The sequence below is a fragment of the Acomys russatus genome, chromosome 15 (assembly GCF_903995435.1).
Source record: "Acomys russatus chromosome 15, mAcoRus1.1, whole genome shotgun sequence".
NCBI lineage: Eukaryota > Metazoa > Chordata > Mammalia > Rodentia > Muridae > Acomys > Acomys russatus.
In genome coordinates this window covers 65,525,912-65,651,931 of record NC_067151.1, presented here as the reverse complement: position 1 = coordinate 65,651,931, position 126,020 = coordinate 65,525,912, and the positions used below count along the sequence as shown (strand labels likewise).

General features: G+C 48.9%; 3 protein-coding genes across 3 annotated transcripts; 1 reads left to right on the top strand and 2 right to left on the bottom strand.

Annotated features, from left to right (window-relative positions):
• Positions 1-13,949: 13,949 nt before the first annotated feature.
• Positions 13,950-24,973, bottom strand: Selenbp1 (selenium binding protein 1). The gene is made up of 12 exons (XM_051157681.1): positions 24,857-24,973; positions 21,438-21,494; positions 21,184-21,296; positions 20,789-20,974; positions 20,113-20,233; positions 18,662-18,844; positions 18,229-18,407; positions 15,553-15,631; positions 15,341-15,462; positions 14,584-14,676; positions 14,321-14,439; positions 13,950-14,129 (listed from the first exon to the last, which is right to left on the bottom strand). Exons 1-12 carry the CDS (start codon positions 24,858-24,860, stop codon positions 13,967-13,969), a joined length of 1,419 nt encoding a protein of 472 aa, XP_051013638.1. The 5' UTR covers positions 24,861-24,973; the 3' UTR covers positions 13,950-13,966.
• A 51,265-nt stretch (positions 24,974-76,238) lies between these two features.
• On the top strand, positions 76,239-79,177 carry Psmb4 (proteasome 20S subunit beta 4). The gene is made up of 7 exons (XM_051156880.1): positions 76,239-76,420; positions 76,545-76,751; positions 76,988-77,134; positions 77,418-77,499; positions 78,092-78,208; positions 78,790-78,878; positions 79,059-79,177. The coding sequence occupies exons 1-7, from the start codon at positions 76,281-76,283 to the stop codon at positions 79,069-79,071; spliced, it is 795 nt and encodes a 264-aa protein (XP_051012837.1). The 5' UTR covers positions 76,239-76,280; the 3' UTR covers positions 79,072-79,177.
• Positions 79,178-83,091: 3,914 nt separating this feature from the next.
• Positions 83,092-125,739, bottom strand: Pogz (pogo transposable element derived with ZNF domain). The gene is made up of 19 exons (XM_051157680.1): positions 125,614-125,739; positions 110,267-110,391; positions 107,829-107,984; positions 103,144-103,319; positions 101,615-101,723; positions 99,741-100,031; positions 99,453-99,635; positions 93,315-93,421; positions 92,280-92,617; positions 91,153-91,307; positions 88,645-88,745; positions 87,904-88,050; positions 86,630-86,764; positions 86,376-86,542; positions 86,078-86,218; positions 85,458-85,514; positions 85,210-85,322; positions 84,921-84,945; positions 83,092-84,803 (listed from the first exon to the last, which is right to left on the bottom strand). The coding sequence occupies exons 2-19, from the start codon at positions 110,388-110,390 to the stop codon at positions 83,135-83,137; spliced, it is 4,194 nt and encodes a 1,397-aa protein (XP_051013637.1). The 5' UTR covers position 110,391; positions 125,614-125,739; the 3' UTR covers positions 83,092-83,134.
• Between the last annotated feature and the right edge of the window lie 281 nt (positions 125,740-126,020).

Below are 126,020 nucleotides of genomic sequence, written 5' to 3'. Positions count from 1 at the left end.
CTGCATACTTGAGATAATTATTCTGCCTGGCAACCACAAAAGATCCAGCCTGACCTTGAGAAAGAGAACATTCGGTGAGCTTCGGGGAGGGCGGGGGTAGGAAGGAATGCAGTGGAAAGTTACAAAATCTTCTGGGCCAGGCCCAAGGACAGCAGGTGTGGAGTGGGGCGATTATTCAGAAGTCGCGATACACCGAATGTTCTCTTTCTCAAGGTCAGGCTGGATCTTTTGTGGTTGCCAGGCAGAATAATTATCTCAAGTATGCAGACAGCTGTGGCTTTCAGCCAGCAGGGCCTCTCAGCCACTGGGGCAGGTCAGGCAAGGTCTTATGGCTCCTGACATCTCCCTCTACTCTAACTAATACAGTGATGGGCGGGCATTTGCCAATTAACATAGCCTAGTCTCTTGCCAATCAAGGTCTCAACCCGGAGAGCGCTCGCCATTGGGATGGCGGAAGGCGGAAACCAGTGCCAAGTCAGGGCATGGCACTTCACAGCTCTCTGTATTTTGCCCATGTTTGACGAAACGGGTGAGAGTAGAGGTCTGATCTCCAGAGGGCACTGATATATGCAGGGCTGTTAACCCTGTGATCGGCCCCTATATGGCCACCTATATACTCAGAGCTTAACTGGGTGCTTGGCCCCAGCCTGGCTCTGGAGCCGACTGACACCTTTTGTCTGGAGGTGGGATATTGGGTGTCAACCCACATGCAATCAGACATGCTCCCCAGGAGGCCATTAACAGCAGGCAACGTACCTCCTGTGCAGTGCTTTGCCTCGCACCCCAAACATGATGAGAATTAGGGCTTAAAGGCTGTCAGCCAAGCCTAAGGAGGCTACCTGGCCTTAATGGCAAGAAGGCATGAGTAATAAGGGCATGGTCTCTGTCTGTGTGGACACCAGCCTGTATTAGAAAACTGGACTGTACAGTTGAATGAGGGGAGATCTCAGGGAGGAGCCACTAAGAGGTGTCTTTACGGGGCCCTGCCAGCCAGCGGCTTCCTAGCCACTGCTTTTTGTCCAGGGCCCTGAAATTGAGGGGGCGGCCAAACGAGATTGGCCCAGGGTTGGAGGAAGCCCTGGGCGTAAAGTCAGCTGGGGGGTTCTTCAGTGTCCAAGCGATGATAATGGACCTGAACAGGGTTGGTAGCCACATCCACCTGTGCTTTAACAAAACTGAAAAGGAGGTTAAGGGCGCAAGGACCAAAGGAGAGGAGGAGAATAATGCCCACAAGGGGTCCCAGAAGGCTGGGCAAGAGGGTGGTGAGCCAGGGGGAGGAGGAGAACCAGTTCTGATTCCAGGACTCCTGTTTCTCTCTGGCTCGCTGGCTTTCCTCCAGGGCCTTGGAAACTTTGTCAAGGCTCTTTTGTGCTAAGCCTGTTTTACTGACATAGAAGCAACATTCCTCTTTAAGAGCAGCACAGAGCCCCCCCTCCTTGAGGAAAAGGAGGTCGAGGCCTCTGCGGTTTTGAAGAACTACCTTTGCAAGGGAATCGAGGGAGTTTTGTATTTCCTGAATCCCATCTCTCATATTAGAAATATCTTTATCAATAACTGTCTGGAGCTCAGCAAAACCTTTTTTGGAGGTCACCAAGGAGGCACTTCCTGTACCTGCCCCCACTGCACCAAGGCCCAAAATAGTGGCTATGGTGAGGGTCGTAATGGGCTCTCTTTTAGATCTGGGGTGAATGGAGGTGCCCTTATCTACAAAGTTTAGGAAGTCTTCAGGGTTGTGGACGGAAAAGCGAGGGAATAGGAGAACTGTCACACACCAAATATGTTTTTGTACAAACAAAGGGGTAAAGAGATAAGAGGCCAGGCCCGAAGAGCAGGCAAAATAAGTACCATTAGGGGCCAAGGCGAATTGGAAGGTGGTATTTAATACAAGAGTCTGATTGCAAACCTCCAGTAGGGCTCCGGGGGGGAGCATATTAGGGCCCAGAAGGCAGGTGCCGAAACCAGAAATAGATTGTACAGTAATGCTATTGTCAGGTTCGGATGTGGAAAGGGCAGATGATGTCTCATTGGTAAAGGAGGGGGTGGAAAAGAGCACGATGCCCTCATAGTAAGGGGGGGGTGGGGGAGAAACATATCCAACATTCCGGGTACGTGGAGGAATTAGTACCTTTAAGGGTCTGGATAGAGGCATTAGTGAGATCAATAATGAGTTCTGCAGTACTAGGGGGACCAACAGGGATGGTGGGTTGGAACAGGGTAGGGAAAGAAGAGCGGAGGGTGGCAAAAGGAGGAGGGGTTGGCTGTGGCTTAGGAGCAGGAGGCTTGGGGGCGACTGCTGCAGGCTTATGAAGTATATTATTGGGGCCTGCAGAGGCAGCATTTTTATTGGGGACTTCTTTTAAGAGCCTGATTTTAAAGGTTAATCCCATGTCATAACCTTCTTTATAAAGGCATAGGCCCCACTCAAAGCCCCTGCCAGTCCAAGTTTGGCGTTTACCCGGGGTGGTGAAGGAGATGGATAGGGGATTGCACCAACCGAGGGTGGTGGAATAAGCGCTATTGCAAAGCTTCTTTAAGTCATCAGGCGTATAGTGATTATCAACCTCAGGGTGTGCCCAAGAACGGTTGACAGAGATATAGTCCCAGGAGGAAGATGGCTTCCAATAAGTGGTTCCCGATGTTTCACATCCCCAGGAGGCACAGAAGAAATCATTAGAGCCTCCGCACTTGTAATTGTTGGTCCGGGGACGATGGGAAGTGCCAGGGCAAACATATAGGCCTCCATGACCGCCTTCATCCCAATTTAATAAAGTCTTATCAAGCCGTGATCGTTCTACATCATTGCGGCATCCCACATAATCATTTCCTCTTTTGGGCTGTTTGGGAGCCTTAGACTCACGCGGGGGCCAAAAAATGTCCTCGGTACCCCACTCGTGGTTGTCCCCGAGTGCCAGTGCACAGAGGTCTACTTGGAGGACCGGCCAATGGGGCTGAGCCCCCAGGTGGCTACTGGAATTAACGATGTCACCAGCCTGGTTTTCAATGACCCATGTATAATTGAATATCACATAGGAATTATAGCGGGGGAGGGAGAGGTGAATACTTACCACTGGGCTCAGGAGAACGAGGAAGAAGATGAGCAGGGACATTCTAGGAGAAAACACATTTATTGATCTTCCTCAGGGGTATTCCCTGGGGTAGGGGTGTTAATTTGTTTGACTATCCTTTTTGGTAGCCACCTGGCATTGAGTTCTTTTTGATCATAAACGCAAGCATGACCCTTGCCCCAAATTAGGACAGGATCAGGGCCTGTCCTAATCGATGAGTCAGAGGGTCTTTCCACATAACTTTAGCATAAGTGGAGGAGGTGAAAGAATGCCAGAGGCGGTCAGCGGCCGTTTGGCCTTGTTGGTCGCGTTGAAGAAAATTGAGGACAAATAAGGCATGGCTTAAAATAAGCCTAGGGCTCCCGGGAGAGGGGTAAAAAATGCCCTTGGAAGACTGGAGCTTGGTAATCATGGCCTTAAGGGGTTGGTGTGCTCGTTCAACAATTCCCTGTCCTTGAGGGTTATAAGGAATACCCGTAACATGTTTGATTTGAAGCTGGGCACAGAAGGACTTGAAGGAGGAGCTGGTATACCCAGGTCCATTATCAGGTTTTAAGATTTTTGGGTTTAGGGGCCACAGTGAGGCAGTAAAGGACATGGTCAATCACATGTCTTGTGGCTTCTCCTGCGTGGAGGGAGGCACAGAGGAATCCACTAAAGGTATTGATAGAGACATGAACATATTTTAGTTTACCAAATGAGGAAAGGTGAGTGACATCCATTTGCCATATCTCTCCCGGCATAAGACCACGAGGATTGACACCCAAATGTGGTTCAGGGAGGAAGGTAATAGAGGACTGACAATTTTTAACAATGGTCTGGGCCTGTTCTCTATTAAGGGAAAATATAAGATGGAGGGTGTGGGCATTAAAATGATGTAGTCGGTGGGCTTCTTGAGCTTGGGCGAGGGGATCAGTTTGGACAGGAAGAGCAGCTCCCAGAAGGGGAGCATGGGTGGCAAGGTCCACGCGCGCATTTTGTTCTGTCAGAGGCCCAGGAAGATCTGAGTGTACGTGAATGTGGCCAAGAAAGAAGGGCTGAGAACGCTTAGAGATGAGTGTTTGTATTTGAGTGAAAAGGAGAGAAGCATTGGTATCAGGCTTTATGAAGGGAACCGTTTCCAGGAGGGGAATGGAAGAGGCAACATAAGCACTGTAAGTATAAAGGTTAAAAGGGACATCTGGGAGAAGTTCGAAGGCATGGAGAACTGCCTCAAGTTCCACAAGCTGTGCAGAACGATGAGGGGTTTGTTTTTGAAAAATTTGTCCGTCGATAGAAAGGGCTGCAAGACCTGTGGAAGAACTGTCAGTAAAAACAAGGGAAGCATGAGGGATGGGATCCGACCGCATAAGAAGTTGGAAGACAACTGTTTGACGTTGGAGAAATTGGATTAGTTTATCTGCAGGGTAATGGTTATCTATAGAGCCAGAGAAGGAGATGCAGAAAACAGCCCACTCATCAGAGTGTTGCAGAAGCCATTGAACCTGTGAAGCATTGTAGGGTGTAATGATAGAGTGGGGGTCCCTTCCAAAGGGTTTAGTAGCAACCTCACGTCCCTGTTGTAGGAGCAAGGCCACAAGGGAAGGGTAGGTAGGAAGAACTTTGGAGGGAGTGGCTGGAAGATGTAGCCAGAAGAGGGGTTGGTCTTGCCAGAGCAATCCTGTGGGAGAAAAAGGGGAGGGAAATATAAGAAGAAAAAAGGGTCGACAGGGGTCATAGTAACTAATGGACTGTCGGGATATGGCAGCCTCTACCTTGGACAATGCTTTTTTTTTTTTTTTTTTTTTTTAAAGATTTATTTATGGCCGGGCGTGGTGGCGCATGCCTTTAATCCCAGCACTCGGGAGGCAGAGGCAGGCGGATCGCTGTGAGTTCGAGGCCAGCCCTGGTCTACAAAGTGAGTCCAGGATGGCCAAGGCTACACAGAGAGACCCTGTCTCGAAAAAAAAAAAAAAAAAAAAAAAAAAAAAAAAAAAAAAAAGATTTATTTATTATGTATACAGTAATACACCAGTATGCATCAGATCACATTGTAGATGGTTGTGAGCCACCATGTGGTTGCTGGGAATTGAACTCAGGACCTCTGGAAGAGCAGTCAGTGTTCTTAACCGCTGAGCCATCTCTCCAGCCCCTGGACAATGCTTTTATAGCTTCTGGTGTTAAGGTTCTAGGGGAAGAGGGGTCTGAATTGCCTCTTAAAATATCAAAAAGAGGTTTAAGGTCTCCAGTAGTAAGCTTGAGATAAGGGCGTAACGGTTTAAGGTCTCCAGTAGCAAGCTTGAGATAAGGGCGGAACCGATTAATATCTCCCAACAGTTGTTGAAAGTCATTGAGAGCATGAAGAGAGTCTCGTCTAATCTGCACCTTCTGTGAACGGATAAGGGAGGACCCTAGTTCGAACCCCAAAAAGAAAAAGGGTGGTTGCTGTTGTATCTTATCTGGGGCAATTTTAAGCCCTAGGGCAGTCAGATTAAGAACTAGGTCTTGAGCAGCCCCCGATAATTGATTTTCATGGGCCCCTGCCAAAAGGCTATCGTCCATAGAGTGAATAATGTATAGGTCAGGGTATCTAAGGCGTAAGGGGTCTATGGCCTGGGCTACAAATCTTTGGCAGAGGGTAGGACTGTTGGCCATGCCCTGGGGAAGGACACGCCATTGAAACCTAGGTGAAGGTCCAATTTGATTAACAACAGGAAGACTAAAAGCGAATCGTTTAGAATCTTCAGGGTGTAAGGGAATGCAAAAGAAGCAATCTTTGAGGTCAACAACAAGCTTAAAGTAGCCACGAGGGATGGCCACTGGTGAAGGCAGACCAGGTTGGAGGGCCCCCATGGGGACCATAGTCTTATTAATTTCTCTTAGATCTTGTAGAAGGCGCCAAGAGCCATTTTTCTTTTGAATGACAAAGATAGGGGTATTCCAAGGTGAGGTGGAGGGTTCAATATGACCTGCCTCAAGTTGCTCCTGCACAAGCTTTGATGCGGCAGTCAATTTATGGGAGGGGAGGGGCCACTGATAGATCCAGACCGGGGAATCACTTTTCCAAGTTATTTTTTCAGCCTGGAGTGCAGGAGGATGAGTGGCCCTTATGAAAAAAATTTTTTGAATCCTAAGCCATGGCGATCATTTTTTAGGACAGGAATGATGGGGTCAGGGCAACCTTGTCCAATTTTTCCCAGGCCCTGACCGGGCAATAGGCCCTGGTCTAGGAGCTGGTGAGTGACCGCGGGTGAAGGGCTGTAAAGAAAAACTCCCATCTGGGAAAGGATATCTCGGCCCCAGAGATTTAAAGGGAGCCCAGGGACAATAAAGGGCTGAACAGCTCCCGAATGACCATCAGGGTCCTCCCAGCGTAGAACCTTGGAACTTTGCAAGGTGTTTGTGGAGACCCCAATGCCCTGAAGGTGAGTTAGGGAAGGCTGACAGGGCCAAGAGGACAGCCAGGAGGCCTGTGACAGGACAGTGGAGTCCGCACCTGAATCTAAAATGCCATCAAAAATTTTGCCATCCAGTTTTAGCTTTAGATGAGGGCGATCTTGAGTAAGTTGCTGTATCCAATAAACTGAAGGGGAGGAGGAGGGGGACTGCGGGGAGGGAGACTGTAAGGAGTCTTGTGTGGCGGGAGACCCAAGGGAGGGTAGGGAAAAAGCGCAAGCAATAACTTGTCCGGAGTAAATTGTACGTGGGCCCTGAGTGGCCGTGGCGAAAAGATACAGGGGATTAGGAAAGGGAGGCTTAAGAACAAGAGGGTAGGTCAGAAGTCCTAAGAGTGTGGAGGATCGCGTCCTAAAATAAGAAGAGGGGAGTCGGAGGGAGGGAGCTTGCGGAAGGCCACAGGCAGCGAGAGGGTCCCATCTTCCGGAATTAGTACTGTTGAGGTGGTGGCACAGGTGGATAAAGGTGGTGGATAAAGAACGGGCGAGAGAGAAACAGGGCTGAAGAAAACATTGCTTGTCAAGTGTCAGGAGCCATAGGACCTTGCCTGACCTGCCCCAGTGGCTGAGAGGCCCTGCTGGCTGAAAGCCACAGCTGTCTGCATACTTGAGATAATTATTCTGCCTGTCAACCACAAAAGATCCAGCCTGACCTTGAGAAAGAGAACATTCTGTGTATCGAGACTTCTGTGTAGTCGCCCCACTCCACACCTGCTGTCCTTGGGCCTGGCCCAGAAGATTTTGTAACTTTCCACTGCATTCCTTCCTATCCCCGCCCTCCCCGAAGCTCACTTTAAATTTGAATACCCCCTTACAATAAACGGCTCTTGACAAACAATGTTTCCTTGGGCCCCTGTCTCTCTTTTGCCCATTCTTTATTCACAGGTCGTGACCCTCCTCGCCACTCCACGAATAACTGGACCCGCGGGTCTGGGAAAAGTGGTGCCCAAAACGTGGGGCACGAGGCACGGATCGCCCCCGGATGGATTAAGGGATCCTGCTTGGTTTTTCATAACTCGTCCTGCGCGCCTGGCTGGTCTTGTTATTAGGTGAGTCATCCATCCGCATTTTCTCAAGAATGGGCCATTCTAAGTCCAAGGAAGTCCGATTCGTTAAGGACTTAAAGGAAACTCTCAGAGAGAGAGGCATTCGGGTTAAAAAGAAAAACTTGGTGCAGTTCTTTGTCTTTATTGCTGATACGTGTCCATGGTTTATGATTGATGGTCCTACTATTCACTCTAAAAAATGGCTGCCTAAGTTTACAAATAAAGCTTGGCAAGCTTGCTCAATGGTGCTCACACCATTCGTCCACCCCATGACTGTCTGAGACTCCATTTACTCTGGGGAAGAACTGCTGCTGCACACCCAGAGCAGCCAGGGTAGCCTGCTCCATCTCAGCAAGATTGGTGCTGACTGCTGGGAAAGCACGGCGGGGGGCGGGGCCCCCATCACCTGCGTCTCACAGGACCTGCCTTCTGGGGTATCCGCCCAGTCAGGCACCGCACAAAGGGTTGTAACATTTTGGTGTCACAGGCTTATGGAGCTCCTGAGTCTCCACTGCGGTCTGATACCAGCAATCTCATCCTAAAAGAGCTAAACTGTAACACCTGGTAGATAATTTCCACCCCAATACCCCGTCCCCTCTGTGAGACAGGAGCCTTGCCTAGAGCACAGGCTTGCCCCCCTAAAGTGCTGTAGCTGTTCCTGAGAGTAGGGGACCTCGGACCTTGAGACCCGCCCATTTGTTTTCGTGATTGGGTTTCTCTGTGTAGCCCTGGCTGTCCTGGAACTCACAGCCATCCACCTGCCTCTGCCTCCCGAGTGCTGGGGTTAAAAGCGAGCGTCACCACGCCTGGCGGACCCGCCCAGTCTTGATGGAAGCACGCAGGGCCTGGACCCTGCCTGCCAGAAGCAGAGGCCAGGTCACCCGCCCGGATGCTGAGCAACGGGGCGAGGAACTGTTTTATGATAAGTGAGTTTACAGAAGCTAGAGCAAGCAGTTAATCATTTTACAACAGTTATGCAATTCTGGGGAAGGAGGCCAGGAGTCAGGGAATTTACCTTTCAGGAATTTAGCATGGGTGCCTAGCACAAAATGGAATTTTCCTTAGCCATCACAACATATCTCTAGTTTTTTATTTTTATTTTTAAAATTTTCTTATTTTTATTTTTTTGAGACAGGATTTCTCTGTGTAGCCTTGGCTGTCCTGGACTCGCTTTGTAGACCAGGCTGGCCTCAAACTCACAGCAATCCTCCTGCCTCTGCCTCCCGAGTGCTAGGATTAAAGGCCTGCACCACCACACCCAGCTAAAAGGTTTTTTTAGGTTTTTGGTTTTTTGTTCTTTTAGATGAGCCAGTTTAATAAGTGTATAGTGATAGCATGTTGACCCCTGCTGTTAAGGTCAAAGTATCAGAAAGCTCCTGACTTTGGTGCTGAAATGACAGACTTTCTTCCTCAGCTGGGTTCCCTCCTGTCAAGTATCCCTGGCTTTCCCAGGTCCAGCAGGTCAAACACATTCACCCCCAAAATCCTCCCACTGCCCAACATTCATAAGTCCCTGTTTTATATGACATAAGGGCGACCACCACCATCTGTTTCACCAAAGATCATCTGAGACTCGGCATCTATTCTGGAGAAGGAAGAGCTTGCCTCCGCCCTGAAGGGTTTGCCACTGGATCCCTGAGCCCGGCTGCCTGTACCCTCTGCGTTAGCCCAGAGGCTTGACCACAGGGCTGTAAGTGTGCAGCATCACCGCCGGGTTTGGAACGCCCAAGCTTCCACCAGCGTGTCAGTGCGCACTGCTGTGGCCATCTTCCATGCACCACCCCACTCCCCGCCGTGCCCATCTGCCCTTCTCCAAGCAGTGGCCGACTCATTGACTCTGGCTCTGGGTTTGAAACCCTGAGTTCCTCGCTGCCAACTGGCCTGGCGCTGCCAGCTCAGCTAAAAGAATGGTGACCCTTGTGGAGAAAACTGGACATCTCCCTGAATCTCAGTCCCATGCTCTGCCTTTCTCGGCCTGGAGATCAGAGACCTGCGTTCCTGAGAGAGGAGGAACCTTTGACCTGTGCTTTACCCCTTTCCATCTTGGAAGCCAAGGGCATCGGGCATTCCCACAGGAGTAGGAGAAGCACACACTTCTGGCCTGCTGGCATCCAGGCCTCCTGGAAAATTAGGAATGGCAAGAGCACATTGTGATTTGTTGTTGTTATTACTACAGCAGCATGCAGTTCAGGCTGCCCTGGCACTCACAGCCCTCCTGCCTCAGCTTCCCAAGTGTGTGTGCCATGAGCCCTGGCTTGGAATGCTTGATTTTCTATGGCTGAGTTGTGAGTTTTCCAGTTTCCCATGCATTTTAGATGCATGTCTTTCTTTTTTTGTTTTTTTTGTTTTTTTTTTTTTTTTTTTTTTGTTTTTTGAGACAGGGTTTCTCTGTGTAGCCTTGGCTGTCCTGGACTCACTTTGTAGACCAGGCTGGCTTCAAACTCACAGTGATCCGCCTGCCTCTGCCTCCCGAGTGCCGGGATTAAAGGCGTGAGCCACCCCCCCACCCCGTCCTTTTTGAGATTTGTCATAAGTACTTGAGATATAAGCCCAGCTGTCTTAAAAAGTTTCCTTCCTAGCTGGGCGGCAGCAGCCTCCCCTTGCTGAAAGGTTTCTTTGTCTCCAAGCAGCTCCTCAGCTGTGCACATACTAAAGCCCAGACTAAAATGCCGCATTTGGGATTAAAACAAGAGCATACTTACGGAACTGAGTTTACAGAGAAACCAAAACTTCACAGCATGAAGCACCTTCCCAGGTCCTCCCGTCTGGGCTCTCAGAGACGAGCGGGGCTGCGGCAACCACGCCCCATCCTGAGCTGCCAGAACTGCCAAAAGAACTCCATGTCACTCTCGGTGTGATGCTGTTCTTTCAAGCATTTAAAATACAAGAGAGCCCCAGCACTCGGGGGGCAGAGGCAGGAGGATCGCTGTGAGTTCGAGGCCAGCGTGGTCTACAGAGTGAGTCCAGGACAGTCAAGGCTACACAGAGAAACCCTGTCTCAGAAAGCAAACAACAACAACAAAAGTAAACCCAAAACCAACCAACCAAACAAACAAACAAACCCACTGAAGTCAAACCTGTGCTTAAATTAATAGAGTTGCCCTTTTCCCCCCAAGACAGGGTTTCCCTGGGTAGCCTTGGCTGTCCTGGACTTGATTTGTAGACCAGGCTGGCCTTGAATTTACAGCAATTTGCCTGCCCTTGCCTCCCTGAGTGATTAAAGGTGTGTGCTACTTTCCCGACCCACGGGTCCAGTTATTCAGAGGGCGAGCGAGGAGGGTCGCGACCTGTGGATAAAGAATGGGCGAGAGAGAGACAGGGCTCAGGGAAACTTTGCTTGTCAAGAGCCGTTTATTGTAAGGGGGTATTCAAATTTAAAGTAAGCTTCAGGGAGAGTGGGGGCAGGAAAGAATGCAGTGGAAAGTTACAAAATCTTCTGGGCCAGGCCCCAAGGGCAGCAAATGAGGAGGGGGCGATTACTCAGAAGTCGATACACCGAATGTTCTCTTTCTCAAGGTCAGGCTGGATCTTTTGTGGTTGCCAGGCAGAATAATTATCTCAAGTATGCAGACAGCTGTGGCTTTCAGCAAGCAGGGCCTCTCAGCCACTGGGGCAGGTCAGGCAAGGTCCTATGGCTCCTGACATGCTACCATGCTCAGCTTTTTTTTTTTTTCAAGACAGAGTTTCTCTGTGCAGCCCTGGCTGGCTTCAAACTCAGAAATGCACCTGGCTCTGTCTTCTGGGACCGAAGGCTCCTGGGTGCATCTCTCTGTGTGATTGTGTTCCATTCCTTGCAGGATATTTGATCCCATTGTGAACTATAAACACCTGTCTCTTGTTTGGAGCGGTTCAATCCTGACATACACCTTTAATCCACGAACTTTCTGATAATTGTAAACAGGCGACTAACGTGTGGTTCAGCCAGCCTTACACACACATTTAATCCAAGAGCTCTCTGTACACAGGATTTAGTAAAGTTGACCTTAGGTCAAGGGGCAGAGCAAGAAACCAGCTGACAGGGATAAAAGAGTAGGCAGGCTCTGAGAGAAGACTAAGAAGGAGCTCTTAGCTCTTTGGCTTTCAGCTTTTGGCCTTTTCCTCCTGGGTTGTGAAGCTGAGCAGGAAGGTCAGCTGGGTGCTTTCTCTGCCTCTCTGAGCTAGCAGGTTTTCACCCCAGCATCTGACTCCTTAGTCTTTTTTTATTTTTTATTTTTATTTACTATTATGTATACAATGTTCTGCCTGCATGTACACCTGCAGGCCAGAAGATGGCATTAGATCACATTATAGATGGTTGTGAGCCACCATGTGGTTGCTGGGAATTGAACTCAGGACCTCTGGAAGAGCAGCCAGTGCTCTTAACCTCTGAGCCATCTCTCCAGCCCCGACTCCTAAGTCTTTATTCGTAAAATCGAACAATTAGGATTTGTTTTTTAAAACAAGACCATTCTGTACAGCCTGCTGCTTTTTGAAAGAAAAAGAAAAATCAATAGATTACTGGTCTGCTCTTTATGCAAGAACCAGCTTAAAGAGCAATTGTGCGTCTAATCAACCTTTATTTAAAAGTGTTTGGCTTTTACTCAAGCTTTATGCAAATATTACACAGTAGTTAAAAGTACACAGAGGGTGTGACTGATCCTCTGTGTGTTTAATACCAGAGTTGGAGGCCTATACAGGTATGACAGAGAGGTTTTTTTGTTTTTGTTTTTGTTTTTTTCGAGACAAGGTTTCTCTATGTAGCCTTGGCTGTCCTGGACTTGCTTTGTAGACTGGCTGGCCTCAAACTCACAGCAATTCACCTGCCTCTGCTTCCTGAGTGCTGGGATTAAAGACGGGCTCCACCACACCCGGCTGACCAAGGCATTTTAGCAAAGGAAGACTCTGAGATTTATGGGTCCAGGGGGCTAAGAGTTCATCACTGTCATGGCTGGAAAGCATGGGACCAGGCGTGCCTCGGTCATGGTGTCTGCTGACAGCAATAGAACAATAACTAGGGCATTTTATTCATAACACACACTCTATAGTTTATTAAAACATAATGTAGGATGGTTTTCAACTATGTGTTGGTGAATAAGATGTTTCAATTAAAAAAAAAAAAGCCAGGTGGTGGTGGCGCACACCTTTAATCCCAGCACTCGGGAGGCAGAGGCAGGAGGATCGCTGTGAGTTCAAGGCCAGCCTGGTCTACAAAGTGAGTCCAGGACAGTCAAGGCTACACAGAGAAACCCTGTCTTTTTTTTTCCAAGACAGGGAGGAGGATGTGGGAGGCAGCAGAGGCAAAGGGAGATGGTCAGAGCTCTACTGGAGCAGACTGCTCAAAGGAAGTGTTTGAAGACTTTAAAGAGGAATGAAAGCTTGATGTGTGAGATTTTAGTTCCATGTTTGTCTCTTGCCCCGTAATGTCCCTGGAGGCAGGGTTCCCGAGCCCAAGAAAGCTGTCACCAGATGCCATTCCTCAACCTCGGATGGCCTAGCTGCAGGCCTATGACGTAAATTAACCTCTACTTATAATTCTCCTGCTTGTGATGCTCAGTTAGCGCAACAGAAAACAGACTTAGACAAAATATGAAACACAACAGGACTGGGGAGATGCTCCGGGGTCGAAGGGCTTGATTTGTGTGCCGACCAGCGTTCTGACCTGCAGGGCCATGGTGAGCACTGCGCGGACACGGTGGCCAGCCAGCCTGCAATCCCAACCCGTGGAAAACGGGAATGGAATCGCTGCTGTAAGCCATCCCGCCTGCAGCAGGAAGCTCCGGCCCGGCATGAGAGCTTGTCTCCACATGCAAGGTGGAGAACAACCAAGGAAGAAACCCAGTGTCACCGGATGTGGTGGCGCACCCCTTTAATCCCAGCACTCAGAAGGCAGAGGCAGGTGGATTGCTGTGAGTTTGAGGCCAGCCTGGTCTACAAAGCAAGTCCAGGACAGCCAAGGCTACACAGAATAAAACCCCCCCAAAAAAGGAAAGAAACCCAGTGTCAACCTGGGGCATACACATATGCAAGCACATGCATGCATGCACACCCTCTCCCCAAAAGTCTAAAACATCGGTTGGCATGCTCACCCCTCAGGTTTCCTGTGACAATCATCCCCCTAAATCTTTGGATGATTACAGGGAGATGTTTGACAGCAGTGACATCACGCTGGATCACCCACACAGATGAGCCACCACAACCCCGTCAGCCTTTCTCTACACAAGAGAGCCGCAGTGGCACAGGACTCCCTCCGTCCCCTCCACAACAAGGCCACCTGAGGATCTGAGCATCGATTCAGCATTTTATTCATTGGTGCTTCCAAAAGCTCATCTAAGAACAGCACAGCGAAGAATAGTGACAGCAGCGAGATGCTGCTCGGGAGCAGAGTGAAGCCAGGCTCCTTAGAGCAAGGGCTGGGAACCCGGAGGACGGGCTTTGGGGGCATTTAGAGCCAGATGTCCGAAGTGCAGTCACCCCCTGGGTAGCGAAGCTCATGAGCCAGCGCTGGTCCAAGGGGCTCCCTCCCAAAGTCCACCAGAAAGTTGGGGTTCAGCTTCAGCCCTCCATGTACCGTGTCTACATCGATCTGCAGCATGACCGAGCCTTCCCTGCAAGAGAGGAAGGGGGCAAGTGAGTGGTCCTCGTGAGTGTGGATGGGTCCCTGGTGTTGAGACAGGGTCCAAATGGGCCGTGTAAATGTGGGGCCCACGTGGAGTTCCTGAGGCATCTTCAGAAGGCCAAATGGTGCCTCTGAGGAGAGGGGACACCTGGCGAGGCGAGCCCGCACACGGCCTCTCACCTGGGGAGATCGGGGTAAAACTGCTTGTCCCAGGCACTGTACAGCGACGTGGTGACATAAAGACGTCTCCCATCCAAGCTGAGCTGGATCATCTGAGGGCCTCCGGGAATTCGTTTTCCCTTGGGGAAACAAGGGGTCAGACTCCACCCAGATTGGCCAGTTGGCACGGCAGCTGGAGCCCAAGACTATGCCACCCAGTCCTCCCCGAGCGCAAATCTGAGGGGCCAGTGAGGCCAGAGCTGTGATGATGACGACGTTCTCACCTTGATCACTAGAGGCTCCGGCTGACACTTTAACTCTGGGTCCTCCAGCACTTGCACAGGGCCTCCTTTGACAATGCTGCCCCCGATGAAGATCTGGGTGGAGGGGCGCAGAGGACAGAGCGGGAAGACAGTGAGAGGCAGAAGCCTCATCTTCATTACCAACCTCGCTGATTCTAAAACCCAGTGAGGCCGATAATGAAGCAGACCAGCTGAACACCAGCATCCCGCCCTGCCTCCCGTGGCTCCCCGAGCGCGGCAGCTGTCTCACACTTCTGTCACTACACTGTGATGGTCTCTACGCCTGCTCAAGCCATGATAGAGTAAACCTTTCCTTTCTCTGTTTTTATCAGGTAGTTCACCACAGCGACAAGAGGAGTAACTCATGTAGGTGTGTACATTACAGAAGTGCTGGGTGTGTGTGTGTGTGTGTGTGTGTGTGTGTGTGTGTACGCACACTCGTGTTGTTTGAGATAACACCTCACCTTGTAACTCTGGCTGGCCTCAAACTTCCTATGTAGACCAGCCTGGCCTTAAACTGACAGAGACCCGCGTGTCTGTCTCTGCAGCGCTGGTCTTCACCGTGCGCTCCTCCACACCCTGCTAGCATCAGACACGGACTCCGTGTCCAGCTGCGACTCTCCAGTTCCGAGCCTGTACCTCTGCCCACATTTTTGCCTTTCCTGCCCCTCCTTCGCCCCTCAGCAGCTTTCCAGCCTCTACGCTGCCACACTCACACTGTCCTTCACTAACGCCCTACCTGCCCAACGAGGCGGGGCTTCTGTGGGTTAGAGATGTCATATTGCCGGATGTCCCCGTGCACCCAGTTGCTGAAGTAGAGAAAGCGGTCATCCAGCGACAGCAGGATGTCCGTGATCAAACCTAAGGGATAGTTCAGGGGTGGTAAGGAGTCTGCCTTTCTTCCCAGGCCAGGACTCAACCTGCTGCCTCCTGCCCGCCCCTGGCACTCACCTGGCATTTCGGGGAGCATCCAGCCTTTCACCTTCTTGGAGGACACTTGGATCACCTTCTCCACTGACCAGGTGCCTCTCTACATTGGGGAAGGGAGGGAGGAAGTGGACTTATCAGAGCTGGGGACAGGGAGGGAGCAGACTCTGGGCCTTTTGGGGAGGGTCTCCTTCCCTGCAAGGCCCTCAGATAAGTAGCATGACTGCTTCACCATGGCACCGTGACGTTTGTCAGAGTGGCTGGCACAGATGCCCACTGAAAGGCTCTAGCAGAGCAGAGCACAGCAAATGCTGGTTTTGCCTTTTACCCCTTCCCCCCTTGCTGAAAACTGTTAGATTACATTCCTACAGCTGGCCCAAGGCTCATCCCCTTATTTGGCCCCTTCGTCCTCCTGAGGCTGACCACCCAGGTCAAACTATAACAGTATTAAAGTCCAAGCTGGGTGGTGGTGGCGCACAGCTTTAATCTCAGCACTGAGGAGGCATATTTCTGAATTTGAGGGCAGCCTGGTCTACAGGGTAAGTTACAGGACAGCCAGGGCTACACAGAGAAACCTTGTCTAGAAAGACAAAAACAAACACAAAGTATTGAAGTCCAACAGCCAAACGCCCCCTTTGTCTAACCTAATTGGCACGCCCAATTAAATTCAATCAGATCATCTTAACACGGGGCGGGGGGGGGGGGGCTGCTCCGTTTTTCTCTTTATAAACTGCCGTCCTCGCCATTACAAGCCTTTCCCCTTCTCCCTCGTCCTCCTCATCCTCCCCCCCCCCCCCAGCACTCACAAAGAAGATCCACCTGCCTCTGCCTCCCTGAGTTCTGGGGTGACAGGCCTGCCTAGCGGCTAAACACATATTTCCGATGGTCCTTCCCCCCTGCCCCCCACACAGGGTTTCTCTGTGTATCCCCTGTTGTCCCAGACTCATTTTGTAAGCCAGGTTGGCCTTATTCTGTCTGCCTCTGCCTCCCGAGTGTGGGGATTAAAGGCATGCACTACGACCCTGCGTCCTCTATCTCTTGTTTTTATCTCGCTCCCTTTAAAAATTTGTTCACTTTACATCCTGATTGTAGCCCCCTTCATTGTCGCCTCCCAGTCCTCCCTCCCTCCCTAACACTGCCCCTCCCCTAGTCCTCAGAAAGGGGAGCCCTCCTCTCCTGTCATCTGACCTCAGCCTATCAAGTGTCATCTGGACTGTCTGTATCCTCTTCCTCTGTGGCCTGGCAAAGCCGCCCCGCCAGGGGAAAGTGAGCAAGGAGTCGGGGCACGTCAGAGGCAGCCCCTACTCCCCATATTATGGGACCCACAAGGAGACAGTGCTGCCTGTCGACTACATCTGAGCAGAGGGGTTAGGTCCTCGCCATGCCTGGTCCTTGGTTAGTTGTCTTCATCTCTTATTCCTGCCTTCTGTCCCTCTGTCCTTCTGGGCAAATAAATCTCTTTTGTGCTGAGAACTTGGTCTTGCTGTGTTTTGAGTCAACTGTTTTCCTTTCATTCACTAAGTAGATTTTAGATTTTGTTTTGTTTTGCTTTTTGAGATAGTCTCATGTAGCCCAAGCTGGCCTCCAACTCTTTGTAGCCAAGGCTGGCCTTGAACTCCAGTTCCTCCAGCCTTCACTTTCCAAGTGCTGGGATCACAGGTGTGTGACATCATGCTGCCTTAGGTTTTTAATGAATTTATCAATATGGCCAATTAGGTTTCAAGTGTCCCTAACAAAAGTCATGCTGACATTTAATTACACTGTGAGGAATTAAGAGGTGGGACCTTTATTGTTTTCATGAGTCAGAAGTCTGCTGTAGAAAAGGCTGGCCTTGAACTTGCAATCCTCCTGCCTCAGTCTCCCAAGAGCTGGGGTTACAGGTGTGAGCCATTCTAACTGGGACCTTTGTGTTTAGTTTATTGTTTGTTTTTAACTTAATTCACTTTTATTTTGTTTTATGTGCGTGAGTGTTTTGCCTACATCTATTTCTGTGCACCGCGTGTACCTCTGGTGCCCTCAGATGTCAGAGGTTAGAGAGAGGACTCAGATCCCTTGAACTGGGGTTACAGCACTTGAGTGCCACTGTGCAGATGCAGGAATGGAAGGCCCTCTGGGAGAGCGGCCAGTGTAGTTCAGGAAGACCAGGCTGGCTTCCACTTCCCGGAGATCTGCCTGCCTCTGCCTCCCACATGCTGGGATTAAAGGCGTGCGCCACCATCTGGGGACTACGTGGGACCTTTAAGTAGTTAAGTCAGAGCTCATGGAGGATGGATTCAGCCAGGAGAGTGTTCATGGTTATCTTGAAAATGAGTCCGTTAATGAAGAAGCCAATTTGTCTCCTGCACGTGCTACCTCCCTCTGTGATGCCCCTGAAGGCGGGGTTCCCAACCACAAGAAAGCCGTCACCAGATGCCATTCCTCATCCTCGGGTGGCCTAGCCTCAGACCTAGAGCTAAACAAATCTCTCTTCCTTACACTTACCCTGCTCGTGATGCTCAGCTGCTCATTTATAGCAACAGACATTGAAGAGAGGTAGGCCGTGTAGCCGGCAGCGCTCCTTCCTGGGAGAGCCTTAGGTTGGTGGGCCCAAAAACCGTGGACACTGAAGCCCGGGAGGAGGTCCTGATGCGAGCCTCGGGAGCCGTGTGCGTGTGCGTGTGCGTGTGTGTGTGTGTGTGTGTGTGTGTGTGTGTAAGATACCTCATTCTTGTAGAAGCGCTGGATGTTGGAGCTGAGGGCACAGCCTACGAAGCCCTGGGTGGCAGCCGGGTTGTGCAGGAAACGGATCTCCAGGGGGATGAGCCCGTCCTTCATCTGCAGGGTCTGGATAATCTCATGACGCTGCCAGTCCCACACATGTATGCAGCTCCCATACAGCCCTGAGTGGGGAGGGATAGGGACCGAGGCTGGGCTCAGCTCAGGATGGGAGGCCATGGGCAGAGGCAGGGAACGACTAAGATGGAGAGCTGGGAATGGGCACAGAGGACTCCTCTGAGCACCTGGCACTCTGAGCACTTGGCATGTTTTAGCCTGTTACCCGGAGGTAACAGGTCTGCAGATCTGGCATAGGGCAGGGGGCTGAGAGCAGGGGGTGTGGACCGAGGCTCCTGCCCATCCTTGGGGTAATTCTTACCGGCTTCCACGTGAGCAGGGTTGAAGCCATCTTTGAAGACATTGGGAGCTGCCCATTCAGTGCTGACCATGACATTGTGTCGAGGCTGGTACCAGAAGTCATAGCCCATTGGCGCGGCACCCCCAGGCTTCTCCCATGTCCCTTTCACCTCAAACGTCTCTCCATCCAGCAGTACGAACCCCCCTGAGCAGGGAGGAAAGGGGCTTAGCTTAGGTAGAGGTGGTGGAGCTACTGCTCTTTCCCAGCAGGCTGACCAGATCCTTAAGGTCAGGTGCCCGGACATCCATGTCAGAGACGGCGGTGAGAAGCAGGCCCCGACTCTGTGCTCCCCTCTTAGCCACTTCCTTGTCTTCTTGGAGCTCTGGGAAAATGTCCTCCGTCTCATAAGTGTCACTTGCCCAGCCTGCTACAACCATAGTGGGTTCTTTCCAGAGTCTAAGCTTGTTGGGCAGGTGATGCCAAGCAGCTGCAGGCAGCGCTCTAGTTCCTGCCTGGCCAGCTGTCCTCTCTCCCGCCCCCCCCCCCCCCCCCCCCGCCCACTTCCTCCTTTTTTTTTTTTTTTTTTTTTGCTTTTGCTTTTTCAAGTCAGGATTTCTCTGTGTAGCCCTAGCTGTCCTGGGTTGGCCTTGAACTCACAGCGATTTCCCCCGTCTCTGCCTCCTGAGTGCTGGGATTAAAGGCATGCATTACCGTGCCCAACTAAATTTTTCTAAAAAGTTAAAAAAACAAAAACAAAAACAAAACCACAAAGCCAAGCCAAGGTCTTGGATTCTCAAAGGCTGGTATTGTACTATGTACTTCCTAGGTTCATGTGTAAGTTCCCAGCCTTACCCCAGACTACTGACCATGGCAGACTCCGCACATGTGCGTGTGTGCACCCGTATGTGTGCATTTGTGTTACTGAAATTGGGACTTTACATGCCGGGTGGTGGTGGCGGTGCACATCTTTAATCCCAGCACTCGGGAGGCAGAGGCAGATGGATCGCTGTGAGTTTGAGGCCAGCCTGGTCTACAAAGCGAGTCCAGGACAGCCAAGGCTACACAGAGAAACCCTGTCTGAAAAAAATAAAATAAAATAAAATAAAAAAAGAAAGAAAAAGAAATTGGGACTTCACTAGTGATAGGCAAGTGCTCTATCACTGGGGTATATTTCTAGTCTTCTTTTATTTGTATTTTGAGACAAAATCTTGCTAAGTTTCCCAGGCAGGCCTTGAATCTGTGATCTTTCTGCCTTGGCCGAGAGAACAGCTGGAATTATGGCCTGCACCGCCAGGCCCAGCCGGGCCTCATCACTGTAGGAGTAATTGAAACAACTGACATCACTTGCTGGACAGGGCTCCGCCAGCCAGTTCTCCCTGGCTCCTCACTCCATCACTCCCCGCACAGACAGCCACCTCCCATGCTTCTTAGATGCTGAGGTTTGCGTGTGCATCTGTGGAGCCAGCAGATACCTTTGGCATTACCCTGGGGGTCCCCCAAGGAGCTGATCATCACCTCCCCGCTGGCCAGGCAGTGGCTGGTGTGCAGATTGCCCAGGCCGCACTTGGCATGGATTTCACTGGGTTCGATGACCTGGAGAGGGTGAGGGATGGGGTGAGAACAAGACAGAGCCAGGAGTCCTGTCCTCTTTTCCTCTCCCTGAGGGAAGACATCACAAGTTCAGCCTGGTAACTCATAGAACAGCAAGGAGAGGCAGAGAAGCAGCCAATAAGTCTTCAGTCAGGGCATCGCCCTCCCTCCCCCCATGTCTTTAGATGGAATTCCCGTATCCTGGGGCCCCTCCCATGTCCATGTTGGCTCCATGTCCTCAGCAGACAGCTGTGAACATCTGGTGCAGAGGGAGGACATCTGGCGGAATGTTGAGAGGAAGCCCTGAGCTCCTAACGTAACCCATGGGGAAAGATGGCTCTCTCTTCTGCTCTCAAAGACAAGCCTCCTCTTCTGTGCTGCTCAGTGGAGCCAGCTCAGCATGCCCAGGTCACCTCTGAAGCATACCCTCTTCCCTCCCCCAAACCCCCCACCCTGTTGCTGAGCCAGAGCCTGTGTAAACGCCTGAGGCAGCTGGTCTATGGGCTGTTGGGCCAGCGAGTGCAGTAGGGTCTCCAGCCACAAGGACAGAGGACATGCCTTATGCAGCTTTGGGGCACGAGGCACAGAGCCTATGTCCACCACATAGATGCGGGAGGAGATGAGACTGGGCAGGATGAGCTTGTTGCGTGACTTCGTGCTGTCCCCAAAGCAGCTGCTGCAGGTGTTCCACCCTGAGTGGTGCAGCTCGTCCTTCAGGTGGGGCATGGGCAGCCTGTGGATGACCTAGGATGGACAGAGAAAAGCAGGGAGTGCTGCTTGCCCAGGCCAGGCCTCTATAGAATCCAAGTGGGCTTGATATCCCAGCACAGACAGCACCCTGTGCAGAGAACAGCTTCCACTGCCTTACCAAGGAGGAGCAAGAAGTGGGGAGTGAGGGAACCACGCTGTGTGGTGGGAGTCTCAGGGCTGCCAGTGACCATGCCTCACCTCACCTGGCTATACTGGGGGGACTTGGGGTCAACATCCACAGTAGCCAAATAATCCGGGGCCTCTGTGCCTGTGTTTCTGTAAATGCAGGGCAGGTAGATAATCTCCTCTCGAGGTCCTGGGAAGGAGAAAGCAGGCTATGGGACCGGGCTGGGCAGAGGCGGCCCGGGGTTGGCCAAGGGGCTAAGGCTAGGTCGGCAGTCTCTTCACCCTACCATGGGGTCTGCAGAGAGAGACTGGCTCTCAGATGTACAATTACCTTTCATGGCTTCCAGAGGGGTTGGGTAACCTGGGCCACACTTTGTGCATTTTGTATCTGTAGAAACAATAGGAGCTTGTTGGCTGGCGTCTGCTTTGGAGGTAAATTCTCCCTCCGTACAGCCCATAACACGCACCTGGCAAGCAAGGCAGACTTAATGCTGCCCCAGGTCCCTACTCCAGCCCCATCCCTTTGGCCTATCTCCCCCTCTCCGGACTCCTGTTTCCCAACTCTGATGATCCTGAGGGTGTGGTGGGAGAGTGGAGGCACATGACCCGCTGGGCCTTGGAGAAAGTGGGGCAGAGGCTGTGCGTTCAACAGTTACATGACAAGGACTTCGCTTCCAGCCTTTGCCTACCGGAGTGGTCACAGGAACTTGGTCAAATTATCTAATTCTGATCCAGTTCATCTGTGAAAAGGGGATAGTGAGACTATCACAGTGGGCGGGGCACTGTGACCATGGTGGGGGTGGGGTGGGGTGGGGCGGGGCACTGTGACCATGGTGGGGGTGGGGTGGGGTGGGGCACTGTGACCATGGGGGGGGGTCAGGGGCATGGGGGGGCCAGAAACAGGAGGACATGAGTTCAAGACTAGCCTTGCTACATAGCAAACAATTGAGTTGGGGTGCATAACTTTAATGCTTTTAATCCCAACACTCAGCAGGCAGAGGCAGGTGGATCTCTGCAAGTTCAAGGCCAGGCTGGTGAACATAGTTTTGGGACAGCCAAGGTTACATAGAAAGACGCTGTCTCAAAACAAAACCAAAACAAAACTGAGTTAGAGAGGCTGGAGAGATAGCTTAGCAGTTCAGTTCTCAGCATCTGTACCAGGCCGCTCGCAAGCCCCGGAAAGTTCAGCTCTAGGGAGGTCAGATACCTCTGACCTCTGGCAGCAACATGACTCATCAGCACACACACACATACACAGACACACACACACACACACACACACACACACACACACGCAATAATTAAAACCAGCCAGGCATGGTGGCACACACTTGTAATCCTAGCACTCAGGGAGGCAGATGCCAGTGGCTCTGTGAGTTGGAGGGCAGCCTGGTCTACAAATCCAGTCCAGGACAAGAAATCTTGTCTCAAAACAAACAAACAAACAAACAAACAAGGCCTAAAATAAATATTTAAAACAAACAAACAATGGAAAGAGGCCGCTCAGTGATAGAGCACTTGCCTAGGATCAAAAGACCTTGGGTTCAATTCTCAACATGACAAGACAAGACAAAACAAAACAAAAAACAACAAACAAAATCAGAGGGGCCTTTGTGAGACCTACACCAGTTGGGCAGTCTTCTGATGCCTGTTCTGAGGAGCAGCCCTCAGGGACAGAGCAGCTGTATCTCCCACCAAATTCATCCAGGGCGGGGCCTGTGGACTTTCTCCTTCCAATCTAGGTCCTGAGCCAGGCTGCTGGCCACACCCGGGATTAGACAACCAACCCAGATAAGGGGACGGGGCGTGTGTGTGTGTGTGTGTGTGTGTGTGTGTGTGTGTGTGTGTGTGTGTGTGTATGTGTGTGTAAGACTGATACCAGCTGTGTGTCCTGAGGCCACTCTCTACTTTCCCACTCAGGGCAGCTGCAGGGAAAGGCCCTTCCTGACCCTACAGTCTGACCAAATAGCCACCAGGGGCTTCCAGTTTCTGAGAGTGGGCCAGACAGCAGAGGAGTTGAACACAGAAGGGGCTAACTCAAGTAGAAAGAAATCCTGGAGTGGATTTCACAGGACTGGACTCTGCCTCCCGCCCTGCCCCAGGGCCACAGCAGGCAGGAGAGGGGTTAGAGAGATGGCTTAAGGCTTAAGAGAAATGGCTGCTCTTACAGAGAACCCAGATTTGATTCATGGTACCCAGATGGTGGCTAAGAACTGTCTATAACTTTAGTGTCAGGGTATCTGACACACTCTTCTGGCCTGCTCAGGCATAAGGCGCGCACGTAATGCACATAAATGCAAGCAAAACACCTATACAGACAAAATGAAGTAAAAGTTTAAGAAAATAATAAAAATAATAAGAAAGCAGTAAAGTCCAGAGCAAAAGCCTTGTCTGCCTACTGGGAGACCCACTTCTAGAAGGTGGAGGAAGTCAGGAGGCCACAGCGGCGTAGAACCCGAAACCTGGCTTCACCTGGACTTCACCATGTAGCTCAGGCTGGCCTCCAACTCACAGAGATCCTCTGTATTAGCCTCCGCAGCACGGGGTGCAGGCAGAAGGCACCACACACTGATTTAAAGGAGTGAAGAGCATCGACAAAAAGTATGTTTGAAGTCCAGCACTCATGAGGCAGAGGCAGGAGGATCTCTGTGAGTTCAAGGTCAGCCTGGTCTACGTAGGGAGTTCTGGAACAGCCAGGCTGGCTATGTAGTGAGACCCTGTCTCAAGAACCAACCAAACAAAGCCCAAAAGGCCAAACATCAACATCAACAAAAAGGCCGTTCTGGGGCAGATGAGATGGCTCAGGGGTTGGGCACACTTGCCGCCCTTGCAGAGGACCCTGGTTCAGTTCTCAGCACCCATGGAGCTCACACCAGTCTGACACCTTCTGGCTTCCATGGGCACTAGACACCTGTGCTACCTACATATATACACAGGCAAACATCCCAAATAAAAACATCTTTAAAAAGAGGGAAGAAGTGGAGGAGGTTTGTCCCACTCTCCCAGGGCGTGGTCCAGGCTGCTAGGTTGCCTGGAGCAGCATCTCTCTCTGTGGGGCATAAGCATCTTAAGCAGGTTCGGTGACATCTTGAGTTTGGGGAACCCAGGCAAAGTTCAAGTGGCTTTCCTATGCCAGGTGGGTCAGCGGTCTTATTATTAGCCCAGGGGGGAACCAGCTCCAAGGGGAAACAGGACCTCAACACTCCTTCCCAAACCCAGCTCTCAGCCTGATGTCCACAAGCTCACAGGGAAAAGGGTAAGAGAGCTGTGGGATTTGGGAGGGGCACTGAACCGGGTCCTCGGTGGGCTGGTGTGGCCACCCCTGACCTCCCCAGTTGACTGGCAGGTATGAAGCAGCTTCAGAGATCCAGGCTCTGACAGCTGTTCCTTTGTAACTCCCGACCCAAGCAAGACGTTGACCCAGTGCTAGAACCAGAATCACCTATTTACCAGGGTGACAACCTGCCCCTGCCCCTCCCTGCCCTTGCTGAGCCTGGGTGGGATTCACAGAGCACCCCTCCTGCCGGCCCCTTTCTATTCCTTAGAACTTAAGCAAGGCTGAGAAAGAAGTCTCGTGCGTGTGTGTGTGTGTGTGTGTGTGTGTGTGTGAAGCCTTCACTTGAGCTGCTTGTGCGCATGCCTGCAGCGCAGGGACAAGAGGCCAGCTCTTCACTGCCCTCCTCACAGGAAGGAGGAGGACCCTCGAAAGCAGGGGTGGACTATGCATGGTTTGTGACCCCCTCTCCTTACCCATGCTGCTGGCTGACACTCTGGTCCTGCAGGGTTTGCCAGGAGTGGGCAGAGGCTCGGCAGAGAGCAGCGCTGGTGGTGGAGGGAGACTGCACAGGGAAGGGGCAAAGGGAGGGAATTTATGTAACCAATTGGGGGAGAGGTGGGGCAAGGGGCGGGGCCCGGCTGCCATCCAGAGTAAACTATACAGGGCAGCTGGCCAGAAGGCAACCGGCCAGGATGCCATCAAGTGGGGTGTTCGAATCACAGGATGTGTGTGTGTGTGTGTGTTTTCATACAAAAATGTCTGTGCCATTAGGTATTTTTTAAGTTTGTGTGCCTGTGTAGCATTCTTCTGTGGGTTCCCAATGTGTGTGCCTTTATGTTTGTGTGGTCATGGGTGTGACTTTGTGTGTACCTGTGTCTGGACGTGTACATGCCTGTGTGTGTCCATGTGAGCAGGTGCCACGTGACAGGAGGGTTTGTATGTGTGCATTCACATATTTCTGCACCTTCAAATGCCTGTCTATGTGTTTGGCCTTGTCCCTGGACATTTTGGGGTACCCAGGGCTGTGGACCTGTTTGTTCCTACTTCCGTATCCAAGGCCAGTCTTCTCCTAAGCGTGTCCTTTTTTTCTAAACATTCACGTTCCAAAAAGCATGGCCCTGATCACCCAGACCCCTCACCCATGCCTTTTCACAGCACCTGCCCAACAGAGCCAAGGCAGAGGGGTGAGCCTAGGTCCCACTTTTCCCAGAACTGCCCCTGAGCCTTGGGCTTTGAAGTGGGAGAGAAAGCCTAGTACCTGCTATTACTGCTAATTACCCTCGTAAACCTCAGGAGGTGAAAGTGAACTGCCTCCCCCTCGCCTCAGAGTCTGGTGCCCCGAGGCACTGGATGTGGGGTCAGGGAGGAGGCCAACAGATGCTACTGTCCCTAAGTGGGCTGTGACAGAAAATGCTCAGGGGCACACCTGTCTCAGGATGGGCCCTCCAGCTTGAAGGGGGAGTATCTACTCAGGTGATTAAGCCTGCGGCTGTAACCTGCCAGGGACAGGAAAATCAGCACTGCTTGCTGAAGGACTCCTCAAAGCAAGGTTGAGGTTTGGTCCTGTTAACCACGGCTAGGGCTGCCTGCCATCTTGGAAAGTCAGTGTTTGAAGGGCTGCAGCAGAGAGGACGAAGTGGTCCCCACCATGGAGCTAGGGACTCCCTTCTCCTCAGTACCAGCCGCTTGCCCGGGGTGCCCTCCCATCCACATGCTTCAGGGAATCCGACTGTCTGCAGAGGCAACTTTTATCTCCTTAGATGAAGGCTCTGAGGTGAGGCTTTCACTGGAGGGGGAAAAGGGTAACATTTGGGCTGAAGATCACCAGTGGAAACAGTGATGGCGACCTTAGGAGCACGAGAAGACAGGCCTCTGTTGGGAGGGCTCAGCTGATGCCTCCTAAGCCACCTTTCACCTCTGAAGGAGGAAGGTAGAGCCCAGCTGAAAAGCCTGGGAGGGGTCACTCTGCGCTGGCTCACTGCATACAGGTAGCTTGGAAGGGAAGACAGGAAGGAGAGGGGGGCGGGCACTGGTCACCTGTCCTTCAGCTCCCTATTAGAAAACTCATATCCCCATCAAGAAAGTTCCCCTGGCTAGGTGTGGCGGTGCACCGCTGTAATCCCAGCCTGCAGACAGAGGCCAGCCTGGGCTACATAGGAAGTTCCACCTTCTGGGGCTTCAAGGCACAGGCTTCCAAACCTGGATTTCCCAAAAGGTCATTTGAAAAGACTTAAACGGAGGCTGGAGATACAGCTCAGTATTTAAGAGCGTTGGCTGCTGCTCTTGCAGAGGACGTAGGTTCGGTTCCCAGCTCCCACATGGTGTGGCTCACAGGCAACTCAAATTCCAGGCAATGCAACGCCCTCTTCTGGCCTCCACAGGTACATGGTGTACAATCATCGAGGCACACACACACACACACACACACACACACACACACACACAAAATAAATAAATGTTTTAAAAATGAGTTAAGGAGCTGGGCGTGGTGGCGCACGCCTTTAATCCCAGCACTCAGGAGGCAGAGGCAGGCGGATCTCTGTGAGTTTGAGGCCAGCCTGGTCTACAAAGCGAGTCCAGGACAGCCAGGGCTACACAGAGAGACCCTGTCTCAAAAAACCAAGCGGGGGGGAAGAGTTAAAGGTGGGGAATATCAACAAAAATTATCCCCCACTCCTCTTGGCTCTCTGTGCAGCCATCTCCACCACCCACCACCGCTGTCGGAGCCTGCCTAGTGTGTGCAGCTGTCCCCTCACTTCTGCCATCTTTCTGTCCTCCTGTGCTTCCGCACAGCCTGCTTACCCCTCCCTCCTCCTTCTCCTGCGACCTCCTCCCCCTTCCTCCTCTTCCTCTTCCTCCTCCTCGTTCTCCTCCCCTCCTAAGGCCTCCTCCTCCTCTTCCTCCCCCTCCTGAGGCCTCCACTCCTCTTGACTCTTCAGGCTTGAGCTATGGCTACAGAGTAGACAGCCATCTGCACCTTCAGGGGCTGCAGGTCCTGCTAGCAGCTTCTCAGGAGCACCCCCTCCCCTGTTTCCCCAATCTAAGTTTTCCGTTCTTTACCCAGAAGCCAACTAAACTGATTGAGCCTGCGGTGAGTGTGGTGTCTAGGGAACGCCCAGTTCGGCAAGACAGAAATCCCGCCCTTGTCTTCTTAAACCAATAAGTCCAAAACAGGCCCTGGGGAGTTTTGTTTGTCCTTGAGTCTGTTTTGACAACCAGTTCGTTCATGGCCCTGCACTCTGACCTGGCTGGTCCTGGCAGTGTCTCCACAGCACCCCTAACTTCTGCTTGCTGCTTTCTCACTGGCTTCTTGCTTGAGAGCTAATGAAGCTGTTTTAGGAAGAAGCTGTCCTGGCCCAGACAAGGATGAGGCAGTCCAGGGTGAGAAGCCAGCTGCTAACAGAACCACCCAGGGCCCTGGGCTTCCAGACTTGGGCTGGAAGGACATCTCTCCACTCCCAGCAGCAGCTGCTGCAGCTCTGAGCTGAAGGGCTCTGTCCCCAGTCTGACTTGTCCTCCCCTAGCCAGCGGCCAACCAGACTGACTGAACACCTGCTATTCACGGTGTGTAATGGAGGCTGCCCTGTCTGCTGCCAGTACCCACCCCGCAGCGCAGCGTGGAGCGCCTGGGGCAGGGCCTGCACTTGTTTCTGTCGTTTCTAACCCCCGCCACGGCAGCTATGGGGGGAGGCAGATGGTTGGCCCTGGACTCCGAGACAGGAAGTAGAAGCCCTGACAAGGGGACACTCCACGGGAGGACAGGCTGCTCTTGGTGAACCGTTTTCACTCACCTTCAGCCAGACTCTTAGGGCCCATTAAACAAGTTTCAAGACCTCTGATGGGTGGAGTGGGGAAATGGTGAAAAACAAAAACAAATTAAACAGAGTGAAGAGAAGGAAGGGCGATGGATGAAGCTGATCTCTCAAAATAATTTATTTTTGGTTTTTCAAGACAGGGTTTCTCTACATAGCCCTGGCCGCCCAGGAATTTACTATGTAGAGCAGGCTGCCCTCAAACTCAGAGATCTGCCTGCCTCTGCCTTTTGAGTACTGGGGTTAGAGGCATGCGCCACCACCACGCAACTTTATTCTTTTTCACTGTTAACAAGAATTTAATATGTAACCATTGCTCCTCAAATATCACTTCAATAACCTAGTGCAGAGTTGCATAATTTCTGAGGCAACATGGTGTTAAATATTTTCTTTTTTAACACCCAGCTTTATCTATTTTTATTTCATGTGCTTTGGTGTTTTGCCTGCATGTATGTCTGTGAGAGGGTGTCAGTCCCTTAGCACTGGAGTTACAGACAGTTGTGAGCTGCCATGTGGGTGCTGGCGTTAAAACCTGGTCCTCTCCGAGAGAGCAGCCAGTGCTCTGAACTGCCAAGCCATCTCTCCAGACCAGGCCTTCCACTTGTTTTTTTCCTTTTGTTTGTTTTCTGAGACAGGGTTTTAACAGTGCTGGCTATCCTGCACTCGCTTTGTAGACCAGGATAGCCTGGAACCCACAGAGATCTGCCTGCCTCTGCCTTCCTGAGTGCTGGGATAAAAAATGTGTGCCACCACGCCCGATGAATCCTTCCATTCATCTTGTGGGAGTGAGGATCTGAGTTTGGTCCCTAGCACTGCTGGCATAAAAAGCCAATGTCAACTTCTGGCCACATGTGCACTGCATCTGCATACCACGGTGCACACATAACCACACACACACACACACACACAGGACAGGGTATAGAGAGAACAAAAACGAGTGATTGGTGTGCATCAGTCCACTTAGTCTTTACTGTAGCAGGTAGGTCAGACGGTCTTCACGTTGCCTATGAAGAAGTGAAGGCCCCAGCCAGAGTCAAGATAGCAGAACAGGATGCTGCTCGCCCACCTCTCCGGCTCCAGGACATGCGGCCTCTCCAGCTCCCGACATGCAGTTCTTGCAGCCTGGCCGTGCTCTCCACGTGTCCTTTGCTTTATCTGGTTTTGAAGGGGAAGGAAGACAGGGCACTGGAAGGCCCTGAGAGAACACTAAGACTATGGGGCTTGTTTCTTGGCAGTCCCAGGACAGACAGGCTGATTCTCTTGCGATGGGGTGGAGGTAAAGACACGGTTGTGTACAGGAAGATCTTCACAAGTGGAGTGGTGAGGATGGGGGTGCCTTGTCCCTGCAGGAGAGAAGCTAGGAAGATCTACAGCCCAAGTGGTATCTGTCGCCTACCTGGAGCCCATGAAGGAGGTGATAGTTTTCCTTTGTTACATTATATACTTTTTGTGTTAAAAAAAAAAAAAAAAAAAAAAAGCACATGGTCCTTTTTGTAAGGGAAAGCCCAAATAAAAACATCAAGGAGGGAGGCCAGGCAGTGGTGGTACATGCCTTTAATCCAAGTACTCAGGAGGCAGAGGCAGGTGGATTGCTGTGAGTTTGAGGCCAGCCTGGTCTACAGAAAGAATTCCAGGACAGCCAGGGCTGTTACACAGAGAGACCCTGTCTCGACCAACAAAACAAAACAAAACAAAAAAATGTTAAGGGAAAACTACAAAGAAAGACAGGATGTAAATGTCTGTGCTGGCTAGTTTTCTGTCATCTTGACCTAAACCAGAGTCATTAGAGAGGAGGAAATTGCCTCCATAATATTGGCCCATAAGCAAGCCTGTAGGGCATTTTCTTACTTAGTGATTGATGGGGGAGGGCCCCAGCCTGCTGTGGGTGGTGCCATCCCTGGCCTGGTGGTCCTGGGTGCTATAAGAAAGCAGGCTGAGCTGGGCATGGTGGCACATGCCTTTAATCCCAGCACTTGGGAGGCAGAGGCAGGTGGATCTCTGTGAGCTCGAGGCCAGCCTGGTCTACAAAGCAAGTCCAGGACAGCCACGGCTACACAGAGAAACTGTGTCTTGAAAAACTAAAAAGAAAAGAAAAAAAAAAAGAAAGCAGGCTGAGAAAGGCAGTGAGCAGGAGCCTTCCATGGCCTCTGCACCAGCTCCTGACTCAGGCCCTGCCCTGTTTGAGTCCTTACTTTGGCTTCCCTGACCAGACTGTAATTCAGGATAGTAAGTCAAATAAACCTTTTCTTCCCCAACTTGCTTTTGGTCATGGGGTTTCATCAAGCAACAGTAACTGTAACACAACACTGCCAGGGGCTCTACATGTTCTGTAGAGCTGTCTGATATGTAACGTGTGAGTAGGCTATGTGTGTGCAAAACGTCTGGACCACAAAGGTGCAGCTTGCCGAGGCTTGAGGCAGGCCTGGCCGCACGGGGTTGACATCTTTCCCAGTTCTGAGCTCTGTCCTGTTCATTTTTCCTCATACTAAAAGACCAAGTACACACCCTCAGAGGAGGAGAGCACTGGGGACGCGACCTGCTTCCCAGTGTGGCTGATGCCAGGCCAGGCTCCCAACAGTTAGCACAGGCGCAGCCCGGGGCAAACTCGGTGGAAGGCAGCATTTTTCTTTGTCTTACATTGAACCTGTTTTAGCAACTCACTTGGCCACTCACTTTTACTTTGTTTTTCTTGTTTCCGTTTTTTTGTTTGTTTGTTTTTGATCAAGGAGTTCACACCCTGGTGTTCAGAATAACACACAGGCTCAGAGAAGAAGAAAAAATTGCCTTTTAAATGATGCCTTCTGCCAGGCTCCTGTGGAGAGCCACCAGAGGCCCTCCTCCCCACCTCCGAACACTCCAAAATACCATCCCATCTGGCCATTACTGGTGCTTAAAATTCACCATTTCACGTTTCTTTCTTTGCGTTTACGGCAGCCTCTGCGCTGCGGGCTTATCTTTGTGGCAGTAACTCTTCAAATTCCTTATAGTGTGCCATGGCTTGGTTTTTATCAGAAGCGTGTCTCACAGCGGGCGACGCTGAGCAGTGCCTGTGACCTACTGATTAGGGACAGAGGGGTTCTTTTGTCTTGTTTTTATTTATTTTCTTATATTTATTTTTTTGTTGTTGTTGTTTCTGTGTAGCCTTGGCTGTCCTGGACTCACTTTGTAGACCAGGCTGGCCAGGAACTCACAGAGATCTGCCTGCCTCTGCTGGGATTACAGGTGCGTGCCACCTAGGGATAGTGTTTTAAAAAGCAGTTGTTGGGCTGGGGAGATGGGTTGGTTGGTGAAACCTTGTCACACGGGTGTGAAGACCTGAGTTTGAATCCCCAGAACACATGTGAAGCTGGGTGGAGCGGTGCACACCTGCAGTCCCAGTGCTTCTGAGGGAAGATGGCGGGAGAGAAAGGAGAACCCTACACACCGAAAAGCAAGAGACCCTGTTGGACAAGGGGCTTGGGAGGATGGGAGGCGAAGACATCCAAAACAAAACAAAACCGTTCACACACGCATGTGCACTCACACACACAGCACACATCATACTCAAAAAGTTAGTGAAAACAACTATTGGCGGTGGGGCCATCATGCCTGAGGTTCAGTCCCCAGCACAATACAAAAAGGAGTGAAAAAGCCAACTGCTTTGTCCTTGACTGTTTTACCTCTTATCTTTAAATGGAAAATTCCCCAGGTAAGCAAGGTGGCAGCTCTATGACTGTCATATTTCTTACATTCAGATAATAATTGAGAACCAGACGTGGTGGCTTAGGCCTGTCTGATCCCAGGGGTTAGAGATCAAGAATTCTGGGTTATCCTCGGCTATGTAGTGATTTGTAGGCCATCTCAGGCTACATGGGACCCCCATCTTAAAAACAAACAGCCAGGCGGTGGTGGCACACACCTTTAACCCCAGCACTCGGGAGGCAGAGGCAGGTGGATCGCTGTGAGTTCGAGGCCAGCCTGGTCTACAAAGTGAGTCCAGGACAGCCAAGGCTACACAGAGAAACTTTGTCTCAAAAAACTAAAAACAAACAAACAAACAAAACATAAGAACAAAAACTCCAAACACACAAAACTCAAAACAACAAAGATCAATCAAAAGTTGTATTTTAAAATAGATATTTTGATATAAGTGGGAAAATATTTATTGTCTCTTAAATTAATTATAGGTTGTTCTTCTTCCTTTCCTTCCTTCCTTCTCCTTCCCCTGCCCTTCCCTTCCCTCCCCTGCCCTCCCCTTCCCCTTTTTTTTTGTTTGTGGAATCTCTAGCCAGGCTGACCAGAGACTTCCTATGGACCTGCAGATGACTTTAAGCTTCTGATCTGCCTGCCTCCACTTCCTGAGCACTGGGACTATGGTTATGGGACATGCCGGGTTTATTCACGCTGGGATGAACCAGGGCTTCCTGCACACTGATCGAGATCCTACCAGCTGAGCTACACCCCAGTGCTGCAGGTCTCATTTCACTGTTGGTAAACCACCGAAGAAACATCAGAGAGATATCTTGCATGTCTTAGGCAGTGCCAGAGAACAAATAGAAACCACACCAAATGGGTTTAGTAGCATGTAATTCCACCTCTGATATTCAGCACTCAGTTAACCATATAATCTTAACTAAGCAGTACACTTGTCTATTTCAGAACTTTTTTTTTTTTTAGATTAGAACTTTTTATAAGGTTAACAATTAGGGCCAGGCGTGATGGCACATGCCTTTAATCCTAGCACTTGGGAGGCTGAGGCAGGGGGATTGCTGTGAGTTCGAGGACAGCCTGGTCTACAAAGTGAGTCCAGGACAGCCAAGGCTACACAGAGAAACCCTGTCTTGGGGAAAAAAAAAACAAAAAACAAAACCAAGAAAATTAAATTAAAAATAGACAAATAATATAAGACTTTAAACACAATCTAAAATAATAATACGTTTTTACTACTGGAGGACATTTACCCTGCTTCATATTATCACTTGACAAACCTCCTAAAACCCTGATTTGCTGTTTAAGAAATCATGTGTACTGTTGTGTGTCCAGTGTAGGGGTACAGGGGCATGCAGCTGTGGAGGCTAGGAGAGGAAGGGTGCTTGGGTCCACAGGCAGTACCCAGAGCACCCTCCCTCCGACTCTCCTGTGCCAAGCCTGGCTCCAGAAGAGTTGAGACAAAAGCCATAAAACAGCTTTTATGCAACAGTCTCTGGCTTCACAGAGGCACGCTTGGGAATGAAGAAATGCGCTTGGTTAATGGCTTAAATTAAGCTATCAAAATCCCTAATAAAGCATCCATCTTGAACATGTTTCAAAACGTAAAGTATCGAAAGGAAAATGAAGGGCTTGGAAAGACGGTCGGTCCCTGCAGCCATTCACGCCCTGAGTAAGCCTCTCGGACGGGCAGGAACAAATCCTCTGCTCTCTAAAGAGCCCAGGGCACCTTTTCTCACCTCAGGACCCAAGTGCTGCCTGGGAAGAAGGCTGGGATCCCTCTCCCAGTGTCCCAGGAATTTGGCCTCAGTCCTCTATTGGAATCAGGAGGAACCTGCCCCCGGTTTGTCCCACCTGCTCTGCTGCACCATGGCCGAGCTGCTCACCCCAGTCAGCTCTCCCAGGATCCCATGTGAAAGCTGTAGTGATGCTGACGGCCGCATCCTCTGAGGGTGAACACGCAGGACACGGGCGCCCAGGCTTTCTGCCCAACTGACCAAGGGATGCCCAGAAACCAAACTGGCAGGAAATTTTGTTTTCATCTCACTATCTTTGAGAACTTTATATGTGAATACAACACAGTACTAGATCCACACCCACATTTCCCCCCACCCTACCCCTATGCCATACAATATGTCTACCCTTCAACTTGGTGTCATCGTTTTCTCTGCTTTCTCCTCATCCTTTTTCTTCTTCTTTTTCTTGATAACCCATTAAGTCCAGTTACTGCCTGTGTGGATGGGTGTGGGCCTTCCAACAGAGCGTGGGAATCCTGTGAGCGGCCACATCCTCAAAGAATAAATTAATCCAGGTTTTAAAAGACTTAAAACGGCTGTTCTGAGTACAGCCACCAACAAGCCTTCTGGGAAAGCAACAGCCAGGGAAGATGCCGTGTGTGCGGCTGCTGGCATGGAGGGTGGCGTGACTCAACCCTGAGCCGAGGAAGGCCAGAGATCAGCAAAAGCTGCCAAGCCTAAGCCTCAGGAGGGAGCATGGCCTGTAGACATCTTGTCTAAACACTGCAAGGAAAGAGTGCATTTCTGTTGGAATAAAGAAGGAAGTGAGGAGCAGAGAGGGGTATAGCCCTAGGACAAGAAAATGAGAGCTGAATGGCGACCAATGCTGAGCAGGGACCAGATCTCATTATCGACGAGAAAAACTTTTTTTTTTTTTTTTTAAGAAAAACACTTGTTGAAGCGCCAGTGGTAGCTGGGCGGGGGTGGCGCACGCCTTTAATCCCAGCAGAGGCAGGGGGATCACTGTAAGTTTGAGACCAGCCTGGTCTACAAAGTGAGTCCAGGAAACCCTGTCTCAACCCCCCTCCCCCCAAAAAAAGAGTGCCAGTGAGCACAAATGCCGTCAAAAACACAAAAGTACCCAGGTTGGTGGTGCATCCCTGTGACCCCAGCACTTGGAAGGCGGAAGTAAGAGAGTTCAGGCTTTGAGGCCAGCCGGATCTACAGAGACAGACTCTGTCTTGGTGATTTATTACAATAGCAACAATAATGACAAAAAAAAAAAAAAAAAAAAAAAAAAAAAAAGGAGGAGCCAGTGGGTAAAGGCACTTCCTGCTGAGTCTGGTGATCCCAGCAGGGTGGAAAGAGAGAACACCCTCCTAAAGCTGTCCTCTATTCCCCCAGAGGTCCCATGACAAGGCACATCTGCCCTCCGATAAACAAATAAACAGTAAACATTTTAACCTGACGATAGTGATAGTCATGGTTAGGCGTGGATGGAAACTGGCATCTCTATTTTATTGGCAAAAGTATAAGATGGTGGGTGATTTTAGAATTCACACATCTAGCACATTTCAAATGCAAGCCTGTCTCTGATGGTCTCTATGGAAACAGGCGAGTGTGAACAGGGTTGAGGCCATCGGCCGTGCAGCGTGGCCACACACCCAAAACGCACAGTGTCAGTCCACCACCACGCGGTTTGCCTGCCTGTCGATGCTGACACGGAGGAACAGCCAGGAAACGCCGCTGGGGCGCTCCCCTTGGCAGAACGGATGCTAGCCTTAGAATGACAGAGAGATTAGCGTGGTCCCTGTGCAAGGATGGCACACAGACCTGTGAAGTGTTCAGTGTTAAAAAAAACAAAAAACAAAAACAAAGCAGAAAGAGAAAAAAGAAAAAAAGAAAGAAAGAAAGAGAAATGTAGCCGGGCATGGTGGCACACGCCTTTGATCCCAGCTCTTGGGAGGCAGAGGCAGGTGGATCTCTGTGAGTTCGAGGCCAGCCTGGTCTACAGAGAAATCAGGACAGCCAGGGCTACACAGAGAAACTCTTGTCTTGAAAAACCTTAAAAAAAGAGAGAAAAAAGAAAAAAAGAAAAGAAAAGGAAATGCAGTTAAGGTAGAGAAGGAAAGAAACCATGACCTCATTTCAATTAAACAACATATAAAAGAATGTAAATGAGACGGACTAATTAAACAGCACATGCTTTCAGGTACTAATTAAACAGCACATGCTTTCAGGTACTAATTAAACAGCGCATGCATTCAGGTACTAATTAAACAGCGCATGCATTCAGGGACTCACAGGCAGGCAGGGAATAGCTTGTACATCTAAATCTTCCTTTGTCATATAGACATAACTAACAATAGTCACCTTTGTGTGCGTGTGTGTGCGTGTGTATGTGTGTGTGTGTAATTGTGCGCGTGTGTATGTATGTGTGTGTATAATTGTGTGCATGTGTATGCATGTGTGTGCGTGTGTATGCGTGTGTGTGTGTGTGTGTATGTGTATGTGTGTGTAATTGTGTGTGTGTGTGTGTGTGTGTGTGTGTGTGTGTGCTGAGGTGGCATTTCATGTAGCCCAGGCTGGCCTCAGACTTACTAGTAGTGGAGATGAGCTTGCACCTATAAGCCTGCCCTCCCCTGCTGAGAGCAGGGATAGGCTGGTTCTGTGGTGCTGGCAGTGAGCCCTGAGCCCCGGACCTCATCCTGCCAAGCCCTCCCTCCTCCACACTTCTCTCTGTATCCCATATGGTCACATTTTTGGTTTCGAGACAGAATCTCTCCTGGGTAACTCTGGATGGGCTGGAACTCAAGACAATCCTCCTGCCTCCATCTCCCCAGGGCTGGATATGAGTGCTTCTTCTGAAAACTTGGATTTTAGAAATTTTTATTTTCATATTGTTTATCTTTGGTTTGTTTGTTGTTTTTGTTTTTTGAGACAGGGTCTCTCTGTGTAGCCTTGGCTATCTTGGACTCGCTTTGTAGACCAGGCTGGCCTCGAACTCACAGAGATCCACCTGTCTCTGCCTCCTAAGTGCTGGGATTAAAGGCGTGCGCCACCAGTGCCCAATTTGTCACTTTTTTTTTTTTTTTTTTTTGGCCTTTTCTCTTTTTGGTGTTGAAGGTTGATACGTATATGCTTCTAAGTTTTATACTGAGCTTAAATTGTATGCATAATTTAAAAATTGAAATAGTAAAAGGATAAAATAATGATGTTGCCTATTAAATGAGCAAAAATTTAAAAGATTAAGGCCCAGCAGGGCGGGAGAGAGCAGTTACAAGTGCATAATTGCTCTTCCAGGGGCTCTAAGTTTGGTTCCCAGACAGCTCACAACTACCTGCAATTCTAGCCCTAGAGGATCTGATGCCTCTGGCCTCTGTGGGCACCTACACGTACCCACAAGTGGACATCCACAAGTACACATAATTAAAAATAGAATAGATCTTCAAATCAAAGTGAAACTCAGCATTAGTGGCACTGTGAGGATAGGGCATACTCTCGGGACTGGTCCGGGGTCAACGGGAGCCCTGTGGAGGCACCTTTGCCAACACCCATCAAAAGTAAGAGTGCCCCACCGAGCATCGTGGGAATCCCAGCCTCCTGGAATCACCTGGACAAACAGGCAAAACACAGGCCGTAATAAGTTACCACTTGCTAAGCGTTTAATGTCTCCTAGGCAGGGTTCTAAGCCCTGAGGGACAGGACAACCACACCCACTCCCATAAAGGCTGACAGGAACCTCTCTAAACCCTTCATGTGGTCCACCTTAATCTCCAACGTCTCCATAAAAGTGGGAACTCCCATTAAGCCCAATTTACAAAGGAGGAAGTGACTGCCGAGAAAGGGGAAGCAACCCCTTCAAAGTCTCACTCGCACGCACGCACGCACAGAGAGCCCAGGCTTTGACTCCTGGCTCTGGCTTCAGAGTCTTGTGCCTGTAGCCTCCTACCTCACTGGGCACTAAGTCACCCAGTCTCATAGCAGCCCTGACACTGGGGTTTATTGAATCATATCGTTTGCAATTATTGCCTGGAGGGTGCATTCAACACACACACACACACACACACACACACACACACACACACACACACAAAGCCGGGTGGTGGTGGCGCACGCCTTTAATCCCAGCATTTGGGAGGCAGAGGCAGGTGAATCTCTATGAGTTTCAGACCAGCCTGGTCTACAGAGGGAGTTCCAGGACAGCCAGAGCTGTTACACAGAGAAACCTGTTTCCGGGCGGGAGTGGGGTGGGGGGGACACGTATTTGGTGAGGGGCAAAAGGCTAGCTTCTCTCAAGTGTCCTTGCAGCCAAGAACAAGCACGTGACTGCTCTGGGTAGAAAAGCCTACTGGATTGCACAATGGGCTTTGGCTGAGCAGGGAAGGCAGGTGTGTGGGATTGGAGGGCTTAGCTGCTGAAGCCAGCCCCCACCCATCCCCCACTCCACCCCGTGGTCAAGAGCTGCTAGGGTATCTCACCTGGAGCCTGAGGGGCCGAGGCAATGTCCTTTGGGTGGAGGAGGCTCTCTGGCGGCTTCCAGATGAAGTGAGGTCACATCTGCCACCTGGGCCCGTGACTCAGCATATCCAATAGTGCTCAACGAACTGGGTAATATATGAGGCGGAGGCAGGCAAGGCCAGGGCAGTGGGTAAAGTGACCTGGCGGGCGTGGAGCCCTCCTAGCCTACCTCAGCAGGGTGACAACTAGCCATGTGGGGGCTACTGTGTCTCAACAAAAACCAAACACAGGATTGGGGGTGGGGGGTAGGGGGACACCAGGTAACTTTATGCCTCATCCCGCCTCCCAAGCCAGGGATTAATGGATTTACCCAGAGAGCCAGAGATCCTCACACCTAGGTAAGTAACCCTGTGAGTTTGAGAATACAGTGAGGCTGAGGGAGGCTGGAGATCCCTGGTTTGCCCCAGTTTGCCAGTCACCTCCCTTCCTCCGCCCACTGCAGGGGATTCAGGAGTTACTCAGGGGAGACAGATACTGAAGACAGCATCCCAGCCTGGCTTACAGGGGTGAGGGTGTGTGGGTGTGTGTGTGGGACGGTTGTGGAGGTAAGGGTGTGTGTGTTAGGGTTCTGTCCACACACCACCAGCTCAGAGGCCCATTATTGAAAGATAAGCGCAAAGCTTTTAGAACTACACTGCCTGTGTTTGAACTCTCGTTTGAACGGTTACTAGGTACAAGTTAGGGCAACAGGACTTAACCTTTTCTGTACCTCAGTTTCATCTCTGCAAGAGAGACGGAATGGCTTGTTTGGAAAATTGAGTGAGAAAATATACAAAAAACACCCTGAACTTATTATATGATAAATATCCCAGCACTCGGGAGGCAGAGGCAGGAGGATCGCTGTGATTTCGAGGCCAGCCTGGTCTACAGAGTGAACCTAGGACAGCCAGGGCTACACGGAGACACCCTGTCTCGGAAAACCAAAAAGAAAGAAAGAAAATGACAGAATGCTGATTGTGGGCCCAGGAGGTCATGAGGGAGGAAGGAGCTGGCCTAGGGCAAGAGGGGAGTCAAGGTGTGTCCAAACCCAGGAATCTGACCCTGAGATCGGCAGTAGGACCGTCACTGCCCGCCACCACCCTGGGCCTGCATGTCCCTCAAGCATGTAGCCCTGCACCCCTACCTTTGCCCCAGGGGAGGAGGTTGTCATGTAGCCTGGTAGTCAGGTTAAACTTCCTCTCCCCTTATAAGGTCATGTCCAGGAGCATCAGCAATTCCTCCTTATTCAAGTGAGGCATCCTCAGCACCCTGGCCAACGATGTACACTCATCCCAATATCTCCCACTCACCTCCCAAAAGGTTTAAATAGCCTTTGTCTGCCCCCACCCCCATTAAAATGAGCTGTCAGCCGGGTGTGGTGGCCTACACTTTTAATCCCAGCACTCGGGAGGCAGAGGCAGGTGGATTGCTGTGAGTTTGAGGCCAGCCTGGTCTACAGAGTGAGTCCAGGATAGCCAGGGCTACACAGAGAAACCCTGTTTCAAAAAAACAAATAAATAAGAGGACTGGAGAGATGCTCAGGAGTCAAGGAGCACTGGCTGCTCTTGGAGAAAACCTGGGCTCAGCTCTTAGAATCTGTACCGAGTGCCTCAGCACGGCCTGCACCCCATCATCAGGCAATCTGATGCCCTCTGAGACACAGAAATAAAAATTAAATGATAAATAGACAAGTTCCTAAGTTCCTTGAGAGGTGATCTTGGAAATTAGTGGAAACAGAAAATCCTCCAGTGGGCAAATTCCAGCCTGAGTGTGTCTTTATGAGGGCTGTGCTGCCTTGGAGTTGATCACGTGCAGAGCAAATTCTTTGGCTAGGTATAAGGACTGGGGTGCAGCAAGATGAGACGGCTAGGGACAGAGGGCCTGGGGAGAAGGACTGCAAATGAATCCTGGGGAAGCAAACCCAGGCTAGAGAGCTACTGCCCACCAGCTGTTCTCCCGGAAGCCACTCTTGAGAAGCAGGGAGGCACGCCGCCGTTCATCTTCTTCCCAGACTTCCGTGTTGCCGGCACCCCCTTACAACACGGACTGCCCTTACCAAGTCAGACCCAGCCCCGGCACCCCCTTACAACACGGACCACCCTTACCAAGTCAGACCCAGCCCCTGCTGGTGCTGAAGGTCTGCTTGCCACCCGTGAAGGGCTGCTTGCACTGACCGACTGACTTGCTTCCAGCAGGGAGGGTGTAGAAATGTGTTCCCTCTGCAAGGAAATTTCACAGTTTTGGCCTATTTCCTTGCCTCGCTCTGTGCACCTGCCCCCTCTCCCATCTGTGGGCATCTGGGGCATTTCAGATGGCGTTATGGTGTCTCACACGCTGTGGCTGTTTGACGTAGGCTCTCAGTTCAGCTGTTCTCTTAGTTTGCTTTCTATTGCTGTGGTAAAACCACATTACCAAAAGCAGCTTAGGGGAGGGGGTGTTTATTTGGCTGACAGTTTATAAACTTCCATCTTCAGGGAAGAGCCAAGGCGGGAGCGGAAGCCGAGGCCATGGAGAAGCGATGACTGCTAACTTGCTCAGTGTATTTTCTTATACCACCCTGAACTCCCTACTGAGGGGTGACCACCACAGTGGCCCCCCACATCAGTCATCAGGAAAATGCTCCTCAGACTGCCTGTGGAAGAATTTTCTCAATTGGGGTTCCTCTTCCCAGATAACTCCAGCTTGTGTCAGCACTGTGAGTTCGAGGCCAGCCTGGTCTACAAGCGAGTCCAGTACACCCAAGGCTATCATAGAAAAACCCTGTCTTGAAAAACAAAACAAGGGGCCGGAGAGATGGCTCAGAGGTTAAGAGCACTGCTTGCTCTTCTAGAGGTCCTGAGTTCAATTCCCAGCAACCACATGGTGGCTCACAACCATCTGTGATGTGATCTGATGCCCTCTTCTGGCCTGCAAGTGTACATGCAGGCAAGCACTGTATACATAAAGTATTAAAAAACAAAACAAAAAAGAAAAAGAAAAGAAAACAGAATAAACCAAACAACCAAACCAAACCAACCAAGCCCACGCATCGTTAGAGTGCTCTGCAAGGATGAACTCTAGCAATCACCACAACAGCCTCAGGTATTTAAGCTCCATCTCGGATATGGAAAGCAAGTCACAGACAAGCATTTGTAAATGGTCCAAAGGCAATGGTAGGTGAGTGAGTGGTAATACCCGTTTTTCAATCCCAGACATTTTGGCTTTGGGGTACATACTTTTTAACTATTCCATGAAGACCTATAAGGCAAATTCAAGTCTCAGAAGTAGCTGGCTGTGTAGAAATCCGGTTATGGCAGCTGGAGTGCCCCCCACAGAACATGTAGTCTGAACCAACGACACTTCTCTGCTGCCATTTCTCTCTCAGTCTATGCGCTGAGGCCAGGGCCTCAGGTGTGGGAGGTGCAGGCCAAAGTGGAACCTCTTATGACCCATTGATGACAGATCAGCTTGTGATCCATGACAACGTAGCCTGCTGGTTTATAGGTTTGCTCCCTGTGATGGGTAGGGTTTGTTTGGTTGTTGTTGCTTATCCAGTCAACACAAACTAGGGTCATCTGGCAAGAGGGAACCTCAACTGAAAAAAGCTGCCTTCATCACACAGGCATCTTGTTGACTATGATTGATGCTGCAAAGCCCGCACCGGTGTGGGATCTGCCCTTAGGCAGGTGATCCTGGGAGGTATAAGTTTCGCCAACTATGAGCAAGCCTGAGGAGGCAGGCAGGAAGCAGCCCTCCTGCACAGTCTCGGCTTGACTTCCTGTTGCTGCCTGCTTGAGTTCCTGCCTTGGCTTCCCTCAGTGATGGACGTGATTGTGACTGCGACTTGATCCTTTTCAAGTTGCTTTTGGTCAGGGTGTCTATCACAGCAGTAGGAAGCAAACCAGAACAGTACTCCAAGAAGGTTTGCTCCAACGAGCAGTAACTCACTGGACAGCAACTTGTCTTTTTTAAGCTCTTTAAGCCGTTGGCTAATCAGGCAGAAAGGGGGACAGAAGTTAAATGGGGGTTGTTGATGACTTAGAGGAAATAGTGTCGTCATTAAGTAATGAGGTCAGAGAGACGGGTCAATGCTACACAGGGCAACATTCGGGGACCAATAGTTAAGTAAACGGAAGCAGAAACAAACAACTGTAAGTTTAGAATCCTCCAGGAGTGAAGGCTAGGGCTACTCCGTAAGGAAAGAGCCTGGGCCAGCTGGAGTCTGGCTGTGCAACCCAGGTCGTTCAGGCTCAACGCTGAATGCTGGCACATGCAGGCTGTGTGTGCCTCTCTCATCCGCTCCCATATCTGTTCAGTGGTGTGTGTGGGGAGACAACAACTTGTACTTGAAATAGTAATTGTGAGAATTAAGTGACGCCTGTAAAGTTCTTAGAACAGGGCCTGGCATGTGACAAACACCTATAAATGTGAGCTAATTAACAAAGTAAAGGAAAGCCGTAAACAGCAGCCTCAGGACCAGTTGTCAAAGTGAGACTAGTACACACACACACACAAATCTGCGCAGAAACGCTTTTGTCAGTTTTATTTGGAGCAGGCAAAACTGGAAGGAAAGCAACCAAGATGTCCTTGAGACCTGTGAATGATTAAACACACTGCGGCCTCCCTGTTACTCAGTGGTAAAAAGGAACTGTTGGTACACACGGCCACCTGAGCGAGTGGGCAGAAAGCCGCGCCCAGGGACAAAACCAACTGTAAAAGGCTACACAGTTTGTGATCCCATCCTTGAAATGACAAAACTATAGTAATAAACTCTCTGTTGGTACTAAGAGTTAAGAGGATTGTGGGGAAGAGAAGAACATGTGTTTGGCACCTATGGGACCCTGGAGGTGACAGAAATATTTACATGGTGGCACATTGCTATGATTCCAGCACTTGGGGGCCTTAAGGCAGGAGGATGGTGAGTTTGAAGCCGGCATGGGTCGGGGAAAGTCAAAAAGGGGAAAAAAATCTTTCTTATACTGGCTATGTCGATGTGAAAATCCTGGTGGTGACGTTGTACTAGACCCCTGTAGGTATTGCTACTGGGAAGGAAAAGAGACCGTGGCTCGGTCTTGTATGGCACGTGCCCATAATCCCAGCACCTGGCGGGCAGAGGCAAGCAGGTCTCTGGGAGTTTGAGGCTGGTGTACTCTACATGGTGAGTTTCAGGCCAGCCAAGGCTGCATAGTAAGGCCTTGTCTCAGAGAGGGGAGCGGGATAGCTGAGTGGTAAAACTTAACAGGCACGCATACTTGGCTTCAATAGCCAATACTCTGACCATTTAGAATGGGGGGGCGAGGTGCAGGTTGAATATATAGCTCAGTTGGTAGCAGGTACAAAGTCATGGCTTTGATCCCCAACACTGTCTAAACATGATGGCAGAATATGCTAGTAATCTCAGAATTTAGGAGGTAGAGGCAGGAGGATCCGTAGCATTGTAAAGACACAACTCACTTTGATTGCAGGACATAGAGAAATCAAGTGGGAACTGACCTGGAGGTTTCTTCCCTAGTGGATAACTTTTGTAGCCAAAAGGAACCATATAGGTCAGTGGGGGGGGGGGGGGACTGACCTTACCCAGCGGTGGGTGGATGGTGTGTGCCACAGTACTAAGTTGCTGGGCAAGATGGGCACCTAGGTCCAATGCTGGTATGATTGTTATGTGGCAACCAACTGCTTTGTTTGTTTGGTTTTTTGAGACAGGGTTTCTCTGTGTAGCCTTCGCTGTCCTGGACTCACTTTGTAGACCAGGCTGGCCTCGAACTCACAGCAATCCATCTGCCTCTGCCTCCCGAGTGCTGGGATTAAAGGCGCCACCACGCCCGGTCCCAACTGCTTTATTAGTTGGATTTGAGGTCTGCTCTACAGGAGGAAACTCATGCCTGGTAAGGTAAAGCTGGTTAAAAGCTCATGGTTGGAGAGGTCATAGGTGTTTGTGTGGGGGGCGGGATGACAGCATACTACTGCTGTTTTGGTAAATGAACAAACATGTCAAATATCTTCTAAATGTTGGTGTTTTCTATCATAGATTGGTGCTGCTCTCAGCCTTGGTCAGAAAAAAATATTTTTGAAGTGGGCAATAGTCAAGGAGGAGACTGATCAAAGTTCTTAAAATAAGTGACTCGGCTCTACATGGAACATCCACCAACCTTCAACAAAACAGGGAACATCACGGAAGAAGAGAAGGGACGCGTGAGCCAGGAGACTAGGAGGAGTGCTGTGCCTGCTGCAGACCCGTTATGGCTGCTGCACGGATGGGCTACAGCAGGTACGAGAGCCTGCACAAAGTGCTTATGTCCACGCTGATCGTGTGTGTGTGTGTGTGTGTGTGTGTGTGTGTGTGGTGTGTGTGTGTGTGTGGTGTGTGTGTGTGGTGTGTATGTGTGTGTGTGGGGTGTGTGTGGGGTGTGTGTGTGGTGTGTGTGTGTGTGTGTGTGTGGTGTGTGTGTGGTGTGTGTGTGGTGTGTGTGTGGTGTGTGTGTGTGGTGTGTGTGTGTGTGTGTGTGTGGTGGGTGTGTGTGGTGTGTGTGTGTGGGGTGTGTGTGTGTGTGTGTGTGTGTGGTGTGTGTGGTGTGTGTGGTGTGGTGTGTGTGTGTGGGTGTGGGTGGTGGTGTGTGTGTGTGTGTGTGTGTGGTGTGTGTGTGTGTGTGTGGTGTGGTGTGTGGGTGTGTGTGTGTGTGTGGGTGTGTGTGTGTGTGTGTGTATGTGTGTGTGTGGGGGTGTGTGGTGGGGTGTGTGTGTGTTGTGTTGTTTGGTTGTGTGTGTGGTGTGGTGTGTGTATGTGTTAGGTGGTGTGGGTGGGGGTGTCTGGTGTGTGTGTGTGGTGTGTGTGTGGTGTGTGGTGTGTGTGTGGTGTGTGGTGTTGTGGGTGTGTGGTGTGTGCTGTGTGTGTGGTGTGTGGGTGTGTGTAGTGGGTGTGTTGTGTGGTGGTGTGGTGTGGGTGTGTGTGTGGTTGTGTGTGTGTGGTGTGGTGTGTGGTGTTGTGTTGGTGTGGTGTGTGTGTGTGTGTGTGTGGGTGTGTGGTGGTGTTGTGTGTGTGTGGGTGGTGTGGTGTGTGGTGGTGGTGTGTGGTGTGGATGGTGTGTGTGGGTGTGTGGGTGTGGGTGTAGTGGGGTGGGTGTGTGTGGTGGGTGTGTGTGGTGGGGTGTGTGTGGTGGGTGTGTGTGTGGTGTGTGTGTTGTGGTGTGTGTGGTGTGTGTGGTGTGTGTGTTGTGTGTGTGTGTGTGGTGTGTGTGTCTGTGTGTGGTGTGTTGTGTGTGTGTGGGTGTTTGGTGTGTGTGTGTGTGGTGTGTTGTGTGGTGTGGTGTGTGTGTGTGGTGTGTGTGTGTGGTGTGTGTGTGGGTGTGTGTGGTGGGTGTGTGTGGGGTGTGTGTGGTGTGGTGGTGTGTGTGTGTGTGTGTGGTGTGTGTGTTGTGTGTGTGTGTGTGTGTGGTGTGTGGTGTGTGTGGTGTGTGTGTGTGTTGTGTGTGTGGTGTGTGTGGTGGTGTGTGTGTGTGTGGTGTGTGTGTGGGTGTGTGTGGTGGGTGTGTGTGGTGTGGTGTGTGTGATGTGTGTGTGTGTGGTGTGTGTGGTGTGTGTGTGTGTGTGTGTGTGTGTGTGTGTGTGTGTGTGACGGAAGACAGCTTCTGAGAGTTGGTTCTCTTCCTTCCCCAGGTGAATTCTGTCTGGGATCACTCAGGTCATCAGTTTTGGTGGCTAGCAATTTTGTACTTACTGAGCCATCTTTCTAGCCCCTTTTTCTAGAGTTGGCGTTGCCAAATGTTTACATTTCTGATAATAATTTTAAGATGCTTCTGGTCTAGATTTGCTATTCCTTTTATTCTAACACAGGCTTAATTATTTACTTAGTTATATTACTTTATAATAATTTTATTCCTTAGTATTTTATGTATAATTCTATATTTCTTTACTGGGTTTTCTTTTTAAGAGAGGGTCTCTCTATTACATAATTCTAGCTGTCCTAGAACTCAATATATAGACCAGGCTGGCCTTGAACTCATAGAGATCCACCGGCCTGAGCCTCCCTAGTGCTGGGATTAAAGGGGAGCGCCACCATGCCTGGCTATTTCATTAGTCTAAATGGCATATGGATGACATCTTTTGGGATTTTTTAAAATAGGCAGTCATATTACCTGTGCATATTTTGGGAGTCCTTGATTTGAACCCCAGGGTTTTGGACATGCTACACATGTATTCTATAATTAAAACAAAATTTTAAATTTATTTTTACTTTGTGTGTATGGGTGTTTTGCCTGCATGAATGCCTGTGTTCCACTTGTGTCCTTGGTGCTCAAGGAGGCCAGAAGAGGGCATCAGATCACAGCTCTGAGAACTGGAGTTACAGGTGTTTGTGCTCCACCACGTGAGTGCTGGGAACCAAACCCAGGGGTGCTCTAAGCCAATGAGCCATTTCTCTAGCCTCCCAATGTCTGTCTGTCTGTCTTTCTTTCTGATTTTGGTTTTTGTTTGTTTGTTTGTCTTTTTCAAGACAGGGTTTCTCTATGTAACCTTGGCTGTCCTGGACTTGCTTTGTAGACCAGGGTGGCCTAGAGATCTGCCTGCCTCTGCCTCCTGAGTACTGGTTTAAAGACTACCATGCCTAGGTCCAGTGTGTTGATTTTTAAAATAATCTGCTCATAAATGGTTGTTTTTAAAAATATTTTATTTAATTTTAATTTATGTGCGTTGGTGTGGGGGTGTCAGATCTTGGAGTTACAGACAGTTGTGAGCTGCCATGTGGGTGCTAGGAATTGAGCCTGCATCCTTTGGAAGAGCAAGCAGCGCTCTTAACCACTGAGCCATCTCTCCAGCCCCTCATAAATGGTTGTTAAGTGTTATCACATTCTATTTATGCTTCCATCAGAATAATTATATGTTCTCTCTCTCTCACTCTCACTCTGTTTTTGGAGACAGGATTTCTCTGTCCTGGAGACCAGGCTGGCCTTAAACTCACAGAGATCCACCTGCCTCCTGACTGCTGTGATTAAAGGTGTGCACCACCACTACCAGGCAATTTCTCTCTCCTTTAAAAAAAAATCTGGTAAATTATTTTGTTTACTATTCAGCTCAATTCTCACAAATATGGTTACAAACCTAGACTTGCCTGAAGCCTCAGTAACTCACTAGAGGAATAAACCCAGACTGTAATCTGACCTGACTTTAGGGCATACATATTATATCTTTGAAGATTTACTGATTTTACTTCATGAGTCTGGCTATTTTACCTGCATGCGGGTTGGCTCTCCTGGCACTGGGGCCACAGATGGTTGTGGCTCAGCATATGGGTGCTGGGAACTGAATTCCCATCCCCTGCAAGAGCAGCAAGTGCTCTCAACTGCTGAGCCGCCTCCCCAGCCCCAGGTACACACGGACACACCCTTGGCAGGAAGCCCTCTCGTCTCCAATCTCAACTTCTGTTTGTTTGATTCAGGAGACATTAGGGGGAAATTTGATATCAAAACCAGGTAGGTTCCCATGGCTGGCAAGGCTGTCCTGGCTGGCTGTGGAGCCCCTGAGCCCTTCCAGAGCCTATTTCTAAAGTTCAGGAACACTTGAAGGTGGAGTGTTGGCAGAACACCGGGGACAAAGTCCGTGTGTAAACAGCTTTGTTTTCCTCCGGTACTTCTGGCATTTCTGGCTTCTTAGCAGCTGAGGTACTCAGAAGGGGATAGGTGGGCCCCGTGGTCAGGGGAGAACACGGGTACTCCTTTGCCCACCCTTCAGAATACTAAAGTAGCTCTGAGTGGCACTTGGTAAATGGAAGATTTTTACAATGCCTGTTTCACATAGGTCATTGGTGCTTGGGGAAAGCTTGGGGCAGGACTGGAGAGAGGACTCAGTGCTCATGAGCTCTGGTTTCTCTTCCAGAAGACAAGGGTTTGATTCTCAGCACAGACATAGCAACCGACAACTGTTTGTAACTCAACTCCAGGGGATCCAACACACTCTCTGGCTTTTCTGTGCACCTAGCATGGTGACAGGCATGCTATAGGCAAAATACACATAAAATTAAAAAACAAAATTCTTGGGGGGGTTGTTTTTGTTTGTTTGTTTTGTTGGGGGGGTGGGATGGGTTTCTCTGTGTAGCCTTAGCTATCTTGGAACTCACTGTGTAGACTAGGAACTCACAGCGATCGCCCGCCTCTGCTTCCCATGTGCTGAAATTAAAAGTGGCCTCCCAGCCAGGCGTGGTGGTGCACGCCATGAATCCCAGCACTCGGGTGGCAGAGGCAGGCGGATCTCTGCGAGTTTGAGGCCAGCCTGACCCTAACCCTGGTCTATAAAGTGACTCCAGAACAGCCAAGTCTACACAGAGAAACCCTGTCTTGAAAAACAAGAACAAAAACGAAGAGTGACCACCCACAGGACCAGGCAGATCTCTGCGAGTTCAAGGCCAGAGTGAGTTCCAAGCCAGCCAAGGCTACGCAGAGAAACCCTGTCGCAAACAGGAAAAGTTGGCAAGCTGGAGATGACTCCTGCTTAGTCATGGTGGGCGCCTGGCCTGTGCTGCCACCAAGGGCCATGTTTGAGTTTGTGGCTCTGTTACCATGTTGAGTCCCTGGTCTGGGCTGCTGCCTGGGGCCATACTCTTGTCTGAGGGCTGTGCAGTTGGCCCCACCCCTCACATCCTGCAGTTTTTCACAGACCCCTTACCTGGGCCCAGTGGGAGAGGGGGCTCCAATGCTGGCTGGCTGCAGCACTTGGGAGAATGGGTCTGCACCTTGCCTAGGCAGCGCAATAGAGCTGGCCCTGGTGGCATGGGCATGGCGCGGAGAGTTCGTCCCACCCTTTGCTGGCTGCAGCACTGAGTGAGCTAGCTGGGTAGGTGCTGGAGAACTCACTCTGGTGGTGTGGGTGTGGGAAAGCTGCTGGGCTGACAAGCTCAGGTCCAAATTCAGGGCTTTTAGTTGGTGCACCCCAACATTTGCCGCATCTATGAACTGCTGAAGTGAACAAAGGGGCCAGTCCTGCAGATCCAAATCTGCCAGATCTCCATGACACAGGGCGACCACAGGATTTCCTCAAGGAGTCCTGGGGAGGATCCGGTATAGACAGCGAGGCAGAAGCCAAAGGTCTTGACCCAGACCAAAGACCCCTTGTGATGAACTTTTGCAAGATGTGTGGGCAGAAGAGGACTACTGTGGGGCACATTACGGATTCCACAAAGACGACTTGCTTTCTGTTTACCTTTCCTTGGGAAGTAGCAAGGGCAGAGGGCAGATATGAGGGACTGGAGTGCATGGTGGGAAATGCACAAAGAATCAATAAAAAGTTCTTTAAAAAGTTTAAAAGAGGCTGGGCATGGTGGCGCATGCCTTTAATTCCAGCACTTGGGAGGCAGAGGCAGGCGGATTGCTGTAAATTCAAGGACAGCCTGGTCTACAAAAGTGAACCCAGGACAGCCAGGACTGCTACAAAGAGAAACCTTGTCTCAAAAAAACCTTAAAAAAAAAAAGTTTAAAAGAAAGAAGCTTGGGGGTGGGGAGTGTGCTTTGAGAGACCAATAGTTTGGTTGTCTGCACCCGATCAGGCAAATTCAGCTCCAGGGGATCACACACTATTTCCTGGTCTCCATGAGTATCTACACACATGCAAATACACACACACACACACACACACACACACACACAGCCAGCAAACCAAGAACATGACATCCAGTTTTTATAAAGATCATCTTAACTCAGTTCCGGTTTGAAGCTCCTTTAAACTCAGGTAGGTAGAAAGATGGGGAAGGGCTGATGGGGACTGAGGTGGTGAGGGAGGGCTGATGGGGACTGAGGTGGTGAGGGAGGGCTGATGGGGGGGACTGGGGTGGTGAGGGAGGGCTGATGGGGACTGAGGTGGTGAGGGAGGGCTGATGGGGGAGACTGAGGTGGTGAGGGAGGACTGATGGGGGGACTGAGGTGGTGAGGGAGGGCTGATGGGGACTGAGGTGGTGAGGGAGGGCTGATGGGGACTGAGGTGGTGAGGGAGGGCTGATGAGGGGGACTGAGGTGGTGAGGGAGGGCTGATGGGGGGGACTGAGGTGGTGAGGGAGGGCTGATGGGGACTGAGGTGGTGAGGGAAGGCTGATGGGGACTGAGGTGGTTGCAATGTGCGCTGTGAACCCAGCAGCTGGTCCACAGAGTCAGGACACACTGTGGGTCTTGAGAATGCCTTACTCCCCAGTGTCTTCAACCTCAGTGTGGCAGAAAAGAGATTATGTAAATTCAAGGCCCATCCATTTTGTACAGGAGTCCGGGAAAAGCCTTCATTTAGTGCCTAAGGTGTCTAGAGTCAGCGCTGAACAGAGTCTGTGTTGTGGCTCTTCTTGGCTGTCCGCTTGACTGTGTCTGGAATCACCTGGGACATCCAGCTCGTGCACTGCGTAGCCACCAGATCCCTGGGCCTTCCGCTGGTAGGCGGCCATGTTGGACTAGTCGGACCACAGCCTGTTAGCCATTCTAATAAATCCCTTTATGCATATATGTGTGTATAATATGCATAACTACGTGTGTTCGTTTTATAAGTTCTGTTCCTAGAGAACTCCAATACAAATTTTGATACCAGAAGTGGTTCTAGAGCAACAGAAAAACAAATATAAAGATTTTTTCATGCCCCCCTCCCTCCTGAGACAAGGTTTCCCTGTGTAGCCCTGGTTATCCTGGACTCGATTTGTAGACCAGGGCCCTGTCACCCCTAGTGACCCACATTGTTTTTTGCTTCCTGTTACTATGGCCTTACGTTCTGCTGGCTCAGAGTGGGGATCACTCCTGGCAGGAGACACAGCAAGCAATTCTATCGCACTGGAGGCTCTGGTCTCTCCATGACCACTGTGGCCTTCTAATCCCCTTAAACCAACAGGCTAAGAAAAACATCACAGTGTTGGGAGGGGTGATGGACCCAGGTTCCTCCCACAGCGGAGGTGAGAAGGGGTGTGTCTGGAGTGCAGCAGATCCTTAGGGCATCTTTTGGTGATACCCATGTCCTGTGATTAAAGTTAATGGAAAACTACAACAACCCAATTCCGGAAGGATGACAAAGGGCACAGACCCATCGGGGATGAAGGTGTGGGTCACTCCTCCAGGAAAAGAGCCAAGACCTGACGAGGTGCTTGCCGAGGGCGGAGGAGATACAGAGTAGGTGGTAGAAGAAGGTAGTTATAAACACCAGCTAAGGCCACATGACCAGCTACAGACACAAGAAACAAGAATTATAACTGACATGAGTGTCTCTTTGTGTAGCCTTGACTGTCCTGGACTCACTTTGTAGAGCAGGCTGGCCTCGAACTCACAGAGATCCATATGCGCCACCACTGCCCACCTCCAGTTTCCTTTCCTTTTTTTTTTTTTTAAAGATGTATTTATTTATTTATTTTTATGTATTTGAGTGTTCTATCTGCATATACACATGCATGGCAGAAGCGGGCATCAGATCACATTACAGATGGTGGCTAGGAATTGAACTCAGGACCTCTGGGAGAGCAGACAGTGCTCTTAACCACTGAGCCATCTCTCCAGCCTGTTCCCCAATTTCTTTATCATGTGATGTAACACCAATATTACTGGTTATCATATTTAAAGATATGTTCATATATGTGTGTGTGTATGTACACATCTATACACACATGTACATATATATGAACATATATATATGTGATTCTTTCTAAATATATGATTCTGTCTCTGTTCTTTCCTCTAGAGAACCTTGACTAATACACTAAGCAAAGGGTTAAAGCAGAAATGAGACAGTATGGAGGTAGTGATGCAGGCTTTTCAACCTCTGTCAGCCTCTTGTTAGACACTTTCATGGGTCCAAGGGACTGTCAGCAACAGCCAGCTTCAAGTTCCTAAAAATTAACCTAGATGGTCACTGTCACCATAGTCCTTGTGTCAGAGTTGTCGCCTACAGCTAAACTTAGTGGGAGAATATTGCTGAGTTGCAGGAGTCCCCAAGTTAGTGATTTGAGTTTCAAATCAGAGTTGCTAACACATCAGGGCTAGCATGTTGGTTTTGTCAAAGAGGCATCATTCATGTTTTATGTTTATGCTGTTGCTTGCTTAGCGTTTCACAAGGAATGGCTGTTGAGTTTCTTTCATTTTCTTCCCCCCAAAACAGGGTCTGTCTGTGTAGCCCTGGCTGTCCTGAACTCACTTTGTAGACCAGGCTGGCCTCTAGTTGAAGAGATCTTGGCATTTGATGTTGCTGTCAGAAGGAGAGTTGGTTTTCTTTAATGATGTGACCCTCAGTAAGTTGACCATGTGCCCTACTCCGAAGACTAGGCGAGCAAAACAAACTGGATTTGATGAGGGGGAAAGAAGAAGAGGAGGAGGAGGAGGAAGAGGAGGAGGAGGAGGAGGAGGAGGGAAGGATTCCAGACCTTCTTTAAGTGATGTTATAGCCTTCCCTGAAGTTTAAGGGTCACCCACCCTCTGACTGTCTCCGTGAAGCCACCCTCCCTTCTCTGCAGAAGGCACAGGGCACCAAAATTAAGACTCAGCTTCAGACCAAAGGCCGTTCGCAGGACGAGGCATAAAATCTCTTCTGAGACTGTCTACCAGAAAAATCTTGCCGGCAGGCGAAGGCTGCTAAGCCTGTTTGGCTTCCGCTTCCAGATCACAGTCTATCTTTGGAGGAAGTCAGGACAGGAACTCAAAATCTGGGCTGGAACCTGGAGGCAGGAGCTGATGCAAAGGGCATGGAAGGGGGCGCTGCTTAGTGGCTTGCTCAGCCTGCTTATAGAACCCAGGACCACCAGCCCGCGGATGGCCACACCCACAATGGGCTGGGCCCTCCCCCGTCAATCACTAATAAAGAAAGTGCCTCACAGCTGGATCTTCTTTTCTTTTCTCCTTCTCCTTCTTCTTCTGGTTTTTTGAGACAGGGTTTCCCTGTGTAGCCTTGGCTGTCCTGGACTCACTTTGTAGACCAGGCTGGCCTCGAACTCACAGCAATCTGCCTGCCTCTGCCTCCCGAGTGCTGGGATTAAAGGCGTGCGCCACCATGCCCTGCCTCCTGTGCTTTATTTTAAATAAACATGGATGACGTTCTGGATTATTTTAACAGTGGGTGCCACTCCATTAGAGCATGCACCCGCCACCTCAGCTTTTCTGTATGTTTGTCTAGGGACGCAGTACATATGGCTTAACGAGGTGTTGTCCAGGAGGAGGAAGCTACACTTAACACCTTCTGCGTTCCCCTGAGCTTGACCTGGGTAAAGTCTTGACCTGGGTAAAGTCTTGCCGTCCCTGTGTGTTTGTGGGATCGGGGTCCTTGACATGTCTGTGCTCATGTCAACCATACACATTGTCGCAGGATTTCTCAGCTCTCCATAGCGCCACCCACATCCAGAGTGGGTCTTCCCAGCTCTGTTAACTAAGGAAAGGCCCTCACGGGCATGCCCACAGGCCGACGCAGTCCAGACCGGCTCTTCTCTAGACTATGTCAAGTTGACAATCAAAACCCTGCCAGGGCCCCGCAGACAGGAAGCTAGAAGGAGGAGTCAAAGAAACCTGCAGCTGCCTCTTAGTGGCTGAGGTGAGTTAGTTCCCACCGCGGTGAAACTACAAGCTGGGCGTGTAAACGTCTGAACAAAGAGCGGGTTGTCTAATTAATAGCCCAGACCCTGCCGAGGTCTGAAACCAGTATCTCTTAGTCAGGGCTCATACTGCTGTGGCAAAACACCACGACCAAAATACCTTAGAAATCAAAGGGTTTATTTCAGCTTACAGCTCTCACTCAGGCCACACTCTGTTTCTTTCCCTTTTTCACTTTTTCTTCTTCTTTTCTTTCTTTCTTTTTTCTTTTTTGAGAGACAGGATTTCTCTGTCCTACTCTATTTCAAAGGGAAGTCACAGCAGGAAGTTAAACAGGACAGGAACCTGGCAGCAGGAGCTGGTGCAGAGGCCACGGAGGAGGGCTGCTTACTGGCTTGCTCCCCAAAGCTTGCTCAGTCTGCTTTTTTTTTTTTCTAACACCCAAGACCACCAGGCCAGGGATGGTACTGCCACAGTGAGATGAGCCATGCCACATCAACCATTGGTCCAGAAACACACCATAGCTTTGCCCACAGACCAATCTCAGGAGGCAAGTTGCCACAAAAAGTAGCCAGCTCGGTCAACAGCACCTGTGGGGTCAGTGGCTACATGTCAGGCTACTACTGACCAGGAGGCTGCCAAGAGCTAGCAAAACACAAATCAGGGACAGGTAGAGGGAGGCTTCAACACCTACCTAGTCCCTAGCATGTGAACAGTGCTTGATTGTCCCCTGGCTGGGTCAGGGGACAGGCACAGAGTGTGTGGGTGTGTGGGCTGGCCACTGGCTCAGGTTCTAAGATGCTGGGAGAATTACCCAGTTGCAATAAAACATCCCAGTCTTTTCCAGGCCCTGCTGTAAGTGCCACAACAGTCCCTACAAGGTAGCGCTGTGATTTGCCCCTCACGGTCCCCTCCAGAGCGTTGCTTTCTGCTATCAACCTTTAAGCTTCCTCTATAATAACAATTCCTTATTAAACTCGTTCTTCTTGTCTGTGAAATGTATGCCTGAGTTGGTGAGACAAAGTCCCAGGCCTGAGCCTGTGAAGGGCTGAGTCTGCGAAACTGTGTGACCGTGCGAGTCTAGGCAGCATCTAAGTCCTACCTTCTGAGTTACACACAGCTGAGAAGGAAAATCCCCTTTGCTCGCTCTCTCTCTGTCTGTCTCTCTCTGTCGCTCTCTCTCAGCTACACAGGGTCTCCAGGTGACCTGGAACTCTTTATACTAATCAGAGAGATCTGCCTTCCTCTGTCTCTCCAAATGTTGGGACTGAAGGCAAGTGTCACCACACACAGCCCTGTGTTTTGTGGTTTTCTTTCTTTCTTTTGTTCATTTGTTCTCTTGTTCTTTCTTCCTTCTTTTTTCTTTTCTTGTCTTTATTTTTCTGTTTGTTTGATTTCTAAGGTGGGGTTTCTGTAGCTAAGGTTAGCTTCCAGCTCACTGGTAATTGAAGCTGGCTTGATTTTTGTACCATCCTGCTCCTACCTGCTGGCTGGGATCACTGGTGATCCTGAGTGACCTGCCACCTGATGACACAGGTGAACATAGGGACCTTACCTACATGTGCCGTGCACACACATCCTCTCCAAACAATGCAACAGGCGACCTGTTAGCAGCCTGGGACCCTCACCTACCCTGAGCTGCACTCACAGCCCTCTCTGCACAAGGGAACAAGTTCTCCTTTGCCAGCATCTATTCCTGGAGTACTTATGTCTGAGTTTATACTCAGCGTGGGAACTGGGCCAAGACTGGTTTAGGGCATATATTAAATACTTTTTGTTACTGATAAAACATGCCTGTAGCTGGGCGGTGATGGCACACATTTTAAAAAAAGATGTATTTATTTATTTATTTATTTATTTATTTATTTATTATGTATACAGTGCTCTGCCTGCATGTATACCAGCAGGCCAGAAGAGGGCACACACCTTTAATTCCAGCACTTTGGAGGCAGAGGCAGGTGCCTCTCTGTGAGTTTGAGGCCAGCCTGATCTACAGAGAGAGTTCCAGGACAGCCAAAGCTACAGAGAGAAACCCTGTCTTGAAAAACCAAAATAAAAAAAAGAAAAAGAAAAAAAAAAAAACTGTTTCAAACAAACAAAAGACCTACTACGCCTAAAGCAACTTATGGAAGATAGGTTTTATTTCTTCTTATGGTTCTAGAAGAAGAGCCGGTGACAGCACAAGAGGCCGGGCAGTGGTCCCTGGACCAAGGAGCTGAGAGATCTGCAGAAAGTCATATTTCCAACCTGCAGAAGAGGGAAATCTGCAGGTGGAAAGAGGCTTAAACTCCCAAAGCCCTTCCCAAGTGATGTGCGTCCTCCAGCAAGGCTGCAGCTCCACAGGTTCTAGACCCTCCTCAAACAGTGCCACGAACTGGGGACTAAGCGTCCAGATACCTGAGCCTATGAGAGATGTTTCTGATTCCAACCACTGCAGAGGCCAGTGGTCCCGAGTGAACTTTCAGGGGAAGTCTTTGTTGGCTATCTTACACCTGTGACGAGTTGGGTGCGCATCGACATTTTAAAATCAGACACACTGTGCACAGCGAGCAAAGCCTGCCAATCAAACACCTGTGCCCGGGGCTTGGGAGAGGGCCCAGGTTCACTTCCCAGCACCTACATGGTATCTCAAGATCATCTGTAACTCCAGTTCCAGGGGATCCGAGGCCCCCTCTGACTTCCAAGGGCACCAGGCATGTTTGTGGTGCACAAACATTTATGCAGGCAAAACACTTATAAAATAAATGAATCTAAAAATAATGATAAATTAACTACCTGTGCTCTGGTCCTCTAGCAACCAAACTGTTCCTTCTCTTGAACCCCATAATGGCAGCCCCAAGCATGAGCACGTTCACTCATGAGGTTCACTGCCACCGTCACTAATAGCTTTGCACTTATTCATTCATTATGTCTGTTCATGCATCCGTGTGTGTGCATTTGTGCCATGATGCACATGTGGAGACTACTGTTTATGGGTCTATGGAAATCAGTTCTCTCCTGTTTGTTTGTTTGTTTGTTTGTTTGAGACAGGGTTTCTCTGTGTAGCCCTGGCTGTCCTGGAACTTACTCTGTAGACCAGGCTGGCCTAGTTGAGAGATTTGCCTGGTTGTACCTCCCAGTGCTGGGATTAAAGGTGCTTGCCACCGCTGCCCAGCCCAGTTTTCTCCTTTCACCTTGTGGGTTCCAGGGCCTGAGTTCAAGCCATTAGCCTTGGCAGCTATCTCCACTTGCAGAGCTATCTCACCAGCCTCCTTCTGTCACTCCTTTTAAATATTTTTATATTACATATATATTTGGTTTTTGTGAGACAGGGTTTCTCTGTGTAGCCTTGGATGTCCTGGACTTGCTTTGTATACCAGGCTGGTGTCAAACTCACAGATCTCTGCCTGCCTCTACCTCCCTGAGTGCTGGGCATGCGCTGTTGTGCCTGCCTCTGCCTCCCTGAGTGCTGGGCATGCGCTGTTGTGCCTGCCTCTGCCTCCCTGAGTGCTGGGCATGCGCTGTTGTGCCTGCCTCTGCCTCCCTGAGTGCTGGGCATGCGCTGTTGTGCCTGGCTTAATATTTATATGTGATAGCATCTTTAAGTTTATTTTCCGCCCCCTCCCCAATATGCACATGCACATAAAAACTTAAAGCGTTTAAAAAAAAAAAAAAAAAAAAAAAAAAAAAAAAAAAAAAAAAGGACAAGTATTGCATGATTCCACTAAGATGAGCTACCTAAACAAAGTCAGAGGGGGAGAGTATTTATCAGGGACTGGCCAGAATGAGCTTAACTAAGGAGCCCAGGGTCCTGCGCTCAGGTGATGGATCCCTAGTGTTTGGCCGGCCTTGCAGCTAGCTTCAGCTGCCAGCTGAACACAAACAGTAACAAAGGCAAACGAGAGCAGGACTGCCAACAGAAAAGCAGCACAGTATCTTTTGGCGTGGACATTTTATGTTCGGGAAGTCCGGCCTCTGAGGGTTGGGGAAGCATCACTATAGAGCCATAAACACTACAGATTTATCCTTTATAGGGCAAGAACCTCAAACATCGTGAGAATTCTAAGTGACACACAGGAGCTGTACAAGTCTATGGGGTGCTGAAGTGTGCCACCGTTAGTGCTCAGAGTGGAGCCTGCTGCCCTGCATGGGCCAGGCGAGTCCTATAACACTCTAGCCCCGTGTGATATTTTGATATCTGCAGGCACTGATGCCTGAGGGCAAGATGGAATAATCGGCAGGCCCATCTCCTCAAACCTTTAGCTTTTCCCTGATAGGGAGAACAGGCAAACTACTGCCTTGTTACTGTTTTCTAGTATGCAACAAATCATTATAGAGTCCTGGATTTTGTTCCCTGTAGCTGTAATTTTGTATCTACTTGTCAACATCTCCCTGTCACTCACTTCCCAGCCTCCGGTACTTTCTCTGCTTCTATGACATCAAGTTTTTGGCCTGTATACAGGAGGGAGAACATTTGATATTTGTCATTTGTGCCTGGCGTAGTATTCTTTCTCTAAGCTCATCCATGTAGCAAATGGCAGGACTTCATTCTTAGCAAATGCTTAAGTCAGGGTTCAAAATAATAATCCATCCTTGGTTAGTTTACGCCTTAGTGGGCAGCAAGATTGACTTCCTATCTTAAGTTATTTAAAAATGCCTTTATTTTCCGACACTGTCTCATGTAGCCGAGGCTAGCCTAAAAACCTACTATGTGGCTGAGGCTAGCCTCAAATGGCTGGCACTCCTACTCCCACCTCCCAAATGCTGGGATTACAAAGGGTGCACCTTCATGCTTGGCTACAGAAAACAATGTCTATTTCAGGTGTCCTTTGCTTCTTTTTCTTGCCTAACTATTCTGGCTGGTGAAATAACTTTGAAAAGAAAAATTACTAAACACATATTAAGTCTATGGAATATAATATAACTTCAAAAATAGTTGATACAGAGAAATTGCATAAAATGAATCTACTGAAAATATGTATAAAGTGCTATTTTTGTAAAAAGAGTGACTTTCAAATGCACAACACCGAGTGGGAGGTTAGAAGGTCTCACACCAAATTTTGGCCACTACTGTTGACCTGGGCCAGTGGCACTAATTGCTGTCACTCTAAAAAACATATTTGTAGTGCCTGACTTGTAGTTTATCTTTGAAATAAAAACACTTCACTAAAATAAACATGCAGACAGAGATGGCATTAATAAAGGGAAAGCCTGCTTTTAAACACCTTGACTGGAGCTGCTGGTGTGCTCCAGCCGGGCTACGAGGTGACGGTCAGCCCAGGCTAACGACAGCCCCATGTCAGTCAGCGAGCATGGGTCAAAATGCTAAAAAATAGTTATCTCTGGATACTGGGGCCAAAAGTTATGTTTTCCTTTAAACATTTTCATGGCTCATCGAGCAAAGGTGCCTGGCCGCCTGACCCTGGTTCCTAGGACACACATGGTACAAGGAAAGAGCAGACTCCTCCAGAGGGTGGCGCCTGTGCAATCCTTCCCTCAGCATGTCACACAAAATAAATCAAATAGCAAAAAGTTAAAAAATTAAATTGATTTTTACTCACTTGAGATTTACCCACAACTGTTTTCACAGATAGGTGAGTTTATTTTCTATGGCATTAGTAATTCTGTATTTGTAAATTACAAAAAAAAAAACAACGGTGGTGCCATGGGTTATTTATTTATTTAGTGCGTGCACACACACACATGAGCGCACACACACACCACAATGTGTCTTTGGATGTCCGAGGACAACTCTTAGGAGTCTCCTGCCACCTTGTGGGGTTCAGGAATCAAACTCAAGTCATCAGTAATTTAATTCGATGAGCCTCTGCCTGCTGGACACAGATTCTTAAAGAAGATTTATTTTATTTTTATTTATGTAGCTGTGTGTGTGCTTGAGTCAGGCGCCCTGGAGGCCAGAGGAGGCTGTCTTAGCCTCTGGATGTAGGGTTACGGGCAACAGCAAGCTGCCATATAGGAGCTGGGAACTGAACATGGGTCCTCTGTAAGAGCCGGTACACACTCTTTTATTTATTTACTTTATTGATTATTTGGGAATCTCACATCATGTAGCCTGATCTTGCTCACCTCCCAGTCCTTCCATGACTGCCTCCTATCATGGCCTCCCCCCCCCCAAAAAAAGCAGGGGGTGGAGAGGAGAGAAAAAGAAATCCATTTTGTGCTGTCCACATACTCACTGGAACTGGAACATGGTCAAATTCCTAGTGGCACAGGGGAGGGATGAACCATCTCCACCTGCACTGAGGAGACCGCGTCGGTGGGGAGGGAGGCGGAGCCAGCTCTCCCCGCCCATGGACAGAACAAGGCTCCAGGCAGCAGCCCAGACCACAGAGTTCTTCATGGGCCACAGACATCAACTTTTCCCTGGCCCTATCAGGACCGCCCACCCTCAGTATGTCCTCAGATGGCTAAACGTGTCATACACCTCAAAAGTCTGTCAGTCTGTCTGTTGTCCCGCCAACTCCCCATCCCATGTCCTGGTCTTCTTCCCCTCCTGCCAGCGTGGCCCAAGGACACCACCAAGGCAGTAGGCACCAGCGCAGACTGCGGACATCCACGTGGATCTCAAGCTCTGTCTTGGCCTGGGACGGTCCTTCAAGGAGGTGTAATCTTTCCTCCTCCACTCGGGGTCCCGCAGCCAGGTGCGAGTCTGAGTCTGTCTGCATGAGCTCCACGCTATTGTTAGCCACCCCACCAGGCTCTACTGTAAGGGCAAAATTAATGCCATATTCTATATGTAAAGTATATTCTGCAGTTAATGGTGGTCTGTAGGAGAACTTGTCCCCTAGGTGACCCTTCTCCCTGCGTTCTGGGAACGACATTGCCAGCAGTCCCCAGAAACTCCACCGGAGCGATTACTTGCAATTAGCTCCCAGTGTCCCGCTGAGATACAAAGACTTCCCCTCCAGACTCAGCCTCCACCAACCTGCCTGAAGGTCCACATTCCTGGGACCCGCAACTTCCCTGAAGATCCAGCCTCCACACAACCTGCCTGAAGGTCCACATTCCTGGGACCCGCAACTTCCCTGAAGATCCAGCCTCCACGCAACCTGCCTGAAGATCAGCGCCGCTGGGACCCACAACCCCCGCTTGCCTTTATAAGCCCGTTGCCCTTGAAGCTCAGGGCCACTCTCCTACCCTGCTGCGTCAGGAAGGCCCCTGTGTATGTTGTATCAGTATCGGGTCCTGATGGTCTTTTCCAGGGTCTCGGGATCTTGGTGGTCTCTGAGCGATCTGGGTGTGACACTACCAGGCAATGACCACGTGTTGACCTCATCCTTCTTTCTCACTGTCACCGCCATCACGTCTCCGAGAGCCATTTCTCTCCATAGCACATGCATCACCCCGCCTCGTTTTTCTGTCTTTCCCACCTCTCCATCACACACTTGCTCATCGCAGCAGTGCCCGCTCATTAAAGCCGTCTCTCCAGCTCCAACACAGATTTTGAAACATTACATCAAATTTCATCATCACAAAACAGTCAGGTGGGGCTAGAGAGATGGCTCAGCGGTTAAGAGTGCCACCTGCTCTTCCAGAGGTCCTGAGTTCAACTCCGAGCAACCACATGGAGGTTCACAACCATCTGTAATGTGATCTGATGCCTTCTTCTGGCCTGCAGGTGTATGTGCAGGCAGAACACGGTATGCATAATAAATAAATAAATAAATAAATCTTTAAAAACACCAAAAAACAAAAACAGGTGGCGGTTGTGGTGGTGCGGCAGCCAACACTTAGGAAGCAGAGACAGGCGAATCTCTGTAAGTTTGAGGCCAGTCTGGTCTACAGAGTGAGTTCCAGAACACCCAGGGCAACACAGAAAGACCCTGTCTCGAAAAGCCAAAGACAAACAAGCAGAGTACCAAAGTTTAGATCCCAGCACCACACCAGGCAAGTCACAGACACGTGTAACATCTCCAAGACCACCTTTGTGGGAACCTGCGTGCACGTGCGCACGCACACACACATTTAAAAATAAATTTCAAAATTAAGTGACAAGGTATCATTATGCTTAGGTCCTGTGGACTTTTTTGGGGGGCTTTGGGGTTTTTGTTGTTTTTTTGTTTGCTTTGGGGTTTGGTTTTTCTAAACAGGGTCTTTCTGTATAGCCCTGGCTGTTCTGAACTCACTCTGTAGACCAGACTGGCCTGGAAGTCACAGAGATCTGCCTGCCTCTGCCTCCCGAGTGCTGGGATTAAAGGTGTGCACCACCACGCCTGGCTTTGTTCCCCCCAAGACAGGGTTTCTCTGTATCGCTTTGGCTGTCCTGAACTCACTTTGTAGACCAGGCTGGCCCAAGAACTATTGCTGCTGCTGCTGCTGCTGCTGCTGCTGCTGCTGCTGCTGCTGTCATCAGTTGTCTTTGATCCTGCTGTCCTCCCTCTCTCACCTCAGCAGAGGCACCTCAGGGTAATAGATTCACACTGCAGTGTCTGAGTTTTTACATAAACTGGGGTGTCCATCACGGATTGGCAAGTGAGCCATCGCTGCCAATGGCTCTCACTCACTGAGCCATCCCTCCAGCTCTCTGGTCCCAGGAACTCTTGGGTTGACTGGTATTGTTTCTGAGGCAGAGCCCCAAAGCACAAAGAAGAATAAAATCCAGATCAAGGGCCGCTGAGGCGAGTGAGGAGGTCTGGGTAAGAGGGAAGGGAGCCTAACAGAGATGAACTGCTGCCAGAACTGGCTATGCGTTTCAAAGTTTTACAAAAGGACAACAACAGGGGGCGCTGAGCCACTAGAAAACTGTCTTCAGCCATAGGCTTCTAAAGGCTTGGGAAAGCAGTTTCTTTTATTTCTTTTATCTTATTTTTAAAATTAATTAATTATTTTTGGGGTTTTTTTTTGAGACAGGGTTTCTCTGTGTAGCCTGGGCTGTCCTGGACTCGCTTTGTAGACCAGGCTGGCTGGCCTCGAACTCACAGCAATCCACCTGCCTCTGCCTCCCGAGTGCTGCAATTAAAGGCGTGTGCCACCATGCCCGGTAGATTTTACACCATTGTGAAGTTGAAATACATATTGCAAGTCTAGTCATCTTCGTCAGGGCCCATTTGTACTGGAGGTGGCGTTTAGGAATATGGGACCAGTGAGATAGCTCAGAGGGTCAGAGCCGTACCACGTCAGCTCCATTACCTGAGTTCAGTGCCCAGAACCCACTTGATGGAAAGAGAGAACAGATGACACAGAACTGTCCTCTGACCTCCATGGGTTTGTGGTACCATGAGTCCCGCCACACAACAGATGTACACTCACAAGCAAGCAAGCATGTGAGCACATGCATATGCATGCGCACAATTGCGCGCGCGCCACACACACATACACACACACACACACGCAGCACACACACATTAAATAAATAAATAAATAAAAATAGAATAAAATACGTATGCATAGAGAGTAGCAAATGCAAAAATGAAAGAGGGAAGCCGGACGGTGAGACCAACCTGGTCTACAAAGCAAGTCTAGGACAGCCAGGGCTACATGGAGAGACCCTGTCTCGAAAAAAGAAAGAAAGGAAGGAAGGAAGGAAGGAAGGAAGGAAGGAAGAGGGAATACTGAGGTACGAAGGTTCAAGGTGGGGCAGGGAGATGGGAGAAGACTGGGGGAGGGTCAATCAAAACAAGAGTCATAGAGAAAGCCCTGGAGTTTGAGGGGCTGGGGATGTAGCTCAGTTGGTAGAGTGCTTGCCTAGAATTCAGCAAGTCCCAGGACCAATCCCAAGCACCCATGTGGTGGCCCACAGCCATCTGTAACTCCAGTTCCAAGGATCTGATAGCCTCTTCTGGCCTCCAAGAGCACCAAGGCATGCTAGTGGTGCACACACAAACACACAAAACAACCACGCACATGAAAAACAAAAATAAATGATTCTTAGGGGAAAACAGGGGAATTAAAAGCTGGGCATGGTCATGCACGCCTTTAATCCCAGCACTCAGGAGGCAGAGGCAGGAGCATCTCTGTGAGTTCGAGGCCAGCCTGGTCTACAAAGAGAGTCCAGGACAGCCAAGGCTGCACAGAAAAACCCTGTCTCGAAAAAAAAAAAAAACCCTGAAAAATAAAAGGGGTGGATTTTTGTTTGTCTGTAAATAACCCCTCACCCATGCTCCTCCAAGCAACCCTAACTAAACTCATTAGGGTGCACACAGTAACACACAACAATATGAAGGTAAAAGGGGACTGACCGAGAAGCGGGGGAGGGGCAGGGAGATGAGAGGGTAACAAAGGGTGGTTATGATCAGAACGTGTGTGTACATGTATGAAAATGTCATCACTAAGCCTGTTATTATGTACAATTAATACATGCTAATAAAACATAGTATAAAAAAGATCTGGTTGCATTACATCACTGGGGGTATCTGTCTGAAGCAAGTGAAGCCAGAATATGAACGGAAGACCTGCGTGCCCATTGTTACTGCAGGGTGGTAAGGTATGAGATCAACCAGCCTGGAGGCTGTCAACAGACGGATGGGATGAGTAACACACACACACACACACACACACACACACACACGCACACACGCATACACACACGTACATACACACACATACACACACACACACACACGCATACACACACGTACATACACATACATACACACACACACACACACACACGCACACACACACATACATACACACACATACACACACACACGCATACACACACGTACATACACATACATATACACACACACACGCATACACACACGTACATACACATACATACACACACACACGCACACACACACGTACATACACATACATAAACACACACACACGCATACACACACACGCACACACACACACACGCACACACACACGTACATACACATACATATACACACATACATACACACATACACACATGCATACACACACACACACACGCACACACACACACATACACACACGTACATACACACACACACACACGTGCATGCATTGCACTACACACACACACACACACACGCATACACACACGTACATACACATACATAAACACATATACACACATACACACATGCATACACACACACACACACACACACAGTGTCAGAGTCAGCCATGAAGAAGAATGAAATTGTGTTGTTTTCAGGAAAATGGATGGCACTTGAGGTCATCATGTAATAAAAATTAAATTAAATTAAAAAGTCAGACAGAAAAGGTTTCATGTTTCTATCATATGTGAAAGATACCTACAACTCACACACACATAAGCGAAATAGAGAGATTGTGGCCATACAGATGGAAATATTCAAGGTTAAACAGAATTGTAATCAATAAAGTAGTGAAGTGGGAGCAGAGACTCACAGCTGTAGTTTCAGCATTTTGGAGGCGAAGAAAGGAATGTTACAAGTTTGAAACCAGCCTGGGTGGCATAGCAAGCCCCAGAGTGAGACCAGCTCAAACCAGCCTGGGTGGCATAGCAAGCCCCAGAGTGAGACTAGCTCAAATAAAAACAAAGCAAACCAGTGAAATAGACATTCTAGAATGCTTTTTTTTAAAAGATAGAAAGAAATCTGTAACTAAAAACTCAGTGCACAGGCTTATCGGCCACGCATAGATGAGTGCCCTTAGCTGGTTTGCTGGCGCGTGCTTGAAAGCCTAACATGTAGGAGGCTGAGGCTGAGTACATCAGTTGGAGGCCACCCTGGACTGTTGCCTTAACTTCATTTCTGCTGCTATGATGAATTACTCCGACAAAAAACAAATTAGGAGAGAAGGGTTTACTTGGCCTTGCAGTCCCGGGTTGCAGAGCCTCATCATGGGAGCCACGTCAGGGACCTGAGGCAGCTGGCCACCTCAGGAGTACAGACCAGAGGCAGAGACAGCGACGGAGCAGGCACTCCTCACTACTCTCCTGCCTCACTTATTTTCTCTTGACTTTGGTATAATGCAGGGCCCAGCCCATGAGATGGTGCCACCCACAATCAGGGTGCTCTTCTCATGTCAGTTAACCAAACTCCTTTACAAGCTGGTCCATAGACCAACCTGATCTAAACTGTCTTCCCAGAGAATTCTAGACTGTGTCAGATGGACAAGCGGAAGAATCCATCATACCAGTATCCCGAGCTCTAGACTGGGCTGCGTAAGGAGCCTGGGAACCCTGGAAGGCAGGTCTGTAGAAAACACCCAAACTAGAATGGTGACTTAAAAACACACAAGGGCTGGAGGGATGGCTCAGTGGTTAGGAGCATTTGCTGCTCTGGCAGAAGACCCTGGTTCGGTGCCCAGCAACCACATGGTGGCTCACAACCATCTGCAACTCCCATTCCAGGGGAACCATCGCTCTCTTTTGGCTTTGAAGGACCCTGAACACATGCGGTGCACATACCATGCAGGCAAAACACCCATCACACAAAATGAAAATAAAATTTGAAAAGCATTATTATTAATTATTATTGATTTCTTATATGTGCAGGTGCAGCATGTGTGCGGCTGGTGCTCACACCACAGTAGGATGTCAAATCCTGCAGAACAGGAGCTACAGGTAGTTAGTTATTAGCTGCTAAGTAGGGTCTGGAAACCAAATCTGGGTCCTCTAGAAGAATAGCCATCTCTCCAGCCCCAAATAAACAAATGTTAAAAGAAAGAGAAGCCGGGTGTGGTGGCGCACGCCTTTAATCCCTGCACTCGGGAGGCAGAGGCAGAGGCAGGTGGATCACTGTGAGTTTGAGGCCAGCCTGGTCTACAAAGTGAGTCCAGGACAGCCAGGGCTACACAGAGAGACCCTGTCGCAAAAGAGGAGGAAGAGAAGAAGAAGAAGAAGAAGAAGAAGAAGAAGAAGAAGGAGAAGGAGAAGGAGAAGGAGAAGGAGAAGGAGAAGGAGAAGGAGAAGGAGAAGGAGAAGGAGAAGAAGGAGAAGAAAAGCAAAAATAACTTAAGTGGCAAAATTTTAAACTAAGGATATAATCCTTAGGGCACCTTACACAGTGATGGATACAGTGAACATATTTTCTATCTGTGGTTCCTTTGAAGCTGATGGTTCAAATTCTACTCTCTTTCTCTCCCCCCCTCCCTCCGTGTTTTGTTTTTCGACACAGGGTTTCTCTGTGTAGCCTTGGCTGCCCTGGACTCCCATTGTAGACCAGGCTGTCCTTGAACTCACAGGGATCCACCCGCCTCTGCTCCCGCGTGCACCACCATGCCCGGCTCTCCCCGTTTTTCGAGGCAGGGTTGCTCTGTGTATCTATGGCTGTCCTGGAATTCACTCTGTAGACCAGGCTGGGCTGGAATTCAAAGATTTGCCTGCCTCTGCTTCCCACGTCCTGGTGTTAAAAGTGTACACCCTGTGGAATTCTATCCTCTTAAAAGCAGAGGGTGTGTGTTTATATGGGCTGGAGAGATGGCTCAGCACTTCTTGCTCTTCCAGAAAGACCCGGGTTTTAGTCCCAGCTCCCACATCAGCTCACAAGCAGCCCACAACTCCTGTTTCTGGGGATTCAGCGCCCTCTTGTGGGCTTCACAGACATTGCATGCACGTGGTACAGAAATACAAGCCAACAAAAACCACCAACACACATAAAATAATTTTAAGTGGAGGGGGCTGGAGAGACGGCTCCACAGTAAATGGCACAGTGCTTTTGTTGAAGACACAACTTCAGTTCTCAGCATACATGTATGGTGGCTGGCCACCTCTGCCCTCTGTGGGCACCTGCACTCCTTCCTGCTCGCACATACCTCCCCGCCAACACAATTTTTAAAAAGTGGAGCAGAGAAAACGTTTATGTGGCAGCCCTGACAGCTGCTATTGGTTCTAGTTTAGTGGAGTTTTATTTCCCTTCTTGAGGAGCTCAGGGCATTTCCTCCAAGGACAGCCTGACACAGAACCAGTTCATGGAGCACTAACTTAAACGCTTCATGTTTGGTGAGTGACGGCTTAGGAACCTGGGCACATTTAAAGGGCTTTCCACAGCTGCTGGACACTGCAGCCCAGGCAGGCCCAGAACCTGCTATGCAGTCCAAGCTGTCCTCAAATTCATAGCAATCCTCCTGCCTCAGTCTAGATTCCAGACCCTCCAGATATTCCTCTGGAAGAAGCAGGCTACAGTTCCTACAGTCTCTCTCTCCTCCTCCCCCAGCTCTTCCCCTTTGTCTCCTCCCCCATTAAGAGTTGCTGGGAGGAGCTGATGAGGCCACCCACTGTTCTCACAAAAAGCTGAATTATATCAAATCCCTGCCACTCCTCCCACTTTGGCTGGCAGGACCCCTGCCTCACCGTCAGTGGCATGATGACTTTCTTAAAACTCATGCTGAAAGATCTGGCTCAGGGTTTTTGTCTGGAACTTACTCCCCTTTCTCCTCTCCCTTCCTGAAAAGACCAACAAACCAACAACCCACAACCATAATTTTACATTTGGCATCTGTAGTGGATGCACACATGTGTGCGATGGGGAACAGACTTGTGAGGGAGCAGGCGATGTTTATGCACTAGAAGATGAACCACCTTGCGCAGGGGCATGGCTTCTGCCAGCTGAAACACAACCTAGTGGAGACACACACACCGCCTGCTTTTAAGAGAATAGAATTCCAAAGGGTGCACACATTTAACAACAGGACGTGCGAAGCCGACTCATACACACACATATGGGTGTGTGTGTGTGTGTGTATGAATATATATATATGTGTGTGTGTGTATATAGGAGCCTAAATTGGAGGTAGGTGGGGACTTATTGTGACTTGGTATTGTTTGTCTGTTCATCGCTCCATTTTGAGACACTCCTAGAGAGAACCACCACTCCAGAGAACGCTTCAGGGTTTCAGGTTCCAGCTGCTGTTCCAGGTTCCAGCTGCAACTTGGGTTGAGTTGCTGGTCTGGACTGGAAAGATATGACAACAGCAGTATTAGAACCTGGTCCTCAGTTACAATGGCGATCACGGTAGAAGGAAAAGGCTAAGGGGATAGACAGAGGAACAGGGTTAGAAGTATCAATATTTCCCTGAATCAGCTGCTAGGTGAAGCTCGTCACGCTGAGGTGCAGAAGCAAGTTTTTTATGATGAGGTCACCTTGGCTTTGTGTTGCACGGCAATTTTAAGTACCTGGGACAAGGCTGAAGAAACAACAAAAAGACTCAAAGCATTTACTCAATTATGCAAGGCCCAAAAGAAACAGTCACTGACTTTTTACGAAGATTGACTTCAGCTGTAGATAGAAGGGTCTCAGACCCAGAAGCTAGGAAAGCACTGATCGAAGTTTTGGACTCTGAAGATGCTAATGCTGAGTGCAAAATGGTGGTCAGGCCTTTCAGAACAAGATCAGCACCAGTGATGGACGGATTAGAAATGTGGCTGATACTGTATCTCAGTCATATGAAATAACTTTAATAGGAGACGTGATCTCCAAGGTTTTGAGAAAATGTCTTATTTGTGGTAAGCAAGGTCATTTCAAAAGGAATTGTAGGCAGAACCACGCTGCTCCTGAAGGGAGGCCTGAGCCTTCTAGAATATGCAAAGGATGCAGCACAGGTCGGCGCTGGACTAATGTGTGTAGAGGCACAAGACAATAACAGGCCGCCAAAAGCCCAGCCATCTCAGGGCTGCAGTGAAGACACTCATCACAGACAGTCAGACAGCACTGCTCTGAAGATAGACAGTAGAGACCCAGATATCGGGCTGGAGAGATGGCTCAGAGGTTAAGAGCGCTGTCTGCTCTTACAAGGGTCCTGAGTTCAATTCCTAGCACCCACATGATGGCTCACAACCATCTGTAATGAGATCTGGTGCCCTCTTCTGGCCTGCAGGTGTACATGCAGGCAGAGCACTGTATACATAATAAATTAAAATACTGTATACATAATAATAAATAAATAAGGCAGGCGTGGTGGCGCACACCTTTAATCCCAGCACTTGGGAGGCAGAGGCAGGTAGATCGCTGAGTTTGAGGCCAGCCTGGTCTACAAAGTGAGTCCAGGACAGCCAAGGCTACACCGAGAAACCCTGTCTCGAAAACCAAAACAAAACTTATATATACTGAAGCTGCACTGACTTTGATATCTGGGTTTTTTTTTTTAAAGATATATATATAAAAGAAGCCAGAAATCAAGCATTTGTATAAACGTCTATAGATGATCAGAGGCCAAAACTAAAAGTATTTATAAATAATGTTGAACTTGAAGCTGTGGTAAACACAGGAGTAGATGTAATAATAATTTAACAAGATTTGCCCTCCAACATTGGCCTCTTCAGGAGGTAGATATTCTTTATCCCAAGTAAAACAAAGTTTGAGGTGGCTTAAATGTGTAGGGCCAGAAGGTCAAATAGGAAAATCAAAGCTGTATGTAGCTAATACAGTCGTGAATTTATGGGTAAGAGATCCATCGCAACAATGGGAAACAGGATTAGCATTCTTCCAACGTCAGGGACAAGCCATAAAATAGGAGATGCTCCTGATGAAGGTATTGAAAAACATGAACAGGACACAGCAGAGGCTGGCTCTCCAGCTTTATGTGAGGGAGCCACCTGGTGGAACACCTGGCCCCACCACTAAGGTGGTTGACTGACCTATGAGAAAAAGTTTCTGGATTGATTCTGAAAAGAAAAATGAGACCTCATCAATTAACAGAAATAGACCAAACAGAAATTGTAGTACCTTTTACTAATGCAGAAATTGCCTCATTATTTGAAGAAAATGAACATTGGCAAAGAGCACGCCATAATTTTTTTGAGGGAAATTAACAACCCTTCCATTCTACGCTGACACAAATAAATCAGAAAATGCAGGTTATAAGTCAGGAAAATAAGTGTTTCAGAGCCCTTATGATTCAGTTCAAAAACCAGAGTTGTATGACACTCTTATGGTAGTATAAGATTTCCCCAAATCTCTTAATAGAGTTACTGACACACAATATGCAGAAGAGTTGTTCTAGATATAGAAACCGCTGTACTTACTCAAGTTGACTCAGAATTAACTTTGTAGACCGGGCTGGCCTCGGACTCAGAGATTTGCCTGCCTCTGCCTCCCAAGTGCTGGGATTAAAGGTGTGCGCCACCACTGCCGGCTTTAGAACGATTTCAGTATGACTAGTTAAGATGGTCCCACCTCACAGACTGTTCCAGCCAGGACAACAGATATTACTGCTCTCTCTCTTAGGACTTGGCCTCTATCCCAATTTTCTTAGGGACCTCAAAAAAGAACATCGCCTCCAGACAGCAGAGAAGAAGCAATTTTAAGAGAACAGAGCCCGATTCCCAAAAAGTGGGGATGGTGCTTTTTGGTCATTCTGTGGGTGATGGATATTTATCGTCATTGAAGAGGAATTGGTCACAAGGTTTTTATTTGTTTGTTTGTTTTTTTAAGACAGGGTCTCTCTGTGTAGCCCTGGCTGCCCTGGAACTTGCTCTGTAGACCAGGCTGGCCTTGAATTTACAGAGACCCACCCGCCTCTGCTTCCCCAGTGCTGGGATGAAAGGCGTGCACCACCACTACCAGATTGACCACAAGTTGTTAATGGTTGGTGAGGAAACAAATTAAAGGAGGCTAGATCCAGGGATCTTGTTTTCTCTTTCTTTTTCTTTTTTCTATCCGCTTTCTTCTATTTAGTGTTAGGGGGAAATGGAAGAAAAGGGATGAAAAGAAACAAAAGGGGAGATAAAGAAATAATAGGATAAAGTGTGCATGACGGAGTCTGCTTTCAAACAACCCGAAATGTTTACCTGGGTATGGATCTTTGCATACTGATGCAAATTTAAGATCATGTTTCGTTACAACATTATATCTATGTATATACATACATATATGTTTCATCTTTTCTTTTAGCTATTGTACCTATGTGATTCTTTAAAAATCCAATATAGAGCTGGGAATAGTGGCACATGCCTTTAATCCCAGCACTCGGGAGGCAGAGGCAGGTGAATCACTGTGAGTTCGAGGCCAGCCTGGTCTACGAAGTGAGTCCGCGATGGCCAAGGCTACACAGAGAAACCCTGTCTTGAAAAACCAGAGACAAAAACAAAACTCAAAGAATTCTAGTCCCTTTGAAAGCTACTATTACAAACGGTTTGGCATAATTAAGAAATGCAAGGTAGTAGTGAGTCAATCGAACTTATTAGGGACTAGTTTAGTTAATCACAGAAATAAGCTTTATTCAGCCTCCTGCAAATGTTTTCAAAGTTAAACAGACACTAGGAAACAAGCAACGTTTGCCTATTCGTATACACTGAGATAGATGGGCTTCAAAAATCCCAGAGATATGTCATATTCCGTAGATATTGATAGGTTGATAAATGCAAATTATAATAGAAAATGATTTAAATACAGATCTCTGAACTCACCAAGAAAAGATAGACAGTAGAGTACTTTCTCCAAGTACAAATACAAATAGAGTGGACATTGTAAATGTAATTATTACCTGACAACTTTCATAATTTTCTTATTGTATATAGTTTATTAATGTAAGAAAAAGAGCCTTTCATTAGACTAAAAGGTGGAGATGTTGGAGGGTATTTTTGTGCACCCTGTATTCAAATGCTGATTTCTGTACTCAGATATCTGGCTGCAGTCCAGGCTCGGCATTGTTATTTTTATGAAGCATCTCCTGTCTTACTGCTGTGTAAAAATTGTTCTCCATCATCCCCTGATTGGTCAAATAAAGAGGTGAACAGCCTATCGTTGGGTAGGAGAGATAAAGATGGGACTTCCGATCCCAGTGAGCTGGGGGGTGGGGGGGGGGTTTCAGGTGGGAACCAGAGAGAGAGAGAGATAGGGGGAGGAGTCACTATAGGGAGTTGCCATGAGGACACAGATGAACAAGGAGGTGCCAGAGTTGTGGCGCCCGCACCACTGAGGTACCGAGTCAAGAGCGAGGGACTGCGTATTTAACTCATGCACACACACACACACACAATAACACAGCGGGTCCTTCGTGCTAAGAGAGCAGCAGCTGCAGCAGCAGCCGCGGCAGCGCTTTATTATTCTTCCTCAGAGTTCCAAAGAGCCTTCTTATAGACAGCAAAACAGGAATCCTCCTCCCAGGTGAAATCCCTCAAGAGGTGATTGCACACAGGAGGAAAAGTCTCGAGGAAGGGAGGGGCACATTCTCAGAGCAGTAAACATGACTAGCTAACCAAGATAAACACAGACCTGGAAGCTGCTAGAAACAGGACATGAAAAACAGCAAGACAGGCAGGCAGCCCAGTCGGGCCTGGTTCCTACAAGAGTGAGACTAAGATGGCAGATAACAGTCTACATGGCTGGGAAGTGGGCCAGGCCATCATAGTCAGGTTAAAATAGCTCAGTATCTGCCCAGCTATAGTGCTTGAAGCTTTGTAATAAAAATAATAGTTCTATGCATCCTTGTTTGGGAGCTAGGGCAGGCATAGGTGGAAAAAAACCTTGATTTTATAGTTACAGGTCTACAGTCTGTAGAATGGCAGGAAACCTTTGCCAGCTGTGTATCTGTGATAGCTAATACTGCCTATCAATGTGACAGGATCTAGGATGACCTAGGAGACAAACTCCTGGACACCTGTGAGGTTGTTTCAGGAATGACCTGGAGTGGGAACACACGACCTAAATATAAGTGGCACAGTGTCATGGGCTGCGGTCTGGGACTTAATGCAAAGGAGAAAGCAAGTGTTGCACAGAGTTTTATATCTCCCTCCTTGCTGCCTGTGTGGAAACGTGACCATTACCTCCTGCTCCTGCTCTGTGACTTCACTTCAGTGGTGACCTACGGCCCCTGGTACTGTAAGTCAAATAAGGCCTTCCTCTCCTGAGCTGTTTCCTGTCAGGTGTTTGATCACAGCAATGAATATGACATCGGATGTGAGGTTAGTATGTAGATGCCATAAAGAACTTTAACACTGAGACTGCAAGGGAGGCTCAGCAGTCAGATGCACTGGCCGCTCTTCCAGAGGACCTCAGCTTGATTCCTAGCACCCACATGGCAGCTCACAACCTTCTGTAAATCCAGTTTCAGAAGAATCTGATCCCCTCTTCTGGAATCCAAAAGTACTGCATGCACATGGTGCACAGACACACATGCGGGTAAAACCACCAACCATACACATACAAAAATTAAAAAAATTAAAATAAATAAACAAACTCTGACAAGCAGGGCATGTGTGATGCTCATCTTTAATCCTAACACAGGAGGAAAAGGTAAGAGAACCTGTCAGTGAAAGGCGAGCCTAGTCTACGTTATCATGTTCCAGGCCAGTGAGGGCTACACAGTAAGATCCTGTCTGAAGAAGAAAAGGATGAGGAGGAGGGGGAGGAGGAGGAGGATGAGGAGGGGGAGGAGGAGGGGGGAGGGGGGAGGAAGAAGAGGAAGAGGAAGAAGAAGGAGAAACCTTACAAAGAAACACCTGTCCCATCATCCAGGAAACAGATGCACTCAGAATTCCCAATGGGAGAGATAAAAGTGACTGGGGTGCTCCAGTTGGTAACCTGCCTGCCTTGCAAGCGTGAGGTCCTGAGGTAGATGCCCAGGCCTATCTAACACTCCACATTCGTCATCCAGCACTAGGGGAGCAGAGACAACTGGCTCCCTGGGGTTTCCATTCGAGGTTCTTTTCTGGCTTCCACATGCACACCCACATGTGAGCACACATGCACACCTGCACTCAGACCATCTCCCAAGACACACACAAGAGCAAGCATGCAAGAAAAAAAAAAAAAAGACCACTAGACATTTAAGAAAGCGTTTAACATCCATACTCATCACTGTAATGCAAATTAAAGCTGCTGTGAGATTCCCTTCCACCCCAGCCAGAGTGGCTATCATCAGAACAGACTGCCAAAGATGTAGGGGGAGGGGAGATGGCACAGTGGTTAGGGCGCTAGCTGCTATTCCAGAGGACCTCGGTTTGATTTGGAGCACCCACGTGGCAGCATACAACTGTTTGTAACTCCAGTCTCAAGGAATCCAATACCCATTTCTGGCCTCAGCGGGCAGGAAGAGTGTACGCTTGTGGTGCACAGACGCATGTGCAGGCAAAACACTCATGTGCATAAAAATAATTTTTAAAAAAGATGTTGCTGTGGGAAGGAACATGTGCATACTTCCGGAGCGGATGCCAACTCATGCGCCACGAAGGAAATCAGTACGGAGTTTCCTTAAAACAAAGAAACAAACTTGAAAGTGGATAGATAACCAGAGGACTAAGTCAGTACAGGAGACTTGCACGTCCATGTTAATTGTCACGCCGTTCACAAGAGCTAAGCAAGGGAACCAGTCTCAATGTCAACCAGCAGATGCACAGGTAAAGAAAATGTGGTGCTATACACACAAAGGGGCTTCATTCAGACATAAAGGGAAAAAAATGAAATCATGGCATTTTCAAGAAAATGGATGAACTGAGATAGTTATGATAAATGAAATTAGCCATATCAGAGAGAGGATATTTTTATTTTCTCACATATGGAATCTAGGTGTGTGTGTGCGTGTGTGTGTGTGTGCGCGCGCGCGCGCGCGTGTGTGTGTGTGTGTGTAGTAGAAAGAGGACCACAAGAAAAAAAGAGCTCATAAGGGATTGAGGTGTAGGGGCTAGAAGGAAATGGAACTATTTCCGGATCTATTCAGACAGAGGGAGGAAACGAGCAAGAGGAGGCAGGAAGACAGGAAACCGGGACGGGGCACCAATAAGAATAGGGCAAAATGGCATGTAGGCATAAAAACGCCATAATGAAACCATTATTTTGTATGCTTTAGGGAGGGGGCAGACACTAGAGGGGGCCTCTAGGTCACAGTGGATTTTTTTTTTTCTTTTTCCTTCTGCTTAGGAAACGGGCAAGGTCATCTGACAGCAGAGAAGTGTTCGGTTTTGTCCACGGTCCCACAGGCTAACCAATCAGCTGTTATCACATGTTCCAGGGAGACACAACTGCAGCATGGTTCATCGCTTTGCTCTAGTCACTATTACCGCATGTGTATGAGTTCCGGGTGAACACGGAGGTCAGAGGGCCAACTTCAGGAGCCGCTTTTCTTCTCCCAAGGCGGGACCCGGTGATCGAACTCTTTGGCACGTAGTGTTTGCCCAGAAAGCGCCCTCCCACCCGCGACGCCGGGGACAGGGTCTCTCAGCTGCCCGGATTCAGAATGTCGCCCTGGAGGCAGTCCTTCTGTCCCAGCCCTCGTGGGACGAGCCAATTCCTCCCGCCCCCTAATTGTTTACCACATACATGCCTGGTCCACCCCACCCCCAGTCAGAAGAGGGTATTGGATCATTTGGAACGGAGCCACCGCGTAGGTGCTAAGATTCGAAGCAAGATGCTCTCCGGCTTGGTTTGCGGCATCTTTTCTACCGTCCACTGACCGTAACGGGGTAAACGACCGTAGCGCAAGCATCGGCTTTCTCATCCACAAAGTGGGTTGCTAATGCCCGCTAGGCGGGCCTGCTTTGAGGAGTAAAGCTGTAAGACAGCTTGGGTTCAGTCATTTCTTCAAGCCCAGTTTTGCCAGCTGACTCCGAACAGGTCCTAGTGCCTGTCCCACACCCCGAATTATCGTCGGGATGCTCAGATCTAGTCAGCCCTACCTCAGCGGGACACAGGGATGCGAAATTACGCGCTTCTGTCCGTCTCAGCAGCTCTGGACCACGACGCCTCAAGACGACGTCATTAACCCGGCGCCCGGAAGTGATTGGCAGGGAGCAGAGAGGCGTGTCCACGAAGAGCCACTTCCGCTTCCGGTGACGCAGGCGCTTTCATTTCTCCGGCTGCTGTGACTAAGATGGAAGCGTTGTGGGAGTCGCGGGCTGGCCACTGGGCCGGGGGTCCGGCTCCGGGACAGTTTTACCGCGTCCCGTCCACCCCCAGCGCCCTGGTGGACCCGGCGGCCGCGCCCCGCGAGGGGCCAATCACTCGGACCCAGTGGGTTTGCGATTTAACCGCGCCGGGAATGGGCGGCGGGCCGGGCCGTGGGGACCTGCGGGCGCGCGGGCGGCAGCACCCGGGGCCCGGCCGCCGCGCTCAGGGACCGTTTTTGACCCCGTAGGAACCCGATGGTGACTGGGACGTCCGTACTCGGGGTGAAGTTCGACGGCGGAGTGGTGATTGCTGCAGACATGCTGGGCTCCTACGGCTCCCTGGCTCGTTTCCGCAACATCTCTCGTATTATGCGAGTGAACGACAGCACTATGCTGGGTGCTTCAGGCGACTATGCTGACTTCCAGTATTTGAAGCAAGTTCTCGGCCAGATGGTGTAAGTCGCCTCCAGGCGGAGCGGAGAACCCCCCGGGATTTTGTTGTTGTTGTTGTTTATTCCCGTAGGTGGGATGGAGGGGCTTGAGGCTTTGGGGAATTGATGAGAGTCGAGCGTCAATGTTTGGGATACTTTTCGGCACTGCGTAGTCTGCAGGGTAAAGAATTACGTGTAGGTCAAGGGGTGGGTGGGGACCTGACCTCCGTTATTACTGCCTTCTCAACCAATCACTTAAGGATTGACGAAGAGCTGTTGGGAGACGGACACAGCTATAGCCCCAGAGCTATTCACTCGTGGTTGACGCGGGCTATGTACAGCCGCCGCTCCAGGATGAACCCCCTGTGGAACACCATGGTCATTGGAGGCTATGCTGATGGAGAGAGGTATTTGGTAACTTCCTTGACCACCTAACGTAGTCCCTATGGAGGGTCTCGTCAGCGTCTAAGAAGTCACTGTCTTCTACTACAGTGTGGGTTCTAGGGATTGAGCTTGGGTCGTCAGGGATGGGGGTTAAGTGCCCTCACCCACCGAGCCGCACTGCTTCCCTCTCAGCCCCAGACTCCTTGATCCCAGGAAATTCGCATCTTTTAATTCAAACCTTATGGTCCCCGGTCTTCAGAAACACAGGGTTAAACGCGTTGTTCTTTGGTGTGTTCGTCCCTCCAGCTTCCTTGGCTATGTGGACATGCTTGGCGTAGCGTATGAAGCCCCTTCCCTAGCCACTGGTTATGGCGCTTACTTGGCTCAGGTAAGTAGTGGGCTCAGCAGCGGGGAAGAGGAGTAGAAATGAGACGCTAGCCTTAATCTGTTTCCCTGGGAATTCTGTTGAGACAGGCTGGGCTCCTGATGTTGGGCAGCTGGTTTTGTCTGTCTAAGAAGAATGTGTTTGCATGACCTTCCTGTGACAAAGTGGGAATGGGAGAGTAGCCTGTTTGCACTCCTGCTGTAAGAGCGTGTGAGCTGCCCATGGTGCTGCACATCTGTAGTCGTGGTGTACAGGAGGCCGAGCCTAGAAGGACCATGCGCTCCAGACCAGCTTGGGCTACTTAGCAACACTCCATCTCAAAAGAGGGGGTGGGGGAATGACTCCTGGGTAAAAGAAAAGCCCTTGCTGTCAGAGCTGACACAGGCAGCCCAGGATCCCCATGGTGGAAGCAGAGAACCTGCTCCTGAAAGCTGACTTCTACATGCACGTGCACACATATACACAAAATAAGTAAATGCTAATCAAACAGAGCCAGCACCCAGTTCTGTTGAGACAGTGGGTGCTTGTTTGCAGGGGTTGGAGCGGGCCTGTGAAGCCAGGGTCTAATTCCTCCAATGCTCTGCGCCCTCTGTAGCCTCTGCTTCGAGATGTTCTAGAGAAACAACCAGTGCTGAGTCAGACCGAGGCCCGAGAGCTTGTGGAGCGGTGCATGCGAGTACTGTACTACCGAGACGCCCGTTCATATAACCGGGTAAGGAATGGGCTGAAAAGTACACATTCTGGAGCCAGACGTAGTGGCTCACATCTTTACTCCTAGCACTCGGGAGGCAGAGGCTGGCAGGCAGTTCAAGGCCAATCTGGTCTACAGAGTGAGCTCCAGGATAGCCAAGGTTACACAGAGACACTGTCTCAAAACAACAACAACAAAAACTAAAGTACAAGTTCTGGGACCTAGTGTGTTACATCTGTTTTCAGAGGAGGGTATGACCCTTTGACCTTTGTTCACACTGGGTATTTTCATGTTTTTATTTTTTATTTTTTATTTTTTTTTAAAAATTTATTTATTATGTATACAGTGGTCTAGCTGCATGTACACCTGCAGGCCAGAAGAGGGCATCAGATCAGATTGTAGATGGTTGTAAGTCGTCATGTGGTTGCTGGGAATTGAACTCAGTACCTCTGGAAGAACAGTTAGTAGTCTTAGCCTCTGAGCCATCTCTCCAGCCCCCATGTTTTTACATTTTATTCACATAAACATTGAGATGCCAGAGCAAATGCTGGAGAAAGGCCTCTTCACAGAGTATTTTCATTGCACATTTTGTTTTCTTTCAGTTTCAAATTGCCACTGTGACTGAAAAAGGTGTTGAGATAGAAGGACCGCTATCGGCAGAGACCAACTGGGATATTGCTCACATGATCAGGTAATTAAAGTTACAGTAAGAAAAAAATAGAGTTGGGAAGTTCTTGGCTTTCATAGGGCTGTCGCTTCTGAAAGCCACAACCAGAAATTCTCCATATGGGTGATTTTGGAGGGAGCAGCTAATTCAGAAGGTGATGCCTTTGTACTTCATATTTTTCCTAAAATGTTTCTGTCTTTTTAGTGGCTTTGAATGAAACCCAGATGAACTGTCGAGTTGACGCTGACCTTCTAAACTTGAACCCGGCTCAAAGGCACACTTTTGTAAAATAAATCAGTCCTTTGACATGTTTTCTGACTTGATTTTTGTTGTTGGTTTTTGTTTTGAGATAGGATCTTACTATGTAGCCCAGGCTTGTCTGGAACTCAGAACTCTGCTTCTGCCTGCCAAGTCCTGGGGTTAAAAGCTTTTTATTCTCATGGGGTTGCACCAAGTACTGCTTTATGCCAGCTGTGGTGTTTCCTTTCTTGGACAGAGAACCATTTAGCTCTTCATGTGCGTCCCCAGAGGTGGATGTTACAAGTGTTCCTCAGACATCTTTCATCTTAATTGTTTTGACATAATTTTAATGAACTTATTAATTCAGTTATGCTGACTGGCTATCAGGCCCAGGGATCCTGTCTCCAACACCGAAGTGCTTGGGATTTTAAGTGTGCAAGCCGCAGCACATGGGTGTTGAGGGTTGAAATCATCTCCTCAAAGTCAGAACAGTCCTTTGTGCCTCAGCCTCCCGAGTGTGGGATGGGGGTGTGGGTGGTCGTGGGGCATTTAGGCTGTTTTAGCAGGAATAGGATACAGTACTCATTTGGGGCTGCCCCAGGACCAGCTTCTCATAGGGTCAACTTTGATAACACAGTTGGCTTACGTGTAGTAATCTTTACTTTCTCCCATGCATTAAATTTTGAAAAGAACGTGTCAAGTGTCCTGGGGGCAGGAGGAGGTGGTGCAAACCTCACTGGTTAAACTGGAGCTTGAGAGGTACGAGGGTATGTAGCAGAGCCACTGTGCGGTGTGCTCAGCTCCTAAGCCTCCACGTGTGGCCTCATATTCAGGAGATGCTGAGCATGGACAATTAAATGATGTGTAGTATCCAAAATTCTAGCACCTAGCTCTTAGAAGAAGCATCCTGTGGAGTGGGGGACTGGAAAGATAACTCGGCATCTAAGATCAGGTACCTTGCACAGGATTTGACCTGCGTTTAATTCCCAGTGCCCATGCCATGTGGCCCAGAACTGTTAATTCCACGTCCAGAGGACGTCTGATAACTGCCTCCCATGAGCACCTGCACTCATGCACATGCCCACATATATACACGTAACTAAACAAAATCATTAAGAAAACTTACTAAGTGGGGCTGAGGAGATGGCTTGGTTGCTGAGACACTTTCTATGTAAGTGTGAATACCTGAATTTGAGTCCCCAGAACCCACGGAAAAGCTGGATAAAGTAGTTCAAGTATTTGTAATCCCAGGTCCTCTACAGCGCAAGAGGTGGAGCCAGGAGATGCTCTGTGAGTTGAGGGCCAGGCAGCCTGGTATAGGAAGCAGAAAAGCTAACAAAGTCCTGTCTTGGTGGAGTGAGCAGACACCCAAAGTTGTCACCACATCACAGCACTGTGCCTGCATTCACACATGAATGCACCCACGAACACAACCCTTAGGACGTAGCCGAAGGCCTGAGTTTAGTCCCCACATCCCACAAGTTGGCAGGAGACTTGAGTTGCCTTAATAGTGTGTGGTGCCCACACTCAGCGTACAAACAAAAGTGAATTCTAAGTGTAGCTGTTTCAGTTGGAAATGAGCTGTGTCCATTGTACGTGCACTGGCGTTTTGCCTGCATGTATGTGAAGGTGTCAGATCTTGGAGTTACAGTTGTGAGCTGCTATGTGGGTGCTGGGAATTGAACTCTGGTCTTGCCCACTGAGCCATCTCTCCAGCCCCATTTATTGGGTGGTTTTTGTTTCTTTGTTTTCTGAGACAGGATTTCTGTGTAGCTCTGGCTGTCTTAGAACTCACTTGTAGACCAGGCTGGTCTTGAACTCTAAAGATCCACTTGCCTCTGCCTCTTGAGTACTGGTATTAAAGGTGTGCACTACCACTGCCCGTCTAAACTTTGATTTTTAAAAATAAAAATTGTAGGTCTCCAGCATGATGCTTTCCAGAGTGGCACAGACAGCTGCAAACAGGTTCACACAAGGAAAATATTGAGCTTTCAATGGGAAACTTTTGACATATTTGACCTCAACACAGAAAGTTGTCAATAAATACGTTTATTGATTAAACTGAATTATAAAAAAACAAAAACAAAAAACTTCCCTCTACTACTAAGCCATGCAGGCAGAGTCCACAAAGACAACTTGCTTGCCAAAACCCAGCCAATCCACTGTTAGCATTATCTTAAAAATAAAATAAAAAAATTTTTGTTACCCATCCAAAGTCAGTGTGCAGAGGCCAGGAACCCAGCTCTGCTAAGGCTGTGGCTGCTGCAGAGACGACCAGAGAGGATTAGGTTGTAGACTGAAGTGACCACTTACAGTTCTCCAGCTTTCTCAGAGGCAGGAGGTTGGCTTTCAAGTGCAGTCCGACAATAAAATGGCATTGAGCAAAAAGCTGGGGAACAGAGGCCAGGCGGATCCCCAGTTCCGACCTCCAATGCCATGGGCTCAGGGCTGGCCAAACTTCTGGGATCAGTCCTGGTTACTATGTTAGTGTGCTGGGAGTTAAAAAATCAAAGGGCAGGGCGAGGACCAGGTGGTAACAAGCAGCACACCTGTACCCCCGGCTCTCACAGTTTGAACATCTCCCAGTCTGTGACAGCCTACTGCACAGGGACACATAGAAAAGTTTTAAAATCCATTTCCTCTCCTTTTATTAAACGTTCCACCTGTGTACACTTTAGAGGTGAAACCACTTACAAGCTTGTGCAGGCCGCCTCCTTGGTTCGTAGGAGGAAACCTTGCTGAGAGCCTTAGGATGGACAAGCATGGCGTGGCTGTGGGAAAGGCAGCCTGGGCTTTTGTTCTTTTCCTCTGGTACAGCACATTTTGGCTTATCACCATGAGTACATCATTTTCTTAAAAAAAAAAAAAAAAAAAAAGTCCCTCATGCAAATTGTAGAAAACTTTTCCTTCGAGTTGGCAGTAAAAAATAAAGATTCATGTCTTTGTGCACACCTCTACGCCTTCTCTTTCTTTCACATCGGTTTCTTCTCTAAACACTGAGGACCGGGGAAGCCACGAGTAAGTAAGCAGGGGTTCAAGCCGTTTTTGCAGCTCAACACTTAAAACATATGGCAGTTGGTACCTGTGACGAGAGTGTGCTGCTGGGACGCGCTGCTTAGCAGGACAGAGTTCGACAGAGCAGGGACTACGCTGGGGCACGCTGATGACGGCAGACTGGGAACAGTTTCCGCCTGAGCACTGTTTGATCAGCTCACTCACTCAGTACCTCCTGAATGCTAGGGACCCATGGGCTCCTTTGTCCCGAGTGAAGGGCAGTGTGAAAACTGGGAAAGGGGTCAAGGGTCGCAAGTACAAAAAAATATTGTTTCTGATGTGTTTTGGAGGAGGGTGTGAGGAAAGAAACTATCCATTCCGGATGACTCAAGGTGGTTCATGCATTTTTAAAGCCACAATGTTATATCTAGAGTTGCTGTAGAAACCGACACCTCTGGAAAGGGAGGGAAGGGGAGGAAAAGGAAAGAGTTCAGTGGGATTCTTTTTTCATTTTCATTTTTATATAAAAGTGTTAAGACCACAATGAAAAAAAATTATCCACATATGTAATAAACCAGTTTGTGAGCTACATATTTTTCTTTCCCATCTGCAGAAAAGTTCTCACATTAACAATGATTAGATCATGCCCAAAGACATTGGCCACACAGTAAAAAAACAAAAGTCAGAAATCTATGATACAATTGAGGTAAAAGGGGAAACAAAACAATTTAATATCTGTCCACAAAGGATTGTTTTCCTAGATTTTGTCAGAAAAATAGCAAACACAGTGATTTAAATTAAAGAAATAGGTCACAAAAACCTGTTTTTAGCAGAAGTGAGTACGCAATGGCCAGCTCCTCACTCAGATCACCACTGTGCTCCTGACAACCCATAAATTCACAGGAAGTGTCAGTCAATGTCAGGGGAGTGGTGCATGAAATTAAAAATATAAACCAAATGCCCCACTGGTACCCCCTTTCTCCACGCCCCTCTACCCTCCCCTCAGCCTCCCTACCCGACTCCATTTGCTCTCATGACCCTAGCACCTAAATCTCCATCAGATCCAGGTCAGCTTCCTCAAAGCCATAGAAAGACTCCGTCTCACTTTCCCCCTCAAAGAGCTGGTGAAGGCTTTCGGGCTCCACCATCTCTTCAGGAGACGATCTGGGTCGGGGAGTGGAAGCCGAGGGCTCCTCAGACTGTTCTCCACTCAGCTTCAGCTGCTCCTCCAGGGAGGCGATGAGCTCCTCCTGCATGTCAGCGTTGCGTGTCGGTGAGTTAACGTTGCCATCGGGGCCTGGCAGAACACTAGCCACAAGGAAGGACCGCTGAACTAGCTCTGGGGAGTCCCTGATGACACCCAGCACCTCACTCAGCCAGACCAGCACCAGCTGAAGCAGGACGTCGGAAGCACAGGCAGCATCTGCCATCTCCCGAGCCTGCGCCTTCCACTTTTTGTGCAGGAAGTTCTTAACGGTTCGTTTGATGCATACGTCTAATGGCTGGATTTTGGAGCTACAGCCTGCAGGGACCACTGCAGGCAAAGTGCTAGAGGCGCTCAGCAGGGCCAGGACCTCTTCTGACAAGTGAGTGCGGTGACAGTCCATCACCAGCATGCCTTTGCCGTGCTGGCAGGCTGTGTGCTTCTTCCACACAAGGGTTGACCAAAGCTCCATGATCTCATCATCACTGTAGCCGCTCTCTTTGGCCTCTAGCAATATAGAGTCTGGCACATTAGCAGGCCGAGTCACTTGTCCTCGGTATAAAACCAGGGTGGGCAGGACAGTGCCATCTGCCAGGATGGCCAGCACTACGTCACACCAAGGCTCCCCTGTGCCCACTGTCTGCAGAGCATTCTCCTTCCGGTCGTCACTGCTCAGCACCTCTGTGTCCAGGAACAAGGAAACCTCATCAACAGCCACAATCATAGACAAAGGTAGGTCCTGATTGTGAATCTGCCGCTGCACAAACTCGATGAAGAGGCCTGCGTTTTCTGCTACGTCCTTCGGTAACGTGTGGGCCACAGCTCGCCGGGCGTGGGGGGTGAGGTGGTGCCGCAGCATGAAGCGCACAGCCCACTCGTAGGAGATCTTAAATCCCCCTTCCAAGGAGCGTCCAATTTTGGTGGCCTTCTGAAACAAGGTCTCTTCGTTTACAGGCAGCTGTTGCTCTCGCTGGATCAGCACCCACTCAGCCAGCTTCTCTTCTGCCTCAAAGCTGAGATATTTGCCCTCTAAATTCTCTCCCTGAGAGGCCTGGAAGCGTCGAAGCCAACGACGGATCCGACGCTGGGGGTTTCGAAAGTGTTCAGCCGCCTGTTCTGTGTTGCAGCACAGGGCAAACAGCACTACGCGAAGCTTCTTCACAGATAGCTGCTCTTTCTTACCACCCCCACTGCCACCCCCGCCACCAGATGCGGGCTCAGGGTCCTGGGTGACAGGGCCTCCCTCCTGTTCGTCAACATTCAGACATTCAGCCCCCTGTGTGGCCAAGGGTGGCAGGGCTGAGGGCTGAGGGTGACTGGGGGTTGCTGGTGGGGTTGCAGTTGAGGCGGGCGATGGAAGTGCCTGGACCACAGGGACTGCAAGCTCCTGAGGCTCTGCTGGGGTGGCTCCTGCAGGGTTCACAGTGGCAGCTTTGTTAGGGAGGGCGGGAGGTGGAAGGTACATATTCTTCATGTTCCGGTCATACACTCGCTCAGGAGTCTGGCCAGGCCTAAGGGAGTGGACAGAGGGAGCAGAGAGCAGAAAGATTGCTTCATCTTAGGAATTTAAATAATAGGAAGAGCAAACATCATGCAAAGCATACACTCAGTCATAAAATCAGGGTTACCTTGAGTGAGATATCCAGCTGAGCCCTGGGAAAATAAGATTAGAAAAAAAAAAAAGTTAGTTCATTGGAGAAAAAAACCCAAAAGGCATTCCACGAACCTATCCTGAGATTTCAGCATGCTGTTCTCTGACAGGCTCTTCATGGGGCTAGCCTTCCCAGTCTTCCCAGATTACAATGCTTACGTCTGGTGTAGTGTGCATCTAAATAGTGACTGCGTGAGGCCAGAGGAAGATGTTCCTACCTCACACAGTATAACACCCTTCCTCCAACCCCAGCTTCTCCCACTTACCCTGGGGTAAGATGCTGCTAGATCTATGGGAGGGGTTGAACACTAAATGCTTGGCCATGGCGTCTCCCACAGAGGTAGCAAAGGTACATGAAGTGCAGGCCAGCTTGATCCCACTGAGGGGTGGGAAGAGAAGAGGACAGGAGTGTGTCAGACACATACGGCAAGAACACCGAACACAGTTCAACTCTGAGGCTTGCTCAGAGTGCGTCCCATAACCACTCCACAAAATAAAAGACGTGTTTTATTACCTGACAGAATTTTTAAACAAAGCCAAATACTTGGGGCTCTTCCGTGGGACGTGGTTGCTGACAAAGACAGAGAAGCAGAGTGTTAGCAGCCAGCGGCAACGTCCAACAAGAGACGCCTTCACAGTCCCAATAGCTTGGCCGTCAGGTGTCTCAACTTCAACACACGTACTAAATAACCTGAGGTTCAACTACAATTCCTGTTTTCGTTCAGGTCTAGGATGGGGCTAAGAGTCATGTCCCTGGGAGGCGTGCTGTTTTCTGAGGAGGGAGGAGGGGAGATCTATGCTAGAGGGGAGGCTGGGGTGAGAGGAGGGAGATGAAACTGCAGTCGGTTGGGATATAATATGAGTGAAGAATTCAAAAAAATAAAATAAAATAAATCAGCATTTCTAACAAGTTCCTATCCACTGCTTGGGCTGCACTTTCAGTAGCAAAGACCCTAGGGGGTGACCTGGAGCTCAGACTAATAAAGCCAAATGGATACAGGTTTGCTCTTTTACCTTCCTAGAAGAGATGGGAAAACAACTTTAAAAATTGAAGACATAAACAAAAAAGAAGCGGGAGGGAATTAACTGAGTTTTGGACTTGGAGCTAGAACTCCTGGCTTGACTGCGACTTACTTGATCATGTGATTGGCGTACGCTCGAGAGCAGCAGGTACTGTAGCGGCAGAGAGAACAGTGCACATAGGTAGGGAAGTGGTTAGGGAAATCTGGGATCTCAAAGCTGCACTCCAGGCAAGTCTGCCGGCCTATGACGCTCCTGTCGAAAACGAAACTTCCATTACTGTCTCAGGTTATCACCAAATTGTGGGGTTTTTATCACGGACACTGAAAAGACGGCATCTGACTTCCTTGGCTATTAGGAAAGACCCAGCCAGCCAGTCCCCACCCGCCCAGGACTGAGAAGGGACACTGACATTTTCCTAACAGCTCTCTTCTGGATGCTGCGTTGAACAGGGGGATAGAGGAAGACAGGCAGGGGATCGGTGGAGGGCAGTGGTGCTGCCTCCTGCAAGGCGCTCGGTGTATCATTTGAAGACACAGGAACAGTTCGTGGCTGTCCCCGGGAAGCCCGGATTGTCACCTGAGAATCAAGGGAGGAACAGTTTAGATGGCACTCACAGTCAGGGTTACCTCCCTGGTCTGCGAAAGCAACTTGTGGCCACCTTACCTTGGTGCCTGGCTTCAAGCCTTCCAGTTGCTTAGGTTTACGGAAGGTTTTATGGTGCTGAAGCTTGTGCTCAATTTTGTCCTTGGCAAAGAGAAACTGCAGGCGGCATTTGTTGCAGTGATAAACATTTCTCTTCTGAAGTGGAGAAACCAAAACAAAAGAGACAAAAATCCCTCAAAGGTTTCTAGCGAACCAATGTCAACAACTTTCCTTCCTTCCTTTTTTCTTTTGGTTTTTTCGAGACAGGGTTTCTCTGTGTAGCCTTGGCTGTCCTGGACTCGCTTTGTAGACCAGGCTGGCCTCGAACTCACAGCGATCCACCTGCCTCTGCCTCCCGAGTGCTGGGATTAAAGGCGTGCGCCATTGCTGCCCAGCTTCTTGAGAATTTAACAAGAGAATAAGCAAAGAACTACTCAACACAAGGAAACCTATCACTAATGCCTCCAGAAGTGAAGGCTGGGACACAGGTCCTCCCTCACTCGGAGCACTCGCACGGCAGCACAAGCTTGCTCCTATCATCTTGGGACACAGGTCCTCCCTCACTCGGAGCACTCGCACGGCAGCACAAGCTTGCTCCTATCATCTTGGGACACAGGTCCTCCCTCACTCGGAGCACTCGCACGGCAGCACAAGCTTGCTCCTATCATCTTGGGACACAGGTCCTCCCTCACTCGGAGCACTTGCACGGCAGCACAAGCTCCTATCAACTTGGGAGCGCAGACCGTACTACCTATTCCTGGACTCACGCTGTAGACCAGGCTGGCTTCGAACTCACAGAGATCTGCATGCCTCTGCCTCCCAAGTGCTGGGATTAAAGGCATGCGCCACCATTGTCCGACTCCTTTTGATTTTTAAGATTTATTTATTATTTATTGCATATGAGTGCTTTATTTGCAGAAGAGGGCACCAGATCACATTATAGATGGCTGTGAGCCACCATGTAGTTGCTGGGAATTGAACTCAGGACCTCTGGGAGAGTAGGCCGTGCTCTAAACCACTGAGCCATCTCTCCAGCCCACCTTTTGATTTTTAAAACACACAAAAATACGCACGGCGAAGGTGTTACGCAAACAACAAAACAACTCAAGGCTTCTCATTCTGTTTCCTTCCCATTCTCGGTTTGTCATTAGCCCTGGATTAATTCCCAGCACCCACATGGTGGCTCACATGTGTAACTCATGTAACACAGGGCACAGGCATACACACAGGCACAACAACATGCATGTAGAATCCCAAAATTCAAATGAGAGCACAGGATTGCTTGGCGCCTGTACCTGGTGCCGCATGTAGTGCTGCTGGAACGCGTTGCCGTTTTTGAAGACTTTCAGGCAGTAGGGGCAGAGCAGGTGTCGAGTGTCTTCATGGATCATCCGAAAATGGACGTCCACCTCTGAGTAGAGGGAGGAGCGGTACTGACATACCTGAGTTAAACAAGGAGGAAAACAAGGGCAAGAGTGAGCGGCTGGAGCTCTGAGAGGAGGTGACAGCAGAGACAGGGAGTGGGCACTCTTAAATGCACAGCTTACCGCTCTGTGACGGAGACCTGGTAAGCGCTAAGTTCAGCTGCGACAGAAACAGTCCTGTCCTAAGAGGCAGACTCCCCGAGTGAGCACAGGAATCTGCTGTCTGGGTCTCACCTTCTTCTATTTTTAATTAGTTTTTGGGCTTGGTTTGGGTTTTGTGGTTTTTCTTTTTTCTTTCTTTTCTTTCTAAGATTTATTTCTTTATTATGTATGCAGTGCTCTGCCTGCACGTACACCTGCAGGCCAGAAGAGGGCACCAGATCTCATTATAGATGGTTGAGAGCCACCATGTGGTTGCTGGGAATTGAACTCAGGACCTCTTGAAGAGCAGGCAGTGCTCTTAACCTCTGAGCCATCTCTCCAGCCTGAGTGCTACCTTCTAGAAAGTCCTAACTACAAGGAGGTATACAGTGGGCATTTAGGAATATCCATTAGTGGGTTCTTTACAATCGGTTTAAAAACAAGCTGCCCAGCGCTGAGACACGGCAGTACCTGACACACGTAAGGCATCTCCCCAGGCTTGTGCGTGTCCTTCATGTGCTGGAGGAACAGGGGCTCGCTCTCAAACGCCCACTCACAGATCTTGCACTTGGCTGTAGGAAGGAAAAGAATGGGACACTGCCTGGACAGCTCGCAGCCCTCAAGACCCTTCTGACCTGCACCTCCACCTTCAGCCACCAACCATCACCCTGTAACCCTGGGCTGCGGACGACAACTCACCTCCCCATGCCTCTAACTCAGCTCTAGTCTACACTGTGAGCCGTTTACACTTCAACTCAGACATTCTCTCTCTACTCTAACTTGAAAGCACATCCTCCTTTTACCGTTTCCTACCCCTTGCCTCTCTCTCCCACCCGGCACCACTGCTGGCTGCATCCAGTAAGCCACAACTGTCAGCTGTTACGCCAGGCAAGAACTCAGTAGAGACGCTCATGACTTCCAGCCATCCCTCGGCTTCCTGTGCCGCCGGCTTGACCCTGGCCGTGGAATGCGCTCTTCTAAACACTACATGACTCTATGCATCTAAGAACAAAGATCCTCACTCAGACATAACCTGTGAACATCTACCGCCATCAAGTACCAGGAAGAGTTTGGGCTGAAAAAGCTGAACAAAAACAAAGAAACGTTTGTTTTTGCTTTCGTGACAGGTCTGTCTACACAGCCCTGAATGGCCTGGAATGCACTATGTGCATTAGGTATGCCTCTGCCTGCCCAGTGCTAGGATCAACGGTGTGTGTGCCACCACGCCCAGCTGAACAGATGTTCTTAACCGTTTTGTCGCTTCTCTTTCTGTATGGATAGATTCAAGATAATTATATTCTGAAATTGGCCAATTAGTCAAGCTTGATTAAAAGAATATAATTATAAATTTTTGCTAAAATTTTTAATTGCTTCATAGTTTGAATTATAAAGTATGGCTAGAAAGGGGACCATGTTTATTTGTGTTTTTGCTTTGTTCACTGGTGTTTCAAGTTTTTGCAAATACGGACATTATATAGACTTTAAGTTTTAAGTATTTATCAGACAATGGCCCACCCCCTGGGCCGTTCCTTTTGTTTTTTGAGACAGGGTTTCTCTGTGTATCCTTGGCTGTCCTGGATTTGCTTTGTAGACCAGGCTGGCCTCGAACTCACAGCGATCCACCTGCCTCTGACAGCCAGAGTGCTGGGATTACAGGCATGCGCCACCACACCCAGCCTTGTTTTGAGATAGGTTCTTACTATGTAGCCCAGGCTAGCCTTGAACTCAGTGGTCTTCCTACCTCTGCCTTCTAAGCGCTGGGATGACAGGCACCAGCCTGTAAACTTAACACATAACATTGTCTTTTAAAGATTTATTTATTTTTTTATTGCATATGAGTGCTTTATCTGCAGAAGAGGGTGTTAGATCACATTATAGATGGTTGTGAGGCCTCATGTGGTTGCTGGGATTGAACTCAGGACCTCTGGAAGAGCAGGCGCCACTCTTAACCACTGAGCCATCTCTCCAGCCCATATAACACTGTCTTATTCTCACACATTATAATTAATTATGTAAACTCTGATACTTAAGATAGTTTTGCTTTCTTTGTTTGGTTAGTTTTTTTGAGACATGGTTTCTCTGTTAACAACAGTTATGGCTGCCCTGGACTCTGTAGATCAGGCTGGTCTCAAAGTCAGAGAGATCCACCTGCCTCTGCCTCCTGAGTGCTGGAATTAAGGCGTGCGCTACCACCACCCAGCTAGTTTTTGCACTTTCAACAAAACTAGCGATCCTTTAAAGAAATTAGAAATATTCTGAACAGGAAGGGAGAGATGGCTCAGTGTAAAATATACACTGCCTCTGCAAAGAACTAGAGTTCAGCTCCCAGCATCCACGCTGGTTGGCTCACAACCATCTCTAACTCCAGCTCCTGGGAAATCTGACACCTCTGGCCTCCATAGGACCCTGCCTAGGAACACGCGGACACAGATGCAGATGACACAGACAGATAGACAGACAGACAGACAGACACACACACACACACACACCTAAAAAAAATGAAACCCTGAAGCAGGGCAGTGATTGCACATGCTTTTATTCCCTCAGGATTAAAGTGTTTGGGAGATAGAAGCAGGTTGATCTCTGAGTTCGAGGCCAGCCTGGTCTACAGAGTAAGTTCCAGAACAGCCAGAGCTACACAGAGAAACCCTGTCTCTAAAAACCAAAAAACAAACAAACAAAATCCCGAACACTGGGCTCACATCTCAAAATGTCAACCCAATACAAGTCTATGTTTCAAGCAACCGGCTTCCGTATCTAACAAAGTGCTTGCTTGCTCTCCCTGTGCAACGTCACACTCGCTCACCACCTCCTTCACTGACAGCATTCATTTAACAGCAAAGCATTTTACAATCGGGCTTGAAAGGAAACGGAGCAGCCCCCTCTCACACTGTTCCCGGCTTGTAACGAGCTCTGCTAGTGAGATCCCACGCCCCTCCCCCCCCCCCCCCCCCCCCCAGGCCCAGTGCGCAGACTCACTGGTGGACTCATAGGGGCTGTGCACGCTCTCCAGGTGGCACTGCAGCTGGAAGGGCGTGGAGAACTGGCGGTAGCAGTGCTGGCAGGTGGTGTGGCCGTCCCCCTCGCCGCTCTGCTGCTCCAGCTCCACGTGGTGCTTCATGTGGTTCATGAATCTGCAGCACAGCACAAAGGCGACACACAGGCAACAATCAGGAGTCGGCGGGAGAGGCCATAGAATTCGGAACAAACAGTATTTGCTCCCCTCCCCCAATTTCCTCTATTTGGGAGAGTCTTTTTCTGAGCCCAGAAAGATGCTTCTTTTCAAATTATGTACACGTTAAGTGCTGAAGGAGGCCAGAGCTGCAGTTAGAGACAATTGTGAGCCACCTAACTGGGTGGCTGGGACTTGAACTCAGGTCCTCTGTAAAAGCAGAACACTCTTAACTTCTGAGCCCTTTCTCCAGCTCCAGATAACAGGCTTTTTTTTTTAATTGTTTTTATTTTATGGTGTTTTATGCATATATATATCTGTCTATGTGAGAGTGTCAGATCTGAGAGTCTCAGACAGCCATGAGCTGCCATGTGGGTGCTGGGAATTGAACCTGGGCCCTCTTAACCACCGAGCCCCCAGATAACAAGTTCTTAAAATTAAAAGTAGGTTCTGTGCAAAGACACTAGTCCTTCTTTCTTTCCCTTTCTTTTTTTAGTTTTTCAAGACACAGTTTCTCTGTATCACATCTCTGGCTGTCCTGGAACTTGCTCTGTAGACCAGGCTGGCCTCAAACTCACAGAGATCCACCTGCCTCTGCCTCCCAAGTGCAGGGATTAAGAGGCTAGTCTTTCTTACTCAAACTCAAATTTTATTATTACCATAATGAAATAATTCAACAGTATTATATAGTATAAATTCTAACAAGACTGTATCATACCAAGTGGTAGGAGCACACGCCTTTAATCCTAGCATTCGAGAGGCAGAAGCAGGCGTATTTCTGAGTTTGAGGCAGCCTGCCTACAAAGTGAGTTCCAAGTGGAAAAAATTTTGCACCATAGTTAATATTTTCCAAAAAGCAAAACGTAACTGTGTAAGAAAACCTGTCTACTTCTACTTCTGTGCAGGGTAAAGTCCAAGGCTGCGCCATGCTTACCGAATGTTGTTTTTTAGCCTTTTGGTGCAATGAGGGCATCGGAACGACGTGGCGACCTTAGGAAAGCTTGTGAGCTGGGCGACTTTGCCGCCATCCCGCCCGTAGTAGAAGTCATCAACCAGCATGATGAGCTTGGTCTGCACGGTGTCTCCGGCGTTCTCACCCGGCTCTGGGGCTTTGGTGGGTGGTGAGAGAGCAGGAAGAGGCACGGAGGAGGGCGTGGAAGTGACGGGGGCTGTCTTCTCTGGGGAGGAGGGCTTTCCTGCCGATGGGGCGCTGGGCTCTGCATCGAGGGGCTTGCCTTTCTTCTGGTACTCGACCATTTCAGGGCAGCAGTACTGTGGAAGAAACGACATCATCACCCACTTGCCAGGCACTAGGGTAAGCTAACTATAAATACACGTGGTCACCAACGGTCCCTGGGAATGGCTTGTTAATATAGGCGTTAAGGGACATTGTTGCAAAACTGGGGTCTCATTTAAGTTGTTCAGGCTAGCACACTGGGGTCACAGCATCCATGTCTCAGCCTGCCAGGTAGCTGGGACTGCGGGCACTCGTCAGCACAGCCGAGCTGGGTAAGCTGGTCTTCAGCCAGCTTTCTGCAGTAGGCCCAGAGTTCACAGTCGTCTTTTCTATGTCCACACAGTATTTCACTGCCACCCTCCTGCTATCTTCAGCCCTGCACTAGATTCATCTGACTCTGATCTCTCTAGAGAAAGAAGTTCCAACTTCTCCATTTGGACGGATGCCAGAGTTACAATACTGTACATAAGGAGAGCCGGGCAGCAGGTTTGCACTCTGCCCATGACAGCTAACACTGAGCTGGGAATGATCACTGCTTAAGGTCTCAGCAAACAAACATGCTGTCCTGTGAGATCCGTAAGTGCTCTGCCAGGCCCCAGTTTATAGAGCCCTTTCTACAACAGACTGAAAGAGGGAAGGTTTCCAAGTCACTTAAGGATCTGCTTTGCAAGCTCTCAGAACCAGAGAAGAGGCCGCGTGAGCTCGGCCCTTCTCATGGGTGGGATCACTTACACACATGTGACCTCTCAGAGCTTCAGTAACACGGAACTGAGCGTTACACCGTGGACATATCTTCCGTCCACCATCTTGGAGGTCAAACACTGGGATGGAAGAGGTCACTGGAAGGAGAAGAGTTGGTGAGGTTAGCACAGCATCCCAGGGCGGGCCTGCACACTCCCTGAGAGAACAAGCACGAGAGACCACTGTGTGTGAGGCACACGCCCTCACTGCTCTCAGCGAGGCCAGGGCCGGCAGACTGCAGCCCACAGACCTTGTCAGCCAGCACTCAGTTTCTATATTGACTTATAAGCTAGGCATGCTTTTTTTTTAAACTACCAATCCAGTTAAGTAAAGTCCTTTTTTTCCTTCTCCCATTTATGGCTTTTGGGGTTGTTTTCATATAGCATTTTTGAACTCATGACTAACCGGCCTCCATCCCCAAGTGTCGGGGTCACAGGCGTGTGCCACGTGCCAGACAGACACTCTCCTTTTAGAAATCTGTAATGAGGCTAGGCAGGGAGCTGCACATGTAGTCCGAGCACTTGGGAGGTGGAGGCAAGAAGATCCCAAGGTCCAGGCCAGCCTGGTCTGTGTATTTAGTTACAGACCGTTAGCCTACACAGGGAGGCCCTGCTGTAGTAAGCTGCGACCCTGTGGTGTACAGAGTGCGGTACCCAGCACCACAGCTCACGCTAAGTGTGGGCTGCAGGGGCTAAGCACATTCAGGCTGTGTAACTTCCAGAACTCTTGTCAACGTGCAGAACTGAAGCTGTTAGGGGCAGAGTTCTGTCTGAGACGTTGCCTCTTGTAGCACAGCGGCCTGAGGCTCCGACCCCGACCCTCGGCCTCCACATGCCGAGGTCTAGGCGTACAGATGAGCCCTGCTAGCCCTGCCATTCTGACCAGGTTTCCTCATGCAGCCCTGGCTGGGCCGGACGTTGATATCTCACATCGCCTGACAATGCCCTTACATGTCCCCACGTGGCACTGTGTCAGAACGACTTCCTATGCATCCAAGTAACACTGTATGGACTCAACAGGTCACACTAGGAATCTCTACGGACAGACAAATGCACGTATGCATACAGCAACAATCAATGGGGGAAAGACCATAAATATGTCAGATGTGATGGGAGGGATTGGAGGGAGAAAAGGGAAGGAAGAAATGCAATTAAAATACAACCTCAAAATTAAACAAAAAGGATTTCGGGAAGGAAAAAATGACTTCCTTTTTACACATAACTAACACAGCACTGTGTGAGAAGAACGCATTTTGCTTGTGCATTCATGATCTGATGGCGACTCAGGCTGTGCTCACCTTTGACCTACTGTGAATGACGCTGCTAGGAGCACGAATGCATTAGTGTTTACTCTAGTCCTGCAGGAGCACGAGTGCACTAGTGTTTACTCTAGTCCTGCAGGAGCACGAGTGCACTAGTGTTTACTCTAGTCCTGCTAGGAGCACGAGTGCACTAGTGTTTACTCTAGTCCTGCAGGAGCACGAGTGCACTAGTGTTTACTCTAGTCCTGCAGGAGCACGAGTGCACTAGTGTTTACTCTAGTCCTCCTAGGAGCACGAGTGCACTAGTGTTTACTCTAGTCCTGCAGGAGCACGAGTGCACTAGTGTTTACTCTAGTCCTGCAGGAGCACGAGTGCACTAGTGTTTACTCTAGTCCTGCTAGGAGCACGAGTGCACTAGTGTTTACTCTAGTCCTGCAGGAGCACGAGTGCACTAGTGTTTACTCTAGTCCTGCAGGAGCACGAGTGCACTAGTGTTTACTCTAGTCCTCCTAGGAGCACGAGTGCACTAGTGTTTACTCTAGTCCTGCAGGAGCACGAGTGCACTAGTGTTTACTCTAGTCCTGCTAGGAGTACGAGTGCACTAGTGTTTACTCTAGTCCTCCAAGGAGCACGAGTGCACTAGTGTTTACTCTAGTCCTGCAGCACGAGTGCACTAGTGTTTACTCTAGTCCTGCAGGAGCACGAGTGCACTAGTGTTTACTCTAGTCCTGCTAGGAGCACGAGTGCACTAGTGTTTACTCTAGTCCTGCAGGAGCACGAGTGCACTAGTGTTTACTCTAGTCCTGCAGGAGCACGAGTGCACTAGTGTTTACTCTAGTCCTGCAGGAGCACGAGTGCACTAGTGTTTACTCTAGTCCTGCAGGAGCACGAGTGCACTAGTGTTTACTCTAGTCCTGCAGGAGCACGAGTGCACTAGTGTTTACTCTAGTCCTGCTTTCAATATATTATCAAAAGCTGAACTAAAGCATATGGCAATTTAAAAAAATTTTTTTAGAAACAGCATACTGTTTTTCACAGTGTCTATACGCCTTTACATCCCTGCCAATAGTGTATGAGGTCTGCACTCTCCTAACCTCACCTAAATGCCACTTGAGTTCACTGCGTGTGAATGTGTGTGGTCAGTGCGGTCCTTCAGTGGGTCCTACAAACTCAGGCTGTCAGGCGTGGCCATGCGCACCTGTGCATGAGGAACCAGCTTATCTTGCCGGCCCCATGTTGTTACTTTTTAAAACAATTACAGTGGTTGGTTAGACGGCTCAGTTATTAAGAGCACTGGCTGCTCTTCCGGGGACCATGGGCTCTCCAGCACTCACATGTGGCTCACAAACATCATTAGCTCTAGTTCCAGGAGATCTGACAACCTCTTCTCCTTCCTAAGGGCACCAGGCATGCATGTGGCACAGACATACATGAAGGCAAAACACCCATCACAAAAAAAAAAAAAAAAAAAAAAAAAAGTAAAATTAAGAGGAACAAAACAGTAACAACAAGAACCAATTACTGCTTCTTTTTATTATGGACTTCAGTACACGCAGCTCGGGAAGAGTAAAATCACTTGGCTAGATCAGGTTAGTATTTTTCTCATACTCTTAAACCCTCACTGAAGGGATCTTTTCCTGTTTTGCACTCCATTTTCAATCAGCACACAAAGAACGCACGTTCCTTCTGGCCCTTCACCACCCACCCGCTCCTCTTCCTCACCTGCCTGCTCCTGTTGCACCCTCCAAACCCCATGATGCCAGCCACTTCCAGCCACACCTGCTCCATTAATCCCTCTTCACCTCTGTGATCCCTACTCACCTTTGCCCACTACTTGACCCCTTTCTACCTTCCTGGCCTCTGTACACACTTATTCCTCCATAAATACACACATGAAAAATAAAGAGCAGGATCTACGAGACCACAGGTGGGATTAACTTTCTGGTTTGGTTTGGTTAGTTGGATTGTGTGCTTTGTTTTGTTTGAGATAGGGTTTCTCTGTCCTGGATTCACTTTGTAGACCAGGCTGGCCTCAAACTCAGTAATCTGCCTGCCTCTGCCTCCCGAGTGCTGGGATTAAAGACACCTGGCTTGTTTGTTTGCTTTTTGAGTCACTCTCCTAATGGGTACAGATGGTATTTCACCATGATTTTTATGTTTCCCTAATGATATTGACGTTGCTGGCCATCTTATGGTCCCTCCTCCCCACCCTCAGAGACAGGGTTTCTCTGTGTAGCCTTGGCTGTACTGGATTTTCTTTGCAGACCAGGCTGGCCTCGAACTCACAGCGATCAGATCCACCTGCCTCTGCCTCCCTGAGTGCTGGGATTAGAGACGTGCGCCACCATGCCCAGCTCTATATTATGTTTAAACATTTCATGATTGTCTATGGAGACATTTCTCCAACCCCTAACCCAGGGCCCCATATACACTGTAGAGACACCCCACCACTGCTTCTTCTCCACAAGACCCTTTGCCTCATTAAAAAAAAAAAAAAATTTGTGTGTGTGTCTGTCCCCCTCCCCCATAAAGTCTATGCAGCCCTGGCAATTCTGGGACTTCTTGTGCATGTAACCCTGGTGGCTGGCCTTACATTCATAGAGACTGGCCTGACTCTTGCTTCCCAAGCCTTGGACCGCCACAACAGCACAAGGATAAAAGCCCAACACTGTTTTAAATTATTTTGTGTGTTTGCATGTGTGCAAAGGACTACCTAACGGCTCACGCCGCCACGCAGGTTCGGGCCGCTGGTGTTGGTTGGGCTTGTTACTGTTACAGAGTGGAGGGGCTACTTACATCTCACTAGTAATCTCTTAGCACTTTATACCCCCCTCCTACGGGTTACTTTTTCACTGTGTTAGTGTTCTCTGATGGACGTAAGTTTACATGTTCCAATTTAGCAATTTTTATTCTTGCCTGTGCTTTTGACATCCAAGAAACTGTCAAACCTAATATTGTAAAGCTTTCTTCTAATGCATTCTTCCTGGGAACCTTTGGTTTCTGTCAGCTTTTTATGGCACGACCTCACATGTGCGACAGCAATATTCAGGCACTGGCTTCCTCACTGCGACGTTATAAGCATGAGGTTGCCTTATTTGTTTTTCAGATAGGATCTCAGCACTGCCCAGACCCCTGATTGTATGGGCACAAAGCATCCCTTGTGTTGGCCTGCTGCTCTATTTGCAGGCATGTGTAACTGTGTCAACTATCTTCCCATTTCCTGTGTATACATGCTATAAACGTGTGTGTGCTATGCCTGTGTGGATGCGCTCTCTCTGTGGAGGCCAGCGACTGACTTGAGGGCTCTTCTGCAAATGACTTCTGAGACAAGGTCTGTAACTGACCCGGCAGGTAACACACCGCTTCGGCTGGCCAGTGAGCTCCACAACCCTCAGTGCGGAGGTCACAGTGCGTGCCACCAGCATGCAGTGCCATGTGGCACTGAGAATCCAAGCTCAGGCCCTCACACTTAGACAGCAAGCAGACTGGGCTATCTCTTCAGCGTCTACCCTCGGTTTGGTGGGGGTTTTGTTGTTGTTGTTGTTGTTTTGTTTTGATTCTTGAGGTAAAGTCTCACTGTGTAACCCAAGCTAGCATCAGGCTCACGGCAAGGCTTCCCCCTCAGGCTCCTGAGTGCTGGGGCCGCAGACATGTGCTCCCACGGCCGACGCCATGTCCAGCCAGCTCTCTTCTGAGTCTTACGGCTTCTGCACTTGCTTAGGCTTTGATTTTGTTGTTGTCCTCTCTGTGTTGTCCTGGCTAGCCCACAACTCACTCTACAGACCAGGCTGGCTTCAGACTCACAGAGACCTGCCTGTCTCCGCCTCCCAAGCACCAGGTTAAAGGCGTGCGCCACCACACCTGGGTTTGAATTCATTTTTATTTTGCATAGAAAGTAAGAATTTCAATTTTTGTGACTACCCAGTTTTTCAATGTATTTAAAAAGCTTCAACATTTTTAAGAAGTTGAAATAAAAGCAAAGGGAATATTGAGGCACTGGAAAAGTATATAAAATTCTAAATTCAGAGCCCTTAAACAACTTGACTGAACATGTCCAGCTCTCACCCACCGTATGTAAGTAGCTGGGACAGTACGATGCTGTGCATGGAGCCTGGACTATAGTCACACGAAGGTCCAGACCCCGCCCTGCACTACTGAAAACCCTCACAGTCGTGTTCTCTTTCTTCCTGAATAGCTCTCAAGCACAACTTTCAAACTTCACCCGGGAGGGCTGGAGAGATGGCTCAGTGTTTGGGAGCACTGGCTGTTCTTCCAGAAGACCCAGGCTCAATTCCCAGCACCCACATGGCAGTTCACAACTGTCTGTGACTCCAGTTCCAGGAGATCTGACACCCTCACACCAATTCACATAAAATACAAATTAAATTTAATTAGTTAAAAATAAAAGATTCACCCCGGAGAAGCCAGAGAGAGAGATGGCTTAGAGGTTAAAAGCACTGGCTGCTCTTCCAGGTCCCCTGCTTACTTCCCAGCACCCAGAGTAGATCACAACTGTTACAGCTGTAGTCCTGTGAGAGCTAACATCCTCTTCTGGTCTACAGATGTACATGAAGACAAAATGCCCACATACATGAAATAAACAAATCCTAACAAAAATTCAACCCAGAAAACCCACCTCCTCCATGGAAACACCTATGATGAACCTGTGCACGTCACCGATCAGTCCCCGAGCTGCTGCAGCGCCACACGCGCCGCCAGACAGCATCTCACTGCACTGCCTCCTCTGTACGAATAGCTCACAGCACCTGCATCCTACTTATGTCTCCATTTCAGAATAGACTCAATGCAATAAGTTCTTTATCAGTGTTTTCTGAGTGACCGACTGGTGGCTCAGCCTCTCACATTACCTTTCGTTGATGCCTCGGGTCCAGTGGCTCTGTGAGCAGGACTGCTGCTGGGCACCAGCACTGGCCCAGGACTCTGGCCCAGGGAAGGGATAGTGTTAAGAGTATTCACCAATTTGGCCACTTCGTTGCTATTTTCACCTGTGACCCCGGGCCGCTTCACAGTGACGAAGCTGGCAATGCTCACTGCAGGCGGAGAGGGGAAGGAGGGAGCTACGTTGACCAAGTGAAATCACCTGTTTCCCACCCCTGCCCCATGCTGTGCTGCCGGCTCCTCAGCCCAAGTCTCACCTAGTTTGGGATTCGAGGTCTGGCTGGACTGGCCTGAAGGCTGGACAGCTAGCTGCCCCAGTGAGGTTGGCTGTGTGGCAGTGGGAGTGGTGGAAGTGCTGGGAGTGGACTTGGTCTGCTGGGCCTGGGGCTGTGGGACAGTGCTCCGGATGGTGAGCGTGGCCGGGATGACCGTGGTGAAGGTGTTGGTGGTGGGCCTCACGGGCACTGTGGAGCCTGGCCTCACGGGGGTCACCTGAGAGAACACTTGTGGGACGCCAACTGTCGGCTTAACAAACTGTGTACCTGGGGCTTTTAAAAAAAGAGACAAAAGAAGTCCCAAGCCTTCATCAGTGAGGTCCCTATAACATTATTGCCTTGCCTTGCACAGAAACCCAAGAACAGGAAAGTTATTTCCCTAAACTAAGTGACCAACAGGGTCACCCCGAGTCCTGCTGATCTTCACATGGAGGCAAGCTGCAGCTGTGCACTGGATGAAGAGCTGTTCTGAGTAACGCTGGGAAGACAGCTCCCAGCAACTGCTCTAAGACACCTTCCGCACCACCTTTTTACCTCAAGAATACGAACAGTAGCTTGGCCTCGGTTTCAGAACTGGAAGAACGGGGACATAGAGGCCAAAGGGCAGACGTGGTCCTCCAAGTCCTTCTTCAGAATTCTAAAAGAATTTTCCATTTTCTTCTATACATTCAAACAGGACAGGCTATCTACTCTACTAGAATGTCCCAAAGGGGAATGTTCTTCTAGAATAGTTGAAAACAATTCCACTGAGAAATATTTATGGAAACAAGAATGTTATAGAGAAATCTGACCAAACTCATGGCCTAAAAAGCCCCGTGGGCTCTAAGATCAAACAACAAAACAAAACCCAAAAGTTCTTTAGGAAGGTACACTACAGAGGCCCCTATTATTTCTTATATATATTTGTGTGCGTGTGTACATGTGTGGGTGGCATGCACACCACGGTGTGAAGTGGAGGCCAGAGAACACCTTGGGGAACTGGTTCTTTCCTTCCATCATGTGGCTTCTAGGACGTGAACACAGGGAGTCAGGCTTGGAGGCGAGCCCCCGCGCCCTCCTGCTAGGCCTGAGGATCCATTTACACAATTTAATGAAGCTACTCTCTTTTTGAGCTGAACTGTAGAAAACCTAATACATAAGAAATGTGACTTGGGGGAAATTACAAGGTTTTTTCGTTTTTTGTGGGGTTTTTTGGGTACTGTAAATTGAAGCCAAGGCCTTGAGCGATGCTGAGAGGGCACCTGCCCTGCTACCCCGCAGTCCCGAGACCTTTGCTATTATGCTACAGGGTCACTGGTGGTGGGAGCCTCACTACACGGTCACTGGCGGTGTTAATCTCAGGGATGTGCCGTTTACATAATTTACATCTAAGTCCTCACGACCTCTGCCTTGGTTCGTTTGCTTCTTGAGTCAAGCCTGGCCTTGAATTCACAGTAATCCTCCTGCTTCAATCTCCAGGAGTGTGCCACCGTGCCTGGCTGCGTATCCAAAAGCTATGCTTTAAAATTAAGGTAAATTCAACTTATAGTCCTACCACATATATGGAGCATTAGATCCGTGAGTTGCATTAACAATATTCTTTCAGGAGTAACTGGCAGTAGCTGATGTCATCAGAAGTGATAATGACCAGATAAGACTCATGTCACCTCATGAAAGGCAGTGAAAAGCTAAACATAGAAATAAAATTAGCCCCTGGCCAAAGGTTACAAACATTTTTAAAAATTGGGCTTAAATTGTTAAGATGGTATTTTGCATTCTTCTTTAAATACAAGCTTTCAAATAACCTGGAATACTGTGAAACGATAAGCACAGCTCTCTGGATGTGGGTCATTCCACATGGGTGAGCACTGCCTTACCTGGGACCAGGGTAATTGGTCTAACTGTTTGGCCCTGCTGTACATTCAGCACAATCCCAACCTGGTTCATCGCGTTCTGTACAGGACGAACATTCCTTACAGGAAATCCCTGCAATGAAAAAAGCAAAACGGCCTTTAATATGGAGAGCAACTAGCCCTGACACTGACAGATAGCTAGCTCCACATTATTTTTGGGGAGGGTAGGGGTGGAGGGGGTTGTTTTGTTTGTTGAGAGACAGGGTTTCTCTGTGTAGCCTTGGCTGTCCTGGACTCACTTTGTAGACCAGGCTGGCCTCGAACTCACAGCAATCCACCTGCCTCTGCCTCCGAGTGCTGGGATCACAGGCAAGCGCCACCACACCCGGCTGATAGCTCCATATTCTTACCTAATGGTTCTCTCTCTAGAGTTATAACAGCTTTTAAATGACTGAAATGGAGAATTTTTGGAAATTCTGGCATGCTAGGTTTTTGTGAGGTGGTGTTTTTTTTCCTTTTGAGATGGGTCTTGCTATGTAGCGTAGGCTGTCCCCCAAACTCCTAATTTTGTTGGCAAACACCTTTGTTTTGAGACAGGATTTGTGTAGCCCAGGTTGGCCTCAAACTTACTATGTAGCTCAGGTTAACCCTGAATTTATGACAATTTTGCTTCATTCTCCTAAGAGCTGGGGTTTCAAATATGTAGCACTCTAGCCAGTATGTTTAGCAAACTATTAAGTAACCAAACCCAAAAAAACTCTGTATCCACAGACTGGGACTGTGAAGAGGAGAACCCAAAATCACAACAGTATTTAATCTAGTAACCCAACATATAACCACCCTTTTTTATATGTTGCTCCCAAAGCCATAAACCTCTGATGAACTAGAAAGAGATTATAGAAGTTAGGAGGCCTCAGGCATGTGCCTGTCAATGCCGTTCAGGTTTGGGCTTTTTACTTCCGATCAGTGCCCTGTACGGCAAGCCTCCCCTCTTCAAAGGCCACTTATTTTGTACATAGATCTTCAAAAGCCAATGAATTCACCCGAGGGGACAGAAGCAACCCAGGCAACGGTGAGGCATGCAAGGCAAGTGTGCAGACTTTAAAAGACATTTTTTCCTTAAGGTTGATTTTCCTTGTCTGAGTGTTTGCCTGCATCTATGCACATGCACCATGGGAGCATCTACAGAGGTCAGAAGACGGCATCTGGCCCTCTCACCGTGAATTTACAGATAGTTGACATGTGGGGGCTCTGCAAGAGCAGTAAATGCTCCTGAAGGGTTAGCCCTCTCTCCACCCTGCGTGAAGGCTTTCTAATTCTACCTCCCAATGATTTCTGCCCAGACTTCAATCAACTCAACAAATCTCTAAGGAGCACAGACAGGAAATATCACACAGCCATGATGCTATGCTGGGCATTCGACATCAAGCAGCAGAGAACCTCAGGTCCACAGACAAGAGTCACGTGGTGATGAGGAGCCTGTTCAAGGCAGCGCCTCTGCAGGCTCACAGTCTACCTCCTCTGCCAGCCCCAGAATTCAAAGTCCCACTCACCTGGGTAGTGATGAATATAGGCTGTGAGGCCACAGGGGAGCTAGTCACATGATTGGCATTCTGCATGACCTGGACAGGTCTCAATACTGGTTGAGTAACCATTGTTCCCAGACCTGGTGCTGGATTCTGGGTGAGAATGAGTGGCTGTCCACCTTGCTGGACCAAAGTGTTACCAGCTAAAGGGTAAAAGGCAGGCAAAACAAAGGAAAAAGAACAAGAAAGGGATGTTAGCAGAAACTTGTGTTCTGTAAGAAACATTTTGTCTCAGTTATCAAAATTATTTAACTGCCACTACTCACCTCAACTGTCACCAAATTCACCAACTGTAAGCCTCCCCCAACTCTACAACTGACAGGCTACAGGGGGGTCAGGGCAGTTTGCAAACCCTTAGCCAGGCCTTAACCAAGCTGAAAGACACCAGTGTCTATCTTCACACCAAGGATTTACGTGACCACACAATTCTCCCCAACAACAGAAGGTTAAGACTTTCCAGACTTTAAGTAAAATCTTTTTGTAAGAAGGTAACATATTGCTAGTAATTCCATTAAAACCCTTTTTTACATTTGCTTATTATAAGTGTGTTTGTGAGTGTGAGCCGTGCCCTCTGTGTGGAGCAGGCAGCTCTCAGGTCCTCAGGCTGGGCGGCAAGTGTCACTGGGCCACCCTGCGGGGCCTAAACTTGCTTGTTGTTGAGAAAGGGGCTCATATAGTTTGATTCAAAATAACACCAGACACTCTTCTACAGGAACCACAACTGGAGCGGTCTGGGTGACAACGGCTCTGTAGGATCATATGAGCGAATGCTTGGGCCATAGTTAATGGAGCAGTTGGAGAGGGAAATGGGAGGCGTGGCCTTGCTGAAGGAAATGTGTTCTGAGATATTCTCGACTCAGCCCCCAAGTGCCAGGATTACAGATAATATATGCACATTTATATCCAGTGCTCATTTTAGCTCTTTAGAAGTGAACCATCAATGTAGCTTTAAATAATCTATTGTTAACACATTAATTATATGAGAAATGCAGCTGGCAAGAATCTTACAAAGTGCTAGAGATGTAGTACAGTTGGCAGAGTGCTTGCCCAGCATGCACAAGGCCTTTGGTTCAAATCCCAGATGTGCACACGCCAGGCTTGTGGTGCATGCCTGTGATCTCAGCGTCAGCAGGGTCAGGGGTTCAAGGTCATCCTGTTGCTATAGCAAGTTTGAAGCCAATTTGGAAAACAGGAGACCCATGCTCAAAACAAAACAAACAAAAATGTGTGTGTGTGTCTTACACCTTTACATCTGGCACGTGAGTGATAAGGTGCTAAGTTCAAGGTTAGCCTGAGCTGTATGAAACCACAAAACAGAGGGCTACAGAGAGAGCTGGCTCAACAGTTAAGAGCTTCTGTTGCTCTTACAGAGGATACGTGTTTGATTCCCTTGGCAACCACTTGTAGCTCCTGTCTGAGGGAAGCCAATGCCTTCTTCTGACCTCACAAGGGCTCCAGGTACACACAGAATACAGACATATGTGCATGCAAAACACTAACACACAGAGAAAAAACTAATTAATTTAAGAAACAAAGGCCAGGCATTGGGGCCTACATTTTTTTTAGTCCAGTACATGGGAGGCAGAGGCAGAGGCAGAGGCAGAGGCAGAAGCAGAGGAATCTCTGAGTTCCAGACCAGTCTAGGCTCCGAGTGAGTTTCTGGCCAAAGTGACATGGTAAGACCCTATCTAAAACCAACAATAAGACAATTAAGGTTATCAGTATCGATTAAAGTGACAAAATATTCACTAAGTATTACATGAAAAAAAAAAAGTAGGGGAAATGTAGTCTGTACGATCCTATCTCTGTAAAGAGCACACTAGCACATGTCTCCAAAAGTGCAAAAAATAACTATTTGCATAAATGAAGCACTACAAAGCCACTCCTCGTGACAGGACAGTAACTTCCTCCTTGGGCCTTTCTAATTTTCTTCTCTCCTACTCCATTTTTTCTACCTCTTAAAAATATATTTATTTAGCCAGGCGTGGTGGCACATGCCTTTAATCCCAGCACTCGGGAGGCAGAGGCAGGCGGATTGCCGTGAGTTTGAGGCTCAGCCTGGTCTACAAAGTGAGTCCAAGACAGACAAGGCTACACAGGGAAACCCTGTCTCGAAAAACCAAAAAATAAAAAGCTGTGTGTGTGTGTGTGAGTAATCTGTACTCACGCACGCAGCAGAGGGCGCCAGACCCCATCACAGATGGCTGTGAGCCACCATGTGGGTGCTGGGAATGGAACCTGGTCCTCTGGAAGAGCAGCCTGTGCTAGTGGTGTTGTTTTTTTTTTTTAAGATTTATTTATTTATTATATATACAGTGCTCTGCCTGCATGTGTGCCTGTCTGCCACAAGAGGGCACCAGATCTCATTATAGATGGCTGTGAGCCACCATGTGGTTGCTGGGAATTGAACTCAGGACCTCTGGAAGAACAGACAATGCTCTTAGCCTCAGAGCCATCTCTACAGCCCCATGCTACTGTTCTTAACCACTGAACTATCTCTCCAGCCTGTTACTCCGTTTTTTCTCTTTAAGGCAGGTCTTGCTATGTAGCCGACTGGCCTTGAGCTCACAATCCCGAGTGCTATGATGGCAGGCATGTGCCAACCACACACCTTGCCCTGTTTCTAGCATTCTCTACAATGCACATCTTTTTATTTTACATGTGCATGTGTAGGTAGGCATGCATGCTGGCGGAGGGCAGTGGCCAGCCTCAGGTGCTGGCGGAGGACAGTGGCCAGCCACCTCGTTTTGACCTTGGTTGGGTCTTTCACTAGCCTGGAGCTGGGTGAGAAGGCGAGGCTGGACAGTGAGCCCCAGGGACACCTCTCTTTCCAACTCCATGGTAGCTGGGACTTTACACGGCTCCTGGGACCTAACAAGTCCTTCCGCTTCTGTGGCAAGCACTAATGAGCGCGGCATTTCCCCAGCCCTACTCTTCTTCTGTGACAGGGACCCATGAAGCCCAGGCTGGCTACAAATTCACTATGTAACCAAAGATGACCTTTAACTTCTGATGTTCCTGCAAATTGTGTCATGCCGGGATATTAGTGGTGTGCAACCACACTCAGTTTCTGTGGAGTTGGGGACCTGACCTAGGAACTACATCCCTAGCCCTACACATTATTCTTTTTGGTTTGTTTTGTTTTTCGAGACAGGGTTTCTCTGTGTAGCCTTGGCTGTCCTGGACTCACTCTGTAGACCATGCTGGCCTCGAACTCACAGCGATCCTCCTGCCTCTGCCTCCCAAGTGCTGGGATTAAAGGCGCCCAGCTTACACATTATTCTTACAGCAATGAAATTTATTTCTAAAGGAAATAAAATCCCTACTTAGGCGAAGAAAGCAGGAGCTGAGTTCAGGGCCGGCCTGGGTAGTTTAGCTAGACTCTACCTCAAAATAAACCCTTAGGAAGGGGCTAGGAGATGGGAGTGTAGCCTAAGGCTAGTGTTTACCCTAGGGTCAGTGAGGCCTTATACTCAATTCCGTGTGTGTGTGTGTGTGTGTCACAACTGTGCTCAGTGCCTAATCTCACACGCACACGCGCACCCACACAAACATACCAGAAAACGACATGGTAGTAGCATTGTCCTTTAGTCCCAGCATTCAGGAGGCAACGGCAAGTAGATCTCTACAGGTTTGAGACCAGCCTGGTCTACATACTGAGTTCCTGGCCATCCAGAGCTACACAGAGAGCCCAATCTCAAAAAAACCAACCAACCATTAAACAAATAAATTTCTTATTGCAATACAATGAGTCTGTGAAAGCAAATATTGCTATGAATTCTAAAATAGAAACTATCAGGAATCATCTTCAGTGTGTAGGAAGTTAGCAACCATGAAACAGAAGCTGGTTATTGATGGCGGCACAGTAGACAAAGGAGAACCAAGAGCTCAAGGCTGGGGCTGAAGAGATGGTTCAGTAGCTCTTCCAGAGGACCCAGGTTCAATTCCTAGCACCCACATGGCAGCTTATAACCATCTATAACCCCGGTTCCAGGGGCCAACACCCTCAGAAGGTGTCAGATATGCAAGTGGCACACAGACAGACATCCAGGTAAAACACCCATCCAAGTATTTTAGAAAGTAAAAAAGAAAGAAAAGAATGAGTTACTGGCCAGCCTGGTGTTTCAAAAAAGACCAAACCAAACTAAGTAAACTTTATTTAGCTTCTTTAATTGATAAAACCCCCGGAACGTGCTGCTATTTGCTGCCCTCTTCATTCTGGTGGAAAACAGCTTTCCCTTCAATACCGGGCGGCCAGCAGCCAAGAAACCTCCCAGAGCAAACACAGTGGGAAGCTGCCTGGGAAACTCCTAACCAAACGAAAAGGACGCTTCTGATTTCAAGTGTGTGTGTGTGTGTGCGTGTGCACACGTGCACGAAAGAGCACACGTGTGTGAACAAACAAAACCAACCGACCGACAGCCCCAGCTCTCTAGAATCGTTAACAATGCTGAATTCACCTTTCTCTTCCGGAACCGACCAGCAGCGAGCACCTGCTGGCCTGACTTGGTCCAGCGTGACAGAAGGACAGTTCCTTCCACAAGGAGCAACAGTCCCTAAAGACACTTCCGGCTAGCACAGCTGTGGGACTGCAGGGACAGCTAGCTGCAAGGTTGTTTTTTTCTCTCATGCTTCCCAATAGTCGCACTTACCATTGTTGTTGGCAATTAGTGTGACGAGAGTCTTCTTCGCACTGTCGCTGCCCTGTGCCCCACTGCTGACAGCAGCAGGTGTAGAGAGGGGCCCAGCAGCAGAGGCATGGGCAGCAGTGGGCACTGGAGCGGATACTGGCTGCTGGCTCACAGAGACTGTGGGGAGGGAAGGCACAGTCACGTGGAGACAGGGACAAGAGACACTAAAGGCTTCTGCGTCTACTCTCTTCGGTCTTCATGCCCTCTCATGTTGCTGTGATAAACACCCTGACAGGAGCAGCTCAAGGGCGAACGTTCTCATCTGGCTCACAAGCTCAGACCACAGCCCATCCCTGGGGGACTCAAGGCTGCAAGAGCTTGAAGCTGCTCATCACATCCTCCTGAGTGACAAGTGGAGAACGTGAAGGAATGCCCGGGGCTCGGCTCCGCTTACTCCCTCCACTCCCAAACAGTGCAGACCCCGTCCTCCTCTTGGGGAATGGTGCCGCTCACAATGGTGGTCAGGACTTCTGACGTCAATTAATGAAGACATTTCTCCACAGATATGTCCACAGGCCAATTTAGGCTCCAGTGAGTCTAGATTATGTCAATTTGACAAGTAAAACTAACCATCATACATTCTCTGCCTTGCATTTCCTGCTTAACTAAGTTAGGTCATGGTGGGGCTGAGGGATGGGTCAACAGTTAAGAGTTCTGGCTTCCAGAGGACCCAGGTTCAATTCTCAGCATGCACATGGCAGCTACAACTGTCTGTAAATTCATTCCAGGGGATGCAGTGCCCTCTTCTGGCCTCTGTGTGCACCATATATGCCTGTGGCACAGACATACATGCAGGCAAAATACCCAAACATATTAATAAAAACAAAAATAAAACAAAAAAACTCAACAAAGTTAGGTCACTGACTCTGAATTAGACTCGAATGTTTGCCTTCTATGGCACTAGCGTACTCTCAGGACTCCCAGCCTTACCACCACCACTGCTGGTTATAAGCCTTCAAAACAAGCCATCTGTAAAACCTGCACTGTGTCCTTTTCAGCCTAAATCAACGCCATCTTCAGGTCTCATGGAAAGACAGAAACCAAATCAAACAGGAGCTGTTGCTGTTTAGAAGACAATCCATGCTTTGTGAATTCAGGGCAATCTAGAATTCACCTTTATCACTGATAAAATAGAGAGTAACGAATCTTAATTTATAAACCAGCTACTAAGACAGACACAAAGAGATCTGTTTTCATCTCATAAAGGAAACAAAATTCAAGAACAACAAGTGCATCTCAGTAGGGACGCACAGCAGCTCTAATGCACTGCACTTTACAACCTGTCCTCGGGTGGCTGTAGGGACACACACCAGCTCTAATGCACAGCCCTTTACAACCTGTCCTCGGGTGGCTGTAGGGACACACACCAGCTCTAATGCACTGCACTTTACAACCTGTCCTCGGGTGGCTGTAGGGACACACACCAGCTCTAATGCACAGCACTTTACAACCTGTCCTCGGATGACTGTAGGGACGCACAGCAGCTCTAATGCACAGCACTTTACCACCTGTTCTCAGATGGCTGCTAAGAGGATATTTGATTAATTTATCCATTTCTCGATGTTTTGAGTGAATTAAATAGTATTTTACAAGCTTTATGAAGAAACAGGTACTCCTATGCCACAGCATGAAAAAAATGTAGGACCAACACCATAAAAAGGCAACCCTAGAACCGGGCAGTGGTGGCGCACGCCTTTAATCCCAGCACTCAAGAGGCAGAGGCAGGTGGGTCTCTGTGAGTTCCAGGCCAGCCTGGCCTACAAAGCAAGTCCAGGATGGCGCGCGCGCGCGCACACACACACACACACACACACACACACGCACACACACACACACGCACACACACACGCACACACACACAGACACACACACACACACGCACACACACACGCACGCACACACACAGGCGCGCGCGCGCACACAAACACACACACACACACACACACACACACACACACAGGCAACTCTGGGTACTCATATGCATGCAGATATTCATTCTTAATTCCTCAATCAATCTCTCTCCCCCCTCGCTGGCCTGGAACTCATGTACCTCTAACTTGAGGCACTCTGTCTCAAGCCTCTAAGAGTTAGGATTATAGGGGCTCTTGCTGCTTGCTTGCTTGCTTTTTTGAGACGAGGTCCCAGGCGTCCCAGAGTGGTTTCAAACCTGCTGTGTAGCTGACACGCCCTTGTTTGTGATCTTCCTGCCTCCACCTCCACTGCTAAGATGCCAGGTACTATCACATCCCTAGCACGTGTGGTGCTGGAGACAGAGCCCAGGCAAACACTACATAACTCCAGCCCTCTCTGGACTCCTAAATCCCTTCTCTGTATCACACACTGTTAACAATCCGACAGAATTAACGGAACCAACTTAAGAACAAAGGAGCAATAGGTACTTGGAGGAGTTTTATCCACTGAATTGTAGTCTTCCACTACGGAGTCCTCAATGACGTCACTGATCTTCTGCCACGGCTCCAGTTCTTCCTCCTCACATTCCATAAACAGGTCGGTGTCCGCCATGCTATGAGAAGACAAAGCTAGTAAGATACTGATCCAGAACTGGAGAAATAGCTTTATACCAAATGTGAAATATTTATTTGTTTAAAAGCGAGTCTCATTCTGTAAAATGGGATAGCTGGCTCCTGGGATGTTGCCCAAGCTCGTCTTTAAGTAATGGCAATCACCTTGCCCTGGCTTACGAACTGCAGTGACAACAAGGACAGGGTGACGTATGTGCAGTGACAAGGACAGGGTGACGTATGTGCAGTGACAACAAGGACAGGGTGACGTATGTGCAGTGACAACAAGGACAGGGTGACGTATGTGCAGTGACAACAAGGACAGGGTGACGTATGTGCAGTGACGACAAGGACAGGGTGACGTATGTGCAGTGACAACAAGGACAGGGTGACGTATGTGCAGTGACAAGGACAGAGTGACGTCTGTGCAGTGACAACAAGGACAGGGTGACGTATGTGCAGTGACAAGGACAGGGTGACGTATGTGCAGTGACAACAAGGACAGGGTGACGTATGTGCAGTGACAAGGACAGGGTGACGTATGTGCAGTGACAAGGACAGGGTGACGTATGTGCAGTGACAACAAGGACAGGGACAGATCTGTTCTGTCCATTATAAACTGTTTCCCATAACTACTGATATTTTTTATTATTACACGATTTGTCTATTTAGTGTATATATGTACACAGGTACATGTGCCACAGTACATATGTGGAGGTTAGAGGACAACTTGCAAGAATGGATTTCCCCCCACCGTATAGGTGCCAGGAATCAAACTCAAGTTGTCAGGCTTGGCAGCAGCATGTTTATCTGCAGAGCCATCTAGCCAGCGCAACACTTTTTTGAGGGGGGAGGGGAGGAGACAATCCTAATTGGCGTTGAACTCATGGAAAGCCACCTGCTTCAGTCTCCCAGGTGGGGAATTAAAGGCACATGCCAAAAATGGCATGCATTAAGTGACACATGAACGCTCAAAGGAGGCTAGAACATGGGGGGTGGGCAGCAACGGTTGAAAGGGACAAGAGGGAAGAGCTAGGAAAGGACCCAAGTTCAGTCCCCAGAACCAACATACAAAACAAAACAAACCCAAATCAAAGAAACCACACAAACAAAACACGTGGTGAGGTACTTTTATCAAAGCACTGGAGAAGGGAGAAGATGGGCAGATGCTGTGGTCTCGCTGACCAGCTCAGGGAGCAGCTCCATCAGTGAGGACCTTGTCTGTGGAAGGCAACCGAGGAAACACGTGACACCCACCTCAGGCCACACATATACTCACACACGCACAGTCTCTCCCCCTCTCGTGCACACATTCTCTCTCACACACACTCACTCTCTCTCACACACGCGCGTTACACAAACTTTGTTGGGAAATGCCACAGTGAAGCCCTGATACTGTAAAGCCTCCTTTTAAAATAGCTAAGGCCGTGTCTGCAGTGCTGCCAGCATGTGCAGTGCTCTCTAGCACACACACAAATTAAAGCTGTACTGCAACAGTACTTGGTGATTGTGATACACAGGGCTTGGGTGGTGCTCTGTCTTGCTTTTGCGATGCAGTCTCACTAGGTAGCCCTGGAAATTGATCTGTAGACCAGGCTAGCCTTAAACTCACAGAAATAGGACTGTATCTGCCTCCCAAGTTTCTGTCTGACTCAACTTAGTTTTTTTTGTTTTTGTTTTTGTTTTTTGTTTTGGTTGGTTGGTTGGTTGGTTTGGTTGTTCTGAGACAAGCTCTCTCTATGCAGACCTGGCTGCCCTAGAACTCACTCTGTAGACCAGGCTGGCCTTGAACTCAAGAGACCCACTGCTCCTAAGTACTGGGATTTAAGGTGTTTTCCTCCATGCCCAGCCTTGACTAAATGCGTTTGTCATTAATACCATCTAGAGTCATAGGAAGAGTCTCAGTGAGGGGGGGCTGGAAAGATGGCTCAGCATTTAAGAGCACTGACTGCTCTTCCAGAGGTCCTGAGTTCAATTCCCAGCAACCACATGGAGGCTCACAAGCATCTATAATGTGATCTGATGCATACTGTATACATAATAAAGAAATCTTTTTTTTTTTTTAATCTCAGTGAGGGACTGCCTATACTGGGTTGGCCTGTGTGCGTGTCCTGGGAAACTTTTTTTTACTTATTTTTTATTCCATTTTATGTATGAGTGTTTTGCCTGCACTGATGTCTGTGCATCACTTGTGTCTTGTACCCTAAGAGGCCAGAAGAAGGTGTCAGGTCCCCTAGAGCTAGAGTTACCGACGGTTATGAGCCTCCAGGTGGGTGCTAGGAATTGGAACCCCAGAGCTCTGGAAGAGCAGCCAGTGTTCTTAACCACTGAGCCTCTCTCCCACCCCTGACTGGCTTCATTAACTCACTGATGAGGGAAGACCCACCGTTCCCCAGACTTTGTAAGCGCAGAAGAGCTGAGGCAGCAGCAGTAAGAGCACAGGCTGTTCTCCCAGGGCCCAGGTTCAGTTCCCAGCACCCACATGGCAGCTCACAACTGTCTGTGACTCCAGTCCCAATAGATCTGACACCCTCTTGTAGACATATATGCAGGCAAAACACCAATGCACGTAAGATAAAAACAAGTATGTTAAAAAAAAAAAAAAAAGAAAGAAAAAGAAAGAAAGAAAGGCAAAGCTGAGTACAAGCAAGCCAGTGAAGGGGTAACGGTCGTGTCTTTCCTGTTCTTGACTGGGGTATGATGTGACCAGCCGTTTAAGTTCCTGTCTCGACTTCCCTGAAATGGCACTCAATAACCTGTAATTATAGGAATAAACCCTTTCCCACCTAAATGCATCTCTGAAAGATTTACTTTGTAGCTGGACATGGTGGCGCATGCCTGTAATCCCAGCACTCAGGAGGCAGAGGCAGGTGGATCTCTGTGAATTTGAGGCCAGCCTGGTCTACAAAGCGAGTCCAGGACAGCCAGGACTACAAGAGAAACTGTGTCTCGAAAAACCAAACTAAACCAAAGAAAAAAACAAAGCGAGTCCAGGACAGCCAAGACTACACAGAGAAACCCTGTCTGGGGGGGGGGGGGGGAATTACTTTGTGTGTATCAAGGGTCTTGTCTACAATAGCACAACATGTGTACCCAGTACCCACAGAGGTCTGAAGAGAAAGTCAGACTGCCTGGAACTGGAGTCATGGGTGACTAAACCATCACCTGAGTGCTGGGAACCAAACCTAAGGCCTCTGCAAGAGCAGCAAGTGCTCTAAGCACTGAGCATCTCTCCAGCCCCTACAGCGCTTTTTTGTTTTGTTTTGAGACAGGGTTTCTCTGTGTAGCCCTGGCTGTCCTGGACTCACTTTGTAGACCAGGCTGGCCTCGAACTCAGAGATCCACCTGCCTCTGCCTCCCGAGTGCTGGGATTAAAGGCGTGCGCCACCACGGCGGGCTCCCCAAGGTGCTTTATGTCGAGGGATTTCTTTATCACAACAGCAGGAATAAAGCTAGAGCCAGGATTGCTGCCTCTGCCTTCACATCTGCACCTAAGGTGGGACCCCACTCTTCACACTCTAGCCTGGCACTTCCTGTCTAGGATCCTATAAACTGCCCAGGACCCCGAGGCTGCTTTTGATTTGCAGACACTGCCTACACTATGCACACCTTTCCAAAACAAAGCTTTGTGTGTGTTTTTTTGTTTTGTTTTGAGACAGGGTTTCTCTGTGGAGCCTTGGCTGTCCTGGACTCGGTTTGTAGACCAGGCTGGCCTCAAACTCAGAGATCCGCCTGCCTCCAACTCCCAAGTGCTGGGACTAAAGGCGTGTGCAACCACACCCGGCTTCAAAACAAAGCTCGTAAACTGTGCTACACAGTGCAGCTGGTGCTGTGTCTCCAGTACAAGCCGAGAAGGGGTCAGTTTCTTTGTCTTGAGTGAAAGTAATGTTATGCTCACTGCTCACACAAAGCCTTCATAGCAAAGGTTATCCATGTCCTCAGAGTCTTAGAACTTTCTGTACCAAATCCACAAGCCTGTAACAGCAAAACAGAACAGCCAAACAAACCATTCTGTGTGTCAACGTACAAACTTGACAGCCATACTTTGGGCAATGCCCAATAGATGGCACTGTTGCCTTTGAAATTGTAAAACATCCCACAATACCTCCATGAGTCAGGGACAATCAGGAGCCCAGTTGGGAAACTTGTTTTTTAACTGCTAAGATGTTTACCTTGACCCTAAGGGGCTCCTAATCATCTGTTTTAGTTATGCGTGTCTTCTTAAACCAAAACCAAAGGGAAAGCTGAAGAGCAAACCGTCTACAGAATTACTTAATTCTCTCATTCGCCTTTACGTACATAGACACTAGGCAACACTAGCCAGGAACTGAAAAACAAAACCATGGGCTGACCATAGCTCAGTGGGTAAAGACACTCTGCAGCCACCCGACAGCCTGACTGGCAGCCTAGGCACCCACATGGTAGAAGGAGAACACGCTCCCCAGCTGTCCTGACTGCCACAGGCACGCTCCAACACGGGTCCTGTTTTGGGGGGGACAACTTTCAAGCAATTAAATGCTTCTTACGCCACTGCTCTTTGCTGTGTAACTTTATACTGTACAACCTTCGTCCAGTCTAAAACCCAGAAAAATGACAGTTACAGCGTGGACAGTTACAGCAGCCTCTGCAGATGTCTAAAGGACACTATTTCAGAGGTGACCAACTGAAAACAATCATACGGATGCTAACCACGACACACACAGCTTCCTTTTAAATAAGCAGAGCTACCTGAAAACAAACGTGATCGTCATCCTGCGCCTCTGGATAATTTAGCAGCACACCCTAAAAGGCTGGTCTTTTATATCAAGTATTTATATGCTTCCTCTCCTTCCTCTTCGCTTCCTCTAACACAAGATCTTGCTTTGTAGCTCCAAGCTGGTCTCAAATTTGCAATCCTTGTGCCTCCAACTCCAAACCCTAGGCTTACAGACTGCACCACTGGGCCAGGCTAGAACTCCATTTCTTAAGATGCTCTAAATAACTGAGATTACATGTTTGGTTTTGTGAAATAATTAATTTAAATGACACAATTTTTCCAGCTGGTTATGTTGTTTCTCCCATGAAAAAGGCTGACTCTAAAACTAAAGAATTACTAGAAAAGCAAGATGTTCATATTTTAACTAGTTTGAAACAAGAAAAAATTCCCTCACTTCTAAGTACTGCCAAGTAGCCAACACAATTAAAATTGTCAAAATGTAAAGAAAATCCAAGTTATCAAAAAAGAGTTTCCTTCCTTCTTTCCTTTAATGTAGAAGAAACATGGAATTTACCAATGAGGCTGTTCCACCCGTTAGCAGTAACCCTGACTAGAGCATATTTTACACTTTTATACATCTGAAAATTTTTCCTTTTCTTTCTTTTTTTCTTTTTTAATTTTATTTTTTTTTAATTGATTTATTTATTTATTTATTTATTTTGGTTTTTCGAGACAGGGTTTCTCTGTGTAGCCATCCTGGACTAACTTTGTAGACCAGGCTGGCCTCGAACTCACAGTGATCCACCTGCCTCTGTCTCCCGAGTGCTGGGATTAAAGGCGTGCGCCACCACCGCCCAGCTGAAAAATGTATTTTCAAAATACTTGATTCTGGTCTAAACTGGTATCTCAGAATGCGACCAATTCCTTTCACTTCAGCATGCAAATCATTTAGGGTAAAAAGAGGCTGCAACACGCCTTTAATCCCAGCACTCGGGAGGCAGAGGTAGGTGGATCACTGTGAGTTCGAGGCCAGCCTGGTCTCCAAAGCGGGTCCAGGACAGCCAGGGCTACACAGAGAAACCCTGTCTCAAAAAACCAAAAAAAAAAAGAGGCTGCAGGAGGTAGCAGCATAAATGAAAGAGTTGCTGAGCTTTAAAGTTAGCAATCTTCTTGCAGTCTATCTTCAGGGCTGGGTGATAACTGAGCAGAGGTCAGCAGAGGAGGGAGGGAGACAAGAGGACCCCTGGGAGTGCTGGCCAGCCACCCTCCCCCCTCAGGTGAGGGCCCTGAGCCCAGGAGGGGCCCTGCCTCATGGGCCTGGTGAGATGGTCAGGGTTAAGAGTGTAGAATGCTCTTCCCGAGCTCTCTAGTTCGGTCTTTGAGATCCAATGCTGTCCCCTTGGTGGGCACCTGACTGTGCATACACCCACACGGACACACACACGCGCGCACGCACACACACACAGCTCATTTAGTTATTTTTTTAACGAACGGTGGTATCACCTCGGAAAGACAGCTAAGGCTGTCTTTTACACACATGCATATATACAAACAAGCACCCATGTCCACACCAAAAGAAAAGGAAAAACTCTTCAGTGCTATGATACAATGACAATGAAAATTCAAGAAAGAAAATAAGCATTCCTTTCAACGACCCACGGAGGATACTTTCCCACTATTTTGCGATTTGTTGTTTTCCTTTGCTTTTGGACAGGGACTCATTCTGCGGTCCTGGCTGCTGTCCTAGACCAACCAAGCTACTCTTAAAGTCACAGACCCCTCCCCCAACTCTACATCAGGAGTGCTATGATTAAAGGTGTGCACCACTACACCTGGCACTATATTTTATTTAAAAATAAAGTATTATCAAATATGCAGCATGAAAAATGTTACAAATATTGCCAAGAGGTAGAGGCATATGTCATTAACCCCAGCAGTTGGGAGGCAGAGGCAGAGGCAGGTAAATCTCTGAGTTCAAGACCAGCCTGGTCTACAAAGTGAGTTTCAGGACAGCCAGGGCTACACAGAGAAACCACCCTACTCTTAAAAAAAAAAAAAAAAAAGATGGAGGGAGAGGGAGAAAGTAAAAATATTATTGCTGGACACAGTGGCTCACGCCTATAATCCCAGCACTCAGGGAAGCAGAGGCAGGCAGACCTCTGTGAGTTCGAGGCCAGCCTGGTCTACAAAATGAGTCCAGGACAGCCAGGCCAGAGCTACACAGAGAAACCCTGTCTCCAAGAACCAACCCAAACCAAAGAAGAAAAAGAAAGTACAAATATGTCTAAAATATCATCCCCCTTACATTTAAAAACCTTTCTATGCCAACCTGTTATTGGGGTGGGGGTGCGGGGTACGTGTGCATAGAAGGAACACAGTTGGACAGGGTCTACATTGGCCACACTGCCCTGGATCCAGGAAGTCCTTGAACCTGTGACCCACGTCATCTCAAAGAAAAATTCCATGCCCACGGCATGTATGTCTTCTAGAACCTTAAAGGAAAATCTTACTTGAAATGCCCCCTTCTGGCAAGCAAGCGCATGACTCAGGAGCTGCTCTCCTTTGTGTGTGTTATATGCAGATGTGCATGTATGTCTGTTTCTGTTCAAGTATGTATAGGTGTCATCCATAGAAATGTCACCTACTTCCTTCCAGACAGTCTCTCAATGGCCTGGGGATCAACAACGAGGCGACACGGGCTGGCTTCGGGCCCCAGGGATCCTCCTGCTGGTTTCAGCCTCGGACCCACTTCCTCGCCCTGCTTCCATTCCTGTGCCATCAGTCGCACGCATTCTCTCTCCTTTCCGCAACAAGCTGCCTAGACGACTGCCATAATTTATACAGCTATACATTTTGTGGTTGGGCTGGCTCCTTGGTAAAGAGCACGTATTGCTCTTGCAGAAGACCCTGGTTCAATCCCAGCACCCACATGGAGCTTGCAACCATCTGTCACTCCAGTCCCAAGTCGCCCTCTTCTGATCTTTGGGGGCACTAGGCATGCATGTGGGGGTGCACATGGGTACAAGGAGGCAAAACACTTGATACATTAAGAAAACCAAAAACCAATATACATTTTAAAATATATCACGCTTTTTGTTATCGTTCCACTTTAAAAAATTAATTTTAGTGGCTGGGTGTGGTGGCGCACGCCTTTAATCCCAGCACTGGGGAGGCAGAGGCAGGCGGATCACTGTGAGTTCGAGGCCAGCCTGGTCTACAAAGTGAGTCTAGGACAGCCAAGGCTACACAGAGAAACCCTGTCTTGAAAAAAAAAATTAATTTTAAATTTGTATATGAGTGTTTTAACTAAAATCCCATGGGCACCAGAGCCTCTGGACTAGAGTTACAGGATGGTTGTGAGCTACCATGCCGGTGCTGGAAATCAAACCCAGGTCCTCAGGAAGAGCAGCCAGTACTCTCAACTGCTGAGCTATCTCCAGCCCATTTTTATTTTATTTTATTTTTACTTATTATTTCTGTGTGGGTACTCATGAAGCATCGTACACATGTAGAGGTTAGAAAACTTTGTGCAAACTATCTTTTTTAACCAGCAGGATATGTCTGATCACCACAAAGATATCAAATAAAACTAAACTTGAGCCAGTGAGATGGCCTAGCAAAGGTGCCTGCCACCAAATCGGAAAACCTGAGTTCAATCCTCAGGAAACACAGAGTGGAAAAAGAAAATGGACTTTCTCAAATTGCCCTCTGACCTCCAGACATACTGCACACAAAATAAAGTATAATAAAAAGTTTTAAAACTATTGCTAGCAGCCGGATGTGGTGGTACATGCCTTTAATCCCAGCACTCGGGAGGCAGAGGCGGGGGACTGTAGTGAGTTTGAGACCAGCCTGTTCTACAAAGCAAGTCCAGGACAGCCAAGGCTACATAGAGAAACCTTGCCTCAAGAAACCAAAAACCATGGGCTGGAGAGATGGCTCAGAGGTTAAGGGCACTGGCTGCTCTTCTGAAGGCCCTGAGTTCAATTCCCAGCAACCACATGGTGGCTCACAACCATCTATAATGAGTTCTGGCGCCCTCTTCTGGCCTGCAGGTGTACATGCAGGCAGAGCACTGTATACATAAGTAAGTAAATCTTAAAAAAAAAAAAGAAACCAAAAACAAACAAACAAAAACTATTGCTAGCAAAAATAGCTGGGGAGAAAATTCAGCATTAAGAGCAAACATTAGTTGGGTGGTGGTGGCGCACACCTATAATCCCAGCAGTTGGGAGGCAGAGGCACGTGGGCCTCCATGAGTTCAAGATCAGCCTGGTCTATAGGGAGAGTTCCAGGACAGCCAGAGCTGTTACACAAGAAACCTTGTTTTGAAAAACCATAAATAAATAAATAAATAATTTAAAGTTTTTTAACGGAGCAAGCATTAACCTTGTAGAGGACCCAAATCCAGTTCCCAGGCCCCATCATCAGGAAGTTTACATCTTCCTCTAACTCCAGCTCCAAAGCAACCCCATGTCTTTAGCATCCATGGACGCCTGCACTCACATGTGTACAACACACACACACACACACACACACACACTTCAAAATATAAGAAAATCTGTTTTTAAAAAAAGGTTTATATACACCCTGACATTGTCTTTTCCTTTTCCTCCATTCCTCCTGTACTATGAGGAAGTGAGATAAATCTAGAAATGACCTACAGAAGTGATCCGTGAAAGGACAGACAGGCTTATGAGCTCAATCTAGAGCTGGGCATTCTACAGGAAAATGACCGGAAACGCAGAGTATGGGACAGTCTATAAAACACTAAGACGGTCTCTTTGAAAATGTCAGTGTAACAAATATGTGATGGTGGGGAAGACACCACATTAGAAGAAGCTGAAAACACAGAAGCAGATGAAACACACAAACCTCCGCTGGGTCTTGGCTCATCAGAGGGCTGTAAGAGGCACTGTGGAACCAAGTGGCAGCAAAGGCCTCTAAGCCTAGTGACTGGAAGGCGGAGGCAGGGGAACCACATGTTAAAAGCTAAACACAGAGCTAAGGCTCCGTGAGATTCTGACCCGCAAAAACAAACCAAGGGCTGGGGAGACCGCGCGCGCCAGCAGTGAGCACCCAGGCTGCTCTGCAGCTGTGGAGTTCAATCTAGCTCACGGTCACCCCAACTCCAGCACCAGAGCCTTGGCCCCTTTCTTCAAGCCTTGGTGGGTACCCAAGCATGTGGCACACCCACGTGCACAAATAAAAAATATGGCTTTAAAAAGACATTTGGGGAACAACTGGACTATTTTAATAAGACTACACACTGATAGACATTCCAGATTTTATTTTATTATATAATGGTATTATTCTTACACAGGATAAAGTACTTACTCTTGGCAAATACATAAGTAATAATTGGACCTAATAAGTGGAAATGTCAGAAATGTGACTTTAATATGATTTAACAGATATTTTAGTCTTTGTATAGCAATTTGTCAACTTTTCATATCTGGCACAGGATAAAATATTAAAATCACTGTTGTCGAGGTCACACACAGGTCCCCGGTAGGTGTCAACTTGCATTCTTCAACCTTCTCTACATGCATGGAGTGAGGCTGGGTGTAGTAGCACACGCCTGTAATCCCAGAACTCCAGAGGCACAGGCAGGCAGATCTCTATGAGTTCAAGGCCAGCCTGGTCTACAAATCAAGTTCCAAACGTGCCAGGGCTACATAGAAAGACCTTGTCTCAAGAAGAAGAAGAAGAAGGGGAAAAAGAAAAAGCCAGGCAGTGGCTCACGCTTTTAATCCTAGCATTTGGGAGGCAGAGGCAGGGGGATCGCTGTGAGTTCAAGGCCAGCCTGGTCTACAAAGCGAGTCCAGGACAGCCAAGACTACACAGGAAAACCCTGTCTGAAAAAAAGTAACCAAAAAAAGAAAAAAGGGGAAAAAAAAAAAAAGGCAGGATAAGGAGACGACCTGTATCTTTCTAGCTAATAACAATTTTTGCTGAATTTTTTAATTTTTTCTAGGAGAAATTATCATGAGGCTTATACATATGCATTTCTCAGACACTAAAAAATAATCAAGAACTCAGAAATGGGGGGACGTTAAGAAATGAATGCTAGGTAGAGCCTACAGGCCAACAAAGGCCTGCTGTGCGACGCACTGTCGTCCATTAACCCATAGTTAACATCTTGGCAAACTAGCTGGCTTCTGGATTTCACAGGAATAACTTTACTGGCAACACAGTTTTTGTGCAGTGAATGGGCTTTATTTAACAATGCAGCTCACAGGGTCTTATCTTCGGCACTCATCGCCATGGGCCTAGCATGTGCTGGGCCTTCCTTTCAATGCTCAGCACTGTATATATATTTTAATGCTCACTGGCATAACTTGTATTTTGGCTGGTTCTCTTTACTTCTGCAAAAATAAAAATAAATAAAAATCTGCTTATGTGTGCGTGAGTGCAGATGCACATGCTTCTGTGTGTGCAGGGGCCAGGTCCTCTTCTATCACTGTCCCCGAACCTGGAGCAGCATCTTAGCCCCGCAGATGCTTCTGTCTCCACTATCAGCAAAGCTGGGGTTACAGGTTTGCCCAGCTGCCCAGCTTGTTAAGTGGACTCAGTTAGGATCTGACTGCGGCCCTCAAGATTTCAGCACAAACATTCAACTGCTGCGCCACCTCTCCCGCCCCTGTCCTCGCATATTTTTACTCCTGACGCTGATTACATGGAAAACAGAGTTATGTCCACCTGCCAAACAGCGTTTGATCATGCAGTATTTTTTTAAGATTTCATGCACAGTGTAATCTCCCATTTTCTCCCCTCCTACCTCTACTCCCTTTTGAGGCTCTCTCCAGGGGAGCCTGGAACTCACCCTGCCTCGGCCCCCTCATTGGGATTACCAGCGTGCACCACCACACTCGGTTACATTTGTAAAGTCAGTTAGTAACTATAGCTATTTTTTTTTTTAAGTTTTTCAAGTCCTGGGAAGATGTTAAATCTCAAACTGTTAAGCATTTTATCGATCTAACTTTCCTATAATTCTATCACTGGACACAAATGCCGATTGTTTTCCTAGTGTGACAAAAGTCACTGCACTCATTTTCCAGAAGAAACACTGATGCGTCAGGTGCAGTCTGTCAGCCACTCTCTCAGGGAAAGTGCGTCTCTGTGGAACAACAGCTAACAGCAACTCAATCCCACAAATGCCTTTCCTTATGACAACAATCCCACCTCCAAACAGTAGTGGTGCCACCTTCATAGAATAGTGTTGTGACTGATACAGGGTGCTCAACCATTTTCTGATTGAATCTGAGGCCTCCTCCACAGGAGGGAATTTCTATCTCGTACTTAAATCTCATCAAAAGCCTGTGGTGAGGAGGTCACAGATCTAGTGGGGAAGCCACCACTGCTATTTTGCTAAGTGGACATTACATGCCCATCAAGTGACCTCCCAAATCTGAATGTCCATGCCCACGGTGCTGCTGTCAGCCTCGGCGGGAGACGCGTCTTTCTGCAGCGTTTCACCACGGCTTTCCCTGTGCAGAGACTCATCGCTGGCAGAGCTGAGCACACAGGGCTACAGAAGCTCTGCATGGAGCTTCCCTATGGCCACCCCAAGGTTCAGGGCGCATCACAGAGAAGAAGCAGCAAGAATGCTAAGAGGTGGGCTGGAGAGATGGCTCAGAGGTTAAGAGCACTGCCACTTCTCTCAAAGGTCCTGAGTTCAATTCCCAGCAACCACATGGTGGCTCACAACCATCTAGAATGAGAGCTGGTGCCCTCTTCTGGCCTGCAGGCACACATGTAAGCAGAATACTGTATAAATAATAAATAAATATTAAAAAAAAAAAAAAAAAGAACGGCATAGAGTGCTCTGGAGCACAGACACGCACTGCAACTGCTGCACAAACCCATGCAACCACGCCACACGCCGCTGTGGAAGGACCTACAGCAGTTCACGGTTGTCAGGGTAAGAAGAGACAGCTCCTTCAGGGTAAGTTGCACAAAAACAGGAGGGAATTTGAGGGAGGGTAATGCGGTGTGAATATAAGGAAAATACCCTACACACGCATGTAAACATGTCATAATGAAGCAATACTCATGTTAACGAATACATGTTAGTGAAAAACTTTAAAAACACCTCCACAGAGGCTGGAGAGAAGGCTCAGCCATTAATAGCACCTGAGTTGAACTCCCAGCAACATAGTGGCTCACAACCATCTATAGTGGGGCCCAATGCCCTCTTCTGGTGTGCAGGTGTACATGCAGACGGAGCATTAATAAACATGAAATACATAAATCTTAAAAAGCAAAACAAAACCCTCCATAGGCAATATAAATGCTTTATAATATGCCTTTCACTTTCTTGTTTTTTGTTTTTGTTTTTTCGAGACAGGGTTTCTCTGTGTAGCCTTGGCCATCCTGGACTCACTTTGTAGACCAGGCTGGCCTCGAACTCACAGCCATCCGCCTGCCTCTGCTTCCTGAGTGCTGGGATTATAGGCTGTGCCACAGCATCCAGCCACGCCTTTCACTTTTTATTAGATTCTTAGAAGTTAAAGACTCCAAAGCTGCAGTCTAACAATAAGTGTAGTCTCATGACAAGCTGCCACGCTCCGTCAAGGACATTAAGTACACCAGAATCGGGTGCCACTGCCTTGCTTTACCTAACTTCACTTTTGGGTCACCAGTGCAAAAGTCATGGAAGAAGGGGAAAGGCTTTACTTATAATTCTGAAAAGTTACGGTCTCAAAACATCCCTGAAAGGGTCTGAGGGTATACCCCTGGGATCCGCGAGCCACCACGTGGAACTGCTTTCCTGGACTAGACCCTCTGTTCGACACAGGAGCAGCAACTCTCAAGCCCGTGTTCACGCTCAAAAATCCATTCTATTTTTGTTATTTCAGTTTGACATACTCTACCAATATAGGAAAAAGAAAAGAAATCAAGGGCACAATCTTATTTCATTTATTTATTTATTTAGGTTTTTTGAGACAGGGTTTCTCTATGTAGTCTTGGCTGTCCTGGAACTCAACTTATGTAGACCAGGCTAGCCTCGAACTCAAAGACTTCTTGCCTCTGCCTCCCGAGTGCTGGGAATAAGACATGCTCCACCACCATCTTGCTCAATCTAATTGTTTTAACATTATATTTTGACCGCCTTTCCACAGAAGCAGTAATTTCTAATGCACCAACTATCTTAGTTAAAGGTTGCCCATTGTAGAAATGATACCAGCCCTCCACATCCCCCCCCCACCTCACCCCACATAAAAAAGCCTTTCAGGCACAAAGTACTTGAGTTTCACGTTTAATAACCAAGTAAGTCGCCCCCAGGCTCCCACTTCCAGAACACGGGGGAAGCGGCGACAGGCCTCCTCCCTCTCCCCTTCACCTGGGCAAACTCCTCTAAAACCACGTTTCTGTGGCATTTTGTGCTGCAAAGGGAGGCGAACAGAAGTGTGAAGAAAAGGGCTACCCTCTGCACTGTTATAAAACACTACAATTCGATCTCCATTTCCTCCTAGGGAACGAAAGAGCCAACAGAGACCCAGCCTCTTTTTTCTTTCTGAAGGCTTAAGATAAGTGAGACTAGAAACGTGCAGTGTTGCTGACAGTTTGCAGGAATTCAACAACCCCAGAGAGGAAACCAGGACCACAGGCAAGAAACGAAGGGGAAAGCAGGTGGATCGATGACATTTACTCTTTTTCAGTAGGTGCTGGAAATCTAGAGAAAATAGTCCTTGGGCTAAACATGGCGTCCACAGCGGCAGGACATAATCACCAGAAAATAGATTCTGCCCCATCCCATTCTGTAAATCACGGCGCCATCCTTGCATAAATTTGGGGGCCCGAGGGAGGAGACTCCGTCAACTAGCTGCAGAGGCTCGGGATGTCCTCGCAGCTGGAGCGGGATTACATAACCGGGGGGGGGGCGGTAGTGGAGGGGGGAACCGGCAGAGCAGTCACTCGCTACCCTCCTCCCCGCTCAAAACCAGGGCTCACGCCTCCGCGCGTGGGTGGGGTGGAGGGGGTGGGAGAGCGGCGGGAACCCCGGGCTCGGCCGCTCCGCAGCTGCCGGCCCCGCGCGCCCCCCGCACCCCGAGCTCCATCCCCAGCCGCCCGCGCCGCCCACTCCTCCCGAGACGCTCGTGCTCGTGGACGTCGGCGGTGCGCGGCCGTGGGGGCTCGAGCGCGCGCGGCCCCCGCCCGAGGGGGGACCAGGGGAGCGGGGGCGGCGGGGCATCCCGGGGGCCTCGGCCACCGCCGGCCCGGGGCGCGCAGCTCCGTGGCCGGGGCGCACGCGCGCGCGCGCGCACACATACACACACGCGCGCACACGCCGCGCCCCACGGCCGCCGCCGCCACCCGGGGACCGCGGGCGCGCGCCGGCCCCTCCCCCCAGCCCGCGAGCGCGCGCGCGTCCCCCCCCACCATCCCCTACCCACCCGCCCCCCACCCACCCCCTCCATCCCTTTTCTCATTGTCTCGCTTCGGAACGCCTCGCCCAGCGAAAAGATAACGGAACCCCCGGGAGAAGGGGGTGGGGAGCGCCCGGGCTCGCCCGCTCACTCACCTCCCGTGGTCGCCGCCGCCGGTAGTCTGACCCGAGGAAGGCGCCGTCGCCTTAAAGGGACCTTGTACCCGGCGCCGGGAGGAGTAGGGGGTGGGAGCAGGGGAGGGGACGGGGGTTCGGGGGAAGGGGAGGGGGGGGAAGACGGAGAAGAGGGAACCGTTGAAAGCTCCTCTCCCCGAGGGTGAAAGGAAGCCTCCCTCGGGTTCGAGTGATTGGGGTGGATTTTTTCCCCCGAGGGGGGCGGGGAGGGGGGCCCCGAGGGAGGGGGTGGGGGGGCCAAGGAATGCGGCTCCGTGTACGGGAGCTGGCGCGGGGGAGAGAGACGCCGACTCCCCCCACCGACCCTCTCGCCCTGCGGAGGGATACCTCTCGTCACTTCCGCCCTCCCCTCTTTGCGCTCTTCCGAT

Bases quoted from the DNA above. Each gene is read 5' to 3' on its own strand.
- Selenbp1 (XM_051157681.1), bottom strand. The intron at 20,234-20,788 runs GCATGTCCTCTG...CACCCTCTCCAG, and splicing joins GTGCCCCAAAGCTGCATAAG to GTCATCGAACCCAGTGAAAT. The intron at 15,632-18,228 runs GTATCTTACACA...TCCCCAATGTAG, and splicing joins AGCGCTTCTACAAGAATGAG to AGAGGCACCTGGTCAGTGGA.
- Psmb4 (XM_051156880.1), top strand. From the start codon at position 76,281: ATGGAAGCGTTGTGGGAGTCGCGGGCTGGCCACTGGGCCGGGGGTCCG. The intron at 76,752-76,987 runs GTAAGTCGCCTC...CAATCACTTAAG, and splicing joins CAAGTTCTCGGCCAGATGGT to GATTGACGAAGAGCTGTTGG. The intron at 78,209-78,789 runs GTAAGGAATGGG...GTTTTCTTTCAG, and splicing joins ACGCCCGTTCATATAACCGG to TTTCAAATTGCCACTGTGAC.
- Pogz (XM_051157680.1), bottom strand. From the start codon at position 110,390: ATGGCGGACACCGACCTGTTTATGGAATGTGAGGAGGAAGAACTGGAG. The intron at 101,724-103,143 runs GTGAGTGGGACT...TTTTCATTGCAG, and splicing joins CTATATTCATCACTACCCAG to GGATTTCCTGTAAGGAATGT. The intron at 92,618-93,314 runs GTAAGTGATCCC...TTTCTTCCACAG, and splicing joins CTCTGAGAGGTCACATGTGT to TACTGCTGCCCTGAAATGGT.